At 36.8% G+C, this 140,814-nt stretch overlaps 4 protein-coding genes across 6 annotated transcripts in view; all 4 read right to left on the bottom strand.

Annotated features, from left to right (window-relative positions):
* Positions 1 to 414, bottom strand: part of LOC110449482 (bromodomain-containing protein 4B-like) — a 6,712-nt gene extending 6,298 nt beyond the window's left edge. Inside the window, exon 1 of the mRNA XM_021496368.1 lies at positions 192 to 414. Within this exon, the coding sequence (XP_021352043.1) occupies positions 192 to 414 (223 nt within the window). The remainder of the gene's footprint in view (positions 1 to 191) is intronic.
* LOC110449481 (mucin-2-like) lies at positions 411 to 2,459 on the bottom strand. The gene is made up of 2 exons (XM_021496367.1): positions 2,187 to 2,459; positions 411 to 1,793 (listed from the first exon to the last, which is right to left on the bottom strand). The coding sequence occupies exons 1-2, from the start codon at positions 2,457 to 2,459 to the stop codon at positions 411 to 413; spliced, it is 1,656 nt and encodes a 551-aa protein (XP_021352042.1).
* Positions 2,460 to 45,641: 43,182 nt separating this feature from the next.
* LOC110449503 (glycine receptor subunit alpha-2-like) lies at positions 45,642 to 114,618 on the bottom strand. 3 transcript variants are annotated; one of them, XM_021496406.1, is made up of 8 exons: positions 113,965 to 114,618; positions 59,504 to 59,565; positions 52,252 to 52,319; positions 50,656 to 50,888; positions 49,491 to 49,573; positions 48,688 to 48,849; positions 47,846 to 48,243; positions 45,642 to 46,685 (listed from the first exon to the last, which is right to left on the bottom strand). In XM_021496406.1, the coding sequence occupies exons 1-8, from the start codon at positions 114,060 to 114,062 to the stop codon at positions 46,503 to 46,505; spliced, it is 1,287 nt and encodes a 428-aa protein (XP_021352081.1). In that variant the 5' UTR covers positions 114,063 to 114,618; the 3' UTR covers positions 45,642 to 46,502. The 3 variants fall into 3 exon arrangements, with proteins under 3 accessions (XP_021352081.1, XP_021352083.1, XP_021352084.1); XM_021496408.1 differs by lacking the exon at positions 113,965 to 114,618 and adding an exon at positions 112,329 to 112,388; XM_021496409.1 differs by lacking the exon at positions 113,965 to 114,618 and adding an exon at positions 74,133 to 74,197.
* A 21,655-nt stretch (positions 114,619 to 136,273) lies between these two features.
* On the bottom strand, positions 136,274 to 139,673 carry LOC110449502 (cartilage matrix protein-like; the record flags this gene model as incomplete). Its single annotated transcript, XM_021496405.1, has 4 exons — positions 136,274 to 136,332; positions 136,383 to 136,721; positions 138,657 to 138,824; positions 139,119 to 139,673. Coding segments are annotated over 4 exons (1,121 nt in total), but the record flags the coding sequence as incomplete, so codon positions are not given.
* Between the last annotated feature and the right edge of the window lie 1,141 nt (positions 139,674 to 140,814).

The following is a 140,814-nucleotide window of genomic DNA, read 5'->3' as shown; positions in this document are numbered from 1 at the left end:
GGGGGGGAGTACTGGTGTCGGTGTGGTACTGGTGTTTTGGTGTCGTAATATACTGGTGTCGGGGATTTTTGGTGTCGTGGTGTACTGGTGTCGGGATAGTACTGGTATCGGGGAGCACTGGTGTCATGGAGTACTAGTGTCGGGGGAGTACTGGTGTCGGGGGAGTACTTCTGTTTTGTGTCGGGGAGTACTGGTGTCGTCGAGTAGTGGTGTCGGAGGAGTGCTTCTGTTTTGGTGTCGGGGAGTACTGGTGTCGGGGGAGGACTGGTGTCGTGGTGAACTGGTGTCGTGGTGTACTGGTGTCGGGGGAGGACTGGTGTCGTGGTGTACTGGTGTCGGGGGATTACTGGTGTCGGGGTAGTACTGGGGTCGGGGTAGTTCTTGTGTTTTGGTGCCGGGGAGTACTGGTGTCATGGTGTACTGGTGTCGGGGGGGAACTGGTGTCGGGGGAGTCCTTCTGTTTTGTGTCGGGGAGTCCTGGTGTCGTGGAGTAGTGGTGTCGAGAAGTACTGGTGTCGGGGAGGACTGGTGTCGTCGGGGAGTGGTGGCGGAGGGGGGCTTCTGTTTTGGGGTCGGGGAGTACTGGTGTCATGGTGTACTGGTGTCGGGAAGTACTGGTGTCGGGGATGTACTGGTGTCGTGTTGTAGTGTTGTTGGGGTGGTAGTGTTGTCGGGGGAGTACTGTTGTCGGGGTGTATTGGTGTCGTGTTGTACTGTTGTTGGTGTAGTAATGTTGTCGGGGAGTACTGGTGTTGTGGTGTAATGGCGTCAGGGGTAGTAGTGGTGTCGTGGTGGACTGGTGTCGGGATAGTCCTTGTGTCGGGGGAGTACTCGTGTAAGGGGTTGTTCTGGTGTCGGTGAAGTAAAGGTGTCGGGGATGTTGATGTGTCGGGGAATACTCGTGTAAGGGGTTGTTCTGGTGTCGGTGAAGTAAAGGTGTCGGGGATGTTGATGTGTCGGGTGAGTACTCGTGTAAGGAGTTGTTCTGGTGTCGGTGAAGTAAAGGTGTCGGGGATGTTGATGTGTCGGGTGAGTACTCGGGTAAGGGGTTGTTCTGGTGTCGGTGAAGTAAAGGTGTCGGGGATGTTGATGTGTCGGGTGAGTACTCGGGTAAGGGGTTGTTCTGGTGTCGGTGAAGTAAAGGTGTCGGGGATGTTGATGTGTCGGGGAATACTCGTGTAAGGGGCTGTTCTGGTGGCGGGGGGGTACTGGTGTCGGGGGGGACTGGGGTCGTTGGTGTACTGGTGTTGTGGTGTACGGGTGTCGTGGTGTGCTGGTGTCGTGGGAGGACTGTTGTCGTGGTGTATTGGTGTCGAGGAGAACTGTTGTATCGTGGTGTACTTGGTGTTGGGGATTGCTGGTGTCGGGGGAGGACGGGTTTCGTGGTGTACTGGTGTCAGGGGTAGTAGTGGTGTCGTGGTGGACTGGTGTCGGGATAGTACTGGTGTCGTGGTGCGCTGGTGTCGGGATAGTACTGGTATCGGGGAGCACTGGTGTCGAGGTGAACTGGTGTCGTGGTTTACTGGTGTCGGGGGAGTTCTTGTGTTTTGGTGCCGGGGAGTACTGGTGTCGTTAAGAACTGGTGTCGGGGAGTAATGGTGTCGTTGGTGTACTGGTGGTGTGGTGTACTGGTGTCGTGGTGCGCTGGTGTCGGGATAGTACTTGTGTCGGGGGAGTACTCGTGTAAGGGGTTGTTCTGGTGGCGGGGGGGTACTGGTGTCTTGGTGTAAGTGTGTCAAGGGTAGTGGTGTCGAGGAGAACTGGTGTCGGGGGGGTACGGGTGTCGTGGTGTGCTGGTGTCGTGGGAGGACTGTTGTCGTGGTGTATTGGTGTCGAGGAGAACTGTTGTATCGTGGTGCACTTGGTGTCGGGGATTACTGGGGTCGGGGTAGTTCTTGTGTTTTGGTGCCGGGGAGTACTGGTGTCGGTGGAGTACTGGTGTTGTGGTGTACTGGTGTAGTGTTGTAGTGTTGTTGGGGTAGTAGCGTTGTCGGGGGAGTACTGGGGTCGTTGGTGTACTGGTGTTGTGGTGTAATGGTGTCAGGGGCAGTAGTGGCGTCGTGGTGTACTGGTGTCGGGGGGGAACTGGTGTCGGGGGATTACTGGTTTCGGGGGAGTACTTTTGTCGTGGTGTAATGGTTTCAGGGGTAGTACTGATTTCGTGGTGTACTGTTGTACTAATGTACTTGGTGGCGGGGATTACTGGTGTCGGGGTAGTACTGGTGTCGGGGAGTACTGGTGTCGTTGGTGTACTGGTGTTGTGGTGTAATGGTGTCAGGGGTAGTAGTGGTGTCGTGGTGTACTGTTGTACTAGTGTACTTGGTGTCGGGGATTACTGGTGTCGGGGTAGTACTGGTGTCGGGGGAGAACTGGTGTCGGGGTATTACTGGTGTCGGAGATGTACTTGTGTTAGGGGTGTGTCCTCGTTTCATGGGAATATTAGGGAGTGCTGGTGGCATGAGTTTCTATGAGGCGTGTCATATTGTAAAAAAACGTCTCCATGTATCTTGACTACATCATAATTACATTAATTTTCTCTGGTGTTCTGTTTACAGGGTTAGGTATTGCGCCGACCTACCATGTAATTTGTACATGAAAAGAAAAACCACCTCTGATCAGCTTCTTGTGATGTCTTTGATGCGGTCACAAATACTTTGACCTTCGGCATGTAACGTTAGGTAATTGTAGCTGTTTGTCAATCAATCGTTATTAGCTGTATTTCACAGATCACACTCTATTAATGGAGACACCTTCTCTGGCATACGATAGAGAAAAAAAATCATATCATATTATTTTAGTAAATTGATATCTTTTGTCCTTTGCACTTGAGCGCACGATAAAGCATATCTTAATTTACATCATTAGGTCTTCTCTTCTCTTTCATTTGACTTAATAAAAGCCACGTAGCTCCTTATGATAGGCATATAAAAAAGGCATTTGGAATGAATTTTCCCAGAAGAAGAGAAACTGACTAGAGAGGAATTATATAGGAAGGTGTATTATGTACAATTAGTTAGACTTTCAAGTAATAACATGTAGATACAGCATCTGCCTTATGTTATTTCTTCATTCAAAGGAAGCGGCGCGTTCGTTCTCCGGGTCGGTCGATGGTATATAGAACAGATCATCACAAGGCATGTACGTTAAATAAAGGATAATGTGTAAAACACAGGTTGAGCTGGTGCTGATTTGCCCCTCCGAGCCGTACACGTTCAAACCACGCCGTGCTAGTGGTAATTGGGACCGATTAATTGGAGTGGTGAAAAGTCTACCCTGAAATACACCAGCTTCCAAAAAAGCATATTGGCTCTCACAGGATGTTAAAGCCGGTCAGACTCTGCCCTTGAAATAAACTTTAGTAGCAATTACAGTTGTGAAACAGTTGTTTGCGCCCATGGTTTACGATATCCTCCCAATTTCCTGATGTTTTCCTCCTTGGTATACAAAGGCAAAACAGGTTTGCTCGTGCTTGCCGCTGGTGATTTAAAACGGTAAAATGCCGGGTAAAAACAAAGTGAAAAGGTATTTGTTAGTTTTTTAGAGACTAACAGAAGTTCTACAGTACATGGACAGACAGGTTATCCATAGTAAACTATACACGAAGATGATGTGACAACCTACCTCGTGCCATATTGCATTTTCTGTCTTATTTATTTAGAATCAAAATAAAATGCAGGATAGCACGCTTTTGCATCTTGTTAATAACATTTTTAGCGCACCATCATCAGATGGTCGGCTGTCCTCCTCACACTGCGTGCGTGGTCCGTGGTCCGTTATCCGTTCTGTGTCAGTCATATATAGTTCTTGTTATTGAAAGTTCATATGAGCATGTTGTTAGGAACGCTTTTTTGGACTGATTGCAAAAAACAAGACAGCCGCTGAGCAGCCATCTTTGAGTTTTTTAAGAAGTACTTGATAGATCATTCATAGGAACACAATATAGAAATAACGACAAAACAAGTGTCAAGTTGATGAATGAGCTGATTGAGGATTAAAATTGGCACAAGACAAATTTTTAGCACCCCTAATCCTGAGTATAGCATGATTCCATTACTAATTGATGAGTAAACGTGTCCGTAGTAAGATTATCTCATTGAGTCACGCCTTAATTTAACTGTAGTAAGCATCAAACAATCAGTGACGTCGGAACGTTAACCCGAACATCATTCGTTAAAATCGGACCGTATTCATGAAACCGTTCTTATGCTCAAGAATTGAATTGTTTGCTCAAGCCTTATTTATTCTTCCCGTTATAAATTATTTACCATTTTTATCTTGTCATTGATTTTGAATATTTAGAGACTTATAGCCAAATACTGTTTTCAGTGTTTAGATTTGACATTTTGATCGTTTGACATTATTTAGTGAGCTACACGAAAGCTAATTTGAGCAAATAATCCATGCATGAGCATGAGAACGGTTTCAAGAATGCGGGTCCTGATATTCACTATAGTAGGATTCAATTTGAAATGAAGTTTGAACGTCTCGAGAGTAAGATTCCCAGTGACCTAAAACAAATAATTGAGTTCAAAAGAGAGAGAAGTAAATAAGTTGATAAGTAAAAGCAGCAAATACAACTAGGGAACGACAGAGGAGAGCGAACATTAGACCAAGCTAATGAAGACCGTTTCCAACATGCATATGTTGCAATAAATGGTAGGATCAAAATCACTGTTTTATCGTAAATACTTGTGTGTTTCTGCTAAGGAAATGTAATAATATACTCAATATTAAATTGTGCTGTTTCTCATCAGTTGGAAGTAATGCTCTTCGACGTCATAATGACTGACATATCACGCTAAAGAATATTGCAACGCTTCGCATTAAACACACATTACGTAATGTTCATAAATCAGTAATGTTGTCTTACATGATAAAACGCATGTATGTAAATATCAATTAGGTTTATAGTGTATAAAGGAGCCTGTCCATCTCCTGTCTGTGATTTACGTTAATGGCGAGGAGAGATTATCATGGGGTGTGTGTATACCGGTCACTCATCCTTATCTCGCGTGTAATAAGCCAAACAACATGCAGCCATGCTCTATCGAGTTAGACGAATATATAATGGGCTGCAGTATCTACGACCATCTAGATAGTTCACTATACCTTATATTAGAGGCAAAAGCTATAAATATCAAAAATAATTTTTAGAAAATGATTCAATATTTAAATTGATCAATCAGGTAGAACTGGTCTAATTTTGGATTTAGGAAATGAAATTGAACATCACATAACGTGGTAATAATAGTGGGAATTCAATAAGTCCCTGTCCAGATGCATTACCAGGCGACGCCAATTCTACATCAGATAACCAGCGCTTGTTCGCGAAATCTAATTATTAAAATATTTGTGTGTCTAATAATGTTTCAACATTCTCGACAATGTTCATTGGACATGTTGATTCCATTTAGATAGTCTGCCTGAAGGAGCGGCGGACAATGCGCCGATCGTGTCTGACATTGGCTGGAGCTGAACAAGGTTTTGCACTTGCTGGAAGTCTGTGTAGATCTTTATATTTCTATTAATACTAGACCTCATGTAAAGGTATCATAAAGCTGGATTATGTATAGAGTTAATCTCCTGTTTCCATTCACCAGTAAATGCTAATATTCTATTACATACATCAATCGCTATCACTACCGCATGCTTGTTGATATCTTTGACGGAAATGAATCAGTAAAAAACTACGTCACAGAGTGCGTTTGAGTACATGTTTGTACATGATAGAACGCTTCACATCTGATAAAAGCCTTTCTTTCTGAAAACTGTTTTCCCTGAAACTGTATACCCCGACCATGTATGTGAACACTCTCTGAACTATGTATAGAATATGTTATATAAAAGCAAAGGTACTTCTGAAATTAAATTTATTTTGATTTTATTGCCATAAAATCTTATCTAATCGGTAATTCTGATCTTGTATAAATATGCACTAAATAAGTTAGGATATCCCCTTTCAAAGACGTTTATCGTCCATGTTATGGCGTAAGTACGATTGATAAAATAAACGCGTTACATGTTTAATATTTTGACAGTTTGTGAAGATGTGAAATGTTCAATCATGTCCAGTCATGTACACACGGACTATGTGACGTAGTTATACTGATTCATTTCTGTCAAAGATATGGACAGTTTGATACATCGTACATTTATAGGTAAGGTTACTTGAACTTCATTTAAAAACATTTACCGCTTTGTAATGTGACCAATGGTGGTACATGCCTAAAGAGTTATACTCTGAATAATAACTACATTATAATCAACAAATTGTTTAATTCAACCTTTCATTTCTAGTTCGAAAATACGATTAATTTAATTTGGGTGTAAAATGTAACATTTTCATTTGTTATTTAATGCGAGATAGTGTTTTGTTTTATAAATTTGGTGTCTTTAGTCTCAGTGATCTACGTTTATATTGAAATAAAATACTGAAAATATGTGGCGGCTTAAATCATATTTAATCACTTGAATCTTAATTCAATCTGAGCTTCAAAAATAAATCAAACGTTCCTTTTTATAGTGTCCACCCTTGTTATTTACCCGAACTATGATATTTACGTTCACCGCAAAGTCTATGAATACCTTCCGACTTAAATTTAATGAAATATTTCAATAGTAACGTCCCGGTCTCCTCTGATATATAAATAAAAATAAAAGGTGTGCAGGGGACCTATAATCTAAGACAGAGACAACACGCTTTAACCTGGGTAGACAGTTGACTTCCATGGAAAGAAATCAGGTCACGGCGAGACCATAACATTTTTTTCTGCGTCTTCCAAGAGAAAAAAAAACCTGGCTATATAGTTTATAGGTCAGCCGGACTCATCTACCTAGAAAATCCGTATACATAAAACAAGGTCTGGAGTAGCGAATCAACTGTGACATGAAAACTGTTAGTGTAAATATTCGTCAGTGACGCTTACATTGATAGAAACCACATGTAGAAATATTGCCTCTCTCACGAATCGTGTCCTCGGGGTATTCCCTAGAATGCTTTACAAGGAATCTCGAGACTTCACCACAGCAGGACGAATATACTGGGGCAATATCAATAGTTTAGATAACAAAAACATACAGCGAAAATGTTGGGGATGACCCGGAGAGAGAGAGAGAGAGCTAGTATGTGGTTCTTGCGTGTAAAACCACAAACCAGTCCCCTGGATGTTGTAAACTTAACATTTTAAATTTGATTAAAGTTATCATCAATCGGATTCCTGTCGGTATTGATCACTAGCTACCTATTTCGAAAATGGCTCCGTTCTGAATTATTATTTGATTAAATGCATAAAGTTCATTTTCCTGCTACATTTATAAAATTAATTAGATTCTACGTCAGAGAGTAATGATGAAATATGGCCAATTTTGAAAGGTAGCTTCATCCATCATCTAGCCCGAGTAGAATGCATTCTTAAATAGCAAGTCTGGTGTAAGCACCAAAACTGAAAGTAAAACTGACGCCATTATGATACCCTGTACATTGTTAGTCACATGTAGTACATGTATTTACTTCACTTTGTTCACACATTGAAACAGAGAGTAATTTGAAATCAAACAAGTAACGGATGTAACATTAAACTGATGACAAACTCTACGATGTCACATGTAACATTAAATTGATGACAAAGCCTACGATGGCACATGTAACATTAAACTGATGACAAAACCTACGATGGCACATGTAATATTAAACTGATAACAAAGCCTACGATGGCACATGTAACATTAAACTGATGACAAAGTCAACGATGGCACATGTAACATTATATTGATGATAAAACCTACGATGGCACATGTAACATTATATTGATGATAAAACCTACGATGGCACATGTAATATTAAACTGATAACAAAGCCTACGATGGCACATGTAACATTAAACTGATGACAAAGTCAACGATGGCACATGTACCATTATATTGATGACAAAGTCAACGATGGCACATGTTACATTAAACTGATGACAAAACCTACGATGGCACATGTTACATTAAACTGATGACAAAGCCTACGATGGCACATGTAACATTAAACTGATGACAAAGCCTACGATGGCACATGCAACATTAAACTATTTTTGTAGATGCATCTCTATAGCAATATTGTATGATCGGGTATTAAGTGTTAATTTTGTAAAATTAAGTTTTATTGTGCCATATCCTTTGGATAGCTGTGCACTTGTTTACCTTAAGCTTGCATGTGAACTAGCCGCTCCTGCTTTATAGCTAAGCGCCTATGTCACTGTGATTATACATGTAACTGCGCATAAGTTAGAACGTTTTGGTTGATGGGGTTGCTATATATATATTTTGTGCGGCTGAATTATTTGCTAAAACATTATGGCTACGAGAGAGCGTCCAAAACGACCACATACGTGTGACCGCATGAGATACATTATCAAAGAGAATCGGACCAATAGGATTTTCAAGAGTCGTTTGGAAACCACGTGTCCGAGCTTACAAGAGCACGTGGCAACGACAACGGCGACGGCGCGATCATTGAAAAATGTTCACAATCTGAGGATGAAACGCTAGAACAACAACTCCTGACTTTGCAAGCGGAACATCGCAAACTAGAACTCCGGCGGGCAATTCAAGATGAAACCACTTTACTTCAGGCGTTACATGACTTGTCGATCCAAGCTACGGGTCCCAGACCCAATATGGATACGGGTCCATCACTACCTCAGCCACGGACGGCGTCAGCACTAACACAACCTTCAGCCTTCAGTGAAGGTGAGCCAAAAGAGCTAAAGTTGTGATGCGCTAGTTCGCGCATCCAACCGTGCACTATTATGACGCGTCATCAGGTATCCCGTGTCTAAGAATAGATTATTGTCAACAGACGAATTTAAGGACAATGTCATGGTTATCAATACATGCGTTTCACGATAAAGACTAAGCCAAATATTAATTTTGCGTTATGCTATATGAAACACAAGATCGTACATTCATTTTCATTACTACTGCCTACGTCATGTCGTTACACACATCTTGATTTTGTTCTTCCTGCACCTTGGAATGGTAAAATTACATATAGTCTTCGAAAAGCATGTCTTACGCGTGTGTTGTGCTCCTTAATTTGTGCTGCAGTCTTCTTGCATTTAATTTAAAACATCCACTACTGTACACGCGTATAGTGATTTGTTGACATGATTCCATAGAAGATAAATCAATAGTGTTTTTTTTTTATTAAAATATCAATAAAATGTTCCATTGATTTGAAAAATATTTATCACTTAATTAAGGAAAATGATCACATGCCTAAATATTAAAAAGGTAACTGAACGTGGATTCGAACCTACACCGTTCACTTCTTCTGGTCATATAGCGTAATGCGTTACATATTAGGCTACATCTGTAATAGACGCATATGGAAATACAAACTGTTTTAATCCAAGAGCCATCCGTCGCACTTTTGAGAAACTCGATTAATCATGTTTTTCATTATTTTGAGCACTTTCCCAAAGGAGGACCACTTTTCCGTCATAAGATTGGTTTTTGCATGTTACATCACGGAATCAAAAAGTTTATTCAAAAGTTGGTCCTCGGATGGGAAAGTATTGAAAGTGTTTTTGTAAGTCTTGGAAACCCCGTCATTTTCATAGATATAGTGAATAAACAATACCGAATATCTCAACTGTTCAAAAATTCATATTCAATTGGTTTTATATCTATTCAATGCATTTTCGCTACCAATTTCTTTTTACTCATCAATATTTTTTCCGTTTTTAAAAATGCCGACTTAGGGAAATACAGGTAGTTTTTCGCCATAGCTCTTTGACATTTTTCAACTTTTAAACAATCTGCAGACCGAAAAAACACCAAAAGCATTGCAGATAGTTGATTATTTGTGGACAGATGTGTTGCCGCAGTATCATTCCTACAATATGGGATCAGGTATGGAGATACGTGTAGGCAAGAAAAAGACACTGGAAAAATCACTATGGATGAATTGGGCTTTGCTAACAACCGAATCCTGCAAGAGTTAATTAAGAAAAAAATACTGATTATATTGATGCTTATCACAAATACACATTTGATATTTTCCGCCTGGCTTCTCGGTATCTTTGGTATTCTGTTCTGCTGGAGTACCGGCAAAGCAGAGTGAAGACAAATTTGAATGGGGTACCTACATACAGGATTGGAGAGAATTTAACCTAATACTAAAACGCGACAACCCAACATCCCGCGCGTTCAATGCTTTACACGAAACAACAGGTGGAGGTAGAGGGAATGCTAACAGCCCGCCATAAACAAATGGGACAGATCGTCGTAAAGGGTCCTTCACTAATGACGGCAGGGAGATTTGTCGTAACTATAACATCAACTCGTGTCTCCGATTCGATTTTAAAATGCTTCACATCTGTGCCATATGTATGTCGCGTAGCTATTCTGCCGTGGACGGACATACGAAAGCTACTTCAATAAACGACCAGTCGCCCTAATAGACTCGTATAAAAACTGCCTTCGCCCGGAGGCATGGGAACAAATTTCACCTTTTGATACTGAGGACAGAGATTTAATTTTGGATGGCATTAGGCACGGTTTAAAGTTATGTACTTACCTGCTGGTTGATCGTGACAATTACTCTTCAGCTTTTGTGTCTCGTGATAAAGTTGAAAATCAGCTTCGTACAGAAATTTAACCCGATAATTATAGTATTGCAACCACTCAGCCTACTTTTTTCAGCTCTATAGCGGCCGTCCCCAAACCAAATAGAGATGTGCGCATTATCAATGATGCTAGTCAACCTGTTGGATGTTGTGTGAACTCCTTTACTTCTGATACAAGCTGTGCTGACATGGATTTGAGGCATGCCATTGATTTAATCAAACCAAACAGTTCTTTAGCCATGGTTGACCTTAAAAGTGTGAACCGGTCTGTAAAGTGTCATCTGTCGGATTACCCCCTTACAGGCCTCAAATGGACTTTCTCGGGAGACACTCAGCCTACCTTAATGTATGATGCAAAACTACATTTTGGCCATGCCCGCAGCCCAAAAATCTTTCATAATCTTTCTGCTGCTGTATGTAAAATTATGAAATCTAGATATAACATCACATGTATTGCTTACTCAGATGATTTTTTGGTGATAGACGATACTTTCAGTGAATTTCAACGAGGACATTTATTATTTAAGGAATGAAAGTTATTTTTTCAACATTCATGAGGTCATAACAACATTGGCTTTATGGACATATTCCATGAATCGCGTTAGCGATTCTTGGTAATTATGTCCAAAAGGCCAATGTTGTTATCTCATGAAGGTTGATAAAATAAATTTCATTTCTTCTATTTACATTTTTAACTGCTTTGAATTTTCCGATGCAAGCATAAATAAAAATATTACCGGCTTTGAAATTACATTTGTGCATGGGGCCAACGCAGTAGAGAGAACAGCGTGTTTTCGCGGGAAAATGTAAAACTTCCAGTGGGTGTCCTACCAACAGCATGACAACAAGACAAACAGAATATAGTTGTATTTTCAAATTTTATTTGTAAAACTAACACAGGTCGGATGTTAATATTATGTACCATACACACCTCATTTGAGAATTAAAATGAAGCCTATCATATTTAATGTTAATCGTATTAGCATAATTAAACTACACGAGGGCTGTTTCACGACGGACGTTGCTACCTCGAATCATTAAAGTGTATCAATACGCAGTGATGAGGTCACCTGTGTTATGCAAAAATGAATGTCATTTTGCCAATGGGTCCAAGCATACAGAATGTAAATATTGTTACGTACATAAGTTGGTCAAATGTAGAAGGACTTGCAAGCTTGCCTGTTCGTCTTAAAGTAGCTTGCAGTTCTGTTTAAAGCCTATTGATGTTATTTTGCCTATGCTGGGGAATCACCCCTTGTGTCCTTGTTCTGCCCTGCTAGCTGTCTTATCTTTACCTGGGGAGGTACTAGATCCCTTATTTTTACTGGATAATCACACATGCTTATCTTATACAGTGTTTATTCAGGCTTTTCGTCTCCTGCTTAACTGCATTGAATTATATCCCAAAGTTTATGAAAGGCAATCTTTTCGGGGAGCTGCTACTTGGGCCAACAATGTTGGGGTCCCTGCAGAATCCATTAAATTTCTGGGTTACTTGGACAAGTGATTGCTTTTTGTGTTATGTTGATTCAGATATCAAACAATGCTTGGATGCATTACAACTTTTTCCCACTACCTTACCACGTTAAACAACACCCTTTATCCCCCCAGTTTTGGAGTTTGGAGTCTGTATTGTCATACATATGTTCATTTTCGAGGGGGAGGGGGATTGTTTTGGTATGTTTGATATTTTTGATAGATCTTAGGATAAGCATCCTGAGGTCAATAAATTTACCAGTCTTTGATTGTTTGTTTCTGTTTTATTTTATGGTAAGATAAATTGATTCACAACCAAACACTATTTATAAATGTATTACATTGTGTATCTAAGTACATTATGACTCAGCTCCCTAAGCATAACACAATTTTATTTATTAAATTGACACGCATTCAATACCAGTCAGCCACTTGAGTATAAGATGTATCTGAGACATGGATTATATCGGTTGTAGGCATAGCTGAAATAACTCAGTGATGGCATTGCTATAAAGATTTTTATCATATATATGATATACGTCACACCATGAATGTTCAATCGTTTTTATTGTTAATTCAAAGACAGTATAAAATCATGACGTCATACAGCCAATTGATATTTCATCTCTAGACCAATAAAACTAGCAGACGGCTACAAAAAAGGAGAGTTCGCTAGACAACGATCGCCTAGAACATCTAAAGAGACGGTAAACAAAATGTACTCGATAGCATTAGACGTTAAGGGTCATCTTAATTGAAATCAATAGTGGATTGTGAGGCGTTTAATGTCATCCTCACTGTCATAAATGGATAGAATAACGTCACTTGATCACTTATGAGTTTTTTAAGCTATGAAAACTTATTGTGCTGTAGTATTTTTAGTTTTGTTCGTAAGCGTTCTGAAACGAAACACAAAAACACATTTTAAATGTTATTTCTAAGTTTGTCTGATTAATGCATACGTTTAGTCATTAAATTTTCTGACTCGTTATCGCGGAAGGATAATGCTATACGCGGTGCGCAATCTCATCTAAGAGTCTACTGAAGCCATCATTTTTACTAGCAGGAAGCGGAGAACCGCTAAATTTTGAGAATCTCATATTCTGTAATGTGAAGCTGCATTAATTTAATGTCGAATTAGACATGAAACCGGACGTGGCTTGAAAAGACAAAACACTTTGATGTGGTGTGCTGTTCGACTGCATTTCATATACGACTTGACTACACGGGTGTGTGATCTACGTTTATGTAATAAAGTGACGTTCTTTTACCTACAAATGATGATTTTTAATGTCATAACAAGATACGATCTAGCCGTTAAGATGACTTATCTACTAAATTCTTAAACAATGCAGGAATCATACCTATATTAATCAGCATGAATACTGTTAAAAGATATACATTATTTAATTCAAGTTAACTTTATTATTTTAAAACAATTGTGAAACGCATATAAACGTATTATAATACCTACTGTTAGTTCGAATGGAAGTTCAACGGGTCTCAATACTTAATTACCCGCAGTATATGATAATACACTTTGGAGGATGAATGAGATGTAGATATTATTTATATAAACTGCTGACCGTGATAATTAAGTAATCAAGGCTTCTTACAAGAGAGACTTGTAATAACGCTGAGAACCATGTTGTCATTGGTTTTTGATCAGGGATTTATCAGTAGACATCATTACACGTACAACATGTAGGGAGAAAGAACCGGGTTTCGTCTCCGGATATTTTTGGTTTTAATCGGCGTCTCCACGCTCCGTATTGTCTTTCGTATCGACTCCAAATTCACGTTTTGTCTATGTGGACGCTGTGGTTATGTTTTCTCTCGTTTTTGCCTTAAACAAAAATGAATGTAATAATAAATTGTTTCGTAGCCCTGTATCACAGAAATCATTTTAAACAGTACAGTTTTATGAGGTTCTGTTTTTGTTGTTTTGAAAATTAACAAATGGTAAATAATAGAATGTTCTTATGTATCATTTCCGAGATGTATTAACAAGCTTCATTTAACGATGTAAGTAAATGAACTACATATCACCATGGTGTATTTTTATAAAAATGGAAGTGAGTACAAAAATGAGAAATAAATCAAGGAAGGAACAAATATTTGTAAGTTTTAAAGGAGGCTTGCCCATTTTTAATATCAATTACAGCAGTTACTTCCTCAACGTAACGTGTGTTGGCGCTAATGAACTTTCTATTAAAAAATGTGATAATACTGAAATGTATAAATATTATACTGGCGTTCACAACATGCTATTAATCCACTGGAACTATGGAAGGAACAAGGCCAAGCGACGTAATATCCTTTAAGGTAATTACACAGCCATTATACAGCGGAAACTACTCGCCGACCGTGACCTACACGGTGGTAACAACCCTGGCAAATCGCGTGCACCGATTCCCACAGTAGTCATAAGGATAACCGTAGATATTTGATTTTATTACTTTTATGCGGATTAATATCTTTATAGACTTTAAAACGCATTTCCGAAATTAAAACATAAAATCGGATATATGTTGTGCATTAATCATTCCGTTTAGCTAAAGATGTGGAGTAGACATAGCTATATCATTTCATGTACTTGGTATGTATGCATAGTTCCATAAGCAATTCGTATTAGGTATTCCTGTTGATACATTCGTGTGCGTACTTGATATTTTTAAGCTATATCTCTTGTGCATGCATCGTTTTATTACAGTGTTTTTGTCCGAAAGAAATACAGCGTGACACATCTTTCATGGAGCATAAATAAACTACATCTATTATTAAATAAATTACATACATTATCTATTATTTATAACTTCTTCCTTTAACAATGCCATTTATTTCTCTAACATAGATTCACATGGATGATGTTCGTCAATAAATTTTTCAAGCAGCATGGAATTCCCATCAAGAATGGTACGTCACACAGCCGTCAGTGAATCATACTGTTATAGAAATATATGAGAAAACACGATAACGTCTGTGACGTCATACAGCCGTATGTAAACCATGTTGTTAGAGAATTAAGCATTGAACTGCTTTTGCATGGTATTTATGATCTATTTGAATGACACAGCTTTGCAAGCAAACAACATAACACTTCAATTTTATTCCACAATTCGGTATCAATACAACTGCGTATGATATGTCTATAGGGTGATTTAAGTTTATCAATAGAACTCTGAGCTGAAAGTTAGATTTGAAATTGTTTCGATTTTTTCCCCTGAACAAATTTCGCGCATGGACAAATACAATGAACACCGTAAATCCGACCTTGCCCTCCACGAGGGAGATATTTTTGGAAGTTAAATCAAACTTTTCTCTTTGCTCATTTTGTGAAGAATACAGGCGTGAATTTATTTGTTGATTGTATGGGAATCTGACAACAGTCGGTAGATTCTATAACAGCCTCGTTATTTGACATGTCGTCAGAAATCAGGAACCGTGGATGCGAGACGCGTGAAACTGATAGCGTTTGAAGTGAGTGATCTTGCGACGGAGCACAGGTTCGTTACAAAATGTCTGAAATGTTTATGTGTGATGTGACTCATATCAGTAGGTCTGTAACTTATGTGTCAGTAGGTCTATAGAATATGTGTATTTCAGACATTTGTAACGAGCCCCTGTTGACCAGTGCAGTGTAACAGACGATATTTCTGATAAAATGCATGAGCGTTAAAATTATTCCCCATTGCCGGCATTGGTGATTTCAACCGATGTGCATTTTGTACGATTTTGCAGACCTTGGTCTTGTTTTTCGTTGTAATAAAAGTGTTTTTTTATTTTATTTTTTATTTTGCACATAAATTTACAATGACATTGTCAAATCTCACAATGCCCAGCGATATTTCAGCAGCCGTCATGTTTATTTATATTGGATATTGTAGTTCCGGTCAGTGTTGTATTAATACGCTAAGAATTGTGTCTCGTGATGCATGGTAATTAAAGTCCCATCAAAGACACAGCTTTCAAAGAGGCTATATAGTGACAATGCCATGCAAATGTAGATATAACACGATAACGTCTGTGACGTTATACAGCCGTCTGTGAACCATGTTGTAAGAGAAAACACGATAACGTCTGTGACGTTATACAGCCGTCTGTGAACCATGCTGTTATGAGAAAACACGATAATACTTCTGTTGCGTCATACAGCCGTCTACTTTGAGAAAACACGACAATACTTCTGTGACGTCATACAGTCGTTTGTGAACCACGCTGTTATGAGAAACCACGATAACATTTTTGTAACGTCATACAGCCGTTTGTGAACCACCCTGTTATGAAAAATCACGATAATACTTCTGTTACGTCATACAGCCGTCTACTTTGAGAAAACACGACAATACCACGCTGTTATGAGAAAACACGATAATACTTCTGTGACGTTATACAGCCGTCTGTAAACCATGTTGCTAGAGAAAACATGACAATACTTCTGTGACGTCATACAGCCATCTGTGAACCATGCTGTTATGAGAAAACATGAAAATACTCTTATGACGTCATACAGCCGTCTGTGAACCACGCTGTTATGATAAATCACGATAATACTTATGTGACGTCATACAGCCGTCTGTAAACAATGCTGATGTTTGAATAACGAAATTATCTCTGAATTCGCCTACGACTATCATGCCAAACTATGCCATGTACTACAGTCAGTGTGTACATACATGCCCGTTACGTTACGCACGTCATACACTGTTGGCGTGCAATGTTGTTTGTACAAAAGACTATGTCGTCATGAACCATTGATAAAAAAATAAAACGTGTCCGTGACGTCATAATCCAATGCGATGCAAATAAATTTTAGTACAAAACAGTCACGTTTGGAAATGTTAATGTGCTGTGCTAATTTGTAAAAGGATGAATATATATGAATATATACAAGTCGGTGACTTCAATCAACGTTCAGTAAACTTTGTCGATATATCGATACACAAAGTTGTTCAATCGCCTCTGAGTCGTGTATAGAACACAAAATGACTGTATATCATTTCTGTAAGACTTGTATCATTGTGTAAGTATCTTTGTGTTTTGTTTTGTTTTGTTCATATAGATTTTATTAAACATTCTGTTACAAATTGTTTATACAGAGCTTTCTCTATGTTTTCAAATATTGTGCCTAACCCTATTGTGGTAGTTAAAAAGCAATAAAATGTGTTTAAACCAGTAAAACTATCTCACCTATCTGACAAGCTTGAACAACACATATCTGCAATATAATATGAGCGTGTCAAGTTTAAGATAAAAGCATCGTTCTCGACAAGCCGATTATGAATGCGTCTAGGACTTGACATGTTTATTCGCTTTTAAAGATTTATCAGCTACAACTTATTTCTAAAAATAAAGAAGAGGTCAGGCTTCTGTTTATAGAACTTGTCATTGGATTATTTCTGTATCATGTAGTATGCAACTGGAGGACATTGATCGAGCGGTTTCTGTGTCAAATAATGTAGCTGATAATTACGAAGCAAAAAGTAACCGTTATACACACGAAGCTACGGCGCCCTGCTATATCAGATTACCAAGGTCTTCAATGACATTTTGGATTAAACATCTGTTATGGTTATAATGTAACGACATACATTTCTACAGTAAGTGTCCCTTTCATCAATAGTGCTGCTTACCGAGTCAATAACTGGTTTAGATTGTCAGATGTTTTTATGAGTTAGGTAGGTCTTCATGAGATTTCAATCCACGTTGAAATTTCATATTTTTATCAATAATACTTTTTCACAAACGTGAATAACTTACGGACTTTCAGCTACCAAACATTATGCAACGAACGTTTTACTAGTCTTTGCTGGGGATTGATGATGAACTTCCCTTTATATATGATGCCTCGGTTCCTATTCTTGCTTTTTGTGTCGAATATGATATCTTTGTGTGGCGATTGTGGAGACTCTTTTTCATTATTCACGGTAATCGCTATGAAATAAGTATTCTCACATCAAGCTGACAATACTTGATCTTGATCCTTTTATACATACTTGCCAGGGTGGCAGTTTGCATGTGTAAACAAATAAGTGACATGTATTTTGAATGAATGTACATAATGCTTGCCAGGGCGGCAGTTTGCATGCATAAACAAATGTACATCATAATGATATACTGGTTATAGAAAAATTGATAAAAAATAATGTATTGAAAAAAAAGAAGTATTCTCATAAACTTAAATTCGTGAATTAGCGTCCTCTTGAAATAATGCTAAGAATTAAAACCCCTCGAAAACAGCATAATTTGCAGTATAATACTGCTACTTTTCTGTTTACCCAGACAGAATACTGACATAAGATATAGAATACCCACACAAAGCGATGATATTTATGATCTCATGTCTTATGAATTATGGTTATTATCTTATACCGTGAAGTCATAAACACCGATATTATGAATTAATGTTAATTAATTGTTATGAAATAGCTCGACATATTGGATTATGAGTGTAGCATCCTTATAACGACACTTATACATAAACTTTAAATGTCAACTCCCAGAATTTTTGTACCAATAATATAATGAGTTATCTTATTGATTTGATAGTGACATTAAACAGGCGTATTTATAATTACACCAAACAAAGATCATCCTGGTGTCACCATTTCTAGGTTTAAATCACTCTAATGTAAATGTGTACATGTAGTAGCTTGTATATGCTTGAAAAATAGTTTACACAATCGGCAAGCGAAACCGATATGTAAATGCTATTTTAATGAAATAAAGCAAAATGTATACACCGTGTAATTATAAACTATAGTGCTTTATTTTACGCACTGTTATTCTCACCTTTATATAATATGAGTTCATCACATGAACTTTTACTTTGTTTCGCTTTCTGCATAGATTTGCTCATTTTTAAAACAGATATTTCCTCATATCGTATGCCTAACAATCCTTTTATCGTCTGCTTTACTACAAATTGTCTTTCTTTTGTTGAATTCGCCGATTTATGTTAACGTGAAAATAAACTAATATGTAAACTTAAGTGTTTTAAGATAACATGTTTTACCAACAATTTCTCTGATATAATTTGCAGAACTCATTTAATATAACTAATAAACACATTGATTATTTTAAATGCACGGATTGTGTGGACACGTACAATATGCAATACAATAACAAGGTAGAATAAATTACCATTTCCTCAAATTAACCATGGTTAGGCAATATCACAATATAATTCTAACAATTTAAGATTGCATACAAATGAGATATGACTTGCGCATAATATCATAATGAACATCGTAATTCTTCCTTATTTTTATTTATTTAGAAGGGGTTAAACAACTCGCGCTCTTCATTAAATGTGTCGTTTCAAAGTTGTATTCATGTTAATTATGAGTGACAACATGAATCAGGTGGAGATTAGGTTTCATCAAGAACCCAAGAAAAATGTTTTTTCTCAAGTTATTTCAGTCTCATGTTTTGTATAAAATCTATCGGATTTCAAAGGAAATGATCCAGTTTTATCAGAATAATTCTCTTTACATTCTCTATTGGAAGTATTTTAACGTCACCTAAAATGTATATTTCTTGGTATCAATATTATAAAAATCGTTTTAAGAGTAGTATTTGAGAAGGTGAAGTATGTAATATAATGCTATTGATATTGCAGGAGGCTTACTTTACGGTACACTTATTTAAGTGCTACAAAATGATTGATATGTTTGTATGTGTTCCGGGAAAGATACTTTATATGCAGTAAGAGTAACAAGTGTATCTTTGTTAATATTCGTATGATTTTATTCTATATCTAGCCAATACAACGAATTCGAGATTGTTTTTAGAAATAAAGTTAAAATAAGGAAAAATCAATTCATAAATGTGTATATACAGACGAAATGGAAAGATACGCTATCGACTAATTTTTTCACTAAGATTGATTGTCCATATCAGTTATGACAGCATTTTCCTGATTATTGTAGGAGAGCTGGATCTGTTACGTACGATTACTTTAATCGAAATACTTAAATAGTACTTCAATATAAACGCCCAAACTCTTAGAAGATGTTCGGCAAAGATTAATCTGGTGACGTCAGCAAAACCCCTAGTAGCCCTGAAACATATGTCTCAACGAAATTCATAACTAACAGCATGATCATAAAAAATACACTTTAACCAAAAATGTAATACTTGACAACGGCAGAAAATCAAGATTTTCTCAATGTAAATTTGAGCATAACAGAAACGTAAGATATTTAAAAAAAAAAAAATGAAAACGCCAGGTATCAATATCAACTTAACAAAGATGGGGAAACTGCAGAATACCATTTAGCAGCTAAGTGTGCAACAATCAGAATGAACACCCTAGTAAGCATGATCGATTGTGTGTTAATGTAACTACTGACAAATTATTGTAAGTACATTAACTTTATATATTACAAGTAGCACAGTTCATCTATCGCATTAAGGTAATACGCTAGAAATGATACCTTCAACATTCACATAAGTTAAGTATTTCTTCAGAATATTCCGTATATTTTTGTTGAATGTTATATCTACAACCAGTTCATCTAAACAACGAAAAACATTACTAAATTTATCAATGTCTTTATGTGTAATAGACACTGATATCCAACGATATAAACATGTAGATAGTTTTCGTACTTTTCAGCATTATATTCTTTAGACTTTGTTTGCGAAGAAAATTCTTATTTTGAAATAGTTTGAATTTAAAAGTTGTTTTTGGGACATGTAATATCTTCAGCAGTACTTACTAGCGCTGAGTGTTCTTTTCGGCTATTCTTTCCTTGACTAACCAACGATGAGAAAACAAAACTAACACAAAGTACGCTTTAATGTGAATAAAATCAGATAATTTCACCAAACTGTGGAGAAGTTTAACGAATAATAATTTCAGTTTGCAGGAACTGGGAACATAATAAGGTTAACTGGGAACAATATAAGGTTACGTCTTTAGTGGTAGTATAGTTAAAATGCAATGCCTAATTCACAACTTGGTCACTACGAAACTTCAGACGTCTACGTAACACAGCATTGCGGTATGTTGATATCTAACATGCAAATCGGGAATAGGTATCTCCAAGAGCTGTTTGCACAGTCTGACGTGCAATACAGACGAACACTTAACAACGTCAGCAAGCATGTTAGTTCATGCCGTTGTCGGGACTATATATCAAGTCTGTTTTAATATCTCTACTTCGTCTGGAAAGGGTCCTTAGGACAATCCTGGCAAATGGCTACAATTTGTCAGTATAAGAGATTCATTTGTTTTTGAGGATAAGAATACAAACTTTTCATGCCACGAGAGCTGATTTATGGCCACTCTTCTCCTCAGTGCAATCAATGAGCATCTATCACGCTCCGACATGGTGGTCAGTCGAGGCAATTGACTGGCTAAATTGAGTTTTCTACTGCAAATATTGTACAAGTTATAGATAATCAAACGTCTGTGGCCAACCGAGTAATCAAACTCGCAGACGGATACATCGCTTGTAGGTATAACGCGATAAACGTAAGCATTGATTCTACATATGGCCCAGCAGCATGATATGTCCGCCGGAGGATACTCGGGGCCCCTCAAAATCGGAGTATTAGGATATTGGAATAAATCATGGATCAATTAATCTCATTAATATTCACGTAAACGTTTATCAAAAGTTGTGTTGATTCATTACATATAGAAAGGAATATTTATGTAAATGGCATGAATGTGACGTTATCGAAACGAAGATGGCTGTACATGTGCAAAGCCGTTTTTATTCGAAATATTTATATTGGACTGTGCATCCAATTAAAATCTGTTTACTAACGTTAAATCGCTGTTTATACAAAATATTTTAGAATTCCAGGTAGCTGTTGATTTTCTATCACTGAACTTTGTATATAATAATACAGTTTAACAATACTCTATGTGACCATTTAAGGAAAGTTCTTGCTACATGCTTTGTCTGTCTTTTATATCAACCAGTTTTGATTCCAAATAATGCCTCAGTGACCCTCAAATGCTGTCAATACCTAAAGAACACTTTTCTAAAAAGACTATGCACTGCATCACCAATCAGAAATAAGATGCACTTTTATTTTTGTAAGAGAAACTAATTAAAATGTGCACCTAGTCGCTTGCTAAAAGGACAAAAAACTTGAACAGTTTATTACCTACTGCGGTTTTATTTATATTACACTTGCAAAATAATCAAAGTGCATTGAGTGTGGGGAAGCACTAAACAGTTTACCTGATGTAAGTAATCACTTCATGTCAAAAATAAACAGAGATAACACAACAATTATCGAGCGTTTGAGTACGAAGATAGCTAATGGCGGAACAAAATAGTGAAAAAGTCAATATCATAAGCATCATATAATAAGCATACATGAAAAGAACAAAAACTATTTTATTTTTATTTTATTTTTTACGCAAAGATTCATAAATTGGATTTATTTATTTATGATAATATAATCAAAGATATTTACAGTTCATGGATAATGGATTGATGTAATCTTCCTGGAAATTTATTTGGGAATAGTTGTGTTTCATTCTCATTCAGTTCGATCATGAAGTTGATAATAGTGCTTTGTCAACAATAGACAAATTCTATAGTGTCGCACTTCAGTGGGACGAAATGGATATTGATTGAGTGTTACAGTGTTTGGTTAAACTTTTGAAGATTGATGGGACATATCGCCAAATTGATTTTTCTCTTACAAACACCTTACATGAACTGTAAATATCTTTGATTATATTAATCAGTTGGATACACGCTTTGATCTATCTCCTCGGTAGTTAAGTTCAATTAGTGGTACCTCTTTGCACGAGTAACTTATGATTCACAACAAATGGGAATATAGTAGTATTCTGTTTTATGTAAAATATATATGATGAACAGGAAGTACAGGATGCAAAGTTTTCGTACAATATGAACCCGTTTACAGGCGTAGTGGGTCTAACACCAATTGCAGTGGGAACTAACCCGGTCATTGGTGGGTAACACACGATCCACACACACATTTTATATGCTTGGTTTTATATATTGAAGCGATTATTAGCTTATATCTCTGGAGTATCAACACTTTAATACCTAGCAGGGATTTGCACTTAGAATCGCCATATTATTGACCCGTACTCGTAGCACCAAGGATCCGAGGGTAGACTGGCAACGGGCAATGTTCACTTATTTATTTATCTCCCCTCCTCAAAGATTTTTTTCCGTCAGGGCTTCGTACTCAAAGGCGGCCAATGTGGAGAAAAGATGTGAATATATTATAATTGATGATACTAAAATTACTGTTTATATCACTGACAGATAACACAAGCAAATACACCCTTTTTCTATCACTATGAAACTTTTGAAATTATTTAATTTATTGCTAGTCTAATCATGCCAAATCTCTGATTGCACTAATGGCAAAAGACACAGAGGTCCTATGTTGGTTGGCGTCGATTATAATTAGTTATAGTTCAAATAGTAATACCAGCGTCTATCTGCACGTATACAACACACGAATTCATGTTACCATGTCTACATGTTACGTTTAAAGGACAAACCCAGATGCTCAGCTGTCTATTACCCGAACCTCGTAATGGTTAAATTATAAGACAAGTAGAGCGGAGCATGTTACAATATGCGATACAGAGCTGGCATATCAGTATCAATTAGTCGATAACATACACTCAAATTTGTGTCTATATGACATTAACTCCTTCGACTAGCGTGATTGTGTCATATTAAACGAAACATCAATTCTAATAGATGTGGCCATAATATTATGGGATGAAATTAGAGTTTGGTACTATCTACACGTATGAAGTAAGAACTAGTGACTGTGGTATGCCTTTTTCGAATTCAGTCTAGACCATCATCTGAATATAGTGACCATATCGTGTTTGTCTTTTCATTCTTATCGTCTAGTTTGCTCTTTTTCGAAGAATTAACGTTAGCAGAAACCCACGGATTTAATTTATTATCCCTATCGTTACGTATGGACTCATATAATGTATTTAGGTTTTGAAACGACGTACTTTTACCTAATTAAAGGCATCTCCTGTCCATAAAAGATGATAAGCGAAAAGAATAAAAGTATAGTAATGAACAGACTTGTTGTCCCTGTGTAATTTTCAAAATAGTAAAAGTAATCAGGATACAAAAACTAGCCGTTTGCAAAAGATGAATTGTGACCTTCTCCTATCCCATGAACCCCTTAAATCACGTGTCAATAGAACAAATACCGGTAATTGGAACAGTGAGTATTTACATATCTTTAGCTATAAATCGACATTAACCGAGATAGTGGAGCTTGATTTAGAGCTATCCTCGGTATCTACACTAGCTGTCAGTCTCCACACATGATTTATCCCATCCCTCTCAGATCTATTATAATGCTCTGTAATATCCAAGCTTTATGAAGGCATAACAGTAAAGAGATTCGATGTATGTGATGAGTGTCTGTTTGGAGCTAAGACATTAATAAAAGATCAAAAAAGCAAAGAGGACTTCCTTTGTATTTAGTGAATGGTGTTTATGCGTATAATTCATCTACGTTATAGTGTCTCCAAGTCTAACAGTGAAACAAATCATCGTGTATGCTTGAAGTTGACAAAGCATCCAGTCTCTCGGAAGCTAGTGTCTCTATGATAAACCTGGCTCATACAGTGGAGAGCTATCGCCCTTTACAGCATGATATCAATGGCAGTGTCGTTGTTAATATTTCTAACATCTATACTTGTTGATTATTAGTTATTTTAACGCAGAAGGATCGTGTGTGTGACAAAATTTAATTCGACGTAATGAACCAATTATTGCCTTGCGAGTAGGGTGAAACAATGTGTACCTTCAGAAGTCCTATTTCCCTAGGGTTTTGCCCTCGGGGAACATATCTCACAGTCTACATTGTACTATATGGCTTTACATGTACAATGGTCATTTTTGGACAAACATTTCAATTTTGATATCTTGCACAAAATATCTTATGCATATAAATATATGTTCTTAAGATTTTTAAAGTTTTGATAACAATACATACGTATACTAAATAATGTTCAATATTAATGTACATAGGATATTTAGAATATAAATATAGGAAATTTTCCAAATTTTGCAATTACAAAGACATTGTCAATAATTCCTTAAAAAATACTGACCTAATGTAGCTGTAGAAATACTAGCTGTATTTCTTTCTTTACAAATTGATGAGGTTCATCAAAATTAGTACATAGCCATACCTTCTCAAGCAGAAAGTAAATGTGTTGTGACGTTTCGTACTAACATGCTTAACATACGTGAAACGTCTTTATGTAGTTACTCCTTGTTTATACCGAAATCTTTCACTCACTGTCGCGTGTAGACAGGCGTCGGTGTTTGTAGTGGTACACGTATTACATAGAGACGGTTTCGGAAGATATGAATGATAAAAGGCGATATCCGATTATATATTGTGCCATATTTGTTTACATAACACACGGCGGTAATCGTTATTGGTGACAGTGTTTGTGTTATTGAGAAGATACTCTGTGTATCTCTTCTAAGTATTTGTTACTTCTTCATCTGATACATGTACATTTACCAGCATTCCTGTGGTCTGAGGCTTTGATGCTGTGGTATTTGTACTCACCAGCTGTTCCTTTTATTTCACCATGTGAAGTGTATGAATGGTAAATGTTGTTCAACTTTCTGTATCGTACTTTTTCTTTTTTTATTATATAGTTTCTATCTTAATATAATTATATAAAAAGGTGGAAGGTTGAATTTAAATAAAAAAATAGAATTCGGTTTTTTACATTAATCTCCTACACCACCTTCAATTACTGTATCTGGAGATATATACCTATAATCAATTTTAAAGATTCCTCAAAGAGATGAAAGTGGACAATAAGATTAATTCCCCATGTGCTGACAAGTCATTTGCTCTAAATGTAGTTAAGTTCTTTATGAAATGTTGAAGACATCAGAGCTATAAATAACTTTGTAAAGTGTTGAAATAATCAAAATACATTATATCATTGTAAACTCGTGAAATGATCATCGGTCTTCCTGGCACGTGGCATAACAGATTTATATCCAAGGCTTGAGAATGATTCCGCACGGATGTTACCTTCCCTGTTGGGTAAGCACGTGCACCCATCTCTATTTTAGCAGAGTTGTATTTCAATTTATAGGTTTAGCAGGATAGCAAGCGTATGAGAGCTCCTTAATCCTATGTGCACCACATGTTAAAAACAGTGATATAACATCGAGATGGTGGAATTGCAGTAATCCTTTATATATAGTGTGATATATAAACCACTGATTACCTGTTATACATTACAGGTAAATGATGACTATGGGCAAGTAACATGGTCGCCATCAAGATCTCATTGGAAAATAATGTCTATCCTTTGTACGAGTTGAATACCGACATTTTGGATCATGCTCATCAATGTGTCTTCTGGTTTTGTTATCATTACCTTTGGTTTTCCTTTGAGGACAAGGCACCTCTTTGGTTTGACCAAGATAGATGCCGTCGAAGAAGCAAAAGACACATACCCTTCCGGAACACCTGGGCTATTTTTCGGGTTTCATGTCAATCAATCTTTTGTAATGTCCTGTCCTAGTTTGATCGATAGTTCACAATTGGCTTAACTTTGTTCACTTTTAATATTTTCCTTCCTTTTTCTGAAGGGGGTTTGGGTGACATAGAATTTGTATACGATGAACATGAAGAATAGAAATTAATTTCAGAGATGTTTGCACTGTTTTTAAAGTTCATGTTATATCACACTAAATGTAAGTCAAATAACGTCGATTTAATTGCTACAGCCACATGTCATTAACCTTACGAAGCTTGGTATAGTGAGCCAAAGATACATGTTGTACCAAGATATGTCAGCCTTACGGCACGATACAAAAAAAGTTTGAACTATTTATATTTCAATTATTATTTAAACTGAAAACAATAACAAAAAAGATACCCCGGATCGCATGTATATTCCTGGGCTGAACAAAAATAAAAAATATTCAACCACTGAGTGAAATATTGCAATTTTCCTCAATTATTACGCTTTTCTTTGTACGGATAGGGGTTTCCGTGCACAGATATTCAATCTCCCGCAAAAATAAAAATAAAACAATCTACGTCATAATAAGTTAACGTCAGGGCGACAGTGACGTTATAATAGCAATTCCCTTTGTTTGCAATTTTAAATCTAAAACCTGGTCTCAACCTGGTCATTTAAAGGTGAAAATATCAAAACGTGTTATTCGTTGCAGTCAGATGCTTTCTTTGTTTGTCTTTCTACAAAAAGGGCTTCTTTCCTTCGTACCCATAGTGATACTTTTCCAGTAAGATGTGTATAATATTACACATTGTTTTAATACCGTATGGTTACTGTCTTCGATATCGACCAAATGTTCACGTTTCCACGTAAACTTGTACTCACTTGAAGAGAAAATATACCTTTTCCGTTTTGTTCGCGCATGCCCGGAAAAAATATGTTCGTTAACAGAACAAAAAATGACTGAAGAAATGAAAAGCTAAAATATAATGATAAAAATAATTGAAAATCGTGTTTCTTATGGAAGTGAAACTGAAAGAAAGAAACCTGCTGGACTTATTCGAACTTAAAAAGTATAATTCATAGCAAAGTATGGATGACAATAACAATTATTGAATTCTTCAATGTAATTTTGCATGAAATAAGTAATTCTCAATGATGATTATACATAAATATGTTTACTTTTTAAATAGTATTGTAATGATAAAAAACAAGATGTTATATGATTTATATAGTCATACTTTTAATAACCTTTATGTCGAGCTGTATGTCGTCCGGTAATTGATGATTAGAGTAAATCACGAATGACAATCTTCTGTGAAAGTTTAAGAGAAACTTTGTTTATGTATCTGATATTCTTCTTTTCGGAAATCAAAATTAATGTGAAGAATAATGGGATACACAATCGTGATATAACTCGTCACTAAAATGTATTTAGATATAAAGAAAACATTTCTGAAACGGGATAAAAAAACACTTCACTTTACAAGGGTAACAATTTAAAAGCTTGAACGATAAAGCCAGGTGTTCTGGAAGGTTTGTCTACTTAAGCGACGACACCCGCCATGCAAATATCGGTCGAAACTAAGCAATGCTACGTTCTTAAGGAGGACATCATAAAAGTGACAACAAAATTACAAAGTCAGCAGATGAGCATAGCGAAAAGGTTGGTACGCATATTACACAAGACAATTGATCTCCCAAAGAGATCGTAATGGCGACGATATTTTTTATTTATTTTATTTAAATGCAAAATTAAGTTATATATACTTATATATATTAAGCCTGATGATATCGGTGAATAAAATTGCATATGCTAATGGTAAGTACTTTTTAAAGCCTCTTATCTTTATCTTGCCGAGAGCGTTTATACGATTGAATGTTTGTGAAACCGTCCGGTTTTTGTGACGTGTGCCATTCGAATGTTTGAGATAAAACTGGTATGTTTTGCAGTGATATCAGTTGTATAAAGACAGGTTGTTTTCCCTGACCACCTGTCAAAATCTTTGTACAATAAACAGCATACCGAAATAGGTGGAGAAGCCTGGACATAGCGTAGATACCAGAGTTTATGTTTTTTCTGCTTGATACCAAACGTCAATTTGGAATTTGCTTTAGGAATTTCTCTGGTCTTGTTATTTTGTTAAATTACCCTCTGACATTGAAAAATTAACCATGTTCACATTTACCTCAACTGGTCTCTCCTCTCCTGTCTAGTTTTTACTCATCCGTCCACTTCATCAATAACTGTTCCGTGCTGTGCTTTCATATCTGTTGTATTCTTTCCTCTCTATTATGGAGAGGTCTGTACAATATATGCTTTATCGCTACGTCCTGACTACTATTCACCTGGTAAACTATATATTTTCATGTGCGTAAAAATATTGTCACAAAGGACAAATTAAATATACTGCGGACGATGTTGAGAGATTGGTAACATGTGGTTGACAATATCTTTATTTAGTTCGGTTGCCAGATTTTCCAGCAGACTGCAGACATTCCAATTGAAACAAACTGTGCTCTTCATCTTGTCGATTTCTTTCTATTTTCATGTGAAGCCAAATTAAATAATGAGCTTATCAAAACAGCCTACAACGTAATAAAATTATTCAATTTCACGTTCAGATATATCGACGATATCCTTGCTTTTAAACTCATTGTCTCTGCAACAGCTTTGAATACGGTCATCCCTGTAATCGCTTTTAAACTCATTGTCTCTGCAACAGCTTTTCAATACCTTTATCTTTGTAATTGCTTTTAAACTCATTGTCTCTGCTACTGCTTTCAATACCTTTATCTTTGTAATTGCTTTTAAACTACTTGTCTCTGCAACAGCTTTGAATACCGTTATCCTTGTAATTGCTTTAAAACTACTTGTCTCTTCTACTGCTTTCAATACTTTTATCCTTGTAATTGCTTCTAAACTCATTGTCTCTGCTACTGCTTTCAATACCTTTATCTTTGTATTTGCTTTTAAAGTCATTGTCTGTGCAACAGCTTTGAATACGGTTATCCATGTAATTGCTTTGAAACTCATTGCATCTGCTACTGCTTTCAATACCTTTATCCTTGTAATCACTTTTAGATTCATTGTCTCCGCAACAGCTTCCAATACCTTTATCTTTGTAATTGCTTTTAAACTCATTGTCTCTGCAATAGCTTTGAATACGGTAGTCCTTGTACTTGCGTTTAAACTGATTGTCTCTGCTACTGCTTTCAATACCTTTATCTTTGTATTTGTTTTTAAACTCATTGTCTCTGCAACAGCTTTCAATACCTTTATCTTTGTAATTGCTTTTAAACTCATTGTCTCTGCTTCTGCTTTCAATACCTTTATCCTCGGAATTGCTTTTAAACTCGTTGTCTGTGCAACAGCTTTCAATACGGTTATCCTTGTAATTGCCTTTAAACTCATTGTCTCTGCTACTGCTTTCAATACCTTTATCTTTGTATTTGCTTTTAAATTCATTGTCTGTGCAACAGCTTTGAATACGGTTATCCATGTAATTGCTTTGAAACTCATTGCCTCTGCTACTGCTTTCAATACCTTTATCCTTGTAATCACTTTTAGATTCATTGTCTCCGCAACAGCTTCCAATACCTTTATCTTTGTAATTGCTTTTAAACTACTTGTCTCTGCTACTGCTTTCAATACCTTTACCCTTGTAATTGCTTAAAAACTCCTTGTCTCTGCTACTGATTTCAATACTTTTATCCTTGTAATTGCTTTTAAACTGATTGTCTCTGATACCGCTTTTACTATCTTTATACTTGTAATTGCTTTTAAACTCCCTGTCTCTACAATAGCTTTGAATACGGTTATCATTGTAATTGCTTTTAAACTCATTGTCTCTGCTACTGCTTTCAATATCTTTATCTTTGTAATTGTTTTAAACTCCTTGTCTCTGCAACTGCTTTCACTACTTTTATCCTTGTTATTGCTTTTAAACTGATTGTCTCTGATACCGCTTTTAATATCTTGATACTTGTAACTGCTTTTAAACTCCTTGTCTCTACAATAGCTTTGAATACGGTTATCTTTGTAATTGTTTTAAACTCCTTGTCTCTGCAACTGCTTTCACTACGGTTATTCTTGTAATTGCTTTGAAACTCATTGTCTCTGCTACTGCTTTCAATAGCTTTATCTTTGGAATTGCTTTTAAACTCATTGTCTCTGCTACTTCTTTCGATACCTTCATCTTTGTAATTGCTTTTAAACTCCTTGTCTCTGCAACAGCTTTGAATACGGTTATCTTTGTAATTGCTTTAAAACTCCTTGTCTCTGCTACTGCTTTTAATATATTTATACTTGTAATTGCTTTTAAACTCCTTGTCTCTGCAACAGCTTTCGATACGGTTATCCTTGTAATAGCTTTTAAACTCATTGTCTCTGCTACTGCTTTCAATATCTCTATACATGTTATTGCTTTTTAACTCCTTTTCTCTGCTACTGCTTTCAATACTTTATCTTTGTAATTGCTTTTAAACTCCTTGTCTCTGCTACTGCTTTCAATATCTTTATCCTTGTAATTGCTTAAAAACTCATTGTCTCTGCTACTGCTTTCAATACTTTTATCCCTTGTAATTGCTTTTAGATTCATTGTCTCTGCAACTGCTTTCATTACCTTTATCTTTGTAATTTCTTTTAAACTCATTGTCTCCGCAACTGCTTTCAATACCTTTATCTTTGTAATTGCTTTTAAACTACTTGTCTCTGCTACTGCTTTCAATACTTTATCTTTGTAATTGCTTTTAAACTACTTGTCTCTGCTACTGCTTTCAACATCTTTATCCTGGTAATTGCTTTTAAACTCATTGTCTCTGCTACTGCTTTCAATACCTTTATCTTTGTATTTGCTTTTAAACTAATTGTCTGTGCAACAGCTTTGCATACGGTTATCCTTGTAATTGCTTTGAAATTCATTATCTCTGCTACTGCTTTCAATACCTTTATCCTTGGAATCGTTTTTAGATTCATTGTCTCCGCAACAGCTTCCAATAGCTTTATCTTTGGAATTGCTTTTAAACTCATTGTCTCTGCTACTGCTTTCAATATCTTTATCCTTGTAATTGCTTTTAAACTCCTTGTCTCTCTACTGCTTTCAATACTTTATCTTTGTAATTGCTTTTAAACTCCTTGTCTCTGCTACTGCTTTCAATACTTTATCTTTGTAATTGCTTTTAAACTACTTGTCTCTGCTACTGCTCTCAATACTTTATCTTTGTAATTGCTTTTAAACTAATTGTCTCCGCTACTGATTTCAATATCTTTATCCTTGTAATTGCTTAAAAACTCCTTGTCTCTGCGACTGCTTTCAATACTTTTATCCTTGTAATTGCTTTTAAACTGATTGTCTCTGATACCGCTTTAACTATCTTTATACTGTTAATTGCTTTTAAACTCCTTGTCTCTACAATAGCTTTGAATACGGTTATCCTTGTAATTGCTTTTAAACTCATTGTCTCTGCTACTGCTTTCAATATCTTTATCTTTGTAATTGTTTTAAACTCCCTGTCTCTGCGACTGCTTTCACTACTTTTATCCTTGTTATTGCTTTAAACTCATTGTCTCTGCTACTGCTTTCAATATCTTTATATTTGTAATTGCTTTTAAACTCATTGTCTCAGCAACAGATTTGAATACGGTTATCCTTGTAATTTCTTTTAAGCTACTTTTCTCTTCTACTGCTTTCAATACTTTTATCCTTGTAATTGGTTTTAAACCCTTTGTCTCTGCTCCTGCTTTCAATACCTTTATCCTTGTAATTGCTTTTAAACTCATTGTCTCTGCTACTGCTTTCAATATCTCTATACATGTTATTGCTTTTTAACTCTTTGTGTCTCTGCTACTGCTTTCAATACTTAATCTTTGTAATTGCTTTTAAACTACTTGGCTCTGCTACTGCTTTCAATACCTTTATCTTTGTATTTGCTTTTAAACTAATTGTCTGTGCAACAGCTTTGAATACGGTTATCCTTGTAATTGCTTTGAAATCCAATGTCTCTGCTACTGATTTCAATACTTTTATCCTTGTAATTGCTTTTAAACTGATTGTCTCTGATACCGCTTTTAATATCTTTATACTTGTAATTGCTTTTAAACTCCTTGTCTCTACAATAGCTTTGAATACGGTTATCTTTGTAATTGTTTTAAACTCCTTGTCTCTGCAACTGCTTTCACTACGGTTATCCTTGTAATTGCTTTGAAACTCATTGTCTCTGCTACTGCTTTCAATAGCTTTATCTTTGGAATTGCTTTTAAACTCATTGTCTCTGCTACTTCTTTCGATACCTTCATCTTTGTAATTGCTTTTAAACTCCTTGTCTCTGCAACAGCTTTGAATACGGTTATCTTTGTAATTGCTTTAAAACTCCTTGTCTCTGCTACTGCTTTTAATATATTTATACTTGTAATTGCTTTTAAACTCCTTGTCTCTGCAACAGCTTTCGATACGGTTATCCTTGTAATAGCTTTTAAACTCATTGTCTCTGCTACTGCTTTCAATATCTCTATACATGTTATTGCTTTTTAACTCCTTTTCTCTGCTACTGCTTTCAATACTTTATCTTTGTAATTGCTTTTAAACTCCTTGTCTCTGCTACTGCTTTCAATATCTTTATCCTTGTAATTGCTTAAAAACTCATTGTCTCTGCTACTGCTTTCAATACTTTTATCCCTTGTAATTGCTTTTAGATTCATTGTCTCTGCAACTGCTTTCATTACCTTTATCTTTGTAATTTCTTTTAAACTCATTGTCTCCGCAACTGCTTTCAATACCTTTATCTTTGTAATTGCTTTTAAACTACTTGTCTCTGCTACTGCTTTCAATACTTTATCTTTGTAATTGCTTTTAAACTACTTGTCTCTGCTACTGCTTTCAACATCTTTATCCTGGTAATTGCTTTTAAACTCATTGTCTCTGCTACTGCTTTCAATACCTTTATCTTTGTATTTGCTTTTAAACTAATTGTCTGTGCAACAGCTTTGCATACGGTTATCCTTGTAATTGCTTTGAAATTCATTATCTCTGCTACTGCTTTCAATACCTTTATCCTTGGAATCGTTTTTAGATTCATTGTCTCCGCAACAGCTTCCAATAGCTTTATCTTTGGAATTGCTTTTAAACTCATTGTCTCTGCTACTGCTTTCAATATCTTTATCCTTGTAATTGCTTTTAAACTCCTTGTCTCTCTACTGCTTTCAATACTTTATCTTTGTAATTGCTTTTAAACTCCTTGTCTCTGCTACTGCTTTCAATACTTTATCTTTGTAATTGCTTTTAAACTACTTGTCTCTGCTACTGCTCTCAATACTTTATCTTTGTAATTGCTTTTAAACTAATTGTCTCCGCTACTGATTTCAATATCTTTATCCTTGTAATTGCTTAAAAACTCCTTGTCTCTGCGACTGCTTTCAATACTTTTATCCTTGTAATTGCTTTTAAACTGATTGTCTCTGATACCGCTTTAACTATCTTTATACTGTTAATTGCTTTTAAACTCCTTGTCTCTACAATAGCTTTGAATACGGTTATCCTTGTAATTGCTTTTAAACTCATTGTCTCTGCTACTGCTTTCAATATCTTTATCTTTGTAATTGTTTTAAACTCCCTGTCTCTGCGACTGCTTTCACTACTTTTATCCTTGTTATTGCTTTAAACTCATTGTCTCTGCTACTGCTTTCAATATCTTTATATTTGTAATTGCTTTTAAACTCATTGTCTCAGCAACAGATTTGAATACGGTTATCCTTGTAATTTCTTTTAAGCTACTTTTCTCTTCTACTGCTTTCAATACTTTTATCCTTGTAATTGGTTTTAAACCCTTTGTCTCTGCTCCTGCTTTCAATACCTTTATCCTTGTAATTGCTTTTAAACTCATTGTCTCTGCTACTGCTTTCAATATCTCTATACATGTTATTGCTTTTTAACTCTTTGTGTCTCTGCTACTGCTTTCAATACTTAATCTTTGTAATTGCTTTTAAACTACTTGGCTCTGCTACTGCTTTCAATACCTTTATCTTTGTATTTGCTTTTAAACTAATTGTCTGTGCAACAGCTTTGAATACGGTTATCCTTGTAATTGCTTTGAAATCCAATGTCTCTGCTACTGATTTCAATACTTTTATCCTTGTAATTGCTTTTAAACTGATTGTCTCTGATACCGCTTTTAATATCTTTATACTTGTAATTGCTTTTAAACTCCTTGTCTCTGCAACTGCTTTCACTACGGTTATCCTTGTAATTGCTTTGAAACTCATTGTCTCTGCTACTGCTTTCAATAGCTTTATCTTTGGAATTGCTTTTAAACTCATTGTCTCTGCTACTTCTTTCGATACCTTCATCTTTGTAATTGCTTTTAAACTCCTTGTCTCTGCAACAGCTTTGAATACGGTTATCTTTGTAATTGCTTTAAAACAACTCCTTGTCTCTGCTACTGCTTTTAATATATTTATACTTGTAATTGCTTTTAAACTCCTTGTCTCTGCAACAACTTTCGATACGGTTATCCTTGTAATAGCTTTTAAACTCATTGTCTCTGCTACTGCTTTCAATATCTTTATCTTTGTAATTGCTTTTAAACTCATTGTCTCAGCAACAGATTTGAATACGGTTATCCTTGTAATTTCTTTTAAGCTACTTTTCTCTTCTACTGCTTTCAATACTTTTATCCTTGTAATTGGTTTTAAACCCTTTGTCTCTGCTCCTGCTTTCAATACCTTTATCCTTGTAATTGCTTTTAAACTCATTGTCTCTGCTACTGCTTTCAATACCTTTATCTTTGGAATTGCTCTTAAACTCATTGTCTGTGCAACAGCTTTGAATACGGTTATCCTTGTAATTGCTTTTAAACTCCTTGTCTCTGCTACTGCTTTCAATACCTTTATCTTTGTATTTGCTTTTAAATTCATTGTCTGTGCAACAGCTTTGAATACGGTTATCCTTGTAATTGCTTTGAAACTCATTGCCTCTGCTACTGCTTTCAATACCTTTATCCTTGTAATTGCTTTTAAACTCATTGTCTCTGCTTCTGCTTTCAATACCTTTATCTTTGTAATTGCTTTTAAACTCGTTGTCTCTGCTACTGCTTTCAATTCCGTTATCTTTGTATTTGCTTTTAAACTCATTGCCTGTACAACAGCTTTGAATACGGTTTTCCTTGTAATTGATTTTAAACTCATTGTCTCTGCAACTGCTTTCAATTCCTTTATCCTTGTAACTGCTTTTAAACTCATTTTTCTTTTCTCTGCTACTGCTTTCAATACTTTTATCCTTGTAATTGCTTTTAAACTCTACAATAGCTTTGAATACGGTTATCCTTGTAATTGCTTTTAAACTCATTGTCATTGTCTCTGCTACTGCTTTCAATATCTTTATCTTTGTAATTGTTTTAAACTCCTTGTCTCTGCAACTGCTTTCACTACCGTTATCCTTGTAATTGCTTTGAAACTCATTGTCTCTGCTACTGCTTTTAATATATTTATACTTGTAATTGCTTTTAAACTCCTTGTCTCTGCAACAGCTTTCGATACGGTTATCCTTGTAATTGCTTTTAAACTCCTTGTCTCTGCTACTGCTTTCAATACTTTATCTTTGTAATTGCTTTTAAACTACTTGTCTCTGCTACTGCTTTCAATATCTTTATCCTTGTAATTGCTTTTAAACTTATTGTCTCTGCTACTGCTTTCAATACTTTATCTTTGTAATTGCTTTTAAACTCATTGTCTCTCCTACTGCTTTCAATATCTTTATCCTTGTAATTGCTTTTAAACTCATTGTCTCTGCTACTGCTTTCAATACCTTTATCTTTGTATTTGCTTTTAAACTAATTGTCTGTGCAACAGCTTTGAATACGGTTATCCTTGTAATTGCTTTGAAATTCATTGTCTCTGCAACTGCTTTCAATACCTTTATCCTTGTAATTGCTTTTAGATTCATTGTCGCCGCACCAGCTTCCAATAGCTTTATCTTTGGAATTGCTTTTAAACTCATTGTCTCTGCTACTGCTTTTAATATCTCTATACTTGTAATTGCTTTTAAACTCCTTGTCTCTGCTACTGCTTTCAATACTTTATCTTTGTAATTGCTTTTAAACTACTTGTCTCTGCTACTGATTTCAATATCTTTATCCTTGTAATTGCTTAAAAACTCCTTGTCTCTGCTACCGCTTTCAATACTTTTATCCTTGTAATTGCTTTTAAACTGATTGTCTCTGATACCGCTTTTACTCTCTTTATACTTGTAATTGCTTTTAAACTCCTTGTCTCTTCAATAGCTTTGAATACGGTTATCCTTGTAATTGCTTTTAAACTCATTGTCTCTGCAACAGATTTGAATACGGTTATCCTTGTAATTTCTTTTAAGCTACTTTTCTCTTCTACTGCTTTCAATATTTTTATCCTTGTAATTGGTTTTAAACCCTTTGTCTCTGCTCCTGCTTTCAAAACCTTTATCCTTGTAATTGCTTTTAAACTCATTGTCTCTGCAACAGCTTTGAGTAAGTTTATCCTTGTAATTGCTTTTAAACTACTTGTTTCTTTTACTGCTTTCAATATTTTTATCCTTGTTATTGCTTTTAAACTCATTGTCTCTGCTTCTGCTTTCAATACCTTTATCTTTGTAATTGCTTTTAAACTACTTGTCTCAGCTACTCCTTTCAATATCTTTATCCTTGTAATTGCTTAAAAACTCATTGTCTCTGCTACTGCTTTCAATTCCTTTATCTTTGTATTTGCTTTTAAACTCATTGCCTGTGCAACAGCTTTGAAGACGGTTATCCTTGTAATTGCTTTTAAACTCATTGTCACTGCTACTGCTTTCAATACTTTATCTTTGTAATTGCTTTTAAACTACTTGTCTCAGCTACTCCTTTCAATATCTTTATCCTTGTAATTGCTTAAAAACTCATTGTCTCTGCTACTGCTTTCAATACTATTATCCTCGTGATTGCTTTTAAACTCATCGTCTCTGCTATTGCTTTCATTACCTTTATCCTTGTAACTGCTTTTAGATTCATTGTCTCTGCAACAGCTTTGAATACCTTTATCTTTGTCATTGCTTTCAAACTCCTTGTCTGTGCAACAGCTTTCAATACCTTTATCTTTGTATTTGCTTTTAAACTCATTGTCTGTGCAACAGCTTTGAATACGGTTATCCTCGTAATTGCTTTTCAACTCATTGTCTCTGCTACTGTTTTCAATACCTTCATCCTTGTAAATGGTTTTAAAATCATTGTCTCTGCTACTGCTTTCAATACCTTTATCTTTGTAATTGCTTTTAAACTTATTGTTTCTGCAGCTGATTTCAATCCCTTTATCTTTGTATTTGCTTTTAAACTCATTGTCTCTGCTACTGCTTTCAATTCCTTTATCTTTGTATTTGCTTTTAAACTCATTGTCTGTGCAACAGCTTTGAATACGGTTATCCTTGTAATTGCTTTTAAACTCATTGTCACTGCTACTGCTTTCAATACCTTTATCATTGTAACTGCTTTTAGATTCATCGTCTCTGCAACAGCTTCCATTACCTTAATCTTTGGAATTGCTTTTAAACTCATTATCTCTGCTACTGCTTTCAATACTTTATCTTTGTAATTGCTTTTAAACTACTTGTCTCAGCTACTCCTTTCAATATCTTTATCCTTGTAATTGCTTAAAAACTCATTGTCTCTGCTACTGCTGTCAATACTTTTATCCTCGTGATTGCTTTTAAACTCATCGTCTCTGCTATTGCTTTCATTACCTTTATCCTTGTAACTGCTTTTAGATTCATTGTCTCTGCAACAGCTTTGAATACCTTTATCTTTGTCATTGCTTTCAAACTCCTTGTCTGTGCAACAGCTTTCAATACCTTTTCTTTGTATTTGCTTTTAAACTCCTTGTCTTTGCAACTGCTTTGAATACGGTTATCCTTGTAATTGCTTTTAAACTCCTTGTCTCTGCAAATGCTTTCATTACCTTTATCCTTGTAATTGCCATTAAATCCCAAGTGCTTGTTTAAGTCATTTTGGAGTTGCAATATTTTTTTTGTTCTTATAGCTGTTATTAAAAATGTTAAGCTTAAAACAGCCATTCACTACTTTTTGTACGTGAAGCTGCCATTAATCAGCGTGGTTATTATATCTTTTATTGGTTGCGTTATCTTGGTATTTAACATTAACTTTTTTTTAAACAAAATATTCTCTGTTTAATTCTTCGTCTTTTTTACTTTTTAAATTGCATTTGTCCTTGTAACTTAAATTGTATTACTTATCGATGTTTTTTTAATGGTATTTATCATTCTTGGCCTTGTGACTAATAGATTTATATTTTTTGTTACAGTAACTTATTTTATTTGTCCTTGTTACTCTTTGTATTTATAAAAATGTCATTACTTTCCTTTATTCTCGTAATCAATGTTTATTAACTGTTATTGTTATCAATTACTTTTGTCCTTATTGTATATACCATGACTTCCCTTTAACCTTGTACATTTGTAACTGCTGTCTATCATGTTGTCCGTGTAATCGTTATTAATTCCCTTTGTCCTGGAAACTGTCATTTGTCGTTGAATTTTGTAATCATTGTCATTGAAGATGTATCATTAATAATCATTATCTTTGTCGTCCTTAAGCTGTTATGAATTATCTTGCGTTACTTTATCAAATTCATTTGACCTCGAACTGTATAGCTCGAACTATTCGTAAACTGAATTTTGATGATATTTGTCTTCCATCCCCGTGAAGGAGCCGAACCATGCATCAGATGGTTATTCTGGCACGACATGAAATCAGAGACGTATATTCTACAGCTTTATATGTCTCTGATGAAATGCAAATTGAAAATTAACTTATATTATGTAGTCAAAAATTGTAGAGCTTACACTAGGAAGAATTTTGTTCTTTTGTTTTATTTCTACTGATGATTAGAAACATTTTAATGATAAAGTTTCATTTTTAATTAATAAATCCCAAACAGATCAAATAGCAATATGGTGAAGTAGATATCTACCTTGTTCGCCTTTGTGCATCGACTTGCTAAGTTTTTTTTTAATATGTAACTCCTTATTATATATATCTAGTGTTATTTAAGGTCACAAAGGGGTCGCCTCTTGGGGTAGGCTATCAGACCCGAAGATGCTGCAATCTTATAGATTAAACATACGGTAAACATAAAACACTTTTAATGTGTATCAGAAAGGAGAAAAGTGTGCTTCCACCGGGAATCGAACCCGCGTTCCAAGACTTCCTTGTCGGTCGCCCTACCACTGAGCTGTATGGAATTTCCCTCCGTCTCGGAGCTAGAAGACGACCTTAATCCTATGAACAATTAAAATCTGCCACAATTATTTGAAATGCACAAACCATTTGTTGTATTTCTGCATATGTTTGCAACACTAGTACTGTAGACTTATTTCATTCTTTTAAAAAACCTTCCTCCGCTTTGTTTACGATGTACCTGACTGTAATTTAAAGGTGTAAAAATATTATTTGAACAACATTTAAATTAAAAAACCAATGTGGAATACTTATCTGTTAAACCTTCGATGGAAATCAGTATGCATACAATTGCTTATCTGCCATCTAACTTGCATCATGTTCACAACAGTCTACATTACGTCACGACTACCATGTAGTTAATGGGTTTATAAAGCGGAAATATAAAGATATAAAAGACCAAATAATCAATTTGTGTGTTATTGTGTCTTATTTATCACTGTTAAAAAACATATTATGTCTTCGTTTAAATCCGCAATAACAATATATAATTTAGAATAACTCTAATGTGTATTTAATGTATTATATAATATTTTGTAGGAACACCACATGGCTTCGTTTATGACGTAGGTGTATATCGACAAGGTTTAGTTTAACTCACTGCTATTTCATTTATGTAAACGTTTTACGTTTACAGTTCTCTAAAGCAATACCAGGCTTCAGGATCACCAAACTGTGGAAGCATACCAGGCTTCAGGATCACCAAACTGTGTAGTTTATCAGGCTTCAGGATCACCAAACTGTGGTGTTATACCAGGCTTCAGGATCACCAAACTGTGATAGTATACCAGGCTTCAGGATCACCAAACTGTGGTAGTATACTAGGCTTCAGGATCACCAAACTGTGGTAGCATACCAGGCTTCAGGATCACCAACCTGTGTAGCATATCAGGCTTCAGGATCACCAAACTGTGGTAGTATACTAGGCTTCAGGATCACCAAACTGTGGTAGCATACCAGGCTTCAGGATCACCAACCTGTGTAGCATATCAGGCTTCAGGATCACCAAACTGTGGTAGTATACTAGGCTTCAGGATCACCAAACTGTGGTAGCATACCAGGCTTCAGGATCACCAGACTGTGTAGTATACCAGGCTTCAGGATCACCAAACTGTGGTAGTATACGAGGCTTCAGGATCACCAAACTGTGGTAGTATACGAGAATGCCCTACACACTCTGATATACAATTGGTGTAGGGTTAAAGATTATGACTTGGATAAAGACGTTAAATGATCCTGGAGCTACATTTCAATCCTATTTTGTTCAAGATGCTCAAGGATATTGGAGCCTGATTTTCACTGTGGTTAAGTGAAGATGTTTAAATATCCTGGAGTTTATGTAAATTCTGATTATTTGTAGGATGTTCCAGGAACGTGAAGCAATATTTTAGAATAGGTGTTGAGAAAATATTCATCAAATATTCTCTTCTTCCAGTACCGCTACTGTTCTTTCTGTACTTACCAAAACAAAGTAAATAAGGAATTGCTAGATAAGAAATTAAAACGAGTGATTGGGGTTGACATGTATATTTTATTGAAGTAAAATTAATAAAATCATATCAACAAATACATATCAGTCATCACTCGTCCACCACAACATTCACACTCTCCCAAACGTTAATCGTCACTACATATTCCAGTAGACTTAGAATAACAATATAATATTACACATAACAAACCATCTACTCAGTGAAAGAGCCCATGAGATGATACATATTATTGTAGGACGCAATAAGAATAGGTTATTAATTCTAATAGTGTATAGTGCATAACTTGTGTCTAGCTAGAAGTACATATCAATAATGAAATTATTTACTTGTATAAAAACAACATTGCATATTACTTTCTTGCATCAGAATAAATTAAAAACATGCCTGTCAATTATTGTCTTGCGTAACGGTTTGTAAAACAAAAACAGGTATTTGTTGCGATATATCTCGTTAGGTGGTTGTAGCAGCTGACTTACCAGAACTTACCAAGCTCGTAAGTTGTTAAGTCACTAATTAAGTACGGTTTACCATAATCATTGGCCATCAGTGAACTACGATACGTCAGACAGTTCAAAAACAATACACTACAACTGGTTATACGGTTAGACACAAACGAATTAAGAGTAACCAGAGAGTAAGCCATGAATGAACTGCGACTCGCCAGAGCGTTAAACACTAATACACTACAACTCACTAGTCGTTTGACACTAATGATCTACTACTCACACTTTGATACATTACTCATCAGAGTTATTAGTGAAAAACTCTACACCTCAAACGGCTACTCACAAAGGAACAACGATTGGCCACTCATTAGTGCGGTTTGACTCTCCTAACGTTTAGTCCCTATTGAACTACAAGTTATCCCATGACACGTCAGTAGTAACCTCTATTTGACAAAATGATGCCAGTAGTTAGCCATTACTCATAAGCGACAATAAGTCATTACGGTTAGTCTTTGCTCACTATCACTCATCATACACTAAGTTATAAGTGAATAACAGCTCATATGATGATTAGTTACTATTACAACACAAATTACCTGACGTAATTTGAGTCAATAGGGCACATGACTCACTAGACTTTACGTTACCAATAAGCCACGACTCGCCAAACAGTTAGTCAATAGTTAACAACGATTATCAAGCGATCAATAATTCATTATGCCCTTAACTTCAATTTATAAGACGTGTTGTCACTAATCATGTTCTATGTAATGGGTACACTACGACTCCTTGGAAGGTTAGTCAGTTCTGAGGCACGAGTTGCCAGACAGTCAGTTGTAGGTCACAACTGGCAAAACGGTAAGTCACGGTTGAAAAACAATTACTAGTGAGTCCAACTAAGCGTTAATATTATTTTTTATTCACAAAGGATTATTATTTTGAGCCTGATATAATATCTAATAATAACAAAGGTATGAGCTGACTTATACCACACTATCCTGCAAACATGCACCATTGCGTTACATATATGAACGTTAATTATATTATATTAAAGTGATCGTTCTATAATGATTAAGATATATGTTTATCCTATGAGTCATGTGTACTTAATTATATATGTTTCTTATATCAATTAATACCAGCTACTGATACAAATCACTGCAAACTTGGCCTTGATTTGACAAAAGCGCCTGACCTCGTCTGACATTCTGTTGACCACAATAGTTTGGGTAAATGCATCCTGTTAAATTATCAACTTATGAACCAGCTGTTGACTTTCGTCCATGAAGGAGGTCAGGTGGCCGAAATATTGTGACTTAGAGTTCATTTGTTCTATGTATATATATTGTCCCTTTAGAAATCATCTGTTGTCTATAATGAGCCAGAATTATGTATTTGGGTGACTTTGATCTACGCTGACGTCATATTATGGTAATTAAAGTGACCTAGTGACCTTATTTTTAAAATATAGAATGTCATCTTTTAGAATGACAAAAAGACTGGTTCACTCTATATATTATACACCGCATTACCGCTGCTACTTAAGGGTGCATAATATCTGCATTCAAATTTAAGTTAATCAATATCATCCACAGGACACGGACAGCAAACAAAATTCTTAATTGAGTAACAAATTATCAAGCTGGTGTGTTTTCTTTCACGAATATAAATTTAAAAGAAAGTTAAACTCACAATGCCACTTTCAGTACGACTATTTAACAATATATTGACAGAACGACATTTATTTATTCAATTGTGAGAGAGTGCTACAACACGTTATCATGACGTGTCTAATTGTGACGTTATTAAACCAGTTATTTACATTGTACTTGGTATTACATGTGAATGATGTAACGTAGGATATCACAATTATTAAGCCTAGGGTTAAGTGCTTTTATATGTACATATTATGTAACAAACACGAGTTTTTTTTATAATAATTTCCTTGTTATAACAAATACTATTAGGACGTATTTAGTAAGTATAACACAGTTACCACATTGCACAAATATGTTTAAAATATGTTAATCATAAACACGTTTACGTACACACACATTAACACATTCTCTCATTTATAATAGGAATTATATGAGATAAGGTATGGAAACCTTAATTATGCATATTATGATACATAGACGTGATAATACGTTACATTAGGCTCGCTTTTACTGCACAAAGGCAAACATATTTTACAAAATCACATCCTTTATAAAGGAAATATCGAACACTTTTCTTACAGGCAAACATTTACGTCCATAGATAATAATTTAGTATACATCTTACGGTAAGCTGCGTCTAGTTATCATGTACAGTATTACTTATGAAATCGTCACAGTACTCGTTCAGAACTTGAATGGTCTGATTATATTACATTTCTCTTGACAAAATCATTACCGTCTTTCAAACTCTAAGTAAAGTGTCTTCGTACATGACAACAAGTTGTGGTCATCAATGTACATGTAGAATGAATATCATAGATTAAATTATGTCATTTTGCAAAACGCGTTACAATATATGTTATATTACATTTTTAACAATACACGTTTATTTATCATTCAGACATTTCAATATGGATCCTTATAGAATAATTTCCCGAAATACCTCAGTATTTCCGCAGTAATTTGAGAGAAAACACTCATTGCATACTAAGATAAATAGAATAGTAATTCGACTTCTTCATACTCTTATACATCCATTAGGAATAGCATTAACATCGTGTTAAACCAAATCTATCATTATCAAATCTGTATGCATGTAATGCATGTGCTTATTGGCATGTAAACAGCATTGTGACAGAATAATGATTATATATTGGTTATCTACATATGCCTTATTTTCAGTTCAACTTATTCTTTTGTTCAATTTATAAGCGTGCCTAGAACCATTTTTCAAGCAATTTTTTAACAGATAGCTTGAAATATGCAATTGTTCTTTTTTATAAGTTTAACGTCCTACTTAATTTCTAAGTCACCGGATATAAATATATTCAAATGGTTGATATCTATTACATTTGTTTTTCTTTTTATAACGGTAACATAAACATTTGTTTACCGTTTGAGGACAGATAAGATTTGTTTCCATAAAATGAGGTGGTGCGATATCACATTACAGTAGTCTTCAGATAATTAATATTTACAGAATTATAATAAACTCTGAATCCATCAAAAAGTACGAAAAGGGTTTCAGCAGATATAAAAAATAACATAATAGGAAACAGACTATATTTGTACCATTAATATGTTGATAAAAACATAATCAGAAACAGACCATACGTAAATCATTTCGTTTCTACAACACACACACATATATTTATATTCTAGAGCAGAAAAGATATAAAAAAAACAATCTAAAATATTAAAATGTATTTTTTTTGTGGTATACTAAAGAATATCCTGAAATATTAGATGATATCATATTTCCTACATCCCCATTAGTTGTATCATAACCACTTGGAAGTCATGAGCGGATTGGTCGGGTGGTTAACACTCCGGCTTTCCAAGCAGGCGGCCGGGGTTCGATCCCCGAAGTCCCACACAACTCCAACAACCCATGTGGAGTATAAAATGGTCTGGGTGGGTGTTGCGGTATCTGTGCTGTAACATTCAAGTGAGGTGACACTATAAATGATAACGTTAGAAGCACGGTCCCACTACAAACTGAACACAATACATATCGAGCCCACACACAGGCATACACACATAGGGAGATATTAGCCAGGTGGCGTAGGACTAGTAGTAAGCGCCTGATAAGGCAGCTCCTACGAATTCCTCAATATTGTATTGATTAATATATATGCTGATTGTATTGACTGTATAAAATTGTATATCTATGTACTGTAAAGCGCTTTATAGTGGCTTATGTTAGCTAGATCGGGCGCTATATCAAATGTTGTATATTTATTTATTTTATTGATTAATTTATGATATTGCCTCAGAGTTACGATATTAAAAAACTTATTTACATAACATTTACATTATTACCTCACTTCAACTGTAACGTCACAATGGTCTCTGCCAAATGCTTACGATCCACTTTTTTAAAGTTAAAGAATAATAATTGAATATCTTAAATAACAATTAAAAATATAACTTGAGTGAATATGTGTTATATAGACCTGAAAATTATGTTGCTAATAGCGCTTTCACAGCATGTAAGACAACATATTACCCTCAATAAATTCCTCAATTGATAAATATTCTCTTTAAATATCCCGTAAAAGAGTACAGCATAACATTGTTCATTAGCTATATTGCCTTAGTAATATTTTAAATATTAATAACCAAGGACTACAGTAACAGTAACAATCTACAATATATATTTATTCCCTAAGCATAACACTTTTTTTTCAGCAGAGTCTGTGTTAGTAACAACTTCTTTTTAATGTATAATTCGTTTAACGCTGATCAAACCATCGACATATAATAACCACAGACATTGAAATTCACAGTACAACTGTAGAATGTGAAGGCCAACAATGCCATGGACAAAGTATTAACATCCAAATGTCACTGTACAACAGGAAATCGGAAGGCAAACAACGCCATGGACAAAGTGTAGACATGTTAGGAAGGAAACTTCGGAGGTTTACATGTAATAACAAAGTATCCGCAGAGAAAAATGTCTTTGCATATACGTGATTCCACACATAGTATGATTTAACGCTATGGAGAGATCAATGATAAAAGTCCAAGTTTTTTTGGAAGCAAACGCTAATTCGACGCCCGCACTAACTGGTGGATAAATAATGGGCCCAGTACACAAGATTGAACATGGCGAAGAAAAATGGAAATAAAAACCGAGATGCTACATCCAGGTACATGGAGAACAGAATGCCTGACACCCTTTTACGCTGGACCGTGGGGTCCCGTTCTGGGTCAAGTCTCATTTCGCCGTCTTCGCCAACCAGGATCTGAAACGGAGTGGTAATGGTGTAAGGCAGGGGCTCGTAAAACATCACGAACTCATTATACAAAATCTCACATAAAAAGAGGCTCTCTAAGTAAGATTATTTATAAAAGCTCTTTTTTGTGAAATTCCTAACTGAATTATGGATGTTGCACATTAGTTTTGGGCGACACAGTTCAGATCCAATTATTTGACCTGGAAGTTATGGCAAAGTAATTTTAGAAATTGCAACTTATTACGTCAATAAATCAACCCATATTTGAATCAGTGTATGATTGTGAAAATACATTGTAAAGCAATCGATTCTGTTATCCTTCAAAGCAATAATACCAAGAGTATCATGAACAACGTTTTTTGTCTGATTTCTACAATAACAGAAATCTTAAGAAACAAAATGTTGACTTGTCCAATAAAAGAGCTTTAGATTACTATCATAAAGCTAACAGAACTGTTTCATATATATATATGGATCCCACAATTAACACAGTTATATTCATAATGGTGTAGGATCTAACCGATTCAACATGGCATATAAATTTCCAGCGTAAGTGAAGAAATATTTCGCTATTCAAACACTGGTAAGAAATCTTTTAGAAATGCTAACGTGTGGTTGTTTTGAATTATAGTAAGATGTAGGCGCATTGGTCACCAGATCTATCTAAAGATGTTATGTCATGCCTTAAGCATTATCTATTGATGTAATTAATGGCTTTACCTGTTCTATATTGAGAAGTGGTTTGCGTACTGTATGTATTACATATAACTCGGAATTGAAACAATATAGAGTAGCTTAAAATTTCTCTGTGAGCAATCACAATTTTAAAACAATGGCGTCCGTAACTCTTTTCCATTGGCTGTCCTATTGTTCTTGGTATACATGATCACCTGACATGTGGTTTTATGGACCTTTGTCCTGAGTTCTTTGTCTTACATACTTATAATCTCGTTAAACAAATAATAATGGACATTATTTCAATGTACACCTATTACATGTGTTTGAGCTTAACATACAACGTGAGATCATTCCCCTCTCAGACAGTATGTCTAACAGTAATTGGATGTGAGGTATGTATCAAATGAGGTATTAAAATGATCGAGATTTCTAATTTTAGATTTATTTTCTGATTGTGATTCCTTAATGTTGTACTTTCGTTATCAACTTACCTCGGTTTTCGGCTTTTTCTTTTTAGCACCCGGTTTAAGTATATGAAGGATATTTTTCAGTTTTAATACTTTATTGTTGTCTTTGTTACTGAGGACATTGGCCACGGCAAATTCTATAAGTGCAGCGAATACGAACAAAAGACACACGGACATCCAGATGTCTATTGCCTTGGTGTAGGACACTCGAGGCAGGGAGGCGTTCACGCTCGAGCTTTGTGTTGTCATGGTAAGAACGGTGAGCACGCCCAGAGCTATCCGGCCTGGTACGGCGTTGACGTTCAACCAGAAGGATATCCATGACAACATGACAACAAGGATGCTTGGGATGTACATTTGTACCACGTAGTACCCAATGTTCCTGGCCAAGTAAAATTCTGTCCTCAGACCACTATGACGTGCTAAACAATTAAAACATGGGTATATGGTCAGTGTTATGCATTAAAAATTGTTTCCTTAAGCAAAGATGATAAAAAACATCGGTTTTATTTACAGCGATAAAAACAAACATCCGTAGCAGGTTTGAAAAAAATACAGTTTTTAATTTCTAAATGGTATGAAAATAATTGCCCTCAAAATAAATTACATTAAACAATATTGGTAAAAATTTTAGGAAAGGTGTGTTGAATCGATATCAGAGTTTTCATGCAATAAGATATAAGCTTTGTTATTTAGATTTATTTAAAGTTATAAAGTACCGTATTATCTCCTTATTGTGGATTTCCGGTACGTCGTCTAAATTTCTAATATCACTCAACTATTTGTTTACCCCCAAAGGGTCATCTATCTGCATTTCGTCCAGTCATCATATAAATCACCTTCCTCTTTTACTTATGCATACGTACCATACGATCCTTTGCGTTCGCGCTTGAAGCTCCTTGACGAGATATCATACACCTCAAATTGGGGCAGAGTTATCTCTCGGTTGATCCGCACAGCGTCGTTTGTGCCTTCTGTAGTATTCTCTCCTATCCATTTCATTATTATATTGTTTTCATCGTAACTAACTGCAATCCAATTTAAAATAAAGATTTGAAAATAGGCATCACATTTATATACGTTAACTCATGTAGTAATTTAATTACAAAAACATTGGGATCGGGCACAGGAAAATCAACTTATAAACAATTTCCATATATATATATACATACAAATAACATATATATAGATAAATAATTATATGCATGTAAATAACAGTTATGTTGATTTGTATATGAACATATATATACAGTTATGTTGATTTGTATATGAACATATATGTATATACAGTTATGTTGATTTGTATATGAACATATATATACAGTTATGTTGATTTGTATATGAACATATAGATATATACAGTTATGTTGATTTGTAAATTTGAATACATGTACAATGTATGCAAGCAATTTACTGTTATGTTGATTCAGAAAAAGAATTTGAGAAAAATTAAATGTAAATTTTTTGACTTTTCTCTCCCACAAAATCTATTTATGAAGTTTACTTTGACGCGAGTTTCCAACATTTATAACATATGTTAATTATCAAATAGTAAAATCGGTGTCAGTGTTTAATGCATCTTATTTTACACTGAAAAACCAGATGATGGTAACTGATTCCAATGCATGCTTTTATCACTGAGACGCTTGGTCAAGTTGACGATACTTACAACTTTCCATTATTATAGGACATCGTTGTTCGTCAAATGGATAATGGTGTAAGTCCATTGGACAGCTGAGTGTCAGAGAAAGTCTGCCGGAGAAGACGTAACACAATTAGGATCATTAAATGATTATATATCTCTCTTTATTGATATTAGACAAACACTTTCACAAGGCAATGTTATCAGACAAAAAAGTGTCAATAAAATATTTCCTTCCTCCTCGCTCTTTTTATCAAAAGACCTTTGGCTCCGAGCCAGGTCATACAGATATTAACTTCCATTTATCCATGACAAAAATTGACATGAGTGATATAACTAGGTAAAGCAATGCCATATCACAACGTGACAGTTCACAAAAGTAATTTGTGATTAAGTTAAAAAGATACACGACACTACAATTGACATAATCGATACAACTGAAAAAAATTACGGTAAACCACACAAAAATTGCCATTAGTGATTTCTGACTAAGTAAATCAATAAAGACGCATCAATTGACATTATTGATATAACTACAAAAACAATTACGGATCACGGTACGACAATTGACATTACCGAATTAACCAAGTTAATCAATGGATCGCGGCACTAATATTAACTGGGGTTAGTTATTTAACCAGGTAAATCAATGGATCGCGGCACTAATATTAACTTGGGTTAGTTATTTAACCAGGTAAATCAATGGATCACGGTACGATAACTAACATTAGTCAATTAGAGCCAGGGCACAATAACTGACATAAGTGATTTAACCAAGTATTCAGGGCACGACAATTGACATTAATGATATATATTTGAGCAAAACAGTAACGGATCACGACACGACAAAGACATTATTGATATAACTAGGTTTGACCAGAATCATTTTCCCATCATCTACGATATAATTCGAACTCGGGACTACAGAGTACTAATCCGGTGCTTTATGGAATGATCTATTACATAGAGAATACAAAACAATCCGAGTTCTCTATGTGAAATATGAGAAAAACGCTAAAGCTACACGGTCCTTCTTTGTTCTTACTAATAAAAATCAAACTTCAACGCGATATTCCGGCGGCATTCATCAACCGATTTCAGTTGGTCTTATCTTAAAGCTGGTTGAATAACGATTTTATAAATTAATATATTTCACTACTGTAAAAACAAACGTTCTCATAAGCGTACTTACCTTGCTGTGTATGATACTTTTCCGTCTCCAAATATCCTGAGCATTTTGTTAGGCATGAAAACATCATGGAAGAAAGCTTTCTTTTCGTTTGGGAAATATATATCAGGAACCCATAAATTGGCTAAGCGTTTCGAGTCCGCTTCGATGTACGAATTATTGTCCTTTAGACGTACCCACGTAAGGAAACGACTGTCCTGCCACATCAGATGTATAAAGATGCTAACGGTGAAGTCCTGTGTGACACGAAAACATTGTAAGGAGAAATAGCATAGGACGATAGGTACATACGGTATATTAAACATGTGTTTGACTTCCTGCAGCGACCAATTAAATTTTAGATAAGTGCGCCCTTACAAAACCGTAATTCAAACTCCAAATCGATACTATTATGGCAAATCACGAACAAAGAAGAGTTAAAAGAATGATAAGACCAGGTGTTCCGGAAGGATGACTGTCGTTTGCCTCATTAACGACCCCTGAATCTAGGTCAAATCCAAGTAATGTCACATCAAATCAAGGTCCAGGCTTGTGACAACAAGCAACAAGGATTATTAATAAGCAAATTCAAAAACATTGACTTTATATGACATAAGGAAAAGAATATTTTCCATTGTGACCATGATGGCAACCATCATTTCTTGTCTAGCCTAACTGATCTGTTCTGTATATGTACCTAAAGACATTCAAGAGACAGGTTGATAAAAAAGGAGTTTACTTCGGGACAAGGGTTCAGCTAGTCTCAGGCTTGTTAGCCAAACAATAACTCGACGAAAACTTTAATCTAGTGTAGTTTCAAAAGGATTTAAATTCAAAACTTAACTCGCACTAATAGATATTCAAGATGATTTTCTGAATTCGAAAACACAACAATATTTGTTGATATCAGATTTTTCACAAAAAAACATATTTAGGGAGTTTACATTAACGACTATTAAGGTCAATCACATTTTATTTAGGTCAAGAATATGATGATGTCAGAACACAAGGTAGGTTGAAGGCTTTCCCAAAGAAAAACTTGATCAGCCCGGTAGTTACCAGTCAAATCGCACATCCATCAAAACTGTGTCTTTAGAACGGCATAAGGTTTGGAAGTAAGGTGCTATGTTGGTTAAGTTTTATATATGAAGTAAATACAAAAGAATCTGTGGTATCTTTCGCATTTGTGAAAAAAGGAAATAATGGACTATTTTTGATAGTCCGTGTAATACAGGCACAATGACACAATGCATGGTAAGTCCAAACTACTTTTCTCTTGGGTATAATATTACATTTATATTTGTGTCTGATTTGGCGATTTATGACTGATATACTGAATCAAAACATATGACGTAGCCATTATAATAAACAAAACGTAAAAAATCGCCTTGTACTACGGAGCTACCGGGACCAACTCCATGTCTGGACAGATATTTTATCAAATTGAAATTTCTAACTGTAACATTATGACATCAAAGGTATAATCTAAATATACAAACCTGTATTAAATTATTATGCTGAAAACTTTTTCTTTACAGCAGATAATTAAAATTGAGTAAAATAATAAAATTAAATATTATTTATATAATTTGGAGATTTGTGTTTAATCCATCAGCTTACCATATTAGCTTCATTGATAGAATCAAAGCTGTCGACATACAGTTCACACTCCACTTCCGTCGGAAAATCTGGTTTATATAAGAAAATAGGTATAAGATTACTATACTTAAATATAGAAATTCCAAAGAAAGCACAATATAACATAGGTACCTTATACTACATTGTATTCTTAATTAATTCACATTTTTTTTTGAATGTGTCCAAAATCATATTATTCTATCCCCGTATTATTGTTAGAAATCGCAAAAGAAGGATTATTTTCTATCTTTTATTCCGTCTTTGCGTATTGCAGAATTATCTTCTCTTGGGAGCAGGTATTGATTGTTACGTCACTTGTTTGTGAGAGTAACATCATCATTTTTTGAGAAAACGACGCAATTTTCTCACACAACCCAATGACATAACAATCAATACCTGCTTCCAAGAGAAGATAACTCTGTAATACGCAAAGACGGAATAGTATTATCAAGATCGTAGGTTGAATTGTGCCAAAGTACCATGGTTCACACAAACAGTCTATGTGAATGGTAGTTTGAAGTTTGATTCCGGAAAAAATATTTATACTTCCCTTGCTGAAATAAAAACAAAACCAAAGCATCGATTTCAAAGATATCATATAAATGGAAAGTATCGCAACAACATAACAATTACGTCCTTGAGACAGAACTTTATCTATCAGCATCTTTATAAGGTTAAGTAATGCAGAAAATATCTCGGATTCATGCAATACAACGTTGACTCATTTGAATTACGCATGAGTTTTATTGATGCATAAAATAAGAACATTGGTAGAAAATAAACTTACGACAGAAATTGTTACAAACCTATGTTAAAGTAAGATTTGGAATGAATGTCTAAGATAAGCACATTTTTAAATGCCATAATCACAGCTAGAACATTTGTGGTAATGTACACTGTCAATCACAGATGTACGGAGGCGGAAAAAAAACTAAAACTGTTTTGAATTTGGTTAACATTTTCTTATGCCTCTTCCCCGAAATTTTGATAAAATATGATATCGCCTATGAAAATGCAACACAAAATATAATACTATTTCTAGATAAGGTACATTTAAGTTTATCAAGACAGTAAACATCAACAGTTTAGCCATTATCATGTGTGACGTCATCGCGCACTTAAATGTGACGATGTCATGATGGGGGCTATCACGCATGTTATAACAAAGCATGTATGACAGTATTATTATACTACAAAACAACCTTTTTACACGTATTTACAACGATTAAGAAATATAAGTCAGAGATGTGAATTTCACGTGTTGAGACGATGCTACAAATAACAACATAAGTTGTAAATTTATATCCAGGGGAAATTAAGTCCTAAAACGGGCCAGAAACGTTATTTTATATTGTTTCATGCGATACTTTGGATAGATTTTGATTTGAAGCCAACAATAGCAAGTTTAAAACATAAAGAAACGACCCCGTTGTGGATTTTTTTTATACCATGCACGATAGGATTTGCTGTCATTCTTACACGACAATTTAAATTTTAAAGATTATTTCACGAAGGAATTGTATGCAGTTCTACTACGAGTAAAATAGCCCTTTTTATGTTGTATTTTGTGTATAATGCCATTGACTACATGAGTTACCAGTATACATGATGATAGTGGCAAATTGTGGTTCGATGAAACCAGCACCTTATTACAAAACCTGGATGGGCATTCCGCAAATACTATGCATTCAGCAAAATCTTCGAATAAACATGCGTGCATACTTCTTAAAAGAAACCCCAATAACGAGTGGACGAATTAATTGCCGTGAAGATTATCTGCGTGGTCGCTGTATGTTCTTTACATACATATATGGTTGAACTGGCATCCCTTACAAATCTACTTAACATGATTGTTTAACAATATGTAGCATTCCATTCCCTTAGAAATTAACATTAGATCATGTCAGGCCGTTTTTCTGAGATAAACAAACAATTGTGCGATTTTCGGGAAATCAACATAGCATTAGGTTGATCTAGCGGTAATTATATATGCCACATAGTCAATAACCAATGGTCAATGTACGGTAGAACAGGTAGAGGTTTACCCGTGAACATTGTGTTTTTGTGCATGGTCGTCTATTACCCAGTAAATACGATATTCTTACACGTAGACACTTAGCATGTCCCTTAAGTGATGAGAAAACAAGAACATGTTATATGAAAAACAAAGTAGTCCGGTACAACAAGCCGAGACTGTATACCCTGGGGAATAACTGAGTTGTTTTTGGCGAGACACTACCATGATGTTTCAATCTAGAGAAGGGGACGATTTACATAAGCAGTTACCTGATTAAGAACCCTCTGGTTGTGAACATTGCAAAATGATATGTTATTTTGAAAACAAAATGAATTTTTATACACGGTAAGTAAAGGCTTTTGAGGACAAAAGGTAATGTGTAAGATTACATTGAATTTAAAAGAAAATCGTCAGCCATGAAACTTTATTCATTGATTAAGGGATTATCATATATTATTTTTACCATATATTTCTTTATTGTCTAATGGAATACCGTCCATACTGACGTCAGAGTTATGAACGCCAAACAACACGTCACAATATGGTAACGTCGGATTAAGGCCAAAAGACACCAAGTCAACATGGTGACGGGAGGCCTACACTCGTCCCTTAGTTGACATTTAAGCTCGACAAAACCTCGCTAAAATGAAAAAAATAATTGATGAATTCACGATATCTTTTTAACTTTTTTTCAATCTATTCTGTTTTATTATTTTCTTCGTTATTTGTTTCTAAATGGCGCTTGAAGGAATACCGTATAATATTAAATATTGTAAATGTGATTTTGTTCGCGTATGGAAATGTTTGCGTTATGACCCTTTAAACTGAACTCGGTGTGACCATTTTCACGTTGGTAATAGTTCTGTAAACTATATATTCCATGTATCTATAATCTATCTATAAATATCCACGTGTGGGTATTTTCATGCTAATTTACAAAATCGCGAACATTTCCAAACCACGAAAATTTACATTTTAACAGTATATTTGAGGTACTTTGTCGCGGTATGAAAATACACCAACCATTGATACTCTCCCGATGATGCTTTCTCTGTAATAATATTTCAAAGTCAAATAAACAGTTAAATATTTTATAGTTTTTTTTTTATTTGTTAACGTCACATTTAGTTATTGCAAAAATGAAAACATTTTAACGGCGGGAAACAACATCAAACAATACTAGCATTTTCATATATGAGCTTGGGTTTCTCCGCAGTAAACATCCGGAACACCTCCAACTAGATAACCGTTGGTGTATTGCGGAAGACGGAACGGCTGTTGTGGTTTGACTTAAGTTGTCGATTTCCGTCACGTTACATGTGGTTTTATAGTCGTTTAGAAGGTCACGTGAAGTCAATACTGGTTCCTAGGAAGTGGCATTTAAGTCGATATGTCAACTTATTTCCGATGTCTTAAAGCTATGAGAGAACAATGTCAAACACAAACAACGTTTAAAACTCATGTCACATGACTTGTTTCATCAGATGAACAGATATGATGGCGATTGTCGAGCGGAATACATTCAATTTCGTGCATACAGCGTATAACGTTACTAATTAAACAAAACAGGACCTCAAATGAGCTACAATGTGACATTTGATTAACCTTTTATTATGAAAATAACAGACTCATTTTAAAGTAAGTCAATAACAGGGAATATGGAAAAAACGTGAATCAACAATGTCAGGTTTTCCTGGTTACACGGCGTGAAATAGCTGAAGATTTATTTTTAAAGATAATGAGCGATAAGTGTCAACATTATAATCGATGTAATATTTTCGAAACCTTATTAAACAACACAAACAAAAGATTACAACCGCCCAACTTATTCTCCCATTTACGATCACACAATCACAATTGAAGCAGGCATATCTAGAGCTGTTGTTGGATTAGACGAAGCGATATATGTAAAATACATTAGGCGTTTAGATCCACTGTCAGATGTGTATTTCAAAACAAATTCAGTCCAAAGATATGCATTTTATAGGCGACAACTTAACACTCAAAGAAACAGTGAAAGGAATGTTCATATAGAAAAGATCTTGACAGTCTCGGTTCAGATATATATTCATGTTATATGATATTTTTCTGTTAACTAATTGTGAAAATACTATTGAATTAAAATCAACATTATTGTAGAATTATTTACAATAACTTTCTATTATGCATAATTTATTTAAAAACGCCTTTGTTTTTATCATATTTTCACGTGCTTTTCTTTCAAGTGACCGAAAGGCATAAGACAGCGGTAAACATAATGAATTAAGGGAAGATTGTTGACAAAGACAAATTATTGGACGTATGTCTGTCTGTCTGATATTACAACGTATTCGTATTAATTATAAAATCTGCAATTATCTGTATTCATCGTGATGGCTGTTATTTGGAGAATTATACCTTCAGTTTTATATCCACTGTTTCGTGTGACACTTCATACATTTATTGCATTTTTATCATGTATTTGTTTTATAAATTACTTTATATATTTACGTTATAAGTATTTCCATTCAAATTTTATCATTTTTTATAGTCTCTTTTCATTATTTGGTAACTTAACATTCACTTAAAACAGTAGCACCTATGGCAGACTATATATGTAGCCGATGGGATAAAATAGACAACAATAAGTCTTACACTTTCAACGGATTGTTTCCCGGAAAAAACGAATACAGGATATTTATCTTAATTATACCTCCTTCAAATGTCAATATTTGTCTGCCAGCATGTACTTGATCAAATTGAATTGCAGACATGTATTTATTTGTCTTTGATATTTTGTCTATACAGTTCTCAATGACCACGCTCTGAAAACAATGCTACTTCAGGAACAATGCGCTAGGCTACTTAACAAACCTCTTTTGTCCAGTAATTGAGTTCATAACTCGATTTGTCAAAGATGAACCAAATTTGGTACCCAATTTATCAAGCCGAGGTATATATATGGAGCTACCCTGTATGGTAATTCCATTTGCTTATATTCCCCGTGCGGTTTGGAAAGGTCAGCGTATTGGTATATCGAACATAAACGACAATCGTTGCCTTTGGTCCATGGGTCAAAGTCGCCAGCTTTGGCAAACTGAGCTGAACCTTATACATAAACAACCACTCATGGGGCCAATGTACCAGGTCATACAGGCTATAACTACCGGCCCCACTTGTCGTCATAAGTGCGTGGACAACACATGTGGGTGTATATTAACAATCCTTCTCCGTATCCCACTCCTACTTTAACCGTCTAACTCCCCTTGTGTTTACCTTACTGTCTACTAATAAGGCCATGAAGGATTTCACAGAAATGCCACTTGTGCTGTTTGATTTCTGTTGATGGTGAAAACTATCGATCAATAATTTTCACGATGATATTTCCGTAAAATGCATCCCTCTCCTTGTGTCAGTTTGTGTTTTAATGAACTTCGGTAAAGATATCCGTTCTATTGTCTTGCTTCATATTGTCTTTGACTGTCCTTCAAGTACATGTTTCAGCGTTCTAAACTTATGTCATATTATCATTATCATAGCCTTTAAACGATTTCCGTTATCTTGTCCTATAGCATCCTTTAACATATTCTTACATTCTAGACTTCCTTCACAGGTTCTTGCAATCTTGACCTTCTTCATCATTTGTAGCTGTCATTGACCGAACTTCCGGTAGAGGTTATCAGAATATTTTGATATATTGTTTATACTAATGTGAAGTCTCCCGTCAACCATACTTCAAACCATGATCCTCCGCTAGATGTTACCCGTGGCAGCACTTGTTTGACTGAAGTGTTGCAATACCAAGGACAATACTGTCCATAAATAGGTATTACACTAAACGTTACAACCTTCAGACAAACGTTGCCCATTATCTGTGTCATGGCGGTCGAAATGTACTGTTTTTAAAGCGTACTGTGTTCACGCTCTTTGTACAGGTGTTTTCTAAAGTAATTCCAACATTTGAGTTCGAATAGTTGAGTTTGAACTCATCTGCTGGTGCTACGAGGACTAGGTCCTGAATGAATAAAACGACTTCTTGTAAATAAATTATGGCTTGAATATTTTAAATGACTTTCAAAATTAAATGTGTAAACTCTCTATATATTTCAAAGTCTTTATTACATACCAAAACATATAGGTTTTGTGGTTAGTGTTAATGTTATTATAAAAATATAATCACATATTTCGGTAAACCGAAATATGTGATTATTGTTTTAATGAATTAAGCTAATGAGAGTAGCTACATGTATGACCTGATCCACTAATTTGCACTTACCCTTATTGTACTTTAATAAGAACTTTACAAATTGTGACGGCATCACAAAAAATGCCGACGGCATGTTAAACTGGCCCCATTAGTCACAATTTACTCTATAGGGTTTCATTGTCCAGGAATAAGTATAGGATAATTTTACCAGCAAACAGGAAAACTGAATCCATATTTGAAATTGGTATCAAGATGATTGAATATTTGAATGAAAATCCATTCCCAATTATTGTACCTGTACCTTCATTTGATGTATTTAAACAGCACACGTCCAACATATTAAGTTTTTAAAAAAAAGACATCTTTCCAAAGCCGTATGCTTCTAAAACGTTAAATGGACTTTCTTTTGATTGAAGCAAGTAGTCCTGTTTCCAATGTAATATACATTTTACTGCCCAAAAAGAAAAAAGAAAATTGTGTAAATATATTGCCATGACTAAGCGGTCTGTAGGGTATAAGACAACGCGCTATTTTTCTCTATAACGCACATTTAAAGGGTCTCTGTTGGTAGATTCGTTACCAAATTGGTCCTATTATGAGAAACTATTAAGTTTTGTCCAAAGATATATGTGAGATTCTTTATTTCTTTAATTTTCTTGAATATCAATAAATCATTCCCATAGAGGGACAGATATAATCGTTTTCAGCATTTGGATAGATATTTACGAAATTGTTGGGTTTTTTTCTTCAGGAAAAAGTTCCTTTGAACCAATCAAAGGATATAACGACTTTTTATCCCCAGGCAACGCATGGGTGTTCGTATTCCCTTTCTATATCAAAATGTTACACCATAGCTGAAAATTGTTTGAGAGACATTTTTTACTCTCAGTTGGCATCAGTTCGATACGAAGGGATAACTTGTGAGACATTGTAGTGGGCATTTTAAAGAGCCGGATCGATATCTACAGTTTATGATTGTCTGCTATCAACATCGATTGATGAAGGTTCTAATACCAAAGAGTATTACTTACCATCGTTAAAATTTGGAGGGGTATTTCCTACTTGTTCCTCGATCAACTCCAGCATTCGTGTCCTGAAAATAAAACAATAGAATAAAGCATAATTCTTAACAATAACGTTTCTCTGGATGGCAAATGGAGTTGTACGGATCTCATTTTACTGTGATTCACACGGTTTGCGCTTTGACGAGGAGAAGGTTCGCAAGTTAGATCATAACGTAGCTAGCATTCTTAACTTAGCGTTCTCTACTTTGTTTAAGAGACCAGTTTAGATATATGTTTAAATGGAAATAGTATCTTGTTCTCCGTCCTTTTTATGGTGTTGTATCCGTTCTTCTGTTTTTTACTCTTCCATAACTAAGAGCTATAGAAATGAAACTATGACTTCGACCTCTCTCGTAGCTACGTCTAACTTTCAGACTCTAGAGACGCATTCAAAGGGGATTATAGTGTTCAAATGCTGTATTACAGTACAACTAACAGATGAATGCATTGTAATTTTTATGCAACTCTGGTGGATGAGTTGGTGAGTTATTTCACCATTATGACAGACCTTCCCAATGACATTGACAAAAACTTAAAAATTATATAAAATAAATATTTGAAATTGCTGTCTAGTTAAGAAACATTCATTGTAATTATTATAATCGGGCCTATGATATGGTTATCTGGTAAAAATTGGTTTTCTTGCAGTAGACAATGTTACCTTTGTCTGAGGGGTTTTGCGTCCTCACAACAACTAAAGTAATTAGAAGACCTTTTACAGATGGTATAGCCCTGACAAGGAACAATGTTCTATGACAACCCGCCTGACTAGTCACATTAGTCTGAGAGCGAGCTAACCGACAGTCTCTAGAATAACACCGACGAAATACAAATACAGTAGGAAAAGAAAATGTGCAGGGTTACTACGAACCGAGGATACGGAAGAGAACCCCTCAATTTGTTGAGGTCTCATACTTTGTGGTACTACCATGCAATTGATAACTTTCAAATATAGGACTGCTTTATTTGATTTGTCAAAGTACACCCTCTCTCCACAGGCAACTANCCCCCCCAAACTCTCCCACACACACACACACACTTCACCCCCATTGAGTAACAGTCCTTCCATCAGGGAGTCCAATAAAACCCAAAAACCTATTTCCTTCGTCAGTTTCCACAGCTTAATATCCATGTACATTACCAAGCTTATATTCGACCTTGACTTGACCTATACATTTGGTTCGTTAATCGTTTGAGACATCATTGCAGACGATGTTAACATGATAAAAAAGTGGATATGGATCACAGTAGGTGTTCGGAAATTACGTATTTAAATATTGATTTTCAAATATATGTCTTTGATCGGTTCATATCGATAAATAGTTAACATAGGAAAAACTTCTCTCGACTCCCTGAGAATTTCTATCTTTTTTTCTGCACTGTTTTTCCTTCGGGTTCTTTAAATTGTGTACAACTTAGGTAATTAAATTTGATTGCGATTTAAACAATGATCAATAACACCAGGAAACGGTTTTTTTACCAGAGGCGGGGGACATTTACTGAATTAGTAAGTAACTCTAACAGATTAACACACTGCCAGAAATAACACTGTACTATTGAAGTATTAACAACGTAAAAATTATTTTGTTGATAATATAAAAAGTGAAAACGCATTATTTTCATCATGCAAAATTGCAATTCTATCCGCCTTATTTGACACTTTCTGCTACCCTGATGCATGGCAAAAGTGATTATCAGAAAACATGTTTATGTCAGCATCTTGATGCACCGCAGTTGAGTTATAGTAAGGGTACTACCAGGATTGTATTAAAGGAAATATGATCACATTGAGATAATCTACTTCACTTTATGTATCATATCCGTGGGTGGAGTCTCGAAGGCATTACGTCACTAGCTTTGTAACCGTACATACTTCTAACTAAGATTATTTATTTCTCCTTTTACCGTTTCAAGTTTATCCAAATATACAAACATATTAAATGCAAATCATGGCTTTTCGCTTGTCCAGTCAAGTGTAAGAGAACGTTTGCGTGCAAAGATAATATTGTATTTCAATATTTTTTTGTACCGAAGCTTTAATCTGATGGCGTCAGGCCCTAGCGACCGTTACTATCAACAAGTATGGCTCTTTATCAACACGATGAGTCAGATGATAGCTTCGTTAGTTTTTAAGATTCCCCATCAATTGGATAGATCTGTACGTGGTCTGGGAGCTTAAATCAAGATAATTAAGCCAGATGCCGTGTATAAATTCTTATCTCCACACTTTGGTTTAGGGTTATGTACACAATACCCAAATATATCTCCACCGAAAAAAAATAAGATTTATCTTTCAAAAGTAAACCTTGTGTGCCGATGTGTAGACTACTATCTCTATGTCCCATGCCTTCTGAACGCTGATTATCCACATGTATACGCCCCGCTAGGCAAAATCCGCGTGTTTTGTGGCTATTTGTTGAAAGATACAGCTTCCAACTTACAACTGCTAGTTTAATGAAATGGGATTTGTGTCTTCTGTACGGAACTTTTTTATCCGGTGACGCACACTGAGATTATCTATAAGGATGTTTTCGCCAGGGCGGAGTAGTAACGGGGAACTTATCATAGGAAAATAGGAAATGCACAAGCACACACGTGCATTTCTTGGTAATTTCTTATAGTATATTTGAATGAACTCGCCTCCATGTAATTTAAGCAAAATCTAACTTCAAAATTGCACTTTGATTGGGCCAATCTTCAGAAAGCAAATAACCTAGTGGTATCGAATCTTCCACAACTTAGAGTACGTATCACTACAAGGTTCGTCAATAATGTTTATTTACACACATAATTATATATATACTCTGTCTAAACACTGTACTACAGTGCATAAAATACCGTGTCACAATATCTATAAGTTCATATTTTACTACAATATATGCCACTTACGTTACCACATTATCTGTGTATCATGTTACACAGTGTGTGTCGGCATGCGTTACCACATTATCTGTGTATCATGTTACCACAGTGTGTGTCGGCATGCGTTACCACATTATCTGTGTATCATGTTACCACAGTGTGTGTCGGCATGCGTTACCACATTATCTGTGTATCATGTTTATACAGTGTGTGTCGGCATGCGTTACCACATTATCTGTGTATCATGTTACACAGTGTGTGTCGCCATGCGTTACCACGCACATTGTTTTCAACTCATGTAACCAACAGTTTGACAGTTCATTTAAGCAAAACAAATGACGGTTATTGCGCCAATGCGTTTGTCAGTCTGTTTTTGGCTTGTTTGAAAATATTGTAACCTTGAATATCTCTTTTATTTTTAGAAATGTTGGTAGACACAATTTAAAACCAAACGCATGTCACTGCAGTACCTGCTCTTTGGCATCCACGGTATTTCTGAACGATTAGACCCAATCCATCACAATCTGACTCTTCACTCAAGTCATTTATTGGTCAATTTACTCGGAATTCTAAACATGCATTATAAATCTGTGTGGCTGCTTCCCAAACTCAATTTGAAACCTGGCATTGGAAACCAAAACATTACAAGTATACGAGGATGTTAAATACTATACGAACGCCTTATACTGTATGTCGGATGCTGATCGATCTCAGTTCAAAAGTCTTACCTAGCATGTGAGTTACTAGATGTATCCCGGCTTCTAATGGACCATTTTGCATTAGATGAGACGAGTAACAAAACTTTTGTAAATAGGTATGGAGCTAACTAATTTCGAGGCAGTGGATAATATAAACAAATGAACACATACAAGCAAAACCGCGGATTTAAAAGCATGTCTGCTGCTTCACACTCATTCACCGACTTGTTGCCAAGGAGCTCCGAATTATTGGTAGACAGAAGGTGGTAGCTATGGTCAATTATGTATACATCCATATATATATATATATTATACCCCAAACACCGGGGCATGCTGGTACCACAGTTCAGATCAAAGTGTGCTACTAAGTAAAGGCTGGAAGGTCGATTAACCAATTACCTTACGAGAGCAGTGAGGGCACCGTTTTAATTTGAAGTAACATCACAAATCCATTCTATTGATAAATTTACACTTATTTATAATTAATAAGATATATCTAATACATACATGACCCATTCATTATCGATATGACCTATTTGTTATCGATATGACCTATTTGTTATCGATATGACCTATTTGTTATCGATATGACCTATTTGTTATCGATATGACCTATTTGTTATCGATATGACCTATTTGTTATCGATATGACCTATTTGTTATCGATATGACCTATTTGTTATCGATATGACCTATTTATTATCGATATGACCTATTTGTTATCGATATGACCTATTTGTTATCGATATGACCTATTTGTTATTGATATGACCTATTTGTTATCGATATGACCTATTTGTTATCGATATGACCTATTTGTTATCGATATGACCTATTTGTTATCGATATGATCTATTTGTTATCGATATGACCTATTTGTTATCGATATGACCTATTTGTTATCGATATGACCTATTTGTTATTGATATGATCTATCTATTGTTGATATGACCTATTCATTGTTGGATATGACCTATTCATTGTTAATATGACCTATTCATTGTTGATATGACCTATTCGTTGATAGGACCTTTTTAGTATTGATATGACCTATTTAGTGTTGATATGACCAATTCATTGTTGATATAACCTATTTATTATTTTATAAGTCTTTCATTATCGAAATGACCTATTTGTTATTGACATGACAAACTCATTGTTGATATGACCTATGTATTATTGATATAACGAATTCATTATTATGATATCATCTGTTCTGGTAAAATACATGATATCAATGATAGGTGATACTGATAGTGTTCTGTATCGACAATTCGTTATTATGATATCACTAAATGAAGACCTGATATCGCTTCAATGATTGGTGAAATCATTAAATGATTAATAGCATTACCTATTCGCTATAGGGATGGTAGATATCAACATTATAAATTGATATTACTTTTATAATCATGATGATAATGAGTATTCTAATCAATGATATCACAAATTGATTATGGTTATATCAATTAAAAAGGTAAAATCGCAGAGCAAAAACAGGTTATTTCAGACCTCAGATTGACTTGTATTTTTATTAGACCCAAGGGCTTAAAACGGTTTTGGCATTGAAATGGAATAGAAAACGCATATCTTATCATTAACACACTAAGGAAAAAATCAAACTCGATACGAGAATAAAATAGCAAGACCACCAAAACAAAAGGAAACACAGGCCCGACCATGATGCCCCGAAAGGGTTAGCGTTTCTTATTAAGGACATGTAAATGTAGCTTTTACTTGCTTATTTCGATATTGAACTGTCTGTATCATCAGAGCAGCCGTCAATCCTGTAAAAGCCTTACATCACGTCAACGTTTGCTTCTCACGACAGTCTCACGTTATGCCAGGCGGGCAAAAAAAGGGCAAACTTAAACTGTCCCAAATGCGTTCATAGCCGTATGAATGAAATATCTTTTGTTGGTAGCAGCATAAATATGAACATATGTTAAGTAGGACATGGTGATGACCGTTACACCTTTACGTGGTTTACCCCGGTTGTACATGTATCTTTGCCTCAAAATTAAATACTACTTACACAGTGTTCAGATCCCTACATTAATGACCTATCTTATTCCTCGCTATAAAGAAATTATCCATGTCCAATAATAATGGATAATTCCTGGTCCCTCACCATAACAACTGTCATCAGATTCCTTTATCAAAGTAGTGTCTCACTCTATGCTGTATAAAGAGTATCCATGTCCAATATGAGAGTATTCTCCCTGTCCTTCGCCGTAAATACGGTCGCCAGATCCCGATATAAAAGCACTGTCTGAACTGTAGCACCTAGTTACCCGTCCTATCCATCTCAGAAATGTACGGAACAACAGAATTTCACTAGATTACATCATTAAGCAGGATTCGCAGACAATGAATTAGATTTCCCTAGTGAGGGACCTAATATTATCCGATGCAGTCTCATTACGTTAGGCGGTCGGCAAAGTTTCGGCAAATTTTATTTCGTGCTAATTGTAACTTGCCATGTATCGGTGTAATACACACTTTGATAACCCCACCTGATAGTGTAACCCGGTCACTCTAGTGGGTGCAGATGCAACCAATATTATACCCCGGTTTACGACAGTGGTTGTCATTGTCAATACATTCGTGGGTTCGATTGCAACCACTAATGAAACCCAAATTATATTTTCCCGGTTTATCTATACATTGGCGTCAGAAAGACTTTTTCGGTTATCAACATGTTCCAAACGTGGAAAACAACAGTTTGTGTAAGTTTGATGTCAAAAAGACCAGCTGCTTACCGGATGTCTCAAATTACTCTCGAAAATGTTCGGTTAAACATGCAGAACATCTTTTTTTGTAATCTTTATTTTTTCTTTTAGTTCTCTCCATTTTTGTTCTTCAAAACATGCAATATAAATAGGTATAAGTGTAACTTAAGGATGAAGGAACACCAGCTCGTGACGAAATAATATAATAAGCAATGTATCGAAATATCTTTTTCCGTGTAGGAACAATTTATGTTCAGGCATCTTTCTCTTTATCTATCGAGTCATCTCCCTGATACAAAAGGTACGGTTTCCGTTTAAGTACACGTATGCTGAAATCCTAACCGTCGTCCGGTATCTGTGTTAAGTAAGCTGTTTTACAACTATTTTAATCGTTTCCTTTAATTTAGTTTCCTTTATGTGTATTATATCTTTCAATCTTTTTTTTACTCTTTATCGTGGCACTATTAGTACGATAGGAAATTATTTCTAATTGTTAAACATTGGTTTGGTTATTATATATATCGATAAACTATTAAATAAAGTTTCAAATATCCCCAGCTTCCTTATGAATTGTATTACAAAATGTGTGTATACACTCACAAGACTGTTGAGGACGAAATTGGCCATTAACGTTACACGTAAGCCTGTTTTAGATGGAAGGGGATCTTCAATATGACGAAATGAAAGTATACGTTTCTATTAAAATGTCATCAGATGAGAAAACTAACTATGGGGTCAGTAATTTCTGTCTCAATGTTTACCTCATACAGACTTAAATCAGCTTGTCCCTGTTATCCGGTTGACTTTGAGAGCGATGCACTATAAACTGTACCGGTTACCGGTTTTTTAGACAAACACACATAATAGAATCTTTATGATGTGTCTAGTATTCGTATTTAGAGTATTTTTCTTCGTAAACTCGCAGATATTTTCGATTGCAAATTACAAATCCCTGCGAACACACAGCTGGCATCAATCATCATCAATACATTTGTCATAGTTTTTCCGTGAATTTAAGTTCGCCAATTAACATCAATGTGTTTCTCTTTTCTGTCAGATTAGAAACAATAATTGCAAAGTTCAATTGGTAAAGCTGGGAAGCTGGGAGTCAATGGTACGGTTACAAATGGAGGCGGACTACTCTATTTCCAGTTACATAGCTCAGACCGAAACTCTCGTCATTTTACGTTATATGCGATCGCGACTAAATGTTCATGATATCTCAGACCGATACATAAACTCTCGTCCTTTGTCGTATATCAGTCTGAGACTTAAACTCTCGTCCTTTCTCGTATATCAGTCTGAGACTTAAACTCTCGTCCTTGATCGTATATCAGTCTGAGAATTAAACTCTCGTCTTTGATCGTATATCAGTCTGAGACTTAAACTCTCGTCCTTTATCGTAAATCAGTCTTAGACTTTAACTCTCGTCCTTTATCGTTTATCAGTCTGAAACTTAAACTCTCGTCCTTGATCGTACATCAGTCTGAGACTTATACTCTCGTCTTTTATCGTATATTAGTCTGAAACTTAAACTATGATTATATCTTGGACCGAGACCTCATCGCACGTAAATAGTAATTACAAACAACCCTTTTTGTATCACATCTACTGGAATATACATTTTAAATGCGGATTTGTTTACGAAGCAATGTTGAAGTTTATAAAATAAACCACAAAAAAAAACATGAACAATTCCATGATAAATCCAACACCATCTGTAGTAAAACCGTTAATAGAATACACGTAGGGTAAACGACTAAACAAGTCGGCGATTACGTTTAACTCAAACAAATAAAATATTGAAGTTAAAAATACATTGGCGCGTTAACTTAAAGTATATCTGATAATAAATGTTTGCGAGATTTAGATCTCATGAATGACAACATGATTTGGGAAAGAACACTTGAAGACTTGATGTACGTGGAATGAGAAAAGTATTAAGTCAAGTACAGAGATGGTTTACAAACCGATGTGTCAGCGTTTATACACGGTAGTAGTATACACTTGAAAGATGAATAAGATTGCCGGTATGTGTTTGTTCTGACAGGAATGTTTCTGATACCATAACGTCCTAAGTAATTCGGTAATAAAAGGTGAATTTACGATTGGTTCTAAAATATTGTGTGTCAGGATTGAAATTCGTGTTCTTAACATTACGTGTACTTCTTAATGTTAATTAATAACAAAATTTCCGTGTTATTTTGTTTTTGTTACCTCCGTGTGAGGAGGGTTTGTACGAGAGTGTAAAAAACTGAGGTAAAAAAGAAGAAATTACAGTATGAGAATGTGAAAAAGTGAAAGAGAAAGAAATGAACAAGTGTTGATTTGTGAAGAACGAAAATAGAATGTTTCATGTATTGTGGGTTGTAGCTGGGGCAGTCCATCCCCAGACAACCCACGAATGATGTATGTATGCCTGGGTTATTAAATGTATAAAAACATGTGTTTTATCCCTTTGTTTAGTTACTTTTGATTCATGAAACAATTTAAACCACCTTTTTTGTATGGTGTAACAGTCATTATTGCGGGAAAATTGTTGTTTCTTTTTGCTAAAAATGTCAAAGTTTGAATTTCACTCCAGGACATGATTGGTTCACGAATCACCCTAACCTCGGAAAGCACTCACGTGTTATATTTCTTATTGTTGATAATAGGAATTGGTGATGCTGTTAATTGTTTTATGCATGTATTCATTTCTTCATTTGGTTGTTGCACCTACTTTTAGAGATTGTATATTTCTATTTATTTTGCAAACAAATGCACGCTCCACCAAATAACATTGTCATTCGGAATATTAGTCAGGCCACGGATACCTATTCAATAACAAAGTCACTAATTAGCTCTACCAAAGTAAGACTGCATTCCTATCATTTGTAAAAAAATGACAAGGTCCGAATGCTTTGTTTAAATCAGAATTATTATGGCGCCTTCATGGTAAAGTTGGACACTACGGACCCTTTCTGTAATTTCTTATTCATTTATAAACCAAGCATACATAATCCAAATGGTCCACTTGGACTAAATGCGGGGTTCTGGCAATTGAATTTTACTTACAGTGTATATGAAATCAATAATGTTCCACAAAAGTAAATCTAAGAGACGAACTGTTTTCAATTGGTTTCAATAACTAATTTAAATTCCATCACGCATTTGTCAGTTTCAACTGTCTCTAAATACCAACTGAAAGCAGTGCAACGCCTAAATGTAACAACTGTGTTGGCGACGTTATTGAGTGAGGCAACATGCGAAGCTTTCTCATATAGAAAAACGAAAAATCTATTGTGTAGAGCAACATTTGATATATAACAAGATCAAGGACAGCGGGAATGGGAGTGCAAGATAGTTCAAGATCACAAATGGACAGTAAGGATAATTTATTTAAATTCAATAAACAAAGAGAGATTGAGAGACAATAAGACAATATTCTATATTCCTGAACACCAAAATCATCAAAAAGAATAAACACAAAATAGATAAATAATTTCACTTTATAATTGAAGTGAATCATTTAAACGCTACAGAAATATAACACTACATCTAGCAGCCATACGATATTTTCCAGTAAGAACCTAAAGATCAGCGAACTGTCTTAGGCTCTATATGCGTATTCATTTAATGTATGTACATTTATAATTGGATCCCAAATCTGCAGATAGTGCTGTATTCGACATTTACTAAAAAGCGCATATCAAATACACAGGCTAGACAAGAATACAATTCGCTGAATGCACAAATCTGTTTTTATCAAGATAGCTCAAATGACATTTCAGATTAAATGTGGTTGAATTATGCCAAATTAGCGAGGATACGAAGTAGTCAATGATCGATGCCTATCCCACCGTGGAGAATTGACAAAGCCTCGCTTTCGTGCATGCATCTCTTAGGAATGCTTTGTGTGTGCTTCTCTTCAAGGCTTCTTTAGCTTATACAAAAGTATCAATTCAATAATTTGTCGATTTACGGTGATATATTTAATGCAAATAATACAATTTGAGGGTCGAGTGTCTCGTAATAGTAATGACGAATGTGTTATCATCATGCGTTATACACATCTATTCTAATATTTAATAATCAGAACAAAATGTATAGGTTTCGTCAAGCTTTCCAAACGTGTTCACCATCTTCAACTTGTTACCGTCTAAGACGCCTATGTGCTTTCGGCCTCCAATCTAAGCGCCACTTGCTGCTATAGAGTATCCGACACTGCACACCCAATCAATACGGGCCTCTGGTTTGGGACGTATTGGGACTGTGGCCCACTATACCGTGTCAGGCAGTCTGCCGCGTGCACCTGGGACACTTACATTTCATCTAAATCAAACTTTTCCAACACTTTGTTTAATGCTATTGTCAATTTCTTTTGCTTGTTACGTATTTGAAGCCCCACTGTATGATATGTGCATCGTCAACATCTGATTAAAACTGAGTTAAAATGTATTAATATATTGGAATGAATTTAAAATGCTAGGGCGTCTGTTTCGCTACAATTCGTGTGAAAAAATATTTGCTAAAATTGAAACTGACAGAAAAGTAGCAAAAACACAGCAAAAAAAATCTCATTTCATCGTTGAAATATTACTACATGGATGCAACTTTCCAAATGTGCAGTAGCTCGTCTATATTCTACACAATAAAAAAAACTTCCATTTCTTTCGGGCACAGCAGGATGAGAACACATGTTTTGTGTTACTCTGCCTACAGACTGGGGACATTTAGTATATCGTCAGTCTAGGAGACGGAATCTGTTTCTTATTAGTGATTACGTTCATATCTTAGAGCCATTTATGAAAATGTATACGACAGTCTCTTCTAGATTACAAAAATTCCTCAGAGTTCCGTATATAATTGAGAAAGTCCAGAAGCCGTCTGGCATGATATTGATGTCATTGAAGATGTTAACTACACCGGCGAACATCTGTCTAAGTCTGTCATTGATGGCATTTGTTATATCGTTCACGGACGTCCGTCAAAGTGTATGATTGGAGACATTTCCTACACCGTCGACCGAGGTCCGTCAACGTGTGTCATTGTCATTGTTCATTGCAACAGCAAACACCTGTCCACCTTGTGTCATCGAAACCGTCCGTTTATTGTGGGCTATTAAAGATGTTCGCAGTGTGTTTGTTTAACACATACCATTATGATTTCCATAGAGCTTATGACTGATACTGTACGGGGTAACGTCAGGAAACCCTGTAGGTGATTGCACTGTTTCCCATGACAACGGGACTGGGTAGGAAGGTTTGTAAGCGATCGTAGCGTTATCCATGACAATTGTACGGGGTAACGTCAGGGAAGGGTTGTAAGCGATCATAATGTACCCAAAGGCAAGTGTACGGGGTAACGACAGGGAAGGTTTGCAAGCGGTCGTAGCGTTCTTCATGACAAGTGTACGGGGTAATGTCTTTGAAGGTTTGTAGGCGATTGTTGTGTTTCCCACGACAAGAGTACGGGGTTACGTTAGGAAAGAATTGCAAGCGATCGTAATGTACCCCATGACAAGTGTACGGAATAACGTCAGGGAAGGATTGTAGGCGATCGTAGTGTTCACTACGACAAGGGTACGGGATAACGTCAGGGAAGGATTGTAGGCGATCGTAGTGTTTCCTACGACAAGGGAACGGTATAACGTCAGGAAGGTTTGTAGGCGATCGTAGTGTTTCCTACGACAAGGGTACGGGATAATGTTAGGGAAGGTTTGTAGGCGATCGTAGTGTTTCCTACGACAAGGGTACGGGATAACGTCAGTGAAGGATTGTAGGCGATCGTAATGTTCCCTACGACAAGGGTACGGGATAACTTCAGGGAAGGTTTGTAAGCGATCGTAATGTTTCCTACGACAAGGGTACGGGATAATTTCAGGGAAGGTTTGTAGGCGATCGTAGTGTTTCCAACGTCAATGGTACGTGATAACGTCAGGGAAGGTTTGTAGGCGATCGTAATGTTCCCTACGACAAGGGTACGGGATAACTTCAGAGAAGGTTTGTAGGCGATCGTAATGTTTCCTATGACAAGGGTACGGGATAACGTCAGGAAGGTTTGTAGGCGATCGTAGTGTTTCCTACGTCAAGGGTACGGATTAGCGTTAGGGAAGGTTTGTAGGCGATCGTAATGTTCCCTACGACAAGGGTACAGGATAACGTCAGGACAGGTTTGTAGGCGATCGTTGTGTTCCCCACGACAAGAGTACGGGGTAACGTCAGGAAAGGTTTGTAGGCGATCGTTGTGTTCCCAACGACAAGAGTACGGGGTAACGTCAGGAAACCTGATCCCGATTCCAGAAATTTTAGAACGTTTTCAATTTTCATCGTCAGAATTATTTTTCCGTTAATTATCTCCTTTAACATTAATTGAAAAATAATCAAAGTGGTGTTTGTTTAACGTCTTATTTGAAACATTGGATGAACTGCAAACAAATCTGTTCTTGAACAAAAGCCAGGGATTGTACCGTACATATTTCCTACGTCAGCTGTAGGAAGGGGTTATGTCAGAGTACAGCACTAGCGGTTGGTGCCATGAATCTGTCACTCCAAACATCATCTTTATCATCAAATTTGATTGTTTATTACTATACAGTTGTTTTGAAAATCGCTTATGATCCACCTTCTAAGAAAAAAAACCTTCTGCTGTTTTTCTGCTCTACTTGATCACGATGATTGCCATACAGTTAATGGGTCATTAATGTCAAGCGCAAGTTTCCTTTTGCCAAAACCTGCTTTCTTTTACCCTTTGAGTTATTACGCAAATTGCTATTATGCATTAATTAAATATTGAGTTACTTCCCCTGTCCTTGTTGAGTTAATGACGTCCCTTAGTTTTATGGTAACGGTGCGTATCGAACTGTACTTTGATAATGGGCGTTTTGGCAGGACAATTGGAGTTGCGTAACTCGATCAGGCTTTAGTTTGCTTACGGATCCCAGATGGAAGAAAGGTCATGCGTGAACTCTCATATCGATATTGTGTAATTTTCTCCCATTTTACAAATCATAGAAATAATCTGTTTTTGCTATTCAAGAAATCTGATATCGCATATGCTAAGTAACACTCTTGATGAAAAGCATTTGACATAATTAATTGTAATAAAAACCGTAGAAACTTTAAACAAATACGAAATAGTTTTGTGTTTTATTTTTGTGAGATAGACCAGGATCCTCTCCAGAACTTGAGAAGTTTTCCAGATATACTGTTATCTGTATGATGAGTGTTAACAGATCAGCGATACTGTTTACTGCATGTACTGCCATGTTTCTGTCGAGGTATGTCTTCTACAATTGACCGAACCATCTACAGCAACGACCATATCTAAAACGACTGAGTGTTCTCGGCTTTAATTCAATTATAGGGTAGGTGTGAAATGATACACGGAGCAGTAGCTTGCCGGTGTTTGCCGTATAGGGCAGTATAGTCATGATGTGCATGACATGGGCAAACACAATTGTACTTAGCATGATGGTAGTCCTAGCGACTGCCGTTATAATGAAAACGTAGACGCAAAATGACATGTTTGTTGAAATTTCAGATATCGCTTTGTTGGTAGATATTCAGGGTAGGACCTGACTTCAACTCGGTTTTGATATGAAAAGAAGGACAGAAGAGGAGATGGGGCAGTGTTTAAACCTAATACTACCAAGTGTGAAGCACAGCGACGTTTAATGGTAAAGACTACAAAACGTGCGATACTAAATATACACGAATAAAAACAGTTGCATAAGCAATATAATGATATTTCCATCGAAACAAATTTTTGCATTACATGAAATATCAGGCGGTAAATGTATTTAATCTAAATATTATTTGAAAACTAGTCATTAAATGTTTGATATTTGCAACAATGTGGTTTTAAATGCACATATCCAAAATGTTCCGCGCCATACTCCGCTCAGCGACGTTACCACTCCCTCTGATTCGAACCGAAGTAAGCAAAATGTTATCTATTAACAATCGCTTCTCGCCGTAAAACAAAGTTTTCCAGTCCTCATCTTTTATCCTAGATGCAGTCAGTTTTCATTGTTTTGGGTTAATTGTAAAATGCTACGCACTGAATGCCGAAACGATTTGATATTTGAATTATTTTTGAGTAGATGCAAATATTTTTTCCGTTTTAGAAATGGTGTAAACTATAACATTATGTTGTTGTAAAATGTGTCATTACTTTCTTGAAGTCGTTCCATGATATACCAGTTTGGGATAGGCGTAAAACGTTACGCTGTTTGAAGGAATTTATAGGATGAATAAGAAAACAATGAAAAGGCGGTGTAAATGCGCGAAACAACACATAACACATTTCGTAAAAACAAACCTAACGTGTTGAAAACCTGCTGTTCCAGTCTGTCATTGTTTACGGCGAAGAAGCTAGGAATTGACATCACGCCCCGGTTATAACAATAGTCCGCAGGTCTGAGGCACATGAAGACTCACCGCCTGCTGACTCGTTACCGTAATCTGTTTACACTTGTCTATCCGATCAATGGAACCTCGTGTGGAGGATTCTACCTTGTACACGTGTTGCTTTACCCTTCCGTCGTACGGCTGTGTCCCCGTTAATATTGCGAGACATTCTTTCTAATCGCGCGAGGATCATTTCGTAAAGGGTTTGGATTCATTCCTGTTGATATATATGCTGAATATCGGTTCCCATAACGTTTATTGCTGTTTACGGCCCCATGTCTTCGCAGCCCATTAGCTCTACCGTAAATCTTACAAGTTTGGATAAAGATAAATAATAATATGCTTTGTACTTGTCCAAAACCGCTAAGAAATATGCTTTTGATAGCATGAAACACGCCAACCAGAGATTCTAATAACTATAAATCGTACGCCTAAAGTATACGAGATAGTTGCCTGTTTGTAAAACACGTCTCCACGATAGGGTGAGCATGTCCTCCCTGATTTATAGGCGCTATTGTCGCCAAGACTTGCTTGCTTGCTTTTTAAGCAAAGGAATTGTATGTGCCATTTTGACAACATAACTAGTAAAACTGATCAGACTCGTGAAGAATAAAAAAGGATTTATTGATATATCGTCTACTGGTGTATAATTTGCAATATGGCACTGTTCACGATGTGCAGGTCTGTAGCTGTCTTAATTCAACTACACTTCTAGTACTAATATATTAATATCATTACATAACCGTACATTCAAGGTCGCAGTCCTACACAAAATCAAGATCAGCAAAAAATATTAATTAGCAATATTTCTAACTGTTATAAATCCTATTGGACTTGTTCGAATGCAGTTTCGGAATTAATAACAGAATCTTGGGGTGATTATGTCAGAGACTTAATTGAATTTTGGCTCACAATAATCTCGCTACAAATTTGATGAATCTCTGAAAGTTCAATTACGTTCTAATCACTTCAATTCTATCATGGTCCACAGTACTGGTATCAATTTTACAGCCGATGTGCCAACCGCACGATTGAAATATGTATAGAAGATTGTATACAGAGAGTATGATCAAATAATTCGATACCAAATGCTCCAATTTCTGCCTAGTATACAGGTAAAAGGCACGTCATCAAGTCTTTGACAGATATATAGGGCTTAATCTGCTACGTTCATTTAGAGGATGTTCATAAGAAATGAAGCATTACCAGGGCATGGCTTCACATTTACCTGAGCATATTCATACCTTATATCAAAAAGTGATATTATATACAATCTTCAGTATCCTTACTGTAAATGGACTGGAGCACCTTTTGTAGTATTTACGGTACGCGTTCTGTATGTCGCTGGCTGAGACGTTATATCCGGGAGAGATTACCGACGCATGCGATGATGCTTGTCTGTGTTATTAGCTCACCTGCCCGAAGGGCAAGTGAGCTTATGCCGTACAGCGGCGTCCGTCGTTCGTCGTCCGTCCGTCGTGCGGCGTCAATTTTTCCCTTTTAAAGCCTTTATCTCCTGAACGACTGATTGGTTTTTAATTAAATTTGATATGAAGCATCATTGGGACCAGGGGCTCAATGTATTCATGAAATAAGGATGTGGCCCCCTAGGGAGTTTGGTAAGGGGCCAAAAAGGGGAAAATTTAGAAACAAAATAAAAAAACTTCTTCCCCATTTCCAGAAATGCACACCCCTTCCCGTTTGTTCCTGGGTAGAAGGTGAAGTTTAGTATAGTTTATATAAGAAATAAACATAATAGGCCATATCTTCCATTGTTTTGAACGGANGGGGGGGGGGGGGGGGGTAGGATTTCAAAAATATTGTTCTTTAGTTATAGAAATGCTAGGATCAAATACTACCCTTAGCTGTAATGGCATTTGGGTGGTTTATAAAATTTGTGATTTTCATGTCTCTCAGGGCCCCCGTTTGCCCCTGAGGAGGGGTGAAATTTAGTATAGTTTATATAGGAAATATACATAATGGACCATATCTTCCAATGTTTTGAACGGAGTTTGTTCATATTTGACAGAAATACTTGTTAGGGGAGGAAGGTCTGCTGGTATACTTTTTGTGACCCTGACCCCCTAGGGGGCTGGGTTTGGGGTGAAAAAGGAGGCGAATTTCAAAAATCTTCTGCTGTTCCAGAAATGCTAGTATCAAATACTACTCATAGTTGTAAAGGCCTTCGAGTGGTTTATATACTTTGTGATTTTCATTTGCCCCAGGTCCCTCGTTGGTCTTTGCGGAGGGGTAACATTTGGTATTGTTTATATAGACAATTCGACAAATTAACAGCCATCACATACTTTTAATCTCCAACGCAACTAATGTGCTAGTAATAGTAACAACCTTAAGTCTTTATGAGTTATAAAGTCTCCATAGTAACGCTTTCAAGTTCTTACCCTACATGTCTGAAGTGGTTACAAATTGGCATTACAGAGCAAATGTAAATATTGTGCCATGATTGCTTAAACAACCAGGTGAGCGATACAGGCCCCCTGGGCCTCTTGTGTTTGTTTATAGTTTCCCGATTAATGGTGTTGGACCTATTTAATGCCTTGTTTCATTTTATCACATTTTAATTGTTGGTTTCACTGTTTTCTATTTTAACTCACCGCTCATTTTAAAGAGGTTTGATACTGTGCAATAACAGTCCTTCAATATCTAAGGTTCGTTTAAACAGTTTCGTTAAGGTTTGCCACATTACTGAAAGATTTGAACTCGATATTAACAAAACCTGACAGATACTTCACAACATACATTTGCGAAACATAAGTATTTACGAGATAACCCTTTCCCGCGGCATGGTATAAATCATACATGTAGATTTGAAGAAGCTGGGCTGTCGAACACGAGTGGGTACAAGGCAAGTCCACCTCTCTCCTCTTCATGCCATGTTTCATTTCTGTTTTATAAAACATGCATGTAAATCTCTTCATCTTAACCGTGTATCTGAACGAGAAGTGGGAGCGAGATGTCTGATACAGACGTCTGATTTGACAGCGCCTATTGTTGCGGCGCCCGAGTCCCTGATCTAACATATCCAAGCTAGCTTATTAAAGACGCATTGGACTCGTCGTGTTCGATATGTAGGTTTGAGTAGAGAATCTGAACTAGATAGGGCCTGTGCGTCCTCGATTATTACAGGGTGGTTTATCGTAAATATAAATATGTGAGTATATTAAGATATGATAGAGAGAAAGGTGTTTACATCATTGCTTTAATAATGCAGAAAGTATGTGCAAGACGGGTCATGGCTCAAAAATAATTATGCTTAATTTAATGTTAGTATGCTCTCTCAAACGTGAGTATGCTCACTCAGAGGTGGTAATTCTACCTCATATATGATTAGGAACGACCATAAGTGGAAATACTCAAAGGTGATAATTCTCACTCATAAATGGTAAGTAATGCTTACTCAAAAGCTATTACACTAATTCAGAAGAAGAATTTAAGCTCATGGGAGATTAATGCTCCCTTTAATCATTAACATTAAAGTCTCTGTACGATCACGATCACGCAATGGCTAGTATGCTCTGCATCATATATCCATGTTCATCTTAAGACTGATAAGAGCACAGATATTTATATACATTTATATTTCTGTTTAAAATTGCCGTTACACATATAGCAATCAAAGAGGGCACACTGCGGGTAAAGGACAATAGAGTAGTGACAGACCAGGGCAGATTATATAACAAGTCCATATAGTGTTCGTTACTGGTTAAACACATGTAGTTGAAGTCGTTTGACGATATCATTGGCGATGGTGTCATTCAAGAGTCGTTTCATAGTGCAATCTCAAGGAAAACTCACATTTTATACAGAGCAGTACACCGAAATATAAAAAAAAAAACATCACCCGGATACATCATTCTGACAATCGCTTAAGGAAAGAGTGGTGACGAGAGAAGACATTCGAATCATAAAGTTTTGTGAGTCAAAATTCTGCATGGATATTAACGCGTCCTCGTACCCTTACAGCAGACAAACTCTTTTCTATAGTTACCAAATACGAACAGTAGAAAATGTTAAACAAGTCTAGAAATGTGAGAAAATCACTTACTAAAACCAAACGTTACAGAAACGCCAGAATAAATCAGACAATAGAGAAACGTCAGACAAAAACAGGCTGTAGAGAAACGCCAAACTAAACCAGAGACTAAAGAAACACCATATTAAACTAGAAGTCTGAGAAACCCTCAACCAACAGGAAACTTAAGGAAAAGCATCCATAGAACCTTAAATTAAAGTCTGCAGGATGAAAGCATTTTAAAACAATACGTATGGATTTATAAAAATACAGCTTTAAGTTCTCTTTGGACACAAAAAGGTAGGAATTTGTCAAAAAGGTTCGAAGAAATTGAATATCAGAAATGTTAAAGAGATGGCGCTAGCACAAATGTGATTTGTTGTATGTACATGCAACACTTTGCTTTAGATAAACACTTCAATACGTAGAAATGTAAGCGTTAAAACGCAATTACATTGCCCTGTACAAAAGGAAAGTGACCCTAAGGAAGCACCCAGTAATCAAAAACTCAGAAAAACGAGTGTGGGTTATTCAATTCGCACGGTCCATGCACGTGTTTCCCGGTTTTTTGCTTGCGTCTATTTTACCATCTGTCGCCGTGCAATCATTGACCTCTGAAACTTGACTTTAATGCGTTGTTAAACATGGGGGAACAGAAGGAAGGAGAGGTGTAAGGAGAAAACACCTCACGCGCTTCTCACACACCGGCACGCGCGTTCACCACCGGTAACACCAAGGAATACAAATAGGAACATTCCTGAATGTGTTAATTAAGAACACATCTTCGCCGTGCGCAGCGCATAGGAAAGGAATTAGCAGCTATTTTATACACTATTTTGCCGAACATTACATTGAAGAGACTATGGTAAAACACACACCCTGCATCTGCTTGTAGCAGTGTGTCGACCCACAAAAAAAGTTAATAGCAATGAATCAATATATGAGAACCAGATTGGATACCGCCTGCTACCTTAGCCCACTGAACCTGTAAACCTAGGATCTCGTGCATTGCGCGAGGTACCATATATATTTATATATATACGGAGTGGGGGTTATGTACGAAATCTTGATCGAAATAGATAATAATAGTTTATCTTAAGTGTTAGTCTGTTCATAAAAATACAATGTGGCCATAACCATAATCCTTGGCGAGATGTGGGGTTAGTCATGGGTTGAAACTACTCAAGTTACATCGATGCCTGAAATTCTGAATAGCTTCGGTTTCAAACCTACAGATTTAACTTGCGTGAAAAGCCATAACTTTTGTAAAAATCATCCAGCATAAATCTTGCAGCCTATCAGGTTAAAACAGTGCCTTCTCTAGGGAACCAAGCTAGCCCCGACCAACCAATTTAGACACAGTGCAGAGTTCGTGTTCTCATGCGAGAACCGTTTTAACGTTTTTGAGTTTAATCAATACCGGTCATAGAGTTTTGAGTGTAATAACAACGCCAAATGTCTGGTTGGTAACTTGTTTTATTTTCAAACTGTCGCGTTAACTGTTAAAAACTAATAGCTGCGTCAGACTGGCTTGCTTTTGACTTTACTGTTTGAGGTTTTCCAACATGGTTCGGGCTTTTTAAATGACACGTAAAGATAACGATGAGAAAAATTTCCTCAACTTCTCTCCTTTCCCGGATTAATTAGCGGTGCTGTCGGTACTGACAGGATGCCACTGGCCTTTGGTACGGGGTATTCTTTAAATTCATCTGTAGACAGATGCATGATGAGTGTCCACAACACACTGCGGGTCTGCGCGCCGTCGGATGTCACGATCGATCTGAGAGACGCGGTATCGTTAGCCTGTAGTCTTTGAATGAAGATTCCACGGAATGCCAACAATACATGAATAAGTTAGGCACCAGGACGCGTTATGACGTGAGTTTGGCAACCAACGTTAAGTACTGTATGCAGCTGTCTGCATCAAAAATCGTTTGAGAAGGTTTAAATAGAAAAAGGTCCTTAAGATTGAGTCGCAAAGACCGACCGAAAAATGAATATGATAAATGTATATGGGAGGTAGAAAAAAAGGCGGAAGTGGAAAAGAGTAAGAGACAGCATGTGATCATGCGAGGGAGCATATACTTGTTTTCAGCGGCGTTGAAGGATCGTTGCCTCTTCACAAAGGGGTCCGCTCTCATTCCGATTGCGCAAACAGAGTCTATATTGAGATTCATATCTGAGGACAACTTAAAAAAACTTTCAATCATTGAACAAACGTACCACATGAAACAATGTCATATGTGTGACAAATTCTTTTATTACACACTTGATTTTGATGCATGCGTTTTTCTTACATTTATGTTGTATACTGTTATTATGCTCAACAAACTCTGTTGTGTTACACATAAGGTTAAGATATATAACAGACATAATAATGTGACACATTGTAACTAGAATTTATTCTGCCCCGGTTTGCATGAAAATCGTAAATCGTAAAACTTATCTGTTGTATGCAAAGTTTGAAAATTGCAGTGTTATAAAGAGCTTAATATGCGCCTTTTTCTTTACTCTTTTGTTTTCGCCCAAGTGGGATAGGCAATGGGTTGTTCCCTTCCCGGAACATACCTAAGTCCTTGAAATGGTAGTTGGTATTCTCTGCTAAACGTTCAGCGTTTTTGGTGATGACAACAACTAGTTCATCAGTTGTCAAAATAATGTGACCGGGCGGAATGCTGTGCTGGATTCTTATGGCATAATATTTCATTGAGATAGCACTAAAATATCGGCATCACATCTGCACTATCACAAGGAGGCAAACACAATCTTATAGGTCCCAAATAGACGAATTGGCCGTACAGTACGTTTTATGATGCAGTGATTTATTTTTATTTTTTATACATCAACATACTAAACTTTCAAATAGGTATTACCTTGTTTGCATTTTTAGTGATAATATAAAAACCAACACGTTTCAGTCATAGGATTGTGATATTAAAAAAACGGATCTTATGAATAACGTTTTTCGTCCGTAAGCTATTTGTTAATTTACACTTAAAAAATAACCAAATGATCCTTATGAACGATAATCGTTTTCGGTCGATTTCGCACAGTGTTGTTTTCGCGTTTACTTATACAAATACAACATCTCGCAGTATTTCACTCCTGCTGTTCTGTGATCGAGAAAATAATACAGATGGTGTTACCCACTGCATGTATCTTAAGAGTCGACAAATGTTGGTACCCCTTGCAGAATTTTTTATTCCTTAGCGTCTCGCTTGGTAATACCTTAATTTGGCGATAATGTTGAGCGTTCGCCCAAGTGGGGTAGGCAATGGGTTGTCCCCAGGCCGGACCATATCTTAGTTCTTAAAAATTGGTAGTTGGTATTTCTGGCTTAACGCTCAGCATGTTGGACAATGGCAACAACTTGTTACTATAACGTAACCGGGCGGACTGCTGTGCTAGGTGCCTTCGGCATGGTATTTTAGTGAGGTAGCACTCTAAAGTTGGCATCATATCTGCACTATCAAAAGGCAATCAGCAAGCATACCCTACCTCCAAAAATGCATACACAACACACATGGAGGCACGTCCTTAGTCCTTAAATTACATTAGCTGTTGATAGGACATTAAACCATGTAAAACCAACCTGCAGTACAAAAAAGGCAGTTTTGCTTTAGCTGGGTAGGCAATAGTAATTTTGATATAAATGTTTGCTTTTGTGTTAAAGTTGTTCGCGGTAATTTCTTGTATGTACATTCACTTTTACAGTGAAAAGCGTGACGAAAACACTGTCGTAAAAGTACCCTGTTCACAGTCATGCTTTATCATTTAACAGTAAAAACTAATTCAACTACTTGTTTGATTTGAACAGATGAAATGTTTCCGAGACTGCGATATGACGATGTCGTCTGCTGAACAGGTGCAATGTTAACAGAACATTTGAATAACAATTGAGCGTCGCTGCCTGCCAATATCACAGTTTGTTAAGCAATAGTCAAAAATATTGACCGGACAATTGTTTTAACTGTGATCAGTTTGTTATGCTTTTATGGTGTTTTTCTTAGAAAATTGTCGAAATATTTTAGCAGGTATTTCTGCAAAGATTAAGCTAAAGAATATTGAAAGCGGTTGAGATAAAATCATATTCTCATCGAGTTGAGCTTTCTCTGATTACCCTTCATCGTAAAATTCAATTAGATTTATCATAGTTATTGTAATGGTATTTTTAGGAATCTGCCATGACCGACATTTTTCACTTTTTCTAGTCATCATGAGGATATAATTCCTGTTACATGAAGAGTGCGCACGCGCGACGGTTCTGGTAGAAGTTAGTAGCTAATTGGGAAATGAAACTCGTTAATAGGGAAACACAATAAATCTAACGACGGTTTAAATTCAGTCAGATTGGCTTGATTCTGTTTGATCCGGATAATTAATGTTGATAATAATACGTCTTCGGGAAATAAAAGTCAAACTCTGACAGGCGTTCGGCATATTAACTATCACAAAGTTCGGCATAATAACTATCATGAACATGTGGAACTATGCTAAACATTTCAATCACGATACACCATACGTTTTATTGTACGTCAAACGGCAATGTACTTCCGCATGCCATACTGTAGCTGGAATCTAAAATATACATCCGAGGAAATATATAGTCCACTTTATAAGATGATCGCAGGTCAAATTCAGAAGTTTGCGTGCCACTTTACGGCATCAATGACTCATTTATAGCATCATATTTCTGTTTTAATCTAACGAGTCATTTAATGAACAATATGACTGTTAAACACTAATTGATATTGATTACACCAGTGTTAACCGATCGATAAACAAATTGTTGATAATCAAGAACGAGATTCTTTAATATATATTAAACACAAAAACTGGTTTTATTAAATCAAAGTGACTGTTATCAATTATGTTTGATTCTGTTTCTCTGTCACGGGTAGTACAGTGCTTTCTGCAAAGCCCAGAAACTGGGGTTTACGATAAATCTGTTTCACTCACATTTTAGAGTTCATTACCAAGAGACTTGTTCGTCCAAAATTTAATCCCGATGGTTCGAACAACCTTATTCTATCCCACATCAGGGAAAGAACAGTTTCTTGCAAACCATCCAATACAAATAATAATAAGCTGTTCTACTGTTAGCATGTTTGTAAAATGTGCGCAAATTAATTTATGTGAAAAAGTAAATGAGGTCCAATGCAAGACAAAATAGTCCCATGAACAAGGGCAATAATTAACGTCAACGATGTTTCCTTTATAACAGCTGAGTCTGAACCAAACACTGACGACCATTATGTGTACGTCCACCCCGGAGTGTATTTGACAGGACATACGAGATGTCATCAAAACAAAAGTTAATTCCCTTTACGAAAAAGAAACGTGGTACCGTACTAACCTGCACTTGCAGGCAATCTTCCTATCCAGCACTTCAGAAAAAAGCAGATATGTCTGTCAGGTATGCAGGAAATAGATACTGTGTCGACATTTAAAATGACAATCGAATCAGAAGTGAAAAAATAGTTTAATTTAATCTGTCAAGAAAATCAGTAACATCAGACCTACTAAATTCCAATACCAACCATAACATTTAATTTGGTTACACTTTTACCTGACTGTTGATCTAAGTCACAGACAACTATAAAATATCCCGTCATCTACATGTATCGATTATGCTCCAACACTGTTGAACTGTCAAGGAATGTAACAAGAGGCCCATGCGCCTTAACGGTCACCTGAGTTATATAAAAACTGATGTTATCGATGTTGCCAAATGACAAAGAAATAATTTTGTAACAAAAGTAACTTGAACTACATGTAATGCAAAAGTAGTGTGAACAATCTGTGTAGTATATATATTATGTACAAATAGTGGTTTTGTCAGTCAGCTGACTTCAGCTCAGTGGTAGAGCGTTGGCCTCAGGAACCTGGGGTCGTGGGTTACCTAAAACTAAAAGTATAATTTTCCTATGTAAAGGTTCACCCCCTCCCAAAGGACAAACCTGGAGCATGGGGCTTACGAATTTCACAATTTTGATAAAGCAACGTAAGACCCTTCCATTTATGAAGAGTGTTTGTTTCCATCATATATCTGGGTCTTGGCCAGGGTCAAAATCTTGAAAGTATCAAACTGTCATATCTCATGGTTATAATTTCAATCAAGTTTATAATATTTCTAATTGAAAAATGAACAAAATATACCCAAAAGTGTCAATTTCTTATACGAACTGTAGTAAATTTAACCCCCTGCAAAGGGGCTCAAGTGAAGCCTGGGGGTCATGAAATTCATTATTTTCATAAAGCATCCGAAGACCTCTCCATCTATGTAGATTTTTTGTTTCCAGCATATCTGAGTCTGGAGAAGAATTCCAAGATGGCTATAGCCCAAACTGTCATATTATCAAACTGTCATTTCGAAGTTATAATGTCTATCAAGGTTCAATGATTTCCAACTGAAAATGAACCAAATATACCCAAAAGTATCATTTTTCTATACAACTATAATAAGCTTTACATCATCCCCAGGGATAAAGCGCTTTAAGATCTTTCCTTCAATGTAGATTACTTGTTTCCAGCATATCTGGGTCTGGATAAGATTTTTTAATCTAAGCCAATTTGACCCCTTTTGCTTTTGGCCCCGCCCCTCAGTCCTTGGGGGCTGGCCCGGGCCCAAACTGTCAAAGTATCAAACCGTCGTTTCATAGTTATAATGTCTGTCAAGTTTGAATAATTTCCAATGAAAATGAACCAAACATACCCAAAAGTATCATTTTCCGATATAAACTATAGTAAACGTTGCCCCACCCACCCACCCACCTAGGGGCAAACATGGAGTCTGGGGGTCATGAAATTCACAACTTTGATAAAGTACCTCAAGACCCTTCCACTATGACGAGTATTGGTTTCAAGCCTATCTCAGTCTGGAGAAGATGACTGTTGAAATTTCTGGCTATATGACCCCATTTGGACTCCGCCCCTCAGCCCCTGGGGATGAGACTGGGTTAAAAAGTAAAAGTAGCAAATGTTCATCTCATGGTTATAGTGTTAATCAAGTTTGAATGATACCAGTGGAAAATGAACAAAATATACCCAAAAGATGATTTTTCCTACATAAACTATAGTAAATTCACCCCTCCCAAGTAGCAAACGTGAAGCTCGAGGGTCTTGAATTTCGCACTTTTGATAAATTATCTAAAGAACCTTCCATCTATGAAGAGTATTGGCTACCAGCATATCTGGGTCTGGAGAAGAAGGTTTTTTAATTTGAGCCAATATGAACACTTTTAGCCCCGCCTCTCAGAACCCATCGGGGTTAAAACCATATAATTCACAGTTTTGGTGCATATTTGACCCAGTAAGGTTCCTGCAAAATTTTATTGAAATAGGATAAGCCTATATCTTTCTAGAATGATGTTGTATCTTTATTGGTATGGATTCTACGAACTGAACAACACATTTCGATTGTATCTAGTTCTGAAGCTGTACAGAGAAGAACAGTCTATGTTTAACGTTGCAGATATGTAGTCTATGGACAATTTTAATGACCGCCATCAGGATCTCATAGGGAAATTTGACATCTCATTATGTGATATGAAGGTCGATGTTTTTATTATGCTAATTAGTGTGCCATGTGGATGTGCTTTTACTATCTGAACTCTCGATGTAAGAATGTGACATTAGTTGGTTTTGACCCAGATTTACGTGCCGGATATCGTCGATGACGCATAAGACGCTAACCCTTCCGGAGCACCTGGTCCTATTCTCCTTTTAGTTCTTCAAACCTCTATGCAGATCTTTCCTCTGATCATGTTTTCTTCTGAGTCTTATATAATTTGAGTTCTAAGCATGGTTTTGATGACACTTCGGTCTTCTGTTTTTTACGTCTAAACGGGCATTCCTTATTCTATATTTATATTTAAAAATCTATTCCAGACCGCTTTCAGTGTTAGGTTTGTTTCTATTGTCCAGTCTTGCAATGTCAATACAAAACACGTCAAACTATATTTGATGGAACGTTTTATTCGTTATATTAGATTTCTAGTTATGACGACATATCCCTTATTTTGTCTACATCGTGATTAAATCTAGGAAAAGCCATTAATGGTTTTTTTTCTAAACATGCATCGATATTCATTCTGATTTAGTTTGTACAGCATAGACATCCCTACTTTCCAAAGAAATGTTGTGAGCTGCAAATATAAACCAATTTACGTGCGAACCTGCAATATTGATAAGAAGAAATATTGAGATTATTTTCTAGATATAGTCGCAAGAGTTATTAGAGTCGACATTATCTAGCTAGTCTTACTAGAGGTATATGCCGGTTTTTTTATCTGCATGGCGTCTGCATAGACGAAACCTATCTCGAGTGTGTAGGTATGGGACTCGCCCGCCAGATGATAAAACAGTCCTGCTTTGAGTGAATACACGTTATGGTGAAACTGCATCTAAAGCTTCCTCCGTCATCACAGAACTATTGACATGGCAACCAATTCACTGGTAACATCAAAACTTGAGAATAAAGATGTGACTATAAATATCAGATAAATATTTCATATTACACTTATCTGCAAATTAATAATAAAATAGTCCGATAAAGTCTTTTTAAATCTCGTGCCTGCGTCATGCACGTGAGTGGGTCACAGCACGCGCTGTGATTAAGGTGTCGGATGGCATTTAGACGATATCTGCAGTGGGTATTTGAATCACACATTTACTATTAGAATATGTGTTACGTATCAACTGAGCCATGGGGCGTCTGTCGTAATGTAGCTCCAAAATTAATGACCTGTGACCTCTTCTCACCGCAAAAATCGACTGTGATACATGTTTTCTTTTACGTTATTTCCCTAAAAAGATTCTTGAACACTTTAGAGAAATAGAAATGTTCCAAAGGATATTTGTACACCAATGGTCAAGCAAGACAATTATCAAGGTTAAAGATTTATATGTATCTGTGATATGTTTGCACTGTTCTGGATACATGCGGCGTCGTGTTATACATAAGTAGCTATTTGAAAATTGTATTTGTAATTTTCGTAATTACTCAGTTAATGCTTAGGTTGTACAGTGTCGAAAAAAGGGAACTTACCAACTCAAAATATTGTCATGAAATTATGACACAAATATATGAAGAACTATTACGCTTGAGTGTGTTTTATTCTATCGGAACCTGTCAGAGTCTTTCCGTCATACTGTGAAATTAAACGGAGACCAATCATGGCGCGACGTCAAATTCAAGCGGAAGTTCCCGAATGGTTTCCGATTGACGTTTGTCGTCTGCAGGAATTGGTAACCATAGAAACACCACAAAAACACTGTTCTACAATTAGATGAAACAGCTTGTTCAAGATTTGTTATAGCGCAGAAGTAACCATCAAGAAAAAAATAGTACTTTTTGAGTAAGAATGGTAGTATTGAAATGTTTATATTGAGCATATATGCAACACTTACATATATAGACTTCCTTGTACACGCTCTTCTTTTTTACCATCAACATTATTTTCTTGGAACGGGTTAGACGTGGAAACAAGATCTTCTTCTTCGCTTTTTATTTTAAATCTGCTATTTCATATCCAGATGATCAAAAAGCACCATTCTTCTACAGTTTTGGAGAGAGAAAATTTAATATATTACATACAAAGTTGAGGTACAAATGTAGTCCGTCAAATTATGACCTTTTTAGAGTAAATCTGACTGAGAACTCCGAATGTATTTGTGGAAACCCTTGTGAGAATGCCTACCTCTTCTTTTTCATACATGTATGTTCTCGTTATAATATACAAAGACGCACTCTTCTTTAAAATATAGATGATTTAAATCTGGATGTTGTCATTGATATAACTGTACTGCTCATAGGAAATGAAAATCTGTAGGAAGAAGTAAACACTTCAATTTTTAGAAATGTGCAAAAGTACATAAAATACAGCCAAAGGTTTAGTTAATGTGATATGACATTAACTCATCATATTTATATCTGTTGTATTATTTCATTTATTGTATGAAAAAAATGGTATTCATTGTAATTAAACTATGCTATTTCTCAATTTATGTAGAATTTATTGTGGAGAGGGCATTTGTAATGTTGATATAACTTGTGCCTAATCCGTTTGCTTCATTTATTCAATAAAATATGTTTAAATCAAATAAATCAAACACTTCCATCGTGTCATGGAAAATATGTACGTAAGAAATCGTGATACAAATCCCAATTAAATGTTCCGAGTACGCTTTTCACGCATTTTGATAATCGCAATAGTGTTAAAAATATAGCAATGCATTTATCATTTATAGATGAATATCAATGGAGTCTTTCCGAATACAACATATGTACATGTATTTCACGATTGAAATATCATCAAAATGTGAAAACCTGCCACACTAGTAGCATGTGTTTTGTATCCATGGAACGTGATGCATTTTCTGTTTATCACTTTCTGATAACGGCAAGAGATTGCATGACACCCGTCAAACATTACGCTGTGTGGGGACTTTTCATTGGATGTCAAGATCATGTCACCAGTTGTATTATCACGTCATAATCTACTTTTTAAAAACTAAGGTATGCAATAGAATGCAAAAAATGTATATAGCAGCTCATTGCCATCAAAGCAGTGATATTGACACAGCGCTAGAGAGACGGGACTATACGTTGATCACCAGTTCATTGAGGGCTGCGGTGGCCGAATGGTTATAAAGTGTTTGATGTCTATGGTCACTAATCCTTCACCACTTTGTCGCGTGTTCGAGGCTACGTGAGCCAGTTTTCCGGGTTCTCCAGTTACCACCACCATCAAAACCTGTCACGACCTTAAATGACAATAGCTGCTCAAAAGACGTAAAACGAAACCAGCACACTGGTCAAATGTTTTATCATTTTATCACAGCGTTTAAAGCTGTCGTTACGAAGACGAACAACGTTTAACACCGTAACACATTGTGTAAGAGTCACGAACAACGTTAAACACCGTAACACATTGAGTAAGAGTCACGAACAACATTTAACACCGTAACTCATTGTGTAAGAGTCACGAACAACGTTTAACACCGTAACACATTGTGTCAGACTCGCTAAAACGTTTAACGTGTCAGACTCGCGAACAACGTTTAACACCGTAACACATTGTGTCAGACTCGCGAACAACGTTTAACACCGTAACACATTGTGTCAGACTCGCGAACAACAGGTAACAGTGTACCACATTGCGGTCGATATATAGTGTACAGTATATCACTTGTAAGAGTTTTCCTCAAAGAATATACACATGCAACAAATCTTCCTATGTTTTCAATTAGAGTCTGGAATTGAGAACGTGACCGAGAAAGGAAATTGAATTCAGCAAATTCTAATAACTACAATTGGGTTTTACAAATTCTGTTGTAAAAAAAATGAAATACATGGAATTCTTGAAGCTCTCCCAGTTCTGACTGTAACTTTTTTACCGCAAGCATTCAAGAGTACCGGAAGGTAACACGCAATAAGACCTGCACCATTTCTCTCCTTTGACCATATACCGGTATTACTTCGGGCAGAGACGGCCAACTGAAGCCAAGAGCAACTTCCTAACAAATAACCGACGTATTAGGGGATCCTTTCTTCTGTCTAACATAGTCAATCTGATGATCTATAGAAAATACACAATTACAAATCACAGACGTGAACCATAAAACCCTCACCGACAGATGATGTTATTAGACGGATTACCGACTCGCCAATAACGCACTTTTAACATTGGTCTGTACAAAAGTAAACACATGGAGTAGATCTGAAAGCCGAATTGTTTGAGGTGTGTACAAAAGTATAATCACCACTGATAAAACACTACAAGTTCACCTGCTGAAAGAATGAAAGCTATTTTAAAATTTACAGACGCTGTTTTGGAATTCATAGACGGATCCGTAAAGTTATGCATTTTGATTTCGTATTTGTAGCCTTCAACGTTTGGTTGCTTTCGATTTATCTTAATCTTAACACATGCTCAACATCTGTTTCTCCAATGAAAGACTTTTTTTCTAAAATAAATATCTTCAGTATTATCTGGATCCATAGAGTGCATCCATCTTTGTATGCTCTATTTAACGGCTAGACATGCTCGCTAAGTGTATATTGTGTTATATTTATCCTATAATGATGAAATAAGAAAGCAGTAACTCTCGGTGAGGGACACTAACGATGCTTTAAATACGTCTGGACGCTGCTGTTTAATTCCGAGTACAAGTGTAAACCAGCAAAAAAGTGAAGGTGAAAACGCTGGACCCGTAGCTATCACACAGCAAACCTCATAAACATGAAAATAAAACATCACCACCATCAATTGAGGACGGGGGTTGTGGCCAACTTTAAATAAGGCAACTTCCGGTTGACGTTATATCCGATGTTTACTGGGCGTTAGAATAGGCCTGGCACATGTTCAAGTTTCATATGTCAGTTAGGCATCAATGATTATAAATTAAACATAATAAATAAATATGTTATGTCCTTGTATAAAAATTCCACTGGGTTAAAAAAAANCCCACCCCCCACCCCCATACACCCCTCTTCCCAAATTGAACACGGGAACTACAGAACGAGAAAAAACCCAGGAAATCGCTTGTTCTCTGCTGTTGTCTATTCCCAATTATGAATCAATTTCTTTTTTGGGATCCAACGGTCGTATTAACATTATCCTGTACTCTCCTTCGGGAGTAAAAAGTACCGCATTATCAAATGTTTAAGTAATCTGATAGAGATTCCAGCCAGTCTTCAAACACTGAGATAGAAATACCAAATGTTATGATTGAAATATAAGTACGGCTCTGTAATAAAATCTAAATACAATGAGTATGCACATTTCGGATTAAAGTGCATACACGATCCTAACGGGGATCTACAAGGCTTTGAGCACATTGGTAATGTAGTGACACATTTGATATAAAAAAAAAATGAGTGCTTTTTGTCTCACTCAAGGTTAAGGTCAAACTTCCGCCAATGAAACAAAAGTTCAAATGTCAATCGACGAAAATCAACCAACATATTAAAACATTGCTAACTATGTAGTCTAGAGACATGAAGTGGATAAATACACCAAACATTTACTTGCCCTTCTCAAAAGATACCAGCAATTACTTTATTTAAACAGATTTGTACACTACAAGCACTTGCAACCGTCACGAGAATCAGCTTGTTCAGTTTTAAGAACATAACTAAGATGATAAACCGTGTATATATCTCTTTACAAGTTGAAACACTGAATATTCGCCTAGAAAAATCCCACACTAACTTGGTTTTCTTTCTAAAGAACTACGTGTATTTCTTAATTCAAAGCAAATCAACAATATCCTTCCCTTTGAACACACGCAGTTCAATTAAAAAAACACGTATTTTGTGGAATATCTCTAAAACTAACCCGTGAAACCTGACTGACATCAACAGTATCCTTACCATTAACCAACATCTCAAATTATATCAATATCGGGGCAAGATAATTGAACCAGTTTTTGTTTAATTACTGAAACAAAAAATAGATAGATGTCAGGATTCTCCATCTAAAGATTTTATTTCGTATAAATTGCTCAATATATTTGAATTATAATACGGGCGCCTCCGACACGATAGGTATGCTAGCTTGCTGTATGTGCCTCAGGAGTATGCAGGGGGTAGTGATGTCACTCCGAGAAAGGATGGATATGTTCAGAGAAACTGGGTCGATTATTTTGACATAATTATCTGACATTTGAGCAAGCTGATAACATGATGATATAAGGTCTGATCGAAAAGTTCACCAACAAAATTAACTATCTAAAATGTCAGATGCCCGTGTCGGTAGCTGTTTATCTGTGCAACGGCAGAACTGGAAGTATACATCAGTCTAACATGATAACCTGGGCTCTGCTATATTTACTTACTTCATAACAAATTCACGTTACTCCGCTGATAAGCCCAGACAATCGATAATGTATGATTAGATCAATGGCCTCATTGACATTTGTAGTTAATCATTACCCTGCTTGAGCGCCACTCATAACCTATTTAGCTTAACGTTGAAAATGACAACCCTTCACTTATAAACCACTCGTTAGCTAGATACTGGACTATGGCTATTCACGAATGTCTGATTGAATATCAAATAAGACATTCATTTCACGGAAGTGGAAATACTTAATAAGACATTTCACTTTTACAGTCTCGACTTAAACAGCCGTTGGAATAATATATATGTTGAATTAACGTTGAAATTGAATGCGTTTGTAGGGATCCTGTGTTGTATGGGAATTTGCCTTTGATATTGTGGTCAAACAATAGACTTTTAAGAAAGTGAAGTTAAAAATCCAATTAAATAATATGGCGGATATTGTTTTCACTAATGTTAAATGTAATCATGGAATTCGATGTAATTAATAATTTGACATTGAAAATTTAAATTTAAATAGATAAGACTTTAGCGAGTAATCAAGTGAACTTTGAATTTATTATTAAATGTTTTCATAAGGTTGGTCGAAAACCTAAGTAGAGCATAGGTAGATATTTTATGAATCGTGAAGTTTATACTTTGACGAACCCACTGCGGTCTCAGCGTTGCTTCCATATCCGCCAAAACGTTTACCGGGAAAACCTGAGTGTGATGCGACATTAACGTTTAGATCGGCACACTGTACCGGTATCCCTGCGCACTGAAGGGTCAACAAGTAAACAAATAGTTCCACACAAAGATGGATGATATGTTTTATTGTCATCAAATCGAACATCATTATTTACACATTGTATCTTATAACAAACCCACGTTTTGTCATGCGTGTAGTGTTCACATCCACCAACTATAAAGTTAACAATTACAATTTATTATGTCGGAAGGATACTTTCGACGTGAATTTGAATGTTGGTCATAATATTACTACGCGACGCTTCAAATGTCACGTGTTTGCTGACATTACAACTTAAGTGAAACTGATCGTGACCCTGATCATGAAACTGATCGGAACATCAACTTCAACAGAAATGGAATATCATTGTATATATGTCTGATAAAAACAATTTATCAGAAGGGGAAGAAATAACAGTTATCACATTTGATACTTCCGTGACATTTCTGCTGTTTGGCATTTATTTAAAAAAAAAAAAAGGTTTTGTCGACCTGAAACCATTGTAAGACCATATAATGTTAACATAAATATCAGTGTTTATATGAACATTAAGCTTAATGTTCGCATGCTAATAATAAGCGTCATATGACCATTAAGCAGTATTAAAGACCATCAATACAAAGCTATTCAAATAGGGAAATGTTCAATAGAATAATTTGGAAATAGCTTGTCCCGAGTAATTTGGGTTGAGATGGATAAATGTCAAATTGTCTTGTATAATTAAACAATCCTACCTCCAGAAACCATAAAGGATTATTTATCTTACTCACAAAGTGGATACTGAGTATGTTTCGTTACAAATGTGTTCTTTGTTTGAAAAGCTAAAATACATGTCATCTGATTATAACGCGCAGAATGTCACAACTTCACAATCAAACACCATCACAGCGTTATCATATCGTATATCGTGTCATCCATTCTAGAAAAGTTTTGTAAGCTGGCGGCAATATTTTGAAAAGGCGGTTTTCCTGAACAAACAATGACTGAACTTAAAATATAGGAGAAAATAATAAGGAATGACCGGACGATACAGACAGGAAAGGGAAATTTCAAAACCGGGATAAGATTTTAACTGCTAACTGCCTCACTTAGGCATTGCAATTCTCAGTTCCTTTGGTTTTATTTTTTTCAGTTAATATGACACAATACTTTTCTACTGTATTTATTAAACATATAACATAGCATTTGACATGATGAATGATATTGAGGTCCAGTTCTACATCTGTGATGTATCAATCCATATCAAACTGACGACACGTGGTGATGTTGTGAACAATCAGATTGATAAGTTCCGAATAGCAGCCGAGGCTCGCCTGGAGTCGGTAGTGAACGGTCTTGATATATTATAGAGAATAAAATGTTAAACATAATGCACTTAAGCTTTCTACTGTCATACTTAACCAGGATTAGCTCACGAGTTTCCTCGGTTATCTTAGCCAATGCATACGAAGAATTAATTCAAACAACAAAATGAGGTTAACTTTATATATGAAGTCCCTCGCACGCTATGACATATAGGCACTCAAGATCGAATTGGAAAAATGTAAAGATATATTGCTGTAGTGGATCAAATCAGAAAACAATTGAAGTGTGTGTTTTTGATGGTAATGAAGATTGCAGGGGTATAGGGTGCTTTATCAACGTGAGTACAAATACTTGCCCTGTATCACGCTTGTGTTTAACACAGGGGTCCACATGTGTTCATCAAACCGATCAATATCGATAATGACTTTTCTATGGGTTTTTTTTATCTAATTACTTTTAGACTTCATGGATCACTTTCTAACGTCAAACGATAGCGTGGTAGCGGAGCGAGGAATATAAAATTAACTAGTCTACAGGGCACTATCAATAGCCATCTAAGTTTATACCGAGCAAAGAGTTAACATTAATTATCTCCTCTTGATATCTGCCAATGACGATAGAACATCGTAACGAGTTAATTAATTAAACTGTCGAACACATTATGTGACCATACGTCAACAAACACACTCAGGCTGCTTTAGAAATCTATCAAAAAACATGTGTGTTAAAGAAAGCTATTTCCAGGGGTGATTTAGTAAGTAATATTTTATAGACGTAGTTTTTGATCAAAATTGATTTTGATATCCAGCAAATGTAAGTAACGTGTAGTATGAATAAACAGGTGGAAGACCCAGGTGGCTTCAGGAGAGTACCGCGTTATGTATCAATATTAGTGCCCGGCTTTATAGATGTACCGGTGTTTACGTGAACACATTCACAAACACGTGCTGCGCCAGCACCAACATCCGTCTTTCATCTGCCGAGCTTGACTTCCATATTGAAACTACATACTGTTATACAATTTTACAAAATTGGTATTTAATTTTTCTATGAAGATGTAAGGACTCACTTAATTCTTGGTTTACAATCGCTGGCCTCTTCCGTTGTTGTGCTTGCATCCAGCCCCACCTATTATCGTAATTCCTGGTAACATTGACCCCTAGAATGTTTGACGTAATTCCTGGTTGCATTGACCCCTAGAATGTTTGACGTAATTCCTGGTTGCATTGACCCCTAGAATGTTTGTCGTTATTCCTGGTAACATTGACTCCTATAATGTTTGTCGTAATTCCTGGTTGCATTTGGCCCCTAGAATGTTTGATGTACTTCCTTGTATCAGGTTCCCTCGATCTTTAACCTTTTGTCGTTATTCCTTGTTACATTGACGCCTAGAATGTTTGATGTAGCTCCTGGTTGCATTGACCCCTAGAATGTTTGATGTAGCTCCTGGTTACATTGACTCCTAGAATGTTTGACGTAATTCCCGGTTGCATTGACCCCTAGAATGTTTGACGTAATTCCCGGTTACATTGACTCCTAGAATGTTTGTCGTATTTCCTGGTTACATTAACCCCTAGAATGTTTGACATATTTCCTGGTAACATTGACCCCTAGAATGTTTTATCGTAATTCCTGGTTACATTGACGCCTAGAATGTTTGACGTAATTCCTGGTTAAATTGGCGCCTAGAGTGTTTGTCGTATTTCCTGGTTGCATTAGCCCCTATAATGTTTGATGTACTTCCTGGTAGTAGATACCCGCGACCTTTAATCTTTCGTCGTAATTCCTGGTTACACTGACCACTAGAATGTTTGTCGTAATTCCTGGTTGCATTGACCCCTAGAATGTTTGACGTAATTCCTGGTTGCATTGACCCCTAAATTGTTTGATGTATTTCCTTGTATCAGGTGTCACTGACCTTTAACCTTTGTCGTAATTCCTTTGGCATAATTAACTCTTGGTATTTTTTAGTAAATCTTAGTTGCGCTGACCCCTAAATATATAGCGAACACTTTTTTGGCTTCATTGACAGTCTTGTGTTCCCTTTAATGGTATTAAACTCGTGGTTTCATTTACCAAAGCAGATAATGTTTGATTAAACTCTCATCGTTTTCTGTAACTCGATTTCCAAATAAATAATGTTGATAATAGACCACTTGTAACTAAACTTGGTTCGAGTTTCATATCATGGTATGTTAAAGTGTTGTAATACTTTACAGGTGTGAAATCAGTGATGTCCGACTTTACCTCATATTAGCTTTGACATTTAGGTTACAGTGTAACCATTGACTAACTAAACGTTTTCCAGCTTTTCACCCAATCACCTTCATCAAGTACTGTAACTTGTTGTCCTCATTCAAATTCCAAGATAGATAGCATTACATCTGATTAGCTTTCTCAATTATATTCAGTCCAATCTTGAAAGTTTTAATTCAAATCATTATCTCATGTCCGTGACCAAGTGTAGCTGTTTTAGGGTCATTCAAATATTTCCACCACAATTGAACAACACAGGTCAACATTATGCTAACAGAACTGAGTATGAACTCTAGAATCCAGTAGGCTAAGAATTTTCGGATTAATTCTCATTGTGCACAAGACTGATTTTAAACAAAAAGTGTATATATTTTGCCGTCATTTTATATTAATTGCTTTTATCTGCCTAGGTAATATTTCTATCAACAATAGTCCAGATTACGACCATTTTCTCAAATTGGCGAGGATATTTGTCAACTGTTATTCTAGTTCAGATGACAGTGACACCGGCCACATTGGCATATTGTTTACAAAATACGATATAAATTATGATTTTATTCGTTTCCCTAATGCATGATTGACATACAGAAAAGATTTTGTGTCGTTTGAAAGTTAGGGATCTTTCTCTCAAGTTTGAAAAACCACTTTCAAATACTGCATTATTTGCAATTGATACCATATTATACAATAATCCATTTTGAAAAAGGGTCACTTCGCCATATCAACCTTAGCGTGATAGTTAACCCCAATCACGTTACAATACGGCGTATAACGTCATTTTAATCACAGACCTTCATATTGGCACTATTATCAGTAACCGCTGATATATTGGATTATGCAATATGAAAACAATTTGAAAAGGGGACTCATTTTTTTTCAAAAACTAGACCACACATTTTTATATTTAATATCTCCGATTAAAGGCTTAAACAGCCGGAAGCGCATGGTTTGGCATGCTATTAGCACTGTTGGTGGTGCTTTCGTAGGACCAGATATGAGCACCATGTTTAGGGTTGTGACTGGTGACTTTAACTGACCGTTATTAAATATTTATGGACACTTCTTGGTTGTTAGACTGTTTCCTCTATAACAGCCTTTCAACACTGTTGCTAATAAATGCTTCTGTGACTCCTGACCTTATTTTGGTAACTCAATGGTTCAGTTACTCCCTTTACTTTGTTTGTATAGCTCGAAGTTTTATTTGCCCTTAATTTTACTGTTGTAATGCAATGGTTCATTTACCATTTAACAATACTGATGTAGTTCAGCTCAATGGATTATTGACTCTCGTTGCTTTACTCTCGATCTTACTGTTGTAACGCAATGGTTTATTTTCCTCTTGACCTTACTGTTGTAACGCAATGGTTTATTTTCCTCTTGACCTTACTGTTGTAACGCAATGGTTTATTTTCCTCTTGCCCTTAATGATGTAACTCAATGGTTCATTTTCCTTTCTGTCTTACTGTTGTAACGCAATGGTTTATTTTCCTCTTGCCCTTAATGATGTAACTCAATGGTTCATTTTCCTTTCTGTCTTACTGTTGTAACTCAATTGTTTATTGGTTCTTCGCCCTTGTGTTGGAGCTGAATGTCTCGTTAACTGTTGAACTTGTAATTGTTGCTTACTGGTTATACCTTATTGAGGAAGCTCAAGATGAACCTCCAAACTTATATCTTTCCCCTCCCACTTACACAGACACAAAATACATGGACCATAGAAGTTATCCGATCTCGTTACTGTGTAACGGTTGTTAGAAATACCACACTATTGCACAATTTCAATCAAGGATGTGTGGTGACAATCTCAAGGGACGTTACCACATCCGTGGGTTTGACGTTACCGTGGAAACGTTTTCATTTTTACAATGAGAAGCAAACAGGCCTGTTGACACAAAATAGACATTACGTTTGTGTCAAATTATGAACAGAATTTATCAATTTGTATAATAACTTAATACTCCCAGCATTAGGCAATCCCCTGACACTCAATTTGTACACTCCACGGTCGATTTAACCGTAACGATGCAAATAACAGTGGGGACGTGGAACGCTGTTCAGGATTAATACGTCCCTACCGACAAATTGTGAATCACCTATCATTTATCGCATAATGTGCGTTCTGTCAACAGTGGTATTATTTTCCTTTCAGTACCTACTAATGTAAAAACTAAATATACGATCAAAATGTCTAATGTATGCAAATATCTATAAAACAAGTTGATATCAAAATGTCTAGTGTATGACAATATCTATAAAACAAGTTGATAACAAAATGACATTTTTCAAATTGTTTGAATATTGAGGTGTTAGAATAGGCGTAGCACTGATCTGAACAGTCTGTGCTGATCTTTTCCTTATTGTATTTTGACTGCTATAATTTGGCCGTTTAGCCTAGATTCAAAAGCCGTTGGAAATAGGTAAATAGACTTTGATCTATGAAAGAATTGTGGTTTGTTCAATGGAAATATATTGATAAAGCATAATGGGGAAAAATCAGTCTGCTCACCACCACAAGGTTGAAGTATGTTAAATGGTGTTTAGCACTAGGTTTAATTGTGTTTGAAACGAGGTTTAATGGTTTTAAACACTAGGTTTAATGGTGTTCAACACAAGGTTTAATTGTGTTTAATACCAGGTTTAATGGTTTTTAAACACACAACATTTAAAGGTTTTCATCACAAGGTTTAATGTTGTTCAATACCAGAGTTAATGGTGCTTAGCACTAGGTTTAATGGTTTTTAACACACAAAATTTAAAGGTGTTCAACACAAGGTTTAACGTTGTTTAAATTAGGTTCAATGATTTTAACACAAACGTTTAAAAGTATTCATACTTCGTTTAATGGTGTTAAATTACGTTGAATGGTTTTACACAAGAAGTTTAACGGTGATCAACACAAGGTTTAATGGTGTTTAACACGATGTTTAATGGTGTTTTACACGAGGTTTAATGGTGATAATACTAGGTTTAATGGTGTCTTATTTAATAAGAATAATAATATACAACATTTATATAGCGCCCTATATAATTTGTAAAATTACTCTAAAGCGCTTTACAACATTTGGATAATAGTATTGGTTATAATTGTGAAAACAAAAAAACAAAGGCTTACAATCACTTTTATACATGTCGAAACACTGGTCAGGATTAGAAACAACGAACAAAACAGGAAAATGCAATACGTCTTCCAATTTGTCAACCATTATGGAATAATATCACAATTATCATTACTTTTCTTATTTTCTGAAGTATTCAATGTTCGTCTTTGATTCACATGTAATTGTGTTTGTCGTGTTTTAAATCTCGAGTAGACGTAGTCGTATGTGAGACTTCTCTATAGAAACATTTAGTGTAAATGTTGGCATTTCAGGCTTATGCTTAAATATGTACTTAAGACCATGCATAGAAAATATCGTTGTTAGAAACGAGAGTGTCAAAGAAGATTGTTACTGTATTTTACTGTAAGAACAGCAATAAGTAATCACCGATGCAAAAAATATCCCAACGCATTAGTGTGTGTACAATGTATATCAGTGCTCGTTACGAAGTCACGCTGTGTAGGACAATCCTGGTGGCACGTGTTATAGTTATACTGCCACACCCATCATTAGTCGACATATATCATTAGGGAACATGCCATCTTACGTGAATGTACACCACATACACCACACTTAGACAATGCTACTACAAATTTCGACCAGTTGTATATTATACATACTTTAATATGGATCTGCATGTGCTAGAGAATGACTGAGCATGATCTTAATAAGCTGTCGAATTTTCACACACTGAGAAGACTCCCAAAAATGTATTTGCCCAATAGGCAATACCATATAAAATCTATATGACGACATTGTCATAGTACTATACAGTGACTGACCAACACTCGACAGGAGAGGAGAGACTTCGTTGCTGCCCTACAAACCAAAGATGTAACGGGCTGTAAGTCACGTTACTGGAACGTGAGTATATCCAGTCACTTCTGGTAAGCCATTTATGTGCCTTGATGGTGTCATTCTCTTAGGTCAAAGTTGTGACATTTTGTAGTTGTTTTGTGACGTTACAGTACAATTTTGAAGTGGCCTTTGTAATGGTTTCATCATTTATGTGGACACCATCTTACATTACCTTAGCTATTGTTAAAACGTAGAGCCATAAATCTACCATTATAAAATTCCTCAAAACTAGTATAATTCTTAATATCCTGCAAAAAGGCAAACCCTGAGGAACTAATGGTGACAGTATAACGAGGTATGAGTATGCACGTTATTTATTCTTTAGAGCATGCGCTTCTTTGTATAATTCTGTTCTATAAATACCTTAATAGTAAAGTGTAAAGTGTAATTGAGACATAATTCACCACCCCCGAGAAGGCAATTTCACATTGATGCTGTGTTATTTTTTTATGAAATGAAAGATTTTCACTTTAATCATATCTGCTACATAGCAAGACGTACTTGAGATTTTATGTATTTTTAATGTTACAAAAACTGATGCGCGTTCCCAGCAAATAGTGTGGTCTACTTAATATACCCATCCTAAATAAACTGGTGTCCATAGCAAATGCATGTAACGCACGCGAATAAACGCGCGTGTGTTATTTGTAGCCGAGAAATGAAAGCAGCACGTGCAGCTGTCAATCACCACTGCTCTGATTGACGCGGCTGCTCCGTGAAATTAACATCGCTCGGGAAACTTAAAGTCAGAATAAAACACAAGAAATAGTTTGCATTTATCTGAAAATAACAGCGTTTTTAGTGAGATATAAGGAATCGAAATATTTGAAAATACACAACGATGCAAAAAATGAAGAAACATCAAACGCATTATTCAATGTGATAGCTACAAAAAAAAAAAGAATTCTGAGAATTCACGTAACGCACTATAGATAATGTAATACTTTTTAATGCAGATGTAAAACATTTAGTGACGCGCACGTGTAGAGTTATAGTACACGTGTATTTCTATTGAACCATGAAACCGCAGATCGTCTCAAGGCCGACAAATCACCACGCCCCAGACATCTTAAGACCTTTGGCGAATTGTAATGTTGTAAGTCCCACATGATTGATTTGGTATCAGGCGACCCTACATATAAATGTAATCATGAGACAGAATGTTAAAGCTAGACTCTCTCCATCTCACGATGAAGTCCCACACGGAAACATAGACGGGTACATCGTCCACTTGCAATCGTTGCATAAAAAGCCTTTAAATGACATTCGATAGTTCTTGCTCAAACGCACGTAGGGATATCGATTCTATTGTTCTATGTTACACTGTATACCAGGGGCCCTATCAAACACTCGTCTTTAACCTGTAAAATCCATGCCCAACCTGTGTAAATTCCGCCTTTCACATGTTATTCATATATACTTTCTAAATGTAATGATAAATTCGCCTTCATTGCAGAGGGCCAAAAAGGCGAAAATTGAACTGCAGAAAACGTTTACCGGATTACCGTATTTCATCTAATCAATCGAAACGGTTCTTTGTTTCTATAAGATTCTCATCCTCGATTTCCATGGGTTACGTGTAGAGGGCGTAGGTGATCGTAACCCCTGGAAGTCGAGGATGTAAGATTCTATACTACCTCTGTACAAATGTTTCACTCAGTTATAATTGATTTATTAAAGCAAAAATTAAAAAAAAAATGGCTGGTATGTATAGAGTAATTAGTTCAAGAGTGGATTATAAATACATCGAGCTTGTTAAGGGCGAATAATAGAATCCTTACTTGTGTTGCATTGTTTCCGGTTTCACGAATGCATAAGATAAAAACAACTACATAATTATGTATGCTAGATACATGGCAAAGGTAGTAGGTATCGGTTTTCAGGAAACAGCATCATCAGCAGAAACCGTTCAATGTATCATATAATATATAAGTAACGGTTTGTGAACTAAGGGTTGTCCACACTGTACGATAAAGAAAGAGCTAGTCAGTCGACCTCTCGACCGCAAAATGACCAATGCTTCATATACAGTTTAGATTCGCTAATACATCTGTCATCAGTCCGGCTTCTTACCATCAAAACGTTACAAGACATTTTTGCCATTTCTTGCTATCTCGTCGTTGGTTTAGCAGGCATGTTTTTCATTTCTCTGCTATCTCGTTGTTGGTTTAGCAGGCATGTTTTCCATTTCTCTGCTGCTATCTCGTCGTTGGTTTAGCAGGCATGTTTTCCATTTCTCTGATGCTATCTTGTCGTTGGTTTAGCAGGCATGTTTTCCATTTCTCTGTTATCTCGTCGTTGGTTTAGCAGGCATGTTTCCCATTTCTCTGCTATCTCGTCGTTGGTCCATTTCTCTGCTATCTCGCCGTTGGTTTAGCAGACATGTTTCCCATTTCTCTGCTATCTAGTCGTTGGTTTAGCAGGCGTGTTTTCCATCTCTGCTGCTATCTCGTCGTTGGTTTAGCAGGCATGTTTTCCATTTCTCTGTTATCTCGTCGTTGGTTTAGCAGGCATGTTTCCCATTTCTTTGCTATCTCGTCGTTGGTCCATTTCTCTGCTATCTCGCCGTTGGTTTAGCAGACATGTTTCCCATTTCTCTGCTATCTCGTCGTTGGTTTAGCAGGCGTGTTTTCCATTTCTCTGCTATCTCGTCGTTGGTTTTACAGGCATGTTTTTCATTTCTCTGCTGCTATGTCGTCGTTGGTTTAGAAGGCATGTGTTCCATTTCTCTGCTATCTCGTCGTTGGTTTAGCAGGCATGTTTCCCATTTCTCTGTTATCTCGTCGTACGTTTAGCAGGCGTGTTTTCCATTTCTCTGCTATCTCGTCGTTGGTTTTACAGGCATGTTTTTCATTTCTCTGCTGCTATGTCGTCGTTGGTTTAGAAGGCATGTGTTCCATTTCTCTGCTATCTCGTCGTTGGTTTAGCAGGCATGTTTCCCATTTCTCTGCTATCTCGTCGTTGGTTTAGAAGGCATGTGTTCCATTTCTCTGCTATCTCGTCGTTGGTTTAGCAGGCATGCTTTCCATTTCACTGCTATCTCGCCGTTGGTTTAGCAGGCATGTTTTCCATTTCTCTGCTATCTCGTCGTTTGTTAAGCAGACATGTTTTCCGTTTCTCTGCTATCTCGCCGTTTGTTTAGCAGGCATGTTTTCCATTTCTCTGCTATCTCGCCGTTTGTTTAGCAGGCATGTATTCCATTTCTCTGCTATCTCGCCGTTTGTTTAGCAGACATGTTTTCCATTTCTCTGCTATCTGGCTGTTGATTCAGGAGACATCGTCGGCGTTTTTTCTCTTTATATCCAACCATTATTTCGGGAGACATATTTGTCATTTCTCTGCTGTCATGCCACTATTACTAAAGACATTTTGCCATTGATCTGCTAACTGACGTTTTTGGAGACATGTCTGCCATTTCTGTACTATCACATTGCTCCAGAATTTAGCAACTTTGAACTGTGAAAGAATCTACCCCGAAAACTTGAAATGTTGAGACTGTATTGGTAAGATATGGTTCAGCACTTTTTGTTCCATTCTTGCCATCCTGTTATTCACGAAACATCATATTCATAAACCAATCAAACGCTTGTGTTTTAGTATGAAATAATAGATAAACATCATTGGATGGATTGAAAATCACGTGTTAAAACATTGTATGTCTCGGGGAAAATGTTATTGAATCATTGTGGGATAATAATCCATCAGAGGAAAATATGTCAGAGTTTCCAATAGTCAGCGGGTTTGTTCTTTGTTATATTCTTTTAGATACTTATTTGATAAAATGACAGCTAGTATACGTTAATTGTAATCTTTTTTAAATAAACATTGTTTCTGTCTTTTTTGTTATTGTTTTTTAAAGTTAAACGGAAAGCTCTCTCTGGAATTTCGGATTTAGAAACCTTTTTTCCTTCACCCAAAAGTTTCTTAATTAGTTACGAGTTCCTGACTCCCATAACAATGTATAATGATCGAGAGAAGATTCCTGTTTCTGACGGAGTGGTAGCTTACAAATATACCTGATACATCAACCGTACAAAGACTAAAGGTATGTATATTGTTATTGGGTAATGGGAATGTTTCTCCCATCTGACTGAACAACCACATAAACGTTTACACGCGTCTGGTAAAACCCTCCTACAGCAGCACTTTGCACCATGGTGAGAGGACATACTGCTACACACCTTTTCGTCTATTAAACTAGAGTTGGGTGGGCTCGAACACCTTCCATGCATGTAAACCAACCGCAAAGATTCCATTAGAATCATTAACGAGACTTATTACATCGCGCACAAGTGGGCAGTTATCCTGATACCACTATATCCGCACAAAATGTCGGTACACACTTGACTGGAGACGGCAAAGATTTTGCAACTTAAAACAAAATTGTTTGAAGTAAGTTGGCGGGTACATAAATTGATTCTTTCATGCGCTTGCTCATTTTGACAAGCGTACGTAGAGTGGATTTAACATGTCTATAATGTAGCACGCGTGAATGTTCAAGCGTTTCTAATTGACAAAAACAGCAATCAAAAACCGCCGTTCTAGGAGGCAAACACTAATCCCAAGCTGTGGGTTAATTTAGCCTTCATGTCCTAGCAGCCCCTTCTGTACACAGCATTGTAATGCCATTACAAGGACATACTTTTTGTTTTATCAATATACGACGTCAGATCATTTAAGCATAAAATTGATAATTCTGCTATTGCAAAAACCTGGCTCACAGATGGGCGTTTTACTACAGCTCCGTCAAATATCAACTACAGTGCGTCAATAATAATCACAACAGTCCGTACTCGGCGATGAGACATGCCTAAATATGTTTGCAAAAGCAATTCCCAGTGGTTTTATTTTTACAGGATAATTGCACTTTAAATGCTTCAGGAATTATATTACGACATAAAGTATCTATCAAATGCACATGTTCCTATCCATGCGACCCCGCCATGTCAACATTCATAGTGTCCTGATGGTTCGCCGTACAGACAGTGTTGCGTGACATAGACCAATAAACATCCCCCGTGCATCGGTTTGAACGCAAATTATACAAAATCTATATTCTCCTCCTCGGACAGACACATTAGGACATACCCATGATCATTTCGACAAGCCCTACCATCAACTCCGATGGGGCACACAGAAATGGCTGCGGCATGAGCGAAGCCTTAACACTTCATATTATATAATTCTGGTTGGCTGCACACACAAATGTCAGACCAATTGAAAGATAAGAAGAAGGCTGAGGAGCCGCCGTATCGTTTTATTGTAAACCTCGATTAATTATTAAAGTTGAAGTGGCACATATTGGTCCGGTCTGTGATCAATTTGAGCAATCTGTTTCTTAAATAACTTAATGTCAAGGTTTCTTGAAGAGCATACAGAATCTGCTGTTACTGTTGCTTGGACAACTAACCTAAACCTAAACCTTATTGCATGGAATATGTTTGGCGCTAGATTAGTATGCTAAAATGAATGGCTTTGCATAATACAGCTGATTCGTCTTTTAGAGACTCATCTGTGGTTCTAGGTGCCAAAAAGGTTGAAATCCAAATTGTCCATACTGTAGTATTGAACAACATATCAAAACGTATGCCTTGGTGTTTGAACCATTTTCGTTAACAACGTATCGAAACTTAATGTCATGGTTACTTGAACAATATACAAGAAACTAATATCATGGTGTCTTGAACAAGTTGGGGAGTTTTGTATGCGTTTAGAGTCCCTGTAGCACCTTATGAGATATGCTGACTGGAGATACTGCCTAAGGTAAATAGCAGGTAGAAGAGAAAGGATAGTATATGAAGTACCGAATCTTAAAGATACATGTAGTTTTTATCTCTGTTGCCTACTGTCATCAATGTTAAAAAAAAGATGCATTTTAATGGTTAGATATCAAAATAGTGTGATTGATTGTCTAAAACAGAGTAAACAATTAGACATGTGAGCCAGTTTTCGGTCTACGAGCTGGGGTATGATCTATGTATACCAATGGTCGGATGGCACGGTGGATAGCGGACTGGTCTTTTACGAAGATGGCCTGGGTTCGATTTACCTCTCGGACGTGAAAAGATATGTGATCGCCTGTTCGTTTCACTGTCTCCGAGTACTCTGGACCCGTACATTTATGCCGAACAACCGGTTGGTCCGTTTTTTAAATGTAACATTTTCAGGCATAAATCCTGGCGGACTTTACGCAGTCCTTGCAACGTTATATGAAAGCTCGTCTGAAAGCAGCATCAGATTACTAGGTCCGACCTTATTTCATAAACACTCAACTCTGGTCTAGCCGCTGGGAGCGCGATACACGAAGGCGGCCAATGGCCTGTATACATGAAACAGCAATCATGCTCAAGTATGGATTCAGTGCTCAAACCGACTTTCCTTTAACTTGCTTAGATCATGTCAAACCATCAAAAAAGTCAAATGTAAACATTGAAAACAGAATTCAGCTTTAAGTCTCAACAATTTTTTCCATATCATTGACAATTTTTTTTTAAAAAATCCCGTTAAATCGTTACTTTATAGCACAAAACCCATTCTTGAGCATGATGACGGTTTCATGAATACGGGCCAAGGTTACCTTCCACATTATGACCCTACCCCCAAGCTTACATCCGGGCTAACAAGAGTGATAAATATAAGTGTATATAGCTTGTTTGTTATTGTTGTATAGATATATATAATTATATTTATTATATATATGGGCCCGATCTCTGAACCGGTATTTTTTACTGTGACCCAGTGTTTGGTATTGGTAATTCAGTCTATGACTTAGAAGCTAATTATTTGTCTGTTAACCACTAATGTTTGTACCATAAACTAGTGTTTTGCCTGAGAGCCAGACTTCTGTTCGTGAACCAGTGTTTGTCTTGCGAGCATGTGCTTAGCATGTGGACCAGTGTTTTGGTTTTGAACCAATGTTTGTCATGCGAGCATGTGTTTAGCATGTGGACCAGTGTTCTGGTTTTGAACCAATGTTTGTTCTCTTCTGGTTCTGGTCTATAATCAGCAACGCCATTGAATCAGTGTGAGCCATTGTTGTATAGATATATAGTGTTCGGTCATTTAGTACGAATATGTGCCAGTCTCCGAATTATGAACACGTGATCCCTCTATGTCTAATGACCGATGTCCGGTCTATGAACCATTGTTTTGTCTTATGAGCCAGTACTGGTCCATACTAGCCGCCGTCTGCCGTACCCCTCCCCAGACAGCACTATTTGATGAACACGGCAGTAATCCATGGTGAGGTTTGATCACTACATCTCGCTACACTGTTGTGTATATGTATGTAGACAACAATATTCGTCTATGCGGTTAAGGATTACTGGTACACAACGTTTTGTGTAGTATCACAAAGTCAAAGGCTTACAGGAACATTTTCCGTACTAAAGAGAAATCACGATAGCATTAATGGTACTTCCTGTTAAAGATAATTAGATCTATAAGATCTACACAGTCGACTCTTTTAGACAAATTATTGCATCAACTTCAGCAATAGTTTTGCTACCATTATAGGCTGGGGGAAGTATTCCACTCGTGCAGTATTGTATAAGAATATTTTACGAGTTGTTAAGTATATCTTAATATTTTAATATTCAGTTTTGGTGTAAAACCCACAACGTTAATACCACTGTGGTTTACATGTTCAAAAACACTGCCGCCTACAGGGCTGTTTCTCAAGTCAAGGGTCTGTACATGTGGGTCGGCACAGTTTATATTATAACTAGGTCCGTTTGGCTATTTTTAGATATACAGGTGGGCTATCATGAATCAGATACAGCATAGATATACTACGGACTTGTCTGAACCATTTTGTTCCTATAGAAGTCAATAAAAGCCCATATAACAACTATACACAAAGCTATTGGTACTTGAAGCATTAATTAAGGTCCATTGGCTGAAAATAAAACAAGTTGTTCATGATCTACACTGCCATGAAAAAACACTTATGTGCAACATCTACTTAGTAATTATAATTCCATGAATAACACATCTGTGTAACAGATTATATAATTAAAATAGCCATAATTATATATACAATGAACAAAGGATCTGTGTACATGTTATATGTACATTCAGATGTAATACTATAGCACGTAAACAAACGTATATACCAACAACAGCAACAAGAAAAACTGTTCGGGTCTTTTCGTCATACTGTTAGAATAATCGGGACCAATCACAACGTGACGTTAAACACAAATCATGACGGAAATACCCGAATGGTTTCCGATAGCCGTTTGTAGCCTGGTCAACAGCCTGGTAACCATAGAAACGAGACAATGTTCCCGCAAAAACAGCTATTCAACATTTGGTAAAACAGATTGTTTAGTGTGATAAGAATTGAAATGTATGATGGTTAATGCAACATCTCCGTTAAAACACATTCCAACATACGCTGGACGGTAAGGACGGTAGGTACGATAGTTTTCTGTCCTTAAATGTACACTACCATGAACACTGGATCTATGACATATGTAATATACGCTACCATGAACACTGGATCTATGAAACATGTTACATACGCTACCATGAACAATGGATCTATGACATATGTAATATACGCTACCATGAACACTGGATCTATGAAACATGTTACATAAGCTACATTGAACGATGGATATATGAAACATCTCATATACGCTACAATGAACAATGGATCTATAAAACATCTCATATACACTACCATGAACAATGGATCTATGAAATATGTTATATAAGTTACCATGAACAATGGATCTATGAAGCATCTCATATACACTACCATGAACAATGGATCTATGGAACATGTTATACACACTTCCATGAACAATTGATCTATGAAACATGGTATACACACTACCATGATCAGTGGATCTATAAAACATGTTACATAAGCTACCATGAACAATGGAATTATGAAATATGTTACATAAGCTACCATGAACAATGGGTCTATGAAACATATTACATAAGCTACCATAAGCAATGGATCTATGAAACATGTTACATAAGCTACCATAAGCAAAGGATCTATGAAATATGTTACATTAGCTACCATGAACAATGAATCTATGAAATATGTAATATACCCTACCATAAACAATGAATCTATGAAATATGTTATACACACTACCATGAACAATGGATCTATGAAACATGTTGCATAAGCTACCATGAACAATAGATCTATGAAACATGTTACATAAGCTACCATGAACAATGAATCTATGAAATGTATTACATAAGCTACCATGAACAATGGATCTATAAAACATATCATACACACTACCATGAACAGTGGATCTATGGATCATGTTATACACACTACCATGAGCAATGGATCTATAAAACATGTTATACACACTACCATGAACAGTGGATCTATAAAACATGTTACATAAGCTACCATGAACAATGCATCTATGAAATATGTTACATAAGCTTCCATGAGCAATGGATCTATAAAACATGTTACATAAGCTACCAGGAACAATGGATCTATGAAATATGTTACATAAGCTACTATGAACAATGGATCTATGAAATATGTTACATAAGCTACCTTGAACAATGGATCGATGAAACATGTCATACACACTACCATGAACAGTGGATCTATGGATCATGTTATACACACTAATATGAGCAATGGTTCTATAAAACATGTTACATTATCTACCATGAACAATGGGTCTATGAAACATGTTACATAAGCTACACTGAACAATGGATCTATGAAATATGTGACATAAGCTACCATGAACAATGGATCTATGAAATATGTTACATAAGCTACCATGAACAATGGATCTATGAAACATGCTACATAAGCTACCATGAACAATGGGTCTATGAAATATGTTACATAAGCTACCATGAACAATGGATCTATGAAACATGCTACATAAGCTACCATGAACAATGGATCTATAAAACATGTTATACACACTACCATGAACAGTGGATCTATGGATCATGTTATACACACTAATATGAGCAATGGTTCTATAAAACATGTTACATTATCTACCATGAACAATGGGTCTATGAAACATATTACATAAGCTACCATGAACAATGGATCTATGAAATATGTTACAAAAGCTACAATGAACAATGGATCTATGAAATATGTTACATTAGCTACCATGAACAATGGATCTATGAAACATATTACATAAGCTACCATAAGCAATGGATCTATGAAACATGTTACATAAGCTACCATAAGCAATGGATCTATGAAATATGTTACATTCGCTACCATGAACAATGAATCTATGAAATATGTAATATACCCTACCATAAACAATGAATCTATGAAATATGTTATACACACTACCATGAACAATGGATCTATGAAACATGTTGCATAAGCTACCATGAACAATAGATCTATGAAACATGTTACATAAGCTACCATGAACAATGAATCTATGAAATGTATTACATAAGCTACCATGAACAATGGATCTATAAAACATATCATACACACTACCATGAACAGTGGATCTATAAACATGTTATAAACACTACCGTGAACAATGGATCTATAAAACATGTTATACACACTACCATGAACAGTGGATCTATGGAACATGTTATACACACTACCATGAACAATGGATCTATGAAACATGTAATACACACTGCCATGAACAGTGGATCTATGGAACATGTTATACACACTACCATGAACAATGGATCTATAAAACATGTTATCAACACTACCGTGAACAACGGATCTATGAAATATGTTACATAAGCTACCATGAACAATGGATCTATAAAACATGTTATAAACACTACCATGAACAATGGATCTATAAAACATGTTACATAAGCTACCATGAACAATGGATCTATAAAACATGTTATAAACACTACCATGAACAATGGATCTATAAAACATGTTATAAACACTACCATGAACAATGGATCTATAAAACATGTTATAAACACTACCATGAACAATGGATCTATAAAACATGTTATAAACACTACCATGAACAATGGATCTATAAAACATGTTATAAACACTACCATGAACAATGGATCTATAAAACATGTTATAAACACTACCATGAACAATGGATCTATAAAACATGTTATAAACACTACCATGAACAATGGATCTATAAAACATGTTATAAACACTACCATGAACAATGGATCTATAAAACATGTTATAAACACTACCATGAACAATGGATCTATAAAACATGTTATAAACACTACCATGAACAATGGATCTATAAAACATGTTATAAACACTACCATGAACAATGGATCTATAAAACATGTTATAAACACTACCATGAACAATGGATCTATAAAACATGTTATAAACACTACCATGAACAATGGATCTATAAAACATGTTATAAACACTACCATGAACAATGGATCTATAAAACATGTTATAAACACTACCATGAACAATGGATCTATAAAACATGTTATAAACACTACCATGAACAATGGATCTATAAAACATGTTATAAACACTACCATGAACAATGGATCTATAAAACATGTTATAAACACTACCATGAACAATGGATCTATAAAACATGTTATAAACACTACCATGAACAATGGATCTATAAAACATGTTATAAACACTACCATGAACAATGGATCTATAAAACATGTTATAAACACTACCATGAACAATGGATCTATAAAACATGTTATAAACACTACCGTGAACAATGGATCTATAAAACATGTTATAAACACTATCGTTAACAATGGATCTATGGAACATGTTATAAACACTATCGTGAACAATGGATCTATAAAACATGTTATACACACTATACCGTGAACAACATATCAACCTAGACGTTAGCTTATTTAGGAGTGTTTGTCTGATCAAAGTGATACTATCAAGCATATGTAATGTACGGCTGCAAAATCGTATACTATGATATATAGTCCCGTCATTACACAAAAAATAAATAGAAATATTACTTCATAACCAGTAATATATTACCATAATGACTGCAGTGATTAGCGTCTGGTGTCCCTGTTACGTGACTTCGCCCCAGTCAACTGTTTGTCTTGGTTATGAGTTGCACATTTCTGATGGTACACATCAAGTATAATGGCGTTATGTATCCGATGTTGTTTGCATTGTTTATTACAATTATTACATAATTTGATAAGATAATCCCCCGATGGCTCATTGTTCTGAGCACTTTTCTACATGGTTTCTACGAACAAGGTGCTTTCCATATTGTGATGTCAGACTGAAAGAACTTTTAAAGGAATTTCTTGTTCTGCGGTAAAACTGAATGTATTATTCTAGAACATACACTCTCAAACATCTTCTCTAGTGTGTTTAGAAAGAAGGACTGTTTTGTTTTCCTTTGAAGCCAACAGTATTCAACTGGTCTTAAGTTTGTGATCAAATCATAATTAAGCAATAGATATAATTATGATAAACAGCTTATGTCGCCAAAAGATTAATGAGCAATGTCTTGTTGTAACTTGTCTATAAGCCTATGATACATTACGGTTTTTGCTGGCGATCAGGCCATTTCCCGACCACGTGTTTAGGCTAGTTCCAGACCTCGGACTTTATGTCGGATGTACTACCTGATCCCGTCCGTTACCTCCCCGACAATCCTAGGAAGAAATCCCTCCCCAGGTATCACGATCCCATCTATCCCTATACCATCCAGTAACATTTCTTGTCACCAACAACCATCTCTCAAGTAATCGAACACACTCTGAAAAAAACTCTCTACCACAGAAACCCCCTTCTACAATCTCAATCCCCGTTACCTAGCCCCAGTCCGGATATCCATTTAACCCTCGGTTCCTATCTCTACGCTTGACATTCAAACCGACGTCGGATAAAAACTACCACCTGGATGCCCATCCGTGCTCTTGAAACAGACCAAAACCCCAAATACCCATCACGAAATGGCCAGGACATTTACCCCTACTTTATAAAGCTACATGTACCCATACCCTGCATGCATATCCATACTCTTAGTTGAATATTTGTATCAAACATATATTGATATACCTTATAGTTACATGGCAATTAGAGAAATTGAAATAAGCCTAGAGCGTATATCAATTCGTCTCCTAGGACCTTTATATCGGATTCACATCCCTACAGCTTATAATCATCACTACCTGGACTCCCTACCTGGACACCCTTCCCTTCCTCAAATATCCATTCTGGGGCCTTACCCGGCTAACCGGTTTTCCTCTCTAAAATCACTATGCCCCTGAACCGATGATTTGGTAATGATTATATCGCTCGTCGTGAGCAATTAATAAGTTATGTTTATTTCAGAAATCTCAAAGCTTTGACACAGGAACTGTGACGGTTATAATACGAGAAGGTTTTGTATGTGTACCACCTATACTATGTAACACGTGTCAGGTACATTGGGACCACGACCGCGCGCTCGAGACAACACACTGACAACAGCTGTTCCTTCCTTTGGTGGTGCTTGACATCACCGTAGTAAAGGTAAAGGAGTGTTTTAGTGACAAAATTGGTCTATCTCTCCCTATACTATCTGTCAGGATCTCTTAGTTAATGCAGATACATTAATACATAAACTGGCTTATAAGTTTCTATATGAAATAATAAACAAAACAGTACTTACAGATCTTTTTCTTGTCCCGCGCTCCATACCCGGTCAAGGAATAGAACTGTCATTATTAAGTGTAACATTAATTTTCTCTGTATAATCCAGATTTGCATCCTTGTGAGATGTTGAACTTGGCCCAGACTTAGAAGTAGTTGTTTCCCGTGGAAATCCGCGGACACTTATCCCAAGAGAAATTCACAAGAATGAAAGGCTAGAACTGTCCAGCAATGGAATATTCCCCGCCGTCCATACAATAGTAGAAGTAACATTTCTACTCACGGGAACACATCGAGAAATCCACACGTGCATTAAAGAGGACAGTGATCAATTAGTTTGATTACATACCTAACTATCTTGAATTACACACAACAATTAGCTTATACTTCAGAACACACGCGCACTTACACATACATGCACACACATGTACATATGTTATATATAATACACAATATAAATATACGATATATAATTATATATAGCTAGTACTCAAAAACTGTAATAAGCCGAGGTATTCCAGACCAAATACATGTTGCATGTCACGTGACTTTAAGGCAGTACCGCAGTGAAGGTAAGACCAGCTGATGCGCGGCGCTGTGTAGCCCTGTGCGTGCAAGTCTGGTCGTATAAAATGGGTGGAAACCTACAGAAGCCGATAGAAATCGGGCTGAGAATTTGGTAGTTATGTTATTTCTTGTAGAACACTTTCTGATGAACTGTGTCGGGGACAACGATCTCTGGTATGGTTAGGTGACATAATACATCATCAGTATGCAACTGAGTATACATACTGGATCATAGCATCATAGTTTTCTGTGCATACACAATTAAAACAATACAACGCTCCTTAGGTTTAACAGTGCACAGTAGACGTGTATTTACTTAAAAACAAAGCGTATCGAAACATCGATATTCATTGTATGAAGACACAAACCAGAAGCGCCTTTTGGGACCATACACACCGCTATCGATGTTTTCTGACTCTATAGCATTCGGAACTAAGGTTTGGGTGTTAGTAATGTGTGGAGAACCGGAGGGTTTGGGCGCAAGCTTACAATATATCTCTGTCCCTTTACCGCCGTGTGACTATGACATCGATCTGTTCCGGCCCATCATACCCTTTTCTTACATACAGCTAGATTATACCCTACATTTATAATCCCTACAGCCCAAATGCACCCCTCCCAGTTTTTACTCCATCAATTTAATCCTCACCACTATACCTTGCTTCCTATTTTTGCCCCATCAGTTCCCTACATCGCTTCCTATTCTCGCCCCATCAGTCCCCTACATCGCTTCCTATTCTTGCCTCATCAGTTCCCGACATCGCTTCCTATTTTTGCCCCTTCAGTTCCCTACATCGCTTCCTATTCTCGCCCCATCAGTCCCCTACATCGCTTCCTATTCTCGCCCCATCAGTTCCCTACATCGATTCCTATTCTTGCCTCATCAGTTCCCTTCATCGCTTCCTATTTTTGCCCCATCAGTTCCCTACATCGCTTCATATTCCCCTACACTGTCGTTACAGACATGTCCTCCTACCTTGTCAGTACAGACCTATTCCCCTACACTGTCCATACAGACCTATTCCCTAACCCTGTCTATACAGACCAATTCCCCTACACTGTCCATACAGACCTATTCCCTAACCCTGTTCATACAGACCTATTCCCTAACCCTGTCTATACAGACCTATTCCCTAACCCTGTCTATACAGACCAATTCCCCTACACTGTCCATACAGACCTATTCCCTAACCCTGTTCATACAGACCTATTCCCCTACACTGTTCATACAGACCTATTCCTTAACCCTGTCTATACAGACCAATTCCCCTACACTGTCCATACAGACCAATTCCCTAACCCTGTCTATACAGACCAATTCCCCTACACTGTCCATACAGACCTATTCCCTAACCCTGTCTATACAGACCAATTCCCCTACACTGTCCATCCAGACCTATTCCCCTACACTGTCCATACAGACCTATTCCCCTACCCTGTCCGTACAGACCTATTCCCCTACACTGTCCATACAGACCTATTCCCCTACCCTGTCCGTACAGACCTATTCCCTAATCCTGTCCATACAGACGTATTCCCCTACCCTATCCATACAGAAACCCTATCCCGTACCCTGTCCATACAGACCAATTCCCCTACACTGTCCATACAGACGTATTCCCCTACCCTATCCATACAGAAACCCTATCCCTTACCCTGTCCATACAGACCAATTCCCCTAATCCTGTCCATACAGACCTATTCCCCTACACTTTCCATACAGACCTATTCCCCTACACTGTCCATACAGACCTATTCCCCCATACAGACCTATTCCCCTACCCTGTCCGTACAGACCTATTCCCTCATCCTGTTCATACAGACCTATTCCCCTACCCTGTCCGTACAAACCTATTCCCTAATCCTGTCCATACAGACGTATTCCCCTACCCTGTCCATACAGACAAATTCCCCTACACTGTCCATACATACCTATTCCCCTACACTGTCCATACAGACCAATTCCCCTACACTGTCCATACAGACCTATTCCCCTACACTTTCCTTACAGACCTATTCCCCTACACTGTCCATACAGACCTATTCCCCTACCCTGTTCATACAGACCTATTCCCCTACCCTGTCCGTACAGACCCATTCCCTAATCCTGTCCAAACAGACGTATTCCCCTACCCTGTCCATACAGACAAATTCCCCTACACTGTCCATACATACCTATTTCCCTACACTGTTCATACAGACCTATTCCCTACACTTTCCATACAGGCCTATTCCCCTACACTGTCCATACAGACCTATTCCCCTACCCCGTCCGTACAGACCTATTCCCTAATCCTGTCCATACAGACCTATTCCCTTACACTGTCCATACAGACCTATTCCCCTACACTTTCCATACAGACCTATTCCCCTACGCTGTCCATCCAGACCTATTCCCCTACACTGTCCATACAGACCTATTCCCCTACACTTTCCATCCAGACCTATTCCCCTACACTTTCCATACAGACCTATCCCCCTACACTTTCCATCCAGACCTATTCCCCTACACTGTCAGTACAGACCTATTCCCTACACTTTCCATACAGACCTATTCCCCTACCCTGTCCATACAGACCTATTCCCCTACCCTGTCCATACAGACCTATTCCCCTACCCTATCCATCCAGACCTATTCCCCTACACTGTCCATCCAGACCTATCCCCCTACACTGTCCATACAGACCTATTTCCCTACCCTGTCCATACAGACATACCCTTACCCTGTACATACCGACATATCACCTACCCTGTCCATACAGACCTATTTCCCTACCCTGTCCATACAGACATACCCTTACCCTGTCAATACAGACATACCCTTACCCTGTCCATACAGACATACCCTTACCCTGTCCATACAGATATATCCCCTACCCTGTCCATACAGACTTATTCCCCTACCCTGTCCATACAGACATACCCTTACCCTGTCCATACAGACATATCCCCTACCCTGTCCATACAGATATACCATTACCCTGTCCATACAGACATATCCCCTATCCTGTCCATACAGACCTATTCCCCTACCCTGTCCATACAGACATACCCTTAACCTGTCCATACAGACATACCCTTAACCTGTCAATACAGACATACCCTTAACCTGTCCATACAGACATACCCTTACCCTGTCCGTACAGACCTATCCCCTACACTGTCCATACAGACCTATTCCCTTACCCTGTCCATACAGACATACCCTTACCCTGTCCCTACAGACATACCCTAACCCTGTCCATACAGACATATTCCCCTACACTGTCCATACAAAAGACCTATCCCCTATCCTGTCCATACAGACATACATGTATCCCTTACCCTGTCCATACAGACCTATTCCCCTCCCCGGCCATACAGACCTATTCCCCTACACTGTCCTTACAGACCTATTCCCCTACCCTGTCCGTACAGACCTATTCCCCTACACTGTCCATACCGACCTATTCCCCTACCATGTCCATACAGACCTATTCCCCTGCCCTGTCCGCACAGACCTATTCCCCTACACTGTCCATACAGACCTATTCCCCTACCATGTCCATACAGACCTATTCCCCTACCCTGTCCGCACAGACCTATTCCCCTACACTGTCCATACAGACCTATTCCCCTACACTTTCCATACAGACCTATTCCCCTACCCTGACCCTGATACAGACCTATTCCCTTATCCTGTCCATACAGACCTATTCCCCTACCCTGTCCATACAGATATATTCCCCTACCCTGTCCATACAGATATATCCCCTACCCTGTCCATACAGACCTATTCCCCTACCCTGTCCATACAGATCAATTCCCCTACCCTGTCCATACAGACCTATTCCCTAATCCTGTCCATACAGACCTATTCCTCTACCCTGTCCATACAGACCTATTCCTCTACCCTGTCCATACAGACCTATTCCCCTACACTGTCAATACAGACCTATTCCCCTACCCTGACCATACAGACCTATTCCCTAATCCTGTCCATACAGACCTATTCCTCTACCCTGTCCATACACAGATATACCATTACCCTGTCCATACAGACATATCCCCTATCCTGTCCATACAGACCTATTCCCCTACCCTGGCCATACAGACCTATTCCCCTACCCTGTCCATACACACCAAATCCCCTAACCTGACCATACAGACCTATTCCCCTACCCTGTCCATACAGATCAATTCCCCTACCCTGTCCATCCAGACCTATTCCCTAATCCTGTCCATACAGACCTATCCCCCTACCCTGTCCATACAGACCTATTCCCTAATCCTGTACATACAGACCTATTCCTCTACCCTGTCCATACAGACCTGTTCCTCTACCCTGTCCATACAGACCTATTCCTCTTCCCTGTCCATACAGACCTATTCCCCTACCCTGACCATGATACAGACCTATTCCCCTACCCTGACCATACGGACCTATTCCCCTACCCTGTCCGTACAGACCTACTACCCTGTCCATACAGACCTATTCCCCTACCCTGGCCATACAGACCTATTCCCTAATCCTGTCCATACAGACCTATCCCCCTACCCTGTCCATACAGACCTATTCCCTATCCCCCTACACTGTCCATACAGACCTATTCCCCTACCCTGTCCATACCGACCTATTCCCCTACCCTGACCATACAGACCTATTCCCCTCCCCTGACCATACAGACCTATTCCCCTCCCCTGACCATGATACAGACCTATTCCCCTACCCTGACCATACGGACCTATTCCCCTACCCTGTCCGTACAGACCTATTCCCCTACCCTGACCATACATACAATGTACCTATCCTACTACCATGTCCATATAATACAAGGACATGTTTTACTTGTCACTTCGTCCATTCGTCCACCAATGTCGGGCATGGTGGAGAAACAGTGATACACGTCCTACGCACTGTTTCTAATTACCTATGTATGGAACTCCCTCGGTACAATGTTAACGTTCTTAATCAACTTTGCATTAATCCGATAATACCAAATGATATAACACGTGCGCCATTGGTTATATTGAATATTATTAAGAACGTAGTTCGATCATCTCTTTAGTGAAAACTGCAGCGCTTTATTATACCCTACCCGACTCTCCGCTCAATAGTATAGCGTGAGCTGGGTGTCAGATGTTAGCCATTCAGATGTAAATGGTTAATGATACTTTAATGGAACGACGCATGGTTAAATGTTACTAAACGTTAATACTAATTCATGAATGGAACAATACTTTTACAAGCATCAGGACACTTCCAAAATGTCCATGGACCTAAATTATGAACACATCACAATGGGCTCAAATGTCATTAATATAAAAAAGATGTCAAATGTTAATAACATCATAAAGATGCTAAATATTAATAACATCAAAAAGATGTCGAATCATAACAGCTTCAAATGTTAATGACATCATAAAAATGTCAAATATTAATGACATCATAAAAATGTCAAATGTTAATGACATCATTAAGATGTCAAATGCTAATGACGTCATAAAGGAGTCAAATCTGCGTGATACCTTGAAGGTGTCACATGTTGGTAACCTTGGTAAAGTATCGCATGTTTGTAGCATCATCAAGACGCCACATGTCTATGGCATCATAAATGTGTCATTGGATTGGTGACTTCATCAAGGCATCACAGAGAAATATCATATATATGTCATTGTTGGACAGATCCTCGGGGTTTACAAAGATAGTGGTGCCATCAATATGTCTCTTGTTGCATTGGGTGATAATCTAAACGTGGCAGTGTGTCATACTGACGCCATCGATATGACTATTTTGAAACCATAACGGTGTTACAAATCGATGTCATCAAGGCAACTATATCAAAGTTAAGATCATAAACGTAACCCTGCTAATAACATCCTAATAGTGACCCATGCTAGAAACATCCTAAAAGTGATCCATGCTAGAAACATCCTAAAAGTGAACAATGCTTGTAACATCCTAAATGTGATACATGCCAGTAACATCCTAAATGTGATACATGCTAGTAACATCCTAAAAGTGACACATGCTAGAAACATCCTAAATATGATACATGCCAGTAACATCCTAAATGTGATACATGCCAGTAACATCCTAAAAGTGACACATGCTAGAAACATCCTAAAAATTAACCCTGCTGGTAACATCCTAATAGTGACCACTGCTGGTAACATCCTAATAGTGACCACTGCTGGTAACATCCTAATAGTGACCACTGCTGGTAACATCCTAATAAATATCTCTGCTGATAACATCCTAATAGTGACCCATGCTGATAACATCCTTATAGTGATTCCTGCTGGTAACATCCTTAAAGTGGTACATGCTGGCAACATCCTTATAGTGATCCCTGCTGGTAACATCCTAATAGTGACCCATGCTGATAACATCCTCATAGTGATCTCTGCTTATAACATCCTAATAGTGATCTCTGCTGATAACATCCTAATTGTGACCAATGCTGATAACATCCTAATAGTGACCCCTGCTTATTACATCCTAATAGTGATCCCTGCTAGAAACATACTAAAAGTGACCACTGCTTGAAGCATCCTAATAGTAACCCCTGCTGGTAACATCCTAAAAGTGACCCATGCTTATAACATCCTAATAGTGATCCCTGCTGGTAACATCCTAATAGTGATCCCTGCTGGTAACATCCTAATAAAGACTCGTGCTAAAACATCCTAATAATGATCCCTGCTGGTAACATCCTAATGGGGTCCCTGGTGGTAACATCCTAATAGTGACCCACGCTGATAACATCCTTAAAGTTGTATATGCTGGTAACATCCTAATGTTATCCCTGCTAGTAACATCCTAATGGGGTCCCTGGTGGTAACATCCTTAAAGTGGTTGATGCTGGTAACATTATAAAAGTGACCCATGCTAGCAACATAAACAAAGTGACCCATGCTAGCAACATAAACAAAGTGACCCTTGCTAGCAACATAAACAAAGTGACCCATGCCAGTAACATCCTAAAAGTGACCCATGCTAGCAACATAAACAAAGTGACCCGTGATAGTAACATAAACAAAGTGACCCATGCTAGTAACATAAACAAAGTGACCCATGCCAGTAACATCCTAAAAGTGACCCACGCTGGCAACATAAACAAAGTGACCCATGCTAGCAACATAAACAAAGTGACCCATGCTAGCAACATAAAAAAAGTGACCCATGCTAGAAACATAAACAAAGTGACCCTTACTAGCAACATAAACAAAGTTGCCCATGCTAGTAACATAAATGAAGTGACCCATGCTAGTAACATACACAAAGTCACCCATGCTAGCAACATAACCAAAGTGACCCGTGATAGTAACATAAACAAAGTTACCCATGCTAGTAACATAATCAAAGTGACCCATGCTAGTGACATAAACAAAGTGACCCATGCCAGCAACATCCTAAAAGTGACCCATGCTAGCAACCTAAACAAAGTGACCCTTGCTAGCAACATAAACAAAGTGACCCATGCTAGTAACATAAACGAAGTGACCCATGCTAGTAACATAAACAAAGTGACCCATGCTAGCAACATAAACAAAGTGACCCATGCTAGTAACATAAACAAAATGACCCATGCTAGCAACATAAACAAAGTGACCCATGCTAGCAACATCCTAAAAGTGACCCATGCCAGTAACATCCTAAAAGTGACCCACGCTGGCAACATAAAAAGTTACTAATTTTATTACTCTCATAAAAAAGTGACAAATGCTTCAATTATATGTAGTTACATCCTAAACGTGATTTCTCTGTCAACCCCTAGGATATGATTTCTCAGTCATCCAAAGAGTATGATAGATGGCAAGCGGAACGAAAGTATCCTGACGTCGCAATCAGCTTTCAACGTGAGAGGTCATTCTGGAAGAAAATGAATAATATCCTACGTTGAGAACATGACGGAGAAATCTAAGCCCTTGAGGTTAGATTCCTGAATGACTGCTCCTCGGCTAGAAGCAAGCCTCGTATTACACAGTCAACAATATCGTCCCCTCGGGTGAGATTTCTCTGTCATATTCTTACGGTAAGGGAAGATTATATTAGTCACTTCACTCGGACAAAGGTCAATCTGTGTCCGTAGTCCTGTAAATGCGATATGTTCACGAACTAGCCATATATAATCATGTTCCACACATCCATTATTTTCCTTCCATAGCTTATTTCAATTATTACTCCTTCAACATTAAAAATAAAAACTTATGATCTTATAAGTCCAACATCCTATGCAGTTAAATTCAAAATTTTATTTACGGCAAAAAATCTAACAACAGTGACTAGAGATTGAGAAAAAGCATGAATAATTTGACGCACTATCTTTTGCTCGGCCGTACAATAGGCTTAGACATTAAAAAATGTGCATAATCTGACGTTTTCAGTTTTTTTATGCAATAGCCTATAGGCCTAGACATGTGGTGTGCAGAGTAATAATATACGTTTTAGGGGTTTAGATTAGCTTTCAGTAAAAACGCATTTCCCAATGATTAATACGAGAAGGGAGGAAAGCTCTCGACGTCGAAAAATCGACCCAACTTAACTTTAAAACAATGCTTGGTAGCGTTGGAAAGATGGATAATTTTTATTTCAGAAACATGCAACTTCCAAATATACACGCTATTTCGATCTTTCAAAGTTTCTCGTCGTCAAAGAGCTAGTATTCTCATATGCATGAGTGCTTGCTCCTGTCATCTGACTAAACGTTCACATATTTACTGTATGTTGCCTTCTGTTTTGCTTCTTTTTTAAACTAAGTGAATATGAATTTAATCGGCGATAAGCGAATGTTGAATTGGATGAAAGTTGTTTTTTTCTATATACATTATTCGCTTCCGCATTATATGAACTCTATGTCATCGGTGTACGCCTTAAACAACACCGAGGTACCGTGTAACCACAGTTGCCATCGATGTACGCCTTAAACAACAGAGAGGTACCCTGCAACCACACTTTTCGTTGGTGTACGCCTGAGACATTACTGAGGTACCCTGTGACCACAGTTGCCATTGGTCTACGCCTCAGACATTACTGAGGTACCCTGTGACCACAGTTGTCATCGATGTAAGTCTTAAACAACAGAGGGGTACCCTGCAACCAAACTTTTCGTTGGTGTACGCCTTAGACACACCGAGGTACCCTGTAACCACACTTGTCATTGATGTACGCCCGAGACAACACAGAGGTACCTTGTTACCACAGCTGTCATCGGTGTACGCCGAAGACAACACAGAAGTACCATGTAACCACTGTTGTCATTGGTGTACGTCTAAGAAAACACAGAGGTACCCTGTTACCACACTTGTCATCGGCGTACACTTAAGACAACTCAGAGGTTCCCTGTAAGCACACTTGTCATTGGTGTACACTTAAAACAACTCAGAGGTACCCTGTAACCACTGTTGTCATTGTTGTACGCCTACGACAACACCGAGGTGCCCTTTAATCACACTTGTCATTGGTGTACGCCTAAGACAACACAGAGGTACCCTGTAACCACACTTGTCATTGGTGTACGCCTCAGACAACACCACTAAGATACCGTGTGACCACACTCTTGTCATTGGTGTACGCTTAGGACAACACAGAGGTACCCTGTAACCAATGTTGTCTTCGATGTACGCCTAAGACAACACCGATGAACCCTGCTTACTGTTTTCATTGGTATAAGCCTTAGCCGACACCGAGGTACCCTGTAACCACATTTGCCATTGGTGTACGCATCAATCATCAACGCGGTACCCTGTAACCCATTTTGCCATTGGTGTACGCCTCAAGCAACAACGAGGTACTCTGTAACCCATTTTGCCATTGGCGTACGCCTCAAGCAACAACGAGGTACTTTATAACCCCTGTTGTCATTGGCGTACGCCTCAAACAACACCGAGATCACCTGTAACCACAGCTATCATTGGTATGCGCCTCGTTTTACCGAAGTACCCTGTAACCAAAGTGATCAATGGTCTACGCCGCAGACATTACCGAGGCACCCTGTGACCACACATGTCATTGGTCTACGTCTCAGACATTACTGAGGTTCCCTGTGACCACAGTTGTCATTGGTCTACGTCTCAGACATTTCTGAGGTACCTTGTGACCACAGTTTTCATTGGTCTACGCCTCAGACATTACTGAGGTACCCTGTGACCACAGTTGTCATCGATGTACGCCTTACACAACAGAGAGGTACCCTGCAACCACACTTGTCATTGATGTACGCCCGAGACAACACAGAGGTACCTTGTAACCACAGCTGCCATCGGTGTACGCCGAAGACAACACAGAAGTACCATGTTACCACACTTGTCATTGGTGTACGTCTAAGAAAACACAGAGGTACCCTGTTACCACACTTGTAATCGGTGTACACTTAAGACAACTCAGAGGTTCCCTGTACGCACACTTGTCATTGGTGTACGCCTCAGACAACACCACTAAGATACCGTGTGACCACACTCTTGTCATTGGCGTACGCTTAAGACAACATAGAGGTTCCCTGTAACCAATGTTGTCTTCGATGTACGCCTTAGACAACACCGATGAACCCTGCTTACTGTTTTCATTGGTATAAGCCTAAGACAACACCGAGGTACCATGTAACCACATTTGCCATTGGTGTACGCATCAATCATCAACGCGGTACCCTGTAACCCATTTTGCCATTGGCGTACGCCTCAAGCAACAACGAGGTACTTTATAACCCCTGTTGTCATTGGCGTACGCCTCAAACAACACCGAGATCACCTGTAACCACAGCTATCATTGGTATGCGCCTCGTTTTACCGAAGTACCCTGTAACCAAAGTGATCAATGGTCTACGCCGCAGACATTACCGAGGCACCCTGTGACCACACATGTCATTGGTCTACGTCTCAGACATTACTGAGGTACCCTGTGACCACAGTTGTCATTGGTCTACGCCTCAGCCATTACTGAGGTACCCTGTGACCACAGTTGTCATAGGTCTACGCCTCAGAATTCTGGGACTGGTGGAACATGGTTTTCTTCATGTAACATAGACTCTGACAATTTATCTGATCGAATATGAAATTAGTTTGAATCGATCCAACTATCTCATCGCCATGGAAACGTTATTTTATATATCGTCCGTTGTCCCATCAAACAATGTTCCTATCCCGGCGAATTTGATTCCCAAAAACTAAATGAAATACAAATCAATGGAAATGAGTCAGCGTTCGTTTAGTGAATAGGACACATGCCTTGTAGATGACAGGGTGTATACTATAGCGCGCCAGTATCTATATCAATACCAGTACTGGGTTTCCATAGCACTTGTAAACGGTTAGTACGAGGGCATTGAATAAGTTCTGTTGCTAGTGTCAAGAATCACATATATCATGTATGTAGTTTGATCTTTCTAATACAATCGTTCGAAGTATCCCCTTTAGCAGAGACGCACTTTCGCAATCGCGCTATCCATGACGTAAACGCTGCGTGGTAGTCTCCCCTTGGTATACTGGTGAGACACTGGAAGATTGCACTACCCAGAGCATACCGTTTCCCAGAGCGCATTTTCTTTAGGAGGGAATCAGGAAAAAGTCACAGAGAAGGTTACCCCTCCAGGATCTATTGTCAGTACAGAGTTATGGTCCTTGCTTATGGGAACAAATCAAAGTACATGGTATTTAGTTCCATGTTTGTTATGATCTAAAGGAATTACACCTGTGGTCTTTGGACGGAATAAGAATTTTTCTAACAATGTTGTTAGGTTTAATTTGTTTGAAACTTAATTTGTTGTGCTCATATGTTTTCCATGGCACAACTACTAGATGTTTGGACGATTTTTACACGAGCACAGCATGTTTATATTTGAATGAGCAAAAGCAGTACAAGAGTATGTTTTTGATAATTTGACTTTATTTTGCGGTAATTACTTTTAAACTGTACATGAAGTAGGCAAGGGAGCGACAGAGCACGTGTACCCTGTATAGTTAATTCATTCAGCTTATGGAAAGTTTATGACATATACAACCGAAAATACATTTATTGCAACCGGAACTCCGTATCATATAGTCACACAAAACGGAAGTATCAACAATACAACTTACCGGAACTCATTACAGTGTACAGTCTCTACAACCGGAAGCAATTGTTTTGTCCAATTATTACAATCGAAAGTCGTTATATTTTTGCACCTTCTAATTAATAAAGATGAAAGTCTATAGAAAAATCAAAATCACACAAGGATAGGCATTCAGATCTGGGTAAGAGTTCGTCTCACGGGTCAAAACAACATCACAAAACGACTACGTAACGTCCACCGTTCTTTTTTTTAAATATCGCCGAGAGTAGACAAACGCTTCAGCGGAGAGATGCTGGGTTGAATTTAGTGTTTAGTTGCCCCTCTTTTGCCTCATTGTACTGCCTTGTCCAGGGGACGTCACTCTGTCTGGCTTTACTGGGTGACACTTGGTACCTAGGGACATGGAAAGATCAACAGTGAACTTGTGTTATCGATAATAGCTACATCAGAATTAGCTGTTCGTTTTGAAACTATAGTTAGTAAAAAAAAGTCCACTATGGCGTCATTATCCAATAATCTGAAACCTAGCGTCCCATAAATCTGAAGAGTGGGACAGATAGCAGAGCTATTCCTGTTATTTAGACTACTTGACGAGTTGAGACTAAGCCAGCTAACGGTAGATATACCAAGAGTCGAACGTTTTCCTTCTGTTTACACGGGTGGTCGATAAGTGCCAAGTGGTCCATATACAAAAACTACTTGACACCATAGAATGGAGAAAAAAACAGGAACAATTATCTGTTCATCGTGGTGGGGATGTGACGTCACACCAGACGTTTCTGTTTAGGATAGAAGCTATTACTGGCCTTTTGAATCAAAGATATATTCAGATGATTTCTGCCACAAAGAGCCGTCCTGTCTATGACAGCAGTAGAGAGTGTTAAGCTATGGGTGTTTGGGTTTTAGCAATATTCGTAAACGTCTCCACGGGATTTCATAGGATTATTTTGACTGTACAGTTAGTTATCCTTGTACGACCCTGGACCTGACAAGCGCCACCGACCACCTGTGTTGCGTATCAGATAAACTACCAATGGGAATATAAATGTATCTAAAATAATCTCCACACGAGAGTTAACGAAACAAGCACAGAACCATGGTTTCTTATTTATAAACCTGCTATGTTACAACCTAATCATGGGTCACAAAATAGAAACAGTTCGCGTTTTTATAAACACAGACGGCGAATTAGGATACTTTTTTGTAAACCAAGCTGCTTTGTGACAGTAGCTGCTTTAACCTAGTGGACACCTAAGTCATGTACAGCCTATCAGCGACCAGAACCCCATCCGACTATAACCTTGGTCACAGAGAGGTTTTCAGCGACCCGTAGTTTAAGAAGTGTAAAACTTTTACATGGATATATAAATGTACCTAGTTTAACTGAATATCACCTGGCTGGGTGAATAAGGCATGTAGAGGACGTTAGACTAAGGACATGGTAAATCCGACCTTGGTCTGGTTGGAAAAATAAGGTCTAGTTGTCCAGAATTTCACATATGTGGATAAGGCCGTCAGCAACTCGAGCTCCACCTAGAGGAACCTTGACCATAGATAGCCAACCCAAAACCCAAACTGATGCTAATTTTGCTCAACCTCGTGTGAACCATGGACAGACCGAGAGCTGCTCGAACTCCCTCTGGTGGCAACATGGATATATTCCAGCGAAACGAGCTGGTGGATTCCTAACGCATAAAGAGGTTGTTCGGGTCTAAATTTCACCTGGTAAAAACTCGTGGCATAGAAAGGTGGAAATCGACCCGAACATCGCCTGGTGGAATCCTGCCCGGAAATTCGAACGTATGACATGGAGTGGCTGTCAGCAACGAAACGCTTACAGACAAGAGTCGCACTTGAGCATGTGTATAATTTTAGCATTGTTTTGGCATTACTGTGGTTGTGTATCACTCTTAATTGAATGTTTGTTTTCATAACATCAATATTTTATTCCTATAATTAGCATGGTGCACGTTGAAAACATGTGGCGATATTATAAACATACGAGCTCGCCACCTTATCGACTACGCTCTAACCATACACCCCAGTATATAATTGTAGACAATTGATAACCATTGCCCATAATGTATATCTGCCGGCGTGCGCCACATGGACAGACCTCCAACTTAATCATTATCACAGAATGGTACTGTCATGGTTTCTATTGTATATCTGCAATACATTCATATACGCATTTCATGTTAGTCATCAATCCTACTTCCGGTTTATTATCGATATGTTTTGTTTTATTTGTTTATGGGGTTGCCGTCCTCGGAACAGCTAAGGTCTCATAAGGGCGGTGTCCGCGGATGGTGGAACGGCTAATTAAAGTGTCACTTGAAAGTGTCATAGGACTGAAATTTCATAATCTGGACACGTTAACATACCACTCAACGTCAGTCTCATTGTGCTGTCAACGAGTTTCGCTTTTAATTGAGGGTGTCTCGTACTGAAATCGGGTCTCCTGTCAAACTATATTGCAGAGTTATGGCCCTTTTTCACCGTCCAAGTTTGTCAAGGACATATCTCATATACTCTGTCACCTACAGATTCCATAGTTTGTATGTGAGAGCCTCTTGCGATGGTGGAGTGTTGCGTTGAAGTTATGGCAATGCAGACAAGAATTAATTCTGTAATTATTTCACTTTATTATATAATTGGTGTAAGGAAAACAAAGACAATGCTATGTCGAATATCTTAAACATTGCAGCTTCGGATAAAACCCTTGTTCATTTGGAGGGGTTTCATATCAACAAAACAGAAAAATGAACTAATAATGACAGGAGTCGAGGGAGACAGAAAGGTTTGGAACGAAAAGATAAGTATCTCAAACATTAAGTTAGAGGAAGGCCATGACGGTGTCTCTAAACTGTAAGTAGAGGATAGAGAAGAACGTGTTACTGTTTCTACAGGAGCCAGTTGTTGTAGTGAGATACCCAGACCCCACCTACAGCAGTGATCACATTACACACCCTACAATTTGTAGGAGAAACTACAGAAATCATTACCGCTTCAGACCTTTGTTTGTAAACACTGTCAACGTCAACAGCGATCTCCGCAATACCACATCACGTGACCAACATGCTCTTTAGGGAGTACGCATGCTGCAACAATGTCGAGTTCTCATAGAAATGGAAACGAATAAATGCTAATGAATCCTTTTCGTGTGAATGTTTAATAAATAAACTATTTTGAAATAAGGTTATTTTCATGTAGAGCGGGGTCGGGTGTATCCGAACGTTCAAGGAGAAATTGGTGGTAATACATAAATTTGAACGAAGTCACTTAACCAAACCAATGTTTACATAGCTTAACAGTATAATGCATCGATAACTTACGAATGCAACAGACGTATGATGACGCAAATTATATAGACAGAGGTATATATTCGACAAAAACGCCATCGGGTCATTCCGGACACATCGTCTCTGTCCGGACACTGGGTCTTTTAGGAAAAACAATTAATTGCGATATCTAGTAGCATAAACGCTGTGTCATGTATCTTTAAGTTAAGAAAAAAGTAATGACGTTTTAATCATTGAATTGTGTGGTATAATGACTGTAAAACTATAAAGTAGTCTGTTATAAAAGATATCACCGAGAACGATGTGACACAGGACGAGGACATTTGCAATCTCAGTAACATCATTGCAGATTTGGTCCTCCCCTCTACACAACGCCATGCGAACGTTCAGCCTCACACAATACATATCTTAACTAAGAAGTGAGAACATCGGTTCATCAGAAAAATATAATCATGTAATATATAGATTGGTGATCTCACAAAATCCTTTAAGCCAATCCATTTATAATCAATTCTATTAAGCGTAAATGATAGAGAAATGGAAACAATGCGATGTTTTGATACATTCACCGCATTGGCGAATTTTGGGACATTTTTCTCGACAATAGGAATATTCAACATATTTAATATCCGGATCCCACCCATTTAATTAATAAAAAAACGGTGCGATTATCTAGACATCTACTATGTAGGTCGCATTAGTTTTGTGACGTTGTTCGTTGCAGCGTCTAGCCAATGAATGTCCTTGAATTATACCCTAATTATCAATTTATTAAAAATTTCGATTCCTGAACTTTTGAAAGCAAGATTTTGAATTATGTCAAACATTTTAACAGAATAAAAATAATATAAAGTAATAAGGAAGTGCATGAATATTTGTATTCAAATAGTAGTATTGACATACTTTAAATAGAAAATAACAAAAATTGATAATATTATTAAATGATTTTATGAATTTATGTGAAATAAGTGACTATTTCCTGTAAATGCGTCTCTTTAAAGTGATGACTCGTTTTAAGAGTTATCTCTCTTCCCACAGTACCCAGCGGTTGAGACATATAGGCGGTATAATAAATAAAATACGTATACGTACGCGCGTTTCATCCATATAACACCACCTCCAATAGCCGCCAGTACCGCAAATCCCGCCAAGACGACTCCAACAATCAGGGGGATATCAGCTGCAAATACATTTATGTCATATTATAATGGATTTAATTATTAGCAAATGCAATTAGCAAACTCTCCTAAAAGTCGCATCACAGGTACAAGTCTCATCTGTCATTACACCTAAACAATATTTAAACATATTGACAGACGAGGCGAGTACCTGTGCTCAGACAGAAGGAAAGAACATTATATTACATCACAAATTAACCATAAATGTATTTACTTTCCTTAATAAAACATCAGAAAGTCCTGTTTTCCATTGATATATCTTAATGCCTTAATATTACTTTTGTTTGGTCCGAAAGAAACAGCATGGTGCCGCTCAAACGTATACCAATTTTGGAAGGCACGTGATCACATACGCCGTGAGTCCAATGCCTCCATCTGTCAGCATGTTGAGTCTTTAACCTGGTTTTCTACCATACCCTGTGTGTGTTTCACCTCCCCTAATCCGTGTAATAATCATCAATTGAGCTGACGAAGACGGTTCTGATTAACCTTCTGGAAGTACTATAGATCAAGTGTTGATAGATTACATTACAATAACTTGCACTGTAATGTTTCAGTTGAAGTTCCATTGTTACGGCATGACACCCGGAGATTTCTTTATGGTTGAAGATTGAAATCATCCGCAAGATACATTGCACGTATGTCATTTTCTTTTCAGATAGAATGTGGCTGTTTTGTTAGAAATATATTCCAACTTATTGATTGATGTTATTATACTGACCTTACTCTCTAGCGGAATTTGAAATTGTGTAAAATACAGGTCAACAGAGAAAATAGGTTCAAAATTTGATGATTCATAACTGTAGTAAGATTACTATAATAACCAATCGCCACTCCTTAGGGAATGTCTATTTAATACAACAAGAGAATATCAAAGTGACAACAAAGAATATTTTAGTGAAATTGTACCATTGGTCATATTTTGCAATTTGCCATTTGTAAATGACGTGATTAGTAAGAAACAATCAAATGGAAGAGAGGAATTTTTAAATGGAAGGAGAGGATTTCTTAAATGAAAGGAGAGTATTTCTTAAATGGCAAAACATTTTAGCTAATGTTCAGAACAACAAGTCGTTGTTCGGTCTTATATACATAATATTTACATTTGCATGGCATTGCCACTATATAGCCTCTTTGAAAGCTGTGTAGTTGATGGGACTTTAATTACCATGCATCACGAGACACAATTCTTAGCGTATTAATACAACACTGACAGGAACTACAATATCCAATATATCGCTGGGCATTGTAAATTTATGTGCAAAATAAAAAATAAAACACTTTTATTACATTGTACAACGAAAACAAGACCAATGTCTGCAATATCGTACAAAATGCACATCGGTTGAAATCACCAATGCCGGCAATGGTAACAATTTTAACGCTCATGCAATTTATCAGAAATATCGTCTGTTACACTGCACTGATCAACAGGGGTTCGTTACAAATGTCTGAAATACACATATTATAAAGACCTACTGACACATATGTTACAGACCTACTGATATGAGTCACAGCAACCATAAACATTTCAGACATTTGTAACGAACCTGTGCTCCGTCGCAAGATCACTCACTTCAAACGCTATCTTTCACGCGTCTCGCATCCACCATTCCTCAGTCAGAAACTAATCATAATGCGCTAGCGCGCATTATGTTGTTTGCTTGCAAAGCTGTGTCATTCAAATAGATCATCAATACCATACAAAAACAGTTCAATGCTTAAATATACCTTCCCCTTCCGTATGGTGTGGTGTTGCGCGTGTTGTTCTTATTTGTTGGTATTGGCTTGCAGGTGTTGCAGTCGACGATCGCCAACCTAGGTGACCGGAGCTAGGACTCCGAGTGGTGGTCGTAGGCGTCGGGCAGTTCAGTATTGCCGTGGCTTTACTCAAAGGATCTGTGGATATGAAAATGTCGAATTTGTTTTTGTGAAAACAATATGTGTCCTCCTATGAACCATGTGCATGATTGTTTTGAGGTTTATTGTAAGTAAAGTTCCAGATCAAAGTCAAGGATGGGAGAAAGAACGAGGAGAAAGTGGTAAATTAATGTTTGTTCTTGTAGGGTTTTGCTTGTGTAACAATACCATTGACATTTCATTCATGGTATCAGGCAAACTGTTTGGTCTGTTTTTGGATGGGGTTTACTGTTAGTCAAGAGGACATATATACAGGATTCTGTCCATACTTACCGAGTTTGGGAACCAAAGCCGGCACTACGTTACACAGGTAGATGAATGCGTCCACATGTTGTACATAGTAAGAATCGGGATCACTCGATATACCTCGAATTTCTCCGTTACTCCCTGACACTGCGCTGCCGATTCCAATGGTAAATATTTCGGTGTTCGGGACTGACTTCAGCAATTCCGCTTGAGTCAACGTTTTATTGGGGAAAGATGACTGACCATCAGTTAATAAAACCACCGTCTTATTGGCATCAAGCCGTCCTCCATTCTTCGAGAGGAAAGAATTCAGGCGCACAAACTCCAAAGCAGCATCAGTCTGTGTACCACCATCTGGTTTGCTGTAGACTAATCGTTTCAGGTTTCGGAGGAGTTCGGCCCTTGAGTTGTAATCTTTCAATTTGATTTTCTCATCGTAAGTGCTATCAAACGTTACGACAGATACCAGGATGTCGTCTGGCCCTATCGTCAGCCATTTCGTGACGTTGTAGATAAAATCAACAGCCTGCAACACATCACTATTGGCAATACTTCCAGATGTGTCAATAAGGAAGACGATATCTAGAAACCAAGTACATAACACAAAATAAAAATCGTATAAATACACTTCCTGGAGGGCAGGTAAGATTCTCATTCTAAAGCGTAATATTTATATTGTAAAAAATGATTTTTTTCTTTTACTCGAAATTAAATTAATATTTGCAATTTAGTAATATTTATTCGAAATCATTGAATGCTTGTTCCAAAACTATTGTGATGTAAAAAAATTTTTTTTTTTTTTTAAAGTGTGATTTTTCTTACTCATGTGATTTATATATCTTATATTTCTTATTCTAGAAATATATTCCAACTTATTGATTGATGTTATTATATTGACCTTACTCTCTAGCGGAATTTGAAAGTGTGTAAAATACAGGTCAACAGAGTAAATAGGTTCAAAATTTGATGATTCATAACTGTAGTAACAAGATAATACCAAAGTTACAACACAGAATATTTTAGTGTAATTGTACCATTGGTCACATTTTACAATTTGCCATTTGTAAGTGACGTGATTAGTAAGAAACAAACAAATGGAAGGAGAGTATTTCTTAAATGGAAGGAGAGTATTTCTTAAATGGAAGGAGAGGATTTCTTAAATGGAAGGAGAGGATTTCTTAAATGGAAGGAGAGGATTTCTTAAATGGAAGGAGAGGATTTCTTAAATGGAAGGAGAGGATTTCTTAAATGGAAGGAGAGGATTTCTTAAATGGAAGGAGAGGATTTCTTAAATGGAAGGAGAGGATTTCTTAAATGGAAGGAGAGGATTTCTTAAATGGAAGGAGAGGATTTCTTAAATGGAAGGAGAGGATTTCTTAAATGGAAGGAGAGGATTTCTTAAATGGAAGGAGAGGATTTCTTAAATGGAAGGAGAGGATTTCTTAAATGGAAGGAGAGGATTTCTTAAATGGAAGGAGAGGATTTCTTAAATGGAAGGAGAGGATTTCTTAAATGGAAGGAGAGGATTTCTTAAATGGAAGGAGAGGATTTCTTAAATGGAAGGAGAGGATTTCTTAAATGGAAGGAGAGGATTTCTTAAATGGAAGGAGAGGATTTCTTAAATGGAAGGAGAGGATTTCTTAAATGGAAGGAGAGGATTTCTTAAATGGAAGGAGAGGATTTCTTAAATGGAAGGAGAGGATTTCTTAAATGGAAGGAGAGGATTTCTTAAATGGAAGGAGAGGATTTCTTAAATGGAAGGAGAGGATTTCTTAAATGGAAGGAGAGGATTTCTTAAATGGAAGGAGAGGATTTCTTAAATGGCAAAACATTTTAGCTAATGTTCAGAACAACAAGTCGTTGTTCGGTCTTATATACATAATATTTACATTTGCATGGCATTGCCACTATATAGTCTCTTTGAAAGCTGTATAGTTGATGGGACTTTAATTACCATGCATCACGAGACACAATTCTTAGCGTATTAATACAACACTGACCGGAACTACAATATCCAATATATCGCTGGGCATTGTAAATTTATGTGCAAAATAAAAAATAAAACACTTTTATTACATTGTACAACGAAAACAAGACCAATGTCTGCAATATCGTACAAAATGCACATCGGTTGAAATCACCAATGCCGGCAATGGTAACAATTTTAACGCTCATGCAATTTATCAGAAATATCGTCTGTTACACTGCACTGATCAACAGGGGTTCGTTACAAATGTCTGAAATACACATATTATAAAGACCTACTGACACATATGTTACAGACCTACTGATATGAGTCACAGCAACCATAAATATTTCAGACATTTGTAACGAACCTGTGCTCCGTCGCAAGATCACTCACTTCAAACGCTATCTTTCACGCGTCTCGCATCCACCATTCCTCAGTCAGAAACTAATCATAATGCGCTAGCGCGCATTATGTTGTTTGCTTGCAAAGCTGTGTCATTCAAATAGATCATCAATACCATACAAAAACAGTTCAATGCTTAAATATACCTTCCCCTTCCGTATGGTGTGGTGTTGCGCGTGTTGTTCTTATTTGTTGGTATTGGCTTGCAGGTGTTGCAGTCGACGATCGCCAACCTAGGTGACCGGAGCTAGGACTCCGAGTGGTGGTCGTAGGCGTCGGGCAGTTCAGTATTGCCGTGGCTTTACTCAAAGGATCTGTGGATATGAAAATGTCGAATTTGTTTTTGTGAAAACAATATGTGTCCTCCTATGAACCATGTGCATGATTGTTTTGAGGTTTATTGTAAGTAAAGTTCCAGATCAAAGTCAAGGATGGGAGAAAGAACGAGGAGAAAGTGGTAAATTAATGTTTGTTCTTGTAGGGTTTTGCTTGTGTAACAATACCATTGACATTTCATTCATGGTATCAGGCAAACTGTTTGGTCTGTTTTTGGATGGGGTTTACTGTTAGTCAAGAGGACATATATACAGGATTCTGTCCATACTTACCGAGTTTGGGAACCAAAGCCGGCACTACGTTACACAGGTAGATGAATGCGTCCACATGTTGTACATAGTAAGAATCGGGATCACTCGATATACCTCGAATTTCTCCGTTACTCCCTGACACTGCGCTGCCGATTCCAATGGTAAATATTTCGGTGTTCGGGACTGACTTCAGCAATTCCGCTTGAGTCAACGTTTTATTGGGGAAAGATGACTGACCATCAGTTAATAAAACCACCGTCTTATTGGCATCAAGCCGTCCTCCATTCTTCGAGAGGAAAGAATTCAGGCGCACAAACTCCAAAGCAGCATCAGTCTGTGTACCACCATCTGGTTTGCTGTAGACTAATCGTTTCAGGTTTCGGAGGAGTTCGGCCCTTGAGTTGTAATCTTTCAATTTGATTTTCTCATCGTAAGTGCTATCAAACGTTACGACAGATACCAGGATGTCGTCTGGCCCTATCGTCAGCCATTTCGTGACGTTGTAGATAAAATCAACAGCCTGCAACACATCACTATTGGCAATACTTCCAGATGTGTCAATAAGGAAGACGATATCTAGAAACCAAGTACATAACACAAAATAAAAATCGTATAAATACACTTCCTGGAGGGCAGGTAAGATTCTCATTCTAAAGCGTAATATTTATATTGTAAAAAATGATTTTTTTCTTTTACTCGAAATTAAATTAATATTTGCAATTTAGTAATATTTATTCGAAATCATTGAATGCTTGTTCCAAAACTATTGTGATGTAAAAAAATTTTTTTTTTTTTTTAAAGTGTGATTTTTCTTACTCATGTGATTTATATATCTTATATTTCTTATTCTAGAAATATATTCCAACTTATTGATTGATGTTATTATATTGACCTTACTCTCTAGCGGAATTTGAAAGTGTGTAAAATACAGGTCAACAGAGTAAATAGGTTCAAAATTTGATGATTCATAACTGTAGTAACAAGATAATACCAAAGTTACAACACAGAATATTTTAGTGTAATTGTACCATTGGTCACATTTTACAATTTGCCATTTGTAAGTGACGTGATTAGTAAGAAACAAACAAATGGAAGGAGAGTATTTCTTAAATGGAAGGAGAGTATTTCTTAAATGGAAGGAGAGGATTTCTTAAATGGAAGGAGAGGATTTCTTAAATGGAAGGAGAGGATTTCTTAAATGGAAGGAGAGGATTTCTTAAATGGAAGGAGAGGATTTCTTAAATGGAAGGAGAGGATTTCTTAAATGGAAGGAGAGGATTTCTTAAATGGAAGGAGAGGATTTCTTAAATGGAAGGAGAGGATTTCTTAAATGGAAGGAGAGGATTTCTTAAATGGAAGGAGAGGATTTCTTAAATGGAAGGAGAGGATTTCTTAAATGGAAGGAGAGGATTTCTTAAATGGAAGGAGAGGATTTCTTAAATGGAAGGAGAGGATTTCTTAAATGGAAGGAGAGGATTTCTTAAATGGAAGGAGAGGATTTCTTAAATGGAAGGAGAGGATTTCTTAAATGGAAGGAGAGGATTTCTTAAATGGAAGGAGAGGATTTCTTAAATGGAAGGAGAGGATTTCTTAAATGGAAGGAGAGGATTTCTTAAATGGAAGGAGAGGATTTCTTAAATGGAAGGAGAGGATTTCTTAAATGGAAGGAGAGGATTTCTTAAATGGAAGGAGAGGATTTCTTAAATGGAAGGAGAGGATTTCTTAAATGGAAGGAGAGGATTTCTTAAATGGAAGGAGAGGATTTCTTAAATGGAAGGAGAGGATTTCTTAAATGGAAGGAGAGGATTTCTTAAATGGCAAAACATTTTAGCTAATGTTCAGAACAACAAGTCGTTGTTCGGTCTTATATACATAATATTTACATTTGCATGGCATTGCCACTATATAGTCTCTTTGAAAGCTGTATAGTTGATGGGACTTTAATTACCATGCATCACGAGACACAATTCTTAGCGTATTAATACAACACTGACCGGAACTACAATATCCAATATATCGCTGGGCATTGTAAATTTATGTGCAAAATAAAAAATAAAACACTTTTATTACATTGTACAACGAAAACAAGACCAATGTCTGCAATATCGTACAAAATGCACATCGGTTGAAATCACCAATGCCGGCAATGGTAACAATTTTAACGCTCATGCAATTTATCAGAAATATCGTCTGTTACACTGCACTGATCAACAGGGGTTCGTTACAAATGTCTGAAATACACATATTATAAAGACCTACTGACACATATGTTACAGACCTACTGATATGAGTCACAGCAACCATAAATATTTCAGACATTTGTAACGAACCTGTGCTCCGTCGCAAGATCACTCACTTCAAACGCTATCTTTCACGCGTCTCGCATCCACCATTCCTCAGTCAGAAACTAATCATAATGCGCTAGCGCGCATTATGTTGTTTGCTTGCAAAGCTGTGTCATTCAAATAGATCATCAATACCATACAAAAACAGTTCAATGCTTAAATATACCTTCCCCTTCCGTATGGTGTGGTGTTGCGCGTGTTGTTCTTATTTGTTGGTATTGGCTTGCAGGTGTTGCAGTCGACGATCGCCAACCTAGGTGACCGGAGCTAGGACTCCGAGTGGTGGTCGTAGGCGTCGGGCAGTTCAGTATTGCCGTGGCTTTACTCAAAGGATCTGTGGATATGAAAATGTCGAATTTGTTTTTGTGAAAACAATATGTGTCCTCCTATGAACCATGTGCATGATTGTTTTGAGGTTTATTGTAAGTAAAGTTCCAGATCAAAGTCAAGGATGGGAGAAAGAACGAGGAGAAAGTGGTAAATTAATGTTTGTTCTTGTAGGGTTTTGCTTGTGTAACAATACCATTGACATTTCATTCATGGTATCAGGCAAACTGTTTGGTCTGTTTTTGGATGGGGTTTACTGTTAGTCAAGAGGACATATATACAGGATTCTGTCCATACTTACCGAGTTTGGGAACCAAAGCCGGCACTACGTTACACAGGTAGATGAATGCGTCCACATGTTGTACATAGTAAGAATCGGGATCACTCGATATACCTCGAATTTCTCCGTTACTCCCTGACACTGCGCTGCCGATTCCAATGGTAAATATTTCGGTGTTCGGGACTGACTTCAGCAATTCCGCTTGAGTCAACGTTTTATTGGGGAAAGATGACTGACCATCTGTTAATAAAACCACCGTCTTATTTGCATCAAGCCGTCCTCCATTCTTCGGGAGGAAAGAATTCAGGCGCACAAACTCCAAAGCAGCATCAGTCTGTGTACCACCATCTGGTTTGCTGTAGACTAATCGTTTCAGGTTTCGGAGGAGTTCGGCCCTTGAGTTGTAATCTTTCAATTTGATTTTCTCATCGTAAGTGCTATCAAACGTTACGACGGATACCAGGATGTCGTCTGGCCCGATCGTCAGCCATTTCGTGACGTTGCAGATAAAATCAATAGCCTGCAACACATCACTGTTGGCAATACTTCCAGATGTGTCAATAAGGAAGACGATATCTAGAAACCAAGTACATAACACAAAATAAAAATCGTATAAATACATGTCCTGGAGGGCAGGTAAGCTTCTACAACGGTACATTCAAGAATGGCATATTTATCGAATTCGCAACTNGAATTCGCAACTTTCGTTGGGGGGGGGGTGTTAAACATGGCAATATTTGAGTATCTTGTACTTTACATTCTAAAGCGTGAGATTTTTTTTGTAAAACATGTTGTTAAGATTGTAAAACGTGTGACTTGTATTCAGAAACTTTTCTTTTACTCGTTTGAATTAATATTTACAATTTAGTAATATTTATTCGAAATCGTTTGATGCCTTTTCCAAAACCGTTGTGATGTAAAAATGTTTATTATTTTTAAAAAAAACTGTGATTGATATTAAGAACTTATAATGATTTTTCTTAATCATGTGATTTATATATCTGATATTTCTTATTTTAGTGTTTCCAGCTTCATAGTTGCGGGCATCCTCGGGGAGTTAAATTCGATCGACAGAGTAAATCAAAATAGAGAAGCGCCTATTTACAAAGTTGTCGAGCCGATGAAGAAAAATATAAGTTTAAAAGAACATTCAGTAGTGATGATTGACGTTGGGCAGTGGAGATAAAATGCTAGAAGCTACAGCAGCACGGACAAGATTGCCTTTTTTTGTAGATTTTGACTTTTTAAAGCCGACACAAGAACTATAAATGTAGCTACACGTATAAGGAAAATCCATTGGATTCCACGTGCAACTTCAGTTAGTAAAAACCGCGTAATACAAATATTAGAAGCTAAAGAAGATGGACGAATTGTATGGGAGACAGAAATACACTTTATCTAATTTACTTACAACTGCAGAAATATGGTATCACATGTAAAAACCGCGCAGAAACCAGATTTCAAGAAAATTGATTTTTTTATATATTAATATGGATCTTTAACCATCTATATAAAGAGACAATAATTTAGTTTGAACGTATTTTATTGACAACATATTGACAAAGGGATTAGTCGGTAAGTTTTTCAAACTTATCAATTGACTTCTCCCGTAATACCGACAAATATAATAATACACAATTGTCACATGATGGTAAGAAAATAATATGTTATTAATGAATTGTATTCATTGAGAGAGAGAGAGAGAGAGAGAGAGAGA

Source organism: Mizuhopecten yessoensis, unplaced genomic scaffold (assembly GCF_002113885.1).
Source record: "Mizuhopecten yessoensis strain PY_sf001 unplaced genomic scaffold, ASM211388v2 scaffold4627, whole genome shotgun sequence".
In the NCBI taxonomy this organism is placed as follows: Eukaryota; Metazoa; Mollusca; class Bivalvia; order Pectinida; family Pectinidae; genus Mizuhopecten; species Mizuhopecten yessoensis.
The sequence above is the reverse complement of the archived record's forward strand: the minus strand, read 5'-3'. Positions and strand labels throughout refer to the sequence as shown.

Coding starts and splice junctions, on each gene's coding strand:
- LOC110449481 (XM_021496367.1), bottom strand. CDS start 2,459: ATGCCACCAGCACTCCCTAATATTCCCATGAAACGAGGACACACCCCT. Junction 1,794..2,186: donor CCAGTAATCCCCGCCACCAA/GTACATTAGTAC, acceptor CCACGACACCAG/CACACCACGACACCCGTACC.
- LOC110449503 (XM_021496406.1), bottom strand. CDS start 114,062: ATGCAAATCTGGATTATACAGAGAAAATTAATGTTACACTTAATAATG. Junction 50,889..52,251: donor CTATCAATGAAGCTAATATG/GTAAGCTGATGG, acceptor CGTGTCACACAG/GACTTCACCGTTAGCATCTT. Junction 46,686..47,845: donor AGAAAAAGCCGAAAACCGAG/GTAAGTTGATAA, acceptor ACTCCGTTTCAG/ATCCTGGTTGGCGAAGACGG.